This window comes from Panthera pardus, unplaced genomic scaffold (assembly GCF_024362965.1).
Source record: "Panthera pardus isolate Hobbes unplaced genomic scaffold, ASM2436296v1 HiC_scaffold_17, whole genome shotgun sequence".
Lineage (NCBI taxonomy): Eukaryota > Metazoa > Chordata > Mammalia > Carnivora > Felidae > Panthera > Panthera pardus.
In genome coordinates this window covers 148,029,444-148,171,292 of record NW_026526732.1, presented here as the reverse complement: position 1 = coordinate 148,171,292, position 141,849 = coordinate 148,029,444, and the positions used below count along the sequence as shown (strand labels likewise).

Here is a 141,849-nt window from a genome sequence, read left to right as displayed (position 1 = left end):
ATTTATAAAACATTCCACCTAACAACATCATAAAACACATTCTCTTCAAGTGCCCAAGGAACATATATCAAGATTGATATATCTGGGGCCATAAAACAAATCTCGATAAATTTAAAAGAATTAAAATCATACAAAGTATGTTCTCTGACCACAATAAAATTAAACTAGAAATCAGTAACAGAAAGATGACAGGAAAATCTCCAAACACTTAGAAAATGAGCAATCATTTAAAAATAATCCATGGGTCAAAGAGTAAGTTTCATGAGAATAAAAGATCATTGAATTGAATAAAAGTTAAAATGCAATATATTTAAGCTTATGGAACACGGGTAAAGCAGTACTTAGAGGGAAATTTATAGCATTAAATGCATACATTTAAAAGAAGGAAAAGTATTGGGGCACCTGGGTGGCTCAGTCAGTTAAACCTCTGACTTCGGCTCAGGTCATGATCTCACAGTTGGTAAGTTTGAGCCCTACATTGGGCTCTCTGCTGTTAGCGCAGATCCCACTTCAGATACTCCATCTCCCTCTCTCTCTCTCTGCCCCTACCCTGCTCACACACTCTATCAAAAATAAATAAACATTAACCTTTAAAAAAAGGAAATCAATAATCTGAATAAGATCAATAATCTAAGGCTTGTACCTAGAAAAAGAGCAAACCCAAAGCAAGCAGAAGAAAAGAAATGATAAAAATAAAAGCATAATTCAATGAAATTGAAAACAGAAAAACAATAAGAAAAATCAATGAAACAACAGATTCTTTGAAAGATCAATAAATTGATCAAACTCTAGCAAGACTGACAAAGAAAAAAAAAGAAATTAGGAATTACCAATATCAGTGACAAAACAGGTAATATCATACAGACCCTGTGCACATCAAAAGGATAATAAGGGAATACTACAAACAACTAGACAAAATGGACCAGTTCCTCAAAAAAGGAAGCTACTACAACTCACCTAATATTAAACAGATAACTTGAATAGCCCTAAGTAACTATTAAGGTGTTGAATTTGGAATTTGAAATTTAAACTCCCAAAAGGGAAATTTCTGGGCCCAGATGGTTTCAGTGGAGAACACTACCAAACATTTAAAGAAGAATTAACATAAGGGTGCCTGGATGGCTCAGTCAGTTAGGTGGCCGACTTTGGCTCAGGTCATTGACCTCCCAGTCCTGGGTTTGAGCCCCGCCTCTGGCTCTGTGCTCAGAGCCTGGAGCCTGCTTCAAATTCTGTGTCTCCCTCTCTCTCTGCCCCTCCCCCACTGGTGCTCTGTCTCTCTCTCTCTCAAAAATAATTAAACATTAAAAAAAATTTTAATAAAAAGGAATTAACGCCAATTCTACACAATCTCTTGTAGAAAATAGAAGAGGAGGAAACACTTCCCAATTCATTTTATGGAACTAATATTACTCTAATACCAAAACCCAATGAAAAAGGAAACTATATACCTATATCCTTCATTAACATAAGCACAAAAATCCTTAACAAATTATTAGTAAATAGGATTCAACAGTATATTTAAAAAAACAGCAAACACTACAACCATTGAGGTTTTTCCAGGGATGTAAAGCTGGTTCAGTATTCAAAAATCAATCTGTGTAATCTACATTATATTATCAGGCTAGAAAATAAAAATGATCATATCAACATGGTTATATCAACAAATGCAGGGAAGGCACTTCATTAAATGTAATGCCCATTCATGATAAAAACTCAGAAAAAAATAAGAATAAAGGGAACATTCTCAACTTGCTAAAAAAAAAAAAAATAGCAAAAAGAAAAAAGAGAAAAAAAAATCCCAGAGCTAATGTTATACTTAACGGTGAAAGACTGAATGCTTTTCCTATAAGACCAGGGACAAGGCAAGATATCAGCTCTTGTCACTTTTATTCAACATGGTGTTAGAAGTTCTAGCCAGTAAACAATGCAAGAAAAGGAAAGAAAGGGTAAACATATTGGAGAAGGAGAGGCAGAAGCAGCAGCAGCAGCAGTTCAACCTAAAATGGATTATGGACTTGAATGTAAAATATAAATTTTTTAAAACACTAAGGGGAAACCTTCAGGATGTAGACCTAAGCAAAAAAAATGCTCAGAGTTGACAACAAAAGCATGATTCATAAAAGGAAATATTGATAAATTGGATCTCATCAAAATTAGAAACATTTGCTCTGCGAAAGACCTGTGAGGAGGATGAAAAGACAAGATATACAATGGGAGGAAATATTTGCAAGCCATGTGTCCAAAAGAGAACCAGGGGCGCCTGGCTGGCTTAGTTGGTGGAGCATGCGGATCTTGATCTCCCAGTTGTGAGTTTGAGCCCCACATTGGGTGTAGAGATTGCTTAAATAAACTTTAAAAGAGAGAGAGAGACAGAACCAGTATCTAGAGTATACAGCAAGCTCTGAAAACTCAACAGTAAAAAATAAACACTCTAATTAGAAAATAGGGGGAGCAGGGGAAAGAAAACAGGAAAAACAAATGAAGAGGTATTTAACAGACTAGGATACACAGATGCAAAATAAGCACATTAAACGATTCTCAACAATAGCCATTAGGGAAATACAAAATAGAACAACAATGAGATATCACCATAAACCTGTTAAAATGACTAAAATAAAAAATAGTGACAATAACAAATGCTGACAAGGATGCAGAAAAACTGGATCACTCATACATTGCTGGTACAGCCACTCTGGAAAACAGTTTGGCAGTTTCTTTAAAAACTAAACATGTGGGGCACATGGGTGGCTCAGTCAGCTGAGCTTCTGACTTTGGCTGGGGTCATGATCTCATGGCTCGTGAGTTCAAACCCCATGTTGGACTCTGTGTGATGGTGCAGAGCCTGCTTTGGATTCTCTCTCCCTCTCTGCCCCTCCTCCACTCATGCCCCCCCCCCAAAATAAATAATTAAACTTTAAATACATACATACACACATACTAAGCATGCAACCACTGCACAACTCAGCAATTACACTATTGGGCATTTATCTTGGAGAAATGAAGACTTATGTCCACACAGAAACATGTACATAAATGTTTAAAGAAGACTTATTCATATTATCTAAATACTGGAAACAACCCAGATATCCTTCAACCAACTGTGCCATATCTATACCATAGCAACCCAGCAATAAGAAACTATATAAGGAACAACCTTGTGTAATCTACAGAGAAATATGCCAATAGAAAAAAAACCAATCTCCAAAAGTTATATACTGTATGCTTCCATTTATAAAACATTTTTGAAATGACAATATACAGAAATGGAAGACAGATTAGCAACTGCCAGAGGTTAAGGGGAATGTGAGGCAATAGGGAAGTGGGTGCAGCTAAGTATTGGCATATCCTGGTTGTAATATTTTACCATCAGGGAAAACTGGGTAAAGGGTACATGGGATCTGTTTGTACTATTTTTTTTACAACTATATGTGAATCTACAATTATCTCAAATGACACATTTAATTTTTTTAAAAAACCTGCAGCAAACATTGTAGTTAATGGAGAATACTTAGTTGCATTTCTTTTAACAATAATGTTCTTTGTCGCTGCTACTATTTAACATGGCCCTAGAGGTCCTAGTCAATCCTATGAAAAAGAAAACTAAGAATTTCAAGGATTTGACGAGATACTCTCAGAGTTTGCTAAGGATATTATTATCTACCTGGAAAAAGGAAAGAGAATATCAACAACAAACAAACCACTGAAACCAGCAAAAGAATTCAGCAAGTTTGTCCCATATATGATCAACCTACAAAAAGTGGTTAACTTCTACTATTTGTAAATTACATATATTATAAGGTGTTAATATCCAGAATATATAAAGAATTCCTACAACTCAACAGCAACAACAAATAAAGCCACACACAAAAACAATTTAAAAATGGCCAAAAAACGTGAATAGGTATTTCTCTAACAATGATATTCAAATGGCTGACAAGCATATAGAAAGGTGTTCAACATCACTAATCATTAGAGAAATGCAAATCAAAACCCAATGAAATATCACCTTACACCCATTAGGATGGCTGCTATCAAAAAAAAAAAAAAAAAAAAAGCAGGCACCTGAACAGGTATTTGTACACCAGTGTTCATAGCAGCATTATTCACAATAGCCAAGGGATGGAAAAAACCCAAGTGTGAACTGATGGGTGAATGTATAAACAAGATGTGGGATATCCATATAATGGAATATTATTCGGCTTTAAAAAAGGAAGGAAATCCCATCACATGCTACAACATGGATGAACTTTAAGGACATTATGCTAAGTCCTTAAATAAGCCAGTCACAAAAAGACAACTACTGTATGATTGCACCTTCGATGAAGTATCTAAAGTAGTCAAATTCATAGAAACAGAAAGTAGCATGGTGGTTACGGGGGCTGAAGAGAGAGGGAAACGGGAACCTGCTGTTCAATGGGAACAGAAGTTCGGTTTTGCATAATGAGAAAGTTTTGGAGATTTGTTGCACAGCAATGAGAATTCACTTCACACTACTGAAATGTACACTTCAAAATGGTTAAGATGGTAAACTTTATGTTATTTTTTACTGCACTTTTTAAAATGTTGGTTACACTTCTCTACACCAGAAATAATGGATTTGAAAATAAAATTACAATAACAAATCATAATTACAACAAAGTCCATAAAATGTCTCAGAATTAACTGAGCATACACGGGACCACTATGAAAAAGTGAATTTTAAAAAGCATAATACAGGTGTCTGGGTGACTCAGTCGGTTGAGCATCTTACTCTTAATTTCAGCTCAGGTCATGATCTAAGGGTCATGGTATTGAGCCCCGTGTCGAGCTCTGCACTGGGCGTAGAACCTGTTTAAGACTCTCTCTCTCTCTCTCTCTCTCTCTCTCTCTCTCTCTCCCTCCCTCCCTCCCTCTGTCTCTCTCTCTCCCTCTGCCCCTCTCCTCTGTTCTCACTCTGTTTCCAAATCAAAACAAACAAACAAACAAAAAATCCTTACAGTAAAATATGTCTCAAAAAATAAAGATATGCAAAGAGTTACATAAGCCTTGCACTAGGGTAAGGGACAGAAATGGGTAAAGGATAGAAATTAGTATTCTCTGAGGTCCCTGAGTGGGAAATTACTGTCTTCTCTTATGACTAAGCAGTGGTCCCTACCCAAGACCAAAGGAAGCCCAAGTTTTGCATCTTCCCACCCCCACCACCACCACACTGCCACAACTTTTCTTCTTTCCTTCATATTGTAAATGTGCCAACTGTCCTATATTTCTCCTGGGATCCACATTTCTCCTGCCCAGTGTTTGTGCCGAATGCTGTGCAGGCTCCCAAGTTCCACAGCTTCCTCTTGTTTTGAGCCTTGCCCTGAAAGCAGGGGAAAGCAGTGAGGTTAGAGTTTTTACTCCATTGGCTTCCTTCTGAAGTCACCTTGGACTGTCTATGCCCCATGACTGAAAGGCACTGTTGCCAGCAAGGTAGTGACACTGTAGGACTAGCTCTACTTCTGAACTCTGATGACTCCTCCAGTCCCTTGCCTCTTTGGACCTTGTGGTAGTGACAGCCCAGCTGCTGCTACCTCCAGATGACACTGTACTAGCCCCCACCCACCTCTTTGTAAATACTTCCTTGTACGTAGATTCTCCTTGAACTGTCTTATTTTGAACATGCCATCTGTTTTCTCTTGAGGCCCTAGGACAATGAAAGTCATTTCTTCATTCCTTGCCTCTGACCAGTCTGGCCAAGGGCTTTTGGAAACCTCATTTGCAATGGAAAATTGGGAGAAGGGTCAGGAGAGTACGTGAATCCCCTGTCTGGGACAATCTTTTTGGTTTTGGAGCCTTTCCACTCTCTGCAGCCCTTGGGGATTGGCCTGGAAAAAAATAATTTTCCTAAATAAACACTGAGATTAAACACCAATCTTCTTCTGTTCTTTTCACATGAATATGTACATGAGTAAGGAAATAAAGACAACCTGGAGGACAGGAGCATGCTGTCATTCAGGAAAAAAGCACTGAGGATACACCTTCCCATTGTGTGTTTGGGTTTTATTCCCATTGTTTATTATTATTTTTTAATCTGAGTATAGTTGACACACAATGTTACATTTGTTTCAGGTATGTAACATAGTGATTCAACTTCTCTATGAGTTATACTGTACTCACAAGTGTAGCTACCATCCATCACCACACAACGCTATTACGGCTATTACAATACCATTGACTATATTCCTTAGCTGTGCCTTTCATTCTTGTGATTCATTCATTCCATAACAGGAAGCCTGTGTCTCCCACTCCCCTTCACCCATTTTGCCCATCTCCCTGTCCTCTCCCCTCTGGCCATCATCAGTTTGCTGTGTTGGGGGTTTTTAATGTTTATTTATTTATTTTAAGAGGGAGATAGAGAGCATGATCAGGGGAGGGGCACAAAGAGAAGGAAAGAGAGAGTTCCAAGCAGGCTTCATGCTGTCAGCTCAGAGCCTGACACAGGGCTCGAACTCATGAACCGTGAGATTATGACCTGACCTGAAATCGAGAGTCAGATACTTAACCGAGTCACCCAGGCAGACCCAGTTTGTTCTCTTGTGTTTACAGGCCTGATTCCGCTTTTTGTTTTTTCATTTGTTGGGTTTTTTTTAGATTCCATATTATGATTGAAATCATATCAAAAGAAGAACCTCACACTTGAGGTCAACACGGTTCTCTAAAGTATTGATATCTGCCCCAAGGGTTGAAGAAACTCCTTGCATGGAGCATGCCCTCATGAACATAGATCCAGCTCCATTATGAGTAGGGCGTTGGACTAGATGACCTTTAAAGTCAATTCCAGCTCCCAGTTCAGCTTTTAAAATGAACAAGACATTGAAGGGAGAGAACCGTGTATCGTACCACTTGGATTAGATACAACCCAACAGTGCAACTCCCTCTCTCCTCTTCCTCTCTCTCTCACTCACACAGACACACAGACACACACACACACACACACACACACACACACACACACACACCTTTTTGTGTTTGATTATGTTTAACATTCTACTCTCCTTACACAGTCTGGGAGCTGGCCCACCATTAGTCTAGTTTTACTTTCCATCCAGACACCACTCATTCCCCTATGCAAGGACAGGTAGCTCCTCCCTTTTCTCCTTAATCTAGCTTCCTGGATCCAAGGATACCTAGAGGGCACTTTTTCCTACTCCTCATCGGAAAGGGGACAGCCCTCCCCATAAAACAAAACCCCACAAAGTTGGGTCCGATACAAGCCTGCCAGGAATCTCCAGAAGGGTACTAGAAGCTTTCAATTAGCTGATTCCCTCCTTCCTTCCCCTGGGGGCCCTGTCACTTTGACCTCCACTGCTGTGACCAGACCCAGATCCTTTGGATGTGCAGCTTCTTCCAAATCAGCCTGTCATTGACATGACCCAGAGCCCTACCCCCAGACCAGACTAGCATTTCAAAAGGAAATTGCTTTGTCAAACAAACAAAAATAAAAACACTGAAAGGAAAAATGAAAATGAAGCAATACAAGACTTAAAACAGTAAGTTTTTAGAGAAAGTCAAGTTGGGGCACCTGGGTGGCTCAGTCAGTTAAGCCTCCAACTTCACCTCAGGCCATGATCTCAGGGTTTGTGAGTTCGAGCCCCACATCGGACTCTGCGCTGACAGCTCAGAGCCTGGAACCTGCTTCCTATTCTGTGTCTCCCTCTCTCTGGCCCTCCCTCACTCATGCTCTTTCTCTCTCTTAAAAATAAATAAACAGGGGCGCCTGGGTGGCTCAGTCGGTTAAGCGTCCGTCTTCGGCTCAGGTCATGATCTCACGGTCCGTGAGTTCAAGCCCCGCGTCGGGCTCTGTGCTGACAGCTCAGAGCCTGGAGCCCGTTTCAGATTCTGTGTCTCCCTCTCTCTCTGCCCCTCCCCTGTTCATTCTCTGTGTCAAAAATAAATAAACATTAAAAATTTTTTAAATAAAGAAATAAATAAATAAACATAAAAAATTTTTAAATTTTAAAAAATAAAGTCCAGTAGAGGTGAAAGATTATTTACATGATATATAAGCTGATTCATTAAATGTGATATATAAATGCAAAAAAAGAAATATAAAACTGATAAAATTTCTAGAGATTAATTTCTGAACCTACATTTACCAATTAGCACAGCGCACAGCACTTTCCCTGTTCTGACCTTATATGGATGGCCTTGCTCTGAGAATAACCATTTTGAATTCATGAGCACTTTCCCCTCCCATTGACTTCTTCAGTAAACTCCTTCCAGGACAAATGCCCTGATCGCAAGGATCCTTCTGGGGAAAGCGTGGATGTGGAGGGGATCCATTCATTGGTTCTGAGGCACCTACTTTGGACATCAATTCTGTAAGAACAGTGCTTCCCCCATTCTTCTGCAGGCTCCCATCAGCGTAGAAACAGTCCAAAGATGAAGGGTTCTAGCCCCCATGACCACCCCTCACACACACACACACCCACATTCATGGATAGCAGCACACAGAGTAACGCAGTCTGTCTTCTGCCTCTTCCCCCAGCTCATCAGATTCTGATCTTATATATTCCTACATAGATACCCACATGCAAATATGCATCCATAACCCCTTGTTCTCCTGCCCCAATATTCGGTTAGGCTAAGCTGCTTCAGTACTCATCTTCATTTCTGGTTTTGTTTCCTTGCCCACAGTATCCAACTCCAATTCCAAAAACAATTCCACTGCCCAGCTTTCTGTGTCCAGCAGGTGTCACCCTTCACTGGAAACAAATGGCACCTCTCTTCCACAGGTGTGAAATTTGTACCTCAGTAGTGGATGTCCCTCAGGTTTGGGGTAGAAGGAAATGAAAGCGTGGCTCTGAAGAGTGGTGTGCTCACCAGCATGAAGATCCTCAGAATAAAGCAATCTACTTACTTCCAGCTAAGGTAGACAAACATCTTATAGAGAATTTGCTTTTTGATCTTAGACACCCTATTTAACCCCTGAATCTTGCTTTCTTCATCTGTGACACAGAAGGAGACAATCTTTTCCTTCTAGGGTTATTGTGAGAAATTAATGAGATAAAAACACAAAGCACTTAGCCCAGAACCTAAATAAGTACTTGAGCTATGGGCCCTTCCCTGCTTAGGGTATGGAAGAAATAACTGCCCAGAACTCCCATCTGGAGTTGAACTCTGCCCCAAGTCCTATCTGAGGATCTGCATCGGGGTTGTGATGAGGACAAAATGAAATAATGCATGTAAAGCACTTGATACAATGCTTGGGCCAGAAAGGTGAGTAACAGGTAATAACTAACATCACTATTATGGGCTCAGCATGTGCCAGCAATGTTCTTAGCCGTCTGCAAGTATGAAGTCATTCAATCCTCCTAAGATCCCTTATGAGGTCAGTCAACTGTCAATTCCCTGCCTCTCCCTTATTCTGTGACTCCATCCAACCACGGTTTAATTTCTTCTTATGAATTATGTATTAGAAAACTGCCCCCATTCTGTTATGTCTAAAGGGAATAATTAGAAGGAGGCACTGACTCCTCCACTCAAATAGGAAAGAATTCACCCAATCCATAACTCTGCTTGTGGTGCCTCCCCAGGGCCTCAGGAAAAAGCATAGAAAAACCTTATTTCCACCAGAGTTTATTCCTCAGACATGATCACCAGCGACTCACTGGCCCCCATGGCACAGTGTGGGCCCCACAAGGGCCTTTAACCTTCCTCCCCAGACTACATTTGCCCCAGAAACATAGCCTTGGATGTTAACTTGGTTACAGAATATTCCCAGGAACGAGTTCCCCCAACTCACTAAGGTTTACATGGGGTGGGCTGGGAAGTTCAAAGATCTGGGTGGAGAAACCACAGGATCCAAGAAAATTTGGAGGGTCTGAGGATGTTGAGGGGACACAGCAGCATCACTAAGAGTTTGAATCTCCTCCTCCCTTGGAGTGGAAGTTGTAGGACCCTGCCCCTAGGAGATGTGTTGACCTGCAGAAGAAATAAAAAGGACATAATAAGACTTTAAACCAACTTGACCCCATCATCGGTCTCTATAACCATCCATGCCAGAGCCCATAATACAGTGATACTGAAAATTCTAGATCACCAAGGACTAATACCACAAAGCCACTTTCAGTCATGTCCCCATAGATGCTCCACTGGATAGAAGACAGGGGTGTAGGCATTCCTCTTTCCTGTTCCCAATCCTAACAATGGCAGTTTAAATTATGCTCTTGGCAACATGCTGGTGGAATTTCAACCCTATGATAAGCACCATTAGCTGAGCCCAAAAGCTGAGCCCAGTGAACTCTCACCCCTCCAAAGGACCAGTAGGCAAACAGACCAATAGAGATGTTACCTTCTGGATAAATGGACCCAGGGAGGAAAATGTAGCCTAGGAGAAGAAAATATCTGATTAGAGGTCAGTCTGTGGATAAAAGTCTCTGGCAATACTCACAGCAAATGGGGTAGCAATGGGAGGACCAGTCACAAACGGAGAGTGAGCAGAAATTGGGAGCAAGACTGGCAACAGGAGATTAGGTGCAGCACTCACCAGAGGAGCTAGCTTTCTGCCAGCTGAGCAAACCAAGAGACAAAATGATGAGGCCCAGGCCCAGAGTCACTGCAGCCACCGAAACCTTCAGTGTCTGCATCGGGGACAGCCCAGGTGCTGCAAAAAATAGAAACTTATTAGAACCAATCTGTCGCTCATTCCCAGAGCAAACTTAATTTAGTGCGACCTGTACCTAGCAGGTTCAAAGGTGCTTTATCCCAATGCCAAGGATCTAGCTCACACCAACCTACTCCCAAGGAAACAGACCTTCCTCAAAACCCCCATCCTGGGGCGCCTGGGTGGCGCAGTCGGTTAAGCGTCCGACTTCAGCCAGGTCACGATCTCGCGGTCCGTGAGTTCGAGCCCCGCGTCAGGCTCTGGGCTGATGGCTCGGAGCCTGGAACCTGTTTCCGATTCTGTGTCTCCCTCTCTCTCTGCCCCTCCCCCGTTCATGCTCTGTCTCTCTCTGTCCCAAAAATAAAAATAAAAAATGTTGAAAAAAAAAATTAAAAAAAAAAAAAAAAAAAAAAAAAAAAAAAAAACCCATCCTGTAGCTCTCCACTCCTAGAGTAGCCCTGGGGGACCCCTGTTGCCAGAGTTATCACTCTAGCTACTCGGTCCTCTCTAATACAGTGGGACCTCTCAAGGCATCTTTTTTCCTTCCTTCACCCCCACAGGCCCTCTCACCAAAGAATAAAGGATTCCTCAGTCCCTTCTCCATTTACCCCATGGTGACAACGTTTACTCCCTTATGTGTTCTACCTGAGTATTTGTCTATTAAAATGTCTTTCCACCTTTGTTAACTCTCAATGATCCCATTCCATGAGTTATCTGATACCGATGTGTCTCCTCCTGTCCACATCCAGATTTCCAGAACATGTCTCCATCCCACTCCGTAGCTCCTGCCTCCTGGAACCCATCATACTCTGAATCTCATCACACCCAGTTTCCTTCCCCATGCTAGAATGAACATTCCATCGCCAAAGGAAACTCAGGTGCATGTTAGGAAGGAGACTTTCCCAGGAGAGCTGAGGTGTGCCTGTGGGTTCTTCTCTCTGCTCCTCATGCCCTTCTCAGCTGCCCAGCAAGACAGCACTCCCCAAAGGGGGAACCCAGTCTCAGCAGCCAGTCTGGGACTCTGTTCCCTGGCCCTTTGTAGATACCCTTCCTCTTCCTCTTCCTCTTCCTCATTTCTTCCTCTTCTCTTTCCCCAAATCTGTATACCAAATCTCTTGGTACCTTTAACTACTTCCAATCCTGGGCTTGCAATCCAGTGGCGATTGGTTCCTGTTCATTAAGCCCCAAGCATGTAAACCAAAGTGCCTACCAGCCATGGCTTTTTCTTCCCTGTCAGAGCAGCCCAAATTCAGTACTCCCCCCACACCAACAGAAATTTCTCTTTCTCCTGAAACCTTTTTTATTTCCTCAATTCCCATTCCTGACCCGACAACAGAATAGTTGAAATTTGAGGATCCTAAAATATTGCATCATGATTTGGGGTCCTGAAAACATGGTTACCAAATCCACATCCTCTTTTTCAGGACAGTCACGCTGTTCCCTCCCACCCTCAGACATATGCACCACAACATCAACCATACCACCATGGCGACAACTACAGTCACTCTTTCCATTCCTGTCTCCCATTGCTCCATCTCTGGCCATCAGTCCTCCACCAGTTCCTCCAGACTCGCTCCTCATTCATAGCATCTCCCTTCCCTGCCATATACCATGGACCCGTCCACATGTCACTCCCTGTGCCAAAATGTTGCTGTTCCTTTTTCAACCATCCACTCACAATAGCTCTCTGCTTCAACCCTAATTCCTCTCACCCGCCATGCACTTACTCCAGTCCTCGCAGATGGGCTCAAGAGCCCCGATGTGATCCACCACGCAGGTGTAGGTGTCCCCGAAAGAGGGAGTTGTGGCTAAATGAGAGACGGTCTGATACGTCCAGTCTCCATTGGGCTGAGCCATCTTAGGGGCACTTCTGTGAGGGAGGACAGGCTGCCCATTCTTCCTCCATGAGATATTCACATCAGCTGGATAGAAGCCCCACACGTAGCAGGCCAGCATCACACGCTCCTTCGTGTTAAAAGGAGTGGTTTTGGCTACCTGCACAGTTGGTGGCCCTGCATAGGAGGAAAATGTGGTCGTGAAAGAGGGCCACAGACTGGCTTCTTCTCCAACCTGGTTTCTTTCCTACTTCAATTCTTCGTGGTTTTGCCAACCTGCCCTCCCCGCCCCCACTCCATGTCACCACATATCCCTTTGAAAATGAGGAGTTAGAATTTCCTCCTGCTTTGCTCTTTCTCTTCTCCCATTCCTTCACTGCCCCTTCCTTTCCTTCCTCCTCCAAAATTACATTTGATCACATTGAGTAGAAGCCAGATCTGGACTGCAAGCTGTCTCAGAAGTTGTCGTATTTATTTCAAACATATAAGCTAACTGTTGTCGAGAGTTGTAAGTTGGGGTTTGTAAAGGTAGGAAAAGATGTCTGCCCTCAAATCTCATTTAACAAATTAAGTGGCTAAATCAAGCAACATATTTCCTTGGAGAGTTTAAGGAAACAAGCCTAACTCGCATCTAATTCTCTTAAATTTGGATTAGTCTAGTACAAATTAATGAGATTACTAATATTGCCATTCTCTACTAGTTTGTTGTCCTAGGCAACTCCCCTGCTTGCCTCTACCTTGGTGCTTTTCAAAGAAAATCTTAAATAAATACCCAAGAAACTGTTAAAACTCAGATTTCCTAGGTTGCATCCTCAGATATTTTCACTGAGAGGATGTGTAGTGGCCCTCAAGGGTTTGTATTTTTAACAAGCACCTTCCCCAGGCAATTCTGAGAAAAGTGGTCCAGAGATCACATGTTAAGACATATTACTCTCTCCTATGAAGATCTTCATATTTTCTTTTACCAATCTCAAGTCATTCTCAGGGCAAGGGCTTTGGGGCAAGAAAGCATATTGAAATCCTCTGGGAGGCTTTCTAAATATCCCCATGACCAGGCCCATCCCAGACCTAGAACATCAGAACCTAGCATAAAGAGGCATGCGCATTTTGGGAAAAGGCATTCTGGTTGTTCTGACACGCTCCTGGCTGAACTTGGCTCTGCATCTTTGAGATGCCCTGCATTGGAGGAAAACATGTTTACTTTCTCCTCAATAGCTCCCCATTGGCTCAAACATCACCTCCCCTTCTTTATCTCTGCTCCACTCCCATCAACAACCCTTTGAAGGTCAACACTCACTCTTTCTACATTTCAGGTCCACACATTTTCTGCTTCTTTCCTGCCCAAATCTCAAACCCCTTGCTTACAGAGGGATACTCCCTGGACTCCCCCCTCCTAATTGTGCTTCTTAAAATAGCCCCTTTACACCCCTCTCTTCTTACGTGTCCTGTGGGTCAGTGATCCCCAGAAGGACTGGGTATGTGTGGCACAGTCCTGGAGCCCATTAGACAAGCGCTGGAGTAGGCTTTCCTGTTGGTTGAGGTAATCTGAGAAGTAATTTGCCAAGACACTCAGTACCCCAAATTCACAAGGGGCCATTTTGGATGTTTGGGGATCCCAGCAGGTCAGCAAATCCTTGTTGAAGGAGACACAATATGTGAAATCCTTTGGAGTCCCATCATCATCCAACAGACAGGTGCTTTCCACATGGGCTAAAAAGCCACCTACAGAAGCCAGAGAAGGGGAGCAGCTCAGAGACGTCTTCAGGGAGCCCCAACTCCAGTTTCATCCTGTGAGTGGGGCGTAGCTTTCCTGCCTCAGGCAGCAGCTACAGACCAAGCTCCTGACTGGAGTGTCTGGGAGCACCGAGTAAGGGAATAGAGGGTAGTAGCAGAGAAGTTTTTAGATGCCATTTCCTCTTTATATGAGACTAAGTACGGAAACAGGAATTGCCCAAAATTATTTGCAAGTTTAAATGCAACAATTTACCCAGGACAAGACCTTCAGTGAGGCAAATTATTGAGTGAGAAAAGGGGTCAAGGGAAAGAGTCAGCTTTGTTGTATGCTGGATATTTTATTAAATATTAACTCCATATATATTTATGAAGCATACACACATATTATGTGCCACTGTGCTAGCAGCTGAGAATGCAGCAGGAAACAAGACAGATGTTGCCCTTGCTTACATTCCAGTAAGAGATCTATGTTACACAAATAATTATACAGCTAAATTATTTTAAAATTGTCATAAAGATACAAAAGGACAAAGTGCTATCAGAGTATATACCAGGGAGACAAACTGTAGCCTGGGGTGTCCAAATCCAAATGAACCCCCTTGCAGAGGAAAGGAGGAGAGGAAAGGAGCAGAGGAAAGGAAGGTCCCAAGAAAGAATGTCCTTACCTGCTCTGGTGGAGCCCAGGCTGAGGCCTAGCAGCAATGGCAGGAGTGTGTTCATGCTCTGCTCTAGGAACACACTGGGAATTCAGTCCCCTGGACCAGTTCTTCCAGGGGCCCTGGGTCCTCGCCTGCTCCAGAAGCCCCAGCCTGGATAGGTGATCTCCAGATCCTGCGTGGAATACAGTATTGCCCCAGTTCCTTGATCCCCACTAAATTAGTGATTTGGAGTCACCCAGCCCCTAGATACTAAACCTGTTCCTACCAGCTCTTCTAAGTCAGAGTTGCAAACTAAGAATTGTCAGATCGGTGAAGTAGGCGGGGACAAACGTAGAGACAAATGGCTCAGTGCTTCAGCCTAGCATCATCAGTTACCAGGTAAATCTTATCCTGTCCTAGGCTTTAAACCACTCCATCTTTTAACTCTTTGCCGGTGGGAAAGACCAGTCTGTAGGTAGATTTCCCTAGATCAGTGGAGAGAATAATCCCAATATTCCCAAAACATATGTAGCCTGGAATGCCCATTGGTTTAACAGTTTCCTTTCAAAATCCTTCCAAAAGACTGGCACTAGATAACTTCTCATGTCCCTTAGAGGGAGGTTACTTAGAAAGATGTTACAAACCCTCAGTCTGTCCCGTCATTTGGAGATGGAGATGGGATGATGGAAGGCCCTTCTAGAGCAAGTGGCTGCTGTGATGAAGGAGGCACAGGAAGAGTGCAGCGTTATCTGGCATCAAACCAAGACAGTTCCACCTTAGAGGTCAGAGACAGAGCCTGGAAAATCCCTCCCTGGGATTCCATTGCTTCTTTTGTTCTAGCCAGCAAAGCTTCCTCTCATCTTTTCTGCTTTTTGGAGCCAGGAAATCCTCTCTCCAACACTCTGAGCCATCTCTGGGCAGACTGCAGGACAACTCCCTTAACCCTTGATAAACAGCTGGTGGTGGACCAGTTCCCAAAGCTCACCTGCCTCCCCCAAATGCAACTTCTCATGTATTTTTCTCCCTCTGGTCCTACCTATCCCCAAGCAGGTCCCTGCATTATGAAGCCACTAGAAAAATATAATAAAGCTTCTCTCCTCTTCTTCCCCAGGAAAAGACAGATTTTAAATTTCAATTCGTGCTCCTAACCCACTGTGAACTATGCAATTGGTGGCTTTTTCCATCACAATTTAAAACCCTAAATTAGCTTCTCTCTGCTCCCCATCAGGCTTCAGGGCTGTGTCTCTTCACCTCTGAGTTTCTGCAAGCTCTTGGACTTGATTTAGTAATGAGCTAAATGAGAGAGGATTAAGAGACAGCCCCTTGACACCACACTTATCTATCGATATTTGTGAAGAAAAAAGAAGCATGTGCCAAAAGTGAAGACAAAGATGAATATTAGAAACAAAAGACTTGTTTCATGTAATGAGTTGAGATTAATTGAAGTTCTGCCCATGTTTCCCAGCCACCCTTACTCTCAACCCCACCCTGATTATAAGATGCTTCTATACTCTACCTCCTCTAATGGGCCATCAGGTGAGCTGGAATGGTCAGAAAATCGGGCAGTAAGTCCAAAATTTGTTGATCTTCTGCTTTGAAACAGATACTATACTAGGTAGGCCCTTTCCATGGTATCTCATATAATCTTAAAAGACCTGTTAAGTGTCCTCATTTTACAGTTTTGAAAACAGATCCAAATATTCACACCCAAGGTCTAGAGGTACACACACACATACACACACACGCGCGCGCGCGCACACACATCATATACACAAACATAGACACAGGTGCACACGTGCACACACGAGCCTGTCCGCACCCTCACTACATCCTGGGGCTGAGATGACCCACAGAAAGGTAGCTAGTGGCGGCCTCTGTTGAAAAAAAGATAAAGGGAAGAACCAATCCATCCATCCAAGTCTTAGCTTCCCTGTTCTCAGAACTCCTTCTGTTCTTAGAACCTGTGTCTCCTTGCTTTCTTTTTTTTTAATTTTTTTAATGTTTATTTATTTTTGAGACAGAGACAGAGCATGAGTGGGGGAGGGGCAGAGAGCGAAGGAGAGACAGAATCTGAATGAGCCTCCAGGCTCTGAGCTGTCAGCACGGAGCCCAACTCGGGGCTTGAACTCACGGACCATGAAATCAGGACCTGAGCCAAAGTCGGACACTTAAAGGACTAAGCCACACAGGTGCCCCTCCTTACTTTCTCTTTTGACATTTTCAAAACTGTAAACTCTCTGCCACACACACACACACACACACACACACACACACACACACTTCCCCTTTACATCCTTCCCCTTTCCCCTACGTAGGTAGTGAGCCTAACCTTGTAGGCACCAGGGCTTGGGATCCTCTTCAATGTCTACAAAGCCTGCCTGGGCACAGGAACGGTGGCGGTGTGGTCACGTGCCTGTGCAGGGGTGGTGGCCGCCAGCGTGCTGAGCCCCCCGCCCCACGGAGTTCCCTCTCGTGTCTGGGCCTGTACTCTGGCAGCCAAAGGAGACGTGAAACCCCCCGTGAGGCAGCAGCAGGAAATGCAGAAAATTTCACTTCTCTATTAATGAGAAGACTGAAGGTGCTTTTTAGACTAAAGCAGGACAGAAAACCCAGAGACCTGTGCTCAGCGAAGAGGCTTCTTCCTTCCCCTCCCCTCCTAATTTTACATAGAGCTGTGTCCCCCACCTCCCATCAACCCAAAAGAACATTTTAAGTGCACTGTCCATTGTGATTGTATAACTATTTCTGTAGCACCAGGACTGAAGGAGTGAGGGAGCCACAGCCACATACCCACATGCTGTCCCTTTTTTTACTGCCACTACCCAAGCCCAGAGCACAAGTCCTCTCCTTCCACACTGCCTCTCCCTCTAGGCTGGCCACCATGCACCACAAGTAGACTGACCACAGCATTTCCGTGCAGACTACTACAGGCAATGCCCAGCTAGAAGATAAGGATTCAGCCCCCATGTCATTTGATTTTAGGTCAGTTGGGGAGTGAGAACAAACATCTGTAAAGAGAAGAATTTATGTTAAATCAAGTAAGCAATAAGGCCATTGTACTTCAAAGAGAAATCATTGAGGGCATGGTGGACAGGGAGTCCTCCCCATCTGAGGACGCCTGGAGGTGAGCACTGAATACTGGTCTGGAGTCATGTTCAGAAGAGCAAGGCAGTTGGCACCACAGTCCTGGCATATAACTCCACAAGTTTGGTAATGTTATGAGGTGCTGTTGGGGGTCTATCAGGAGCCCGACCTGGCTAAAACAAAAACAGACCACAATAACATCGCTGTCATCACATACTGAAGGAAGTCACAAATGTGGTCTCACGCTGTTCCTGAGAGTATGACCATAATAATAAATCACATCTTGGTACTTCCTTATGTTGCTCCCTGTAAGCTCTCAGGTTCCTCTTCTGGACAGATGTTTTAACTCAAGCCTCAATTTTATAAACTCAAAAATTGCGCAACCCACCAATCATTTGCAATAGAAAACCAAAAGCATGAGACCACATTTGTGACGTCTTTCAATGTCTTCTCAAAACTACACACACCTGCACCCTGCCAGGATTGCTAATATTACTTCCCAGTCTGTCCAACCTCGCCTCTACCCAGCCCCACCTCACCTCTGCCCTCCTACTCCATCTTCTACCTTAAATTCACTGCTCCAGACCCTAACCTTGGGGTTACTGTTGCTGTACCTAGCCCATCATCTTTTCATCCTGCGGCCAAATTACTTGAACAGCTAGGGGATATTCTATGTCATTTGTCACCACAGCTCCTGAAAAATGTTACTATAAGAACTTTATGGATAAAAGGGAAAACTTTATTAAGATCCATATGAACACCTCAGAAAATGAAAAGACATATTCACAGATGGGGCATCCTAATTTAATGAAGAAGCCAATTTCTCCCCATATCACTAACCTAAATGCTGTCCTAACCAAATCATAGCAGGATTTGGGGAGAATTTGATAAAGTGATTCTAAAAGTACACGGAAATCAAACCCATGAGCATCTTAGACAATTTTAGTAAAGAAGAGCAAAATGGGGTTTTTAGAGAGGTGAAGTTATAAAGAAATGGAAAACAGCCCTGCCAAATATTAAGACATATGAAAAGCCATAATAATTAAAACAATATGATACTGACATAGGAACTGACAAACCAGTGGACCAAATAATTCAGAGACAAATCCATGAACATAGGGAAACTTGGAATAAAATCCCTGGGAATAAATAGAATGTTTAGTAAATGATATTAAGAAGATCAATTTACTCTTTGGAGGAAAAGAAAGTTGTATCCTTATTCACATCATATAGAAAAATTCCAGATCAGTAAAGATATAAATGTTAAAGGAAAACAATAACACTAATAGAAGAAAGCATAGTGAAATTCATACATGGCCAGATAAATATAAGGCAAGTTTTTCTACCCAAAATTACTCATCAGGTAAAAGGGAATTACTTTATACACAAGTCCTTAGGTTCTTTTGTTTTCAAATTATGGCCACTCTTTCAAAGATGTTTGGAGAAGATACATTATCCCAAAATGAGGTTAATAAATACAAGGGCCTCCATACTGTTTTCAACAGTGGCTACACCAATTTACTGTCCTGCCAGCAGTGCATCACCAGTGTAGAGGTTGCTCAAAAAGTTAAAAATAGAACTACCATTTGATCCACCAACTCCACTTTTGAGTATTTATCCAAAGAAAATGAAAACACTAACTCAAAAAGATATATGCACCCCATGTTGATTCAGCATTGTTTACAATAGCCAAGGCATGGAAAAAACCCAAGTGTCTATTAATGGCTGGATGGATAAAGAAATTGTGGTTGGGGTGTGTGCGTGTGTGTGTGTGTGTACAATGAAATGTTAATATTATTCAGCTATTAAAAAAAAAAAGGAAACCTTTCCATTTGTGGCAACATGAATAGATCCCAAGGGCATTATGCAAAGTGAAATAAGTCAGACAGAGAAAGAAAGATAACATATAATCTCTCTTATATGTGGAATCTAAAAAAGTAAAACATAAAAATAAAAAAAAGTATTCATAGACACAGAGAACAGATTGGTGGTTGAGAGATTGGAGGAAGAAATTAATGAAATGTTTTTGATGTCTATTTTAGTTTAAATAGATCATTTTTTAAAATAAACAAAAGAATTTGGAAGTCATTCACATAATCAAAAAATACATTAAAAATAAATTTAAAATTGTTTTATAAAATGTTAATGATGGCTGCAGCAACTTTCTACTCAACACGTCTCTGGAGGTAAGGGAAACAAAAGCAAAAATGAACTATTGGGACCTCATCAAAATAAAAAGCTTTTGCACAGTGAAGGAAACAATCAGCAAAACTAAAAGGCAACCGACAGAATGGGAGAAGATATTTGCAAATGACACATTAGATAAAGGGTTAGTATCCAAAATGTATAAAGAACTTATCAAACTCAACACCCAAAAAACAAATAATCTAGTGAAGAAATTGCAAAAGACATGAATAAACACTTCTCCAAAGAAGACATCCAGATGGCCAATCGACACGTGAAAAAATGCTCAACATCACTCATCATCAAGGAAATACAAATCAAAACCACATTGAGATACCACCTCACACCTGTCAGAAACATTAACAACTCAGGCAACAACAGATGTTGGCGAGGATGCAGAAAGAGAGGATCACTTTTGCACTGCTGGCGGGAATGCAAACTGGTGCAGCCATTCTGGAAAACAGTACAGAGGTCCCTAAAAAATTAAAAATAGAACTACCCTATGACCCAGCAATTGCACTACTAGGTATTTATCCAAGGGATACAGGTGTGCTGTTTTGAAGGGGCACATGCACCCCAAAGGTTATAGCAGCACTATCAACAATAGCCAAAGTATGGAAAGAGCCCAAATTTCCATCCACAGATGAATGGATAAAGACGATGTGGTATGTATATACAATGGAGTATTACTCGGCAATCAAAAAGAATGAAATCTTGCCATTTGCAACTACATGGATGGACCTAGAGGGTATTATGCTAAGTGAAATTAGTCAGTCAGAGGGGCACCTGGGTGGCTCAGTCGGTGAAGCGTCTGATTTCGGCTCAGGTCATGATCTCGCGGTCCATGATTTTGAGCCCGACTGTGCTGACCGCTCAGAGCCTGGAGTCTGTTTCCGATTCTGTGTCTCCCCCTCTCTCTCTGACCCTCCCCCATGCATGCTCTGTCTCTCTCTGTCTCAAAAATAAAAAAATAAATAAACGTTAAAAAAATAATTAAAAAAAAAGAAATTAGAGAAAAAAAAATATCATATGACTTCACTCATATGAGGACTTTAAGAGACAAAACAGATGAACATAAGGGAAGGGAAGCAAAAATAATATAAAAACAGGGAGGGGGACAAAACAGAAGAGACCCTTAAATGTGGAAAACAAACAAAGGGTTACTGGAGGGGTTGTGGGAGGGGGGATGGGCTAAATGGGTAAGGGACATTAAGGAATCTACTCCTGAAGTCATTGTTGCACTATGTGCTAACCAACTTGGATGTAAATTTAAATAAATAAATAAATAAGTAAGTAAATAAATAAATAAATAAATAAAATGTGAATGGAAACAGTTAATATCCCCACATTAATATATCATGTTATAAAACATGTTATTTTAATTTTGTGAGTTAGTAACTAAATAAAGGTAGCTAGCAGACATTTGACTATTTCCCTATAACTTTTATATCCCTCAAACTTTATATATTGAAATTGGTCAAAAAACTTCTAAAATATTCCAATCAAGAAAACTGAGTATCATTTTATCACTTTACATTCCAGTGAAAATTGTGACTTTACTGCCTTGGGGTTGGAAAGAATTTCTTAAGATCACAAAACACAAACCATGAGGGTTCTGACTGTCAAAATTAAATAATTCTATTCAGGGAAAGAATATATATGAATTTAACTGAAGAGCAGCAAACTAGAAGAAGGCATTGCAATATTTATACTGACGTAAAATTATTACATAGACTATATAAGAAATCCCCACAAATTCACAAGAAGACAATGCAATTTTAAAAATAGACAAAAGATATGAATCAGCAATTCACAGAGAGAAACCTATGAAAAGATGACCAACTTCAGTAGTAACACGAGAAAGGCAAATTAAAAGGAAATACCACTTTACATCCACCCTATTGCCAACATTTGAAAGTCTCGTAATTTCAAGTGTTAGTGATGATAAAGGAAAATGAGAACCACCTTGCTACATTGATGGAAGGATAAACTGTTTATAATCCCTGAATTATATAAATTACCAACTAGTTGGGTGAAAAAAATTAACGTATGAAACAAGGCAGCGTATCCTTGAGAGCAAAGTCTGTGGTGAAGTGTGTTAAGTTTTAGAGAAGCTCAGTGAAGATCAATTAAGGGTGGAGGAGGGTTGCCAGGCTGACACAGTGGGAAGAGCATGTGACTGAGACGGAAGCCTGATCCCGGGATCTCGTGTTCAAGACCCACGCTGGGTGTGGAGATTAGTAAATAAACTTTAAAACAAAACAAAACAAAAAAAAGCCTGCAGGATTAGGGATAGGTTCACAGAAGGAGTGAACGTGGATTGGATCCATAGCGTTGGTTAAAATAGGAACAAGGGAAGCAGAATGAAGAAGGTATTCCGGTGAGAGGAAAAGCCTGGACAAGTGCCCTGAGGTGACACGATACTGTCAAGAAAGAGCCATGAAACTGGACAGGATTACTGCTGGGAAGGGGACACCTGAGAGGCTCTTCAATGCTTCTCGAGGATTGCAAGTGACAGTATCATAAAATGTTTGATCAGACAGCATCTAACACGAGCCCATCACTTCACAGATGAGGAATTTGAGGTCCGGAGAGGGGAGGTGACTTGTCTAAGGTCACACAGCATAATGAAAGCAGTTTGGAGACTTGACTGGCAAGAAACTTCTGGATAGTTGGAAAGTAAAAACCAGGAAGAACTTCAAAGTAATAAGAGACAGATGTAGAATGGTAAAGAGAAAAGAAAAAGAAAAAGGGAAATATCTCAAAGGGAGAAAATACAATACTTGGTTGTCAGTTCCAGAAAAAAGAAAGAAGTCAATGATGCTGCAGAGTTCCCCTGTGGAAATCCTTGCTCAATTATTGAGTAACTTTTCCACGTGCTAAACACTGCATTCTACAGATATTAACTTCACAACACAGTTAAGGTGGACACCATTGTTTTCATTACTCTTTTACAGAAAATAATATCAAGGCACAGAAAGGTTAAGTAATCTGCCCAAGGGCCCACAGCTAAAATTTTGACAGTCACAAATGAATCCCCAGCAGTCTGATTCCTGAGAGCATACTCTTGAGCAGAAAGCATGCTGCTGTTAGAAATGAGATGGTTTAGGGGCAGCTTGGTGGCTCAGTCGGTTAAGCGGCTGACTTCGGCTCAGGTCATGATCTTGTGCTCCATGAGTTCGAGCCCCACGTCGGGCTCTGTGCTGACAGCTCAGAGCCTGGAGCCTGTTTCAGATTCTGTGTCTCCCTCTCTCTGACCCTCCCCCGTTCATGCTCTGTCTCTCTCTGTCTCAAAAATAAATAAACGTTAAAGAAAAAAGAAATGAGATGGTTTAGGGGCACCTGGGTGGCTCAGTTGGTTGAGCATCTGACTCCGGCTCAGGTCACAATCTCATGGTTCATGGGTTTGAGCCCCACGTAGGTCTCTATGCTGGGAGCTTGGAGCCTGCTTCAGATTCTGTGTCTCCCTCTCTCTCTCTGCCTCTCCTCTGCTCACTCTGTTTCTCTCTCTCTCTCTCTCTCTCAAAAATAAAATAAACATTTTTAAAAATTTTTTAAAGAAGTGAGATGGTTTAGGGACGCCTGGGTGGCTCAGTCAGTTAAGCGTCCAACTCTTGATTTCAGCTCAGGTCATGATCTCACGGTTTGTGAGTTCGAGCCCCTTGTCAAGCTCTGTGCTGACAGCACTGAGCCTGCTTGAGATTCTCTCTCTCTCCCTCTCTCCCTGCCCCTCCCCTACTCATACACACACTCTCTCAAAATAAATAAATAAACTTTTGTTAAAAAAAAAGAAAAAAGAAAAGAAAGAAATGAGATGATTTAGAGGAGGCGCCAACTCCTGGGAATTGGATATTTTCCCCTAGATTAGATGCTGGTATAATGTGAAGAAGAGACTCTCTCACCAATACCAAAGTAATTTCACTCTTGACTTTCATGCCACCCCCTCGTCCAAAGCAACTCCCAGACCCTAAGGAAAGCAAGATGCAAAGTCTTATGACAGTAAGAAAGCATATGCAAAGGAATTTACCACCAGTAGTCACGTGTCCCTCGCCCCCACTACCTGCTCAGGGCAGCACTACCACAGTTCTCCTTGGATGATCCACTCAGGCCAAAGAACAATCGTTGGAGGGACACATGAGTTGCGGGCCCTTCCAAGCTAGCTGTTCATACTTCACTTCAGGAGCCTGAATATACTGTTTTCACAGAACCGACACAACTGAATTAGAATAGCATTTAAAAACTGATTTTTACCACTCCTGAGCTCCTGTTTTCCCAGCTATGGTGAAGGGTTGAAGGGAGTTACATATTTCTCAAGACAGCCAATACTAGCCATAAGCATTTTCATAAACAGTAAAATGAAAAAGAAAAAAATCCGCAATCAGCTTTCTCCACTATTTTGTGAGCAGATTATCAGAAAGTAGCTCTGCCTTCATTTGTCACATATTTCGCACAAACTGATAGGAGTAAAAGCCATCGTACGCTGCTGAGACCAGGGAACAGGAGTTGGCTGAGGAGTTAGGGGTTTTCCCATTCCCCTCCCTAATGAGGGCAAGCTGTGTTTACATTAAGGCATGTTGAATTTGAAATGACAACCCACTCAGTATTAAGAAATAAGATTTATTGCCCTGAAGTGGGAAGGAATGTGGCCGTGACAGCAAAGCCACTCTGGGTTCCCCTGGGTGCAAGCCCCGGGACAGCAGATCTTCCAGCTGAGAAACCTGTACATGCCCACACGTCCCTCAGGGGCATCCCAGGGACTTCTGCTCTGAGGAGGAGAGATCCTGTGCAGGATGTGGGAAGCCTGAGCTTCCCCCGCATGCATGGTTGACACTGTTGGCACCAGACTCTGGTCAGGAAGAATCAATCTGAGGAGAGAGAAAGATGGAGGAAAGCCATCAGGGGACCCCCCCTTTCCCAAAAGCCCCTCCCTGCCTGCCACATATCCCACAGAAGTTGATCTCTCTTTGGCCCCAAGTCACCTCCAAGCACCCCTCCTACAACTCCCCATATCACCCCTCTCCCACTCAGTCATGCCTGTGACTTGTAACTGTGTGTGTGTGTGTGTGTGTGTGTGTGTGTGTGTGTGTGTGTGTGTGTAACCGGGACCCCATGTCCGTGGTGCCCGATACAGGCCTCCCCACCCAACCACAAGATGATTCTGGCATGTCCCCACAAGAGCACTGTATGCGGCTCCCATGGCTCTCCCACCCACTCCAGATGCCCCGACGTACCACCTGAGCAAGGCTTTCGGAAGTAGATGATGAGGACTAAGCCAACAATGATGCCCAGCACACCCAGGCCAAAGGCCACACCACACAGCACATTCTCCAGAAGATCAGAGGGCAGCGCATTATGGGGCACTAGGGGAAAAGGGGAGTGTGTCAGCCTGGAGACTTGATTGGTGAGGCCCCCACCCGGGGGAATTACTTGGGCGTCTGGGGTGAAAAAGGAGGAACCGAGGCATGAAAAGTTGAGGTTGCTCAGAGTGAGAATGGATTTAAACAAGATCCAAGTGGAGAAAGAAGGCCCTCCCATGGGTCCATCATTTTTTGCCCCCAAAAGGAACCAGGCTTCCAGGAGGAAGTTTCTCACCCCAAAAGGCAATTGCGGTGTAGCTGTCAATGTCATGAGTTACCATGCAGGAGTAAAGGTCAGAGGGTACTGGTGTGAAGTTTAAGTAAGAAAAGGCCTGGAAGCTGAGTCCATCCACAGCTGACACAAAAGTGGGCCTGACTCCTTCCACAGGGTCCAAATGATGCTGCCAGTTCACCGTCAACGTGGGTGGGAAGAGATTACTGACAAAACAGACCAGCGTGTTGGGCTTTCCAAACTCCAGGGGCTTCAGCGTGAACACCTCAACAACAGGTAACCCTGGTGGGAGGATTGAGGTGTGAGGGAAGGAAGTAACTAGTTTAGATGGTACCCCTGAGTTTGGAAGGGAAGTGGCATACAGAGGGGAGGGCAGAGACAGAGTAGGGGACGGGCTTTGGGGGGAAAGGTGAGGGAGGAGATGGGGCTCTGAAGGAGGTCTTCTTCCAGGTAAGACCCAGACCTGAACTTAGAGGCAGAGCCAGACCCAGACCACCCTGGGACCCTCCACCCTGATTTCCTGTGGCACTTCCTGTCTAGACCTCACACAGGCATCTAATCACATGCTGTCTTCTTGTTGAAACACAGGCACATCATCAGATACTTTCTTTCTTCCCTTCCATCCTACTGAGCATAGCAATACAAGCTCTAATATTCAGTAGGCATCAATTGGTCCCTCTTGCATTCATCAAGTTCAATAGTTTTGACCCCCTACTATGTCCTAGGCACATGCCTTTGCCCCAAAACAAAAACAGAGTACAGACTATAGTTGGTAAGGGGAGATCCAGAAGGCATTGGATAGGCAAACTGGTGTGAAAGGGAATAATTCACTGTACATGTTGAGGAGGTTAAGAATGCAGCCCCTACCCCCGCCCCCAGAGACACCCCTGACCTCTAGACACAGGGATTTTCCCTTCAAGTTTTGGCCCTATTTCCCGGATCATAGCCTGGCAGAATGCTTTGTCAAATAAAATGGCAGAAGTATCTCCAAGCTTCTGAGCCCAGTCAGCAAATTCAGGTAGGCGAGGCACTCGGGTATTCTGGGAAAAGTTGAAGGAGAAAAGCTGGTCTCCATCATAAGTTTCAGAGAGTCCAATGTTGGGACTCCAGTCCTGGCAGTACATCGTATGCAGGAACGTGTGGTTTTGCAGTTCATCCTGCCACACTGGGGTAGGAGCTGCAAAGGAGACAGAGAAAGTCAGGGAGGTGAGAGTCTCCTCCTCCTCTTTAGCTTAGAAAACAGCAAGGCATGCCTTAGGTGGAGGAGGTAGGGTTGGGGTATAACCCCTTCTTGTGTCTCTTATTAAGGCTCTCCCTCCCAATGGGGGTAAAGAAGAAATTACAGGACCTCTCCAAATCTTCCCTTGCCCATAAAAATGACAACTGTCTAAAGTTGTAAAAAATAAAATAGGTGTATTTTCTAAAGTGACAGATTCATTTGGGGCACCTGGGGGCTCAGTTGGTTAAGCCTCCAACTTCAGCTCAGGTCATGATCTCATGGTTTGTGGGTTTGAGCCCCATGTTGGGCTCTGTGCTGACAGCTCAGAGCCTGCTTCCGATGCTGTGTCTCCCTCTCTCTCTGCCCTCCCCCACTCACACTCTCTATTAAAAATAAATAAGCATTTAAAAAAATTTTTTTGATTAAATGACAGATTCAGAGTCACAGTGTTAGTTGTGTGTTTGTGTACTGCACAGAGGCATCTGGCCAAGGAAGTAATTGGAAGCTGAAATCTAGCCTGCACTCTGGTCACCAAGCCATGCATCCTGGCACAGGCATGCATCCTCCCAAAAAAGATACCTTCGTCTAATTCACAGAAGGCCATCAATATTTACTTGTAAAGGGCCTGGGTGGGTTCTCTAGTCTTCGAGGGGAGGGTAAAGGAATGGTCATGGCCTCCCCAAGCGACAGATGACACTGCCCCATCCTACCCCCAGACAACATGGTAAACCGAAAAACCAATCTCCAGACTTCTCTTCAGCCACTTCATCAGCACAAAACCTCTCTGAAAACATCCTCACCCCTCCCTCAACCCTCCAGCCCCTGCAGTGTGACAGAACTGGAGGACTGGAGAGCTGCAAAAAATAATCCCTGTTCTTGGAGGCCCCCGGCTAGAATTCCTAGACACACACACACACACACACACACACACACACACACACTAGCAGGAAACTTTCTACCCAGTACCTAATACCTAGAATAAAAGACATTTAGAGTAAGAGGGATCTTCCAGATTATTCTTCCATTCTGTCCCATCCTTTACAGAGAAGGAAACTAAGGATGAATAAAGTTAAGAAAATTTCAAGAATCACAGTGTGAGTTGATGACAGAATGCAGAGTAGAGGCCTAAATAGAACAGTGAATAATCAAATCCCAGCTCGGCCACTTTCCAAGTGTGTGAATTTGAACAAGTTACTTAAACTCTCTGAGTCTCATTTTTTTTTTCATCTGTAAAATGGATATTGTAAGCTCTGCTTCAAGAGATTGTCTTAAGTGGAAATATATAAAGCACCTGACATTGTTTGCCATCCATCCATCCACAGTTGATGTCTTTCCCAACTCTGTGATCATTTCCATTACTCCATAATGCTTCCCACCACTTACAAAGCACAGGGCTTCAAATGCAAAGAAGACTTCAAATGCTCTGGGTGGCTCCCTAGGCTCTAACCCGTCAGGACTGAAGTAAATGAGAGGTACTGTCATACCTTCAGGGGCGGTCCAGGAGTGGGGCAGCAGCCACAGGAGGTGTAAAAACCTTAGCAGTGCAGCTCCCTGCCTCTGCTCATGATCCATATCTTCACACCACACAGTGTGCTACGAGCTACCAACCAGCTGACCCAGGTCCCAGACTCCTTCCCCAGATCATGTTCCGCCAGCTACTTCCACAGTTGCCCTTGTCATTTGGCCAAACCAATCACAGAAGCGTAGGGTTTAACATCATCAGTTGCTGGGGAGAGACGTGGTTCCAGCAACCTCCTGAAGACTTGGTGTTTTCACCAGGGCAGAGTGGGGTGTGTAACTGGACTGGGAGGACAATGGAGGAATGTCTGCCTCCTGCTGGGGATCCCTCTTTAGCATCAAGCTATCAGCCTCAGCCAAGAAACCTAAGCAATGGGCTCTTCAGAGCAGCACCACCTCCTGGCAGAATGCTGTGGTGGAGAAGCTCCTCTTCTCTCAAGCAAACCCCCAGGGCTCTTCAGACCCCACCTCCTCCTCCCTCCAGCCTAAATTTTCTCCCTCCCTCCTTTTTTCTCAAAGAGGTATTCTTCGGGCATTAGCTCCAATTCATTCTGCAGAAATACATGGAGAGGTGCCTGGGTGGCTCAGTCAGTTGAGCATTTGGCTCTTGATTTCAGCTCGGGTCACGAGCTCATGGTGGTGAGATCTAGTCCCCTGTAGCGCTCAGCACTGAGCATGGAGCCTGCTTGGGATTCTCATTCTCCCTGTCTCTCTGCCCCTCCCTCACCAGTGTCTCTCCACCCCCACACACACCACACAAATAAATAAACATTTTTTAAAAAGAGAAATACATGAAAAATTTAATAAATGCTGGTATTAGGCCCAGTGCTAAAAATACAAAGATAAATAAAGGGTATTTCTGCCTTCAAAGAGCTTAAAGTCTAGTGGTGGGATCAAGAATGGGCCAAGCGTTTTGAAAGTAGTAACTTTTTGAGGATGGAGGAATAGGTGGAACATAATCAAGACCTTCTAAGAATCTTAAAGGAAAGACAATTTGACCAGCAGAACATGAGGGAAGAGAAAACCATTCCAGGGCAAGAGGTAGGCAGGTCTGTGGAGGTCAAAGGCATTCAGAGCTCCTTCCTTTGGTTGGATGTGAGTGTTGTAGAGGCTAGTCATTGTGTCCCTGTTTGGTAGTGGGGTGTGGGGGAGTGTCAAGATGAGCTAGAAATTCAAGCAAGGGTCAGATCACACAAGCCGTGTGAGACCACAAAGAGGGTCTGGCTTTCAGAGATATTAAAACTGAGAAGTGACACAATTATTTTAACTTTTAGAAAAATTGGTCTGACATTTCAAAAGAAGGACTGGAGGTTGGGAAAAAATTGAGACAAAACTGCTGGTCAGAGTCTATATAGTATAGTACATCAAAATAAAAAGTTGCACACCCACACACCCACACACCACCTTTTTTTTTAGCAATATAACAATAATTTAGGTGAGAAATGATAAGAGCCTGAATTAAATCATGAACAGAGGAGACAGAGGGAATAGAATATTGGGCAATTAGGAGGTAGAATCTAAAGGGCTTGGCTACTGATTAGCCCAATGGAAGGATCAAGAATAACACTAACAGTTTCTAGATTGGGTGTCTGGGTGGGTGTAGTGATGGCCTACACTGAAACAGAAATGAATGCCTTAGAAGCAGATTTGATGAAGAAGAGAATGACTTCAGAAATGCTGGACGGCTCAGTTGGTTAATTGTCTGACTCTTGACTTCAGCTCAGGTCATTATCTCATGGTTGGTGGGATCGAGTGACAGCTCCACAGTGACAGCATGGAAGCCTGCTTAGGATTCTCTCTCTCCCTCTCTCTCTGACCCTCCCCTGCAGGCTGGCATACACACACGCGCGCGCACACACACACACACACACACACACTCTCAAAATAAACATTTAAAAATATTTTTAAAAAAGAAAAGATTGAGTTCAGTGTTGTACATGTTGAATCTGAGATGCCAGTGGTAGAGCCACACAGGAGGCATGAGGTATATCAATGGATCTCAGGTATGGGCTAAAAAACCTTGATTTTGGAGTCATCAGCACAAATGTTGAAGCAGAAGCAGTGGATAAGATCACGCAAGTAGGCTGTGCAGACGGAGTGGGAAGTGACACAAGGACATAAGTCTGCATAGGTTCCAACCCCACCCTCTTACAAGTTATCATCCAGGATCTAGTCAGGAACATGGAACCACTCTAGGTATTTCATACTGATGGAGTTTAATACGGAGAATTGGTCCCAAAGATGTTAAAAGGGCAAGAAGCGCAAAAGAAAAAAGTGTGTGTCTGGAGGCCCAAATAGAAAAGAGGAATACCTAGAAATCAGAAGATACTATTGCCCCTCACATGGAATCCATGTCTACATCTGCTGTTGCCCTGGCACAGACACCATTACAGTTGGTTCTGGATCTACTGAAAAGGTTCCATTTTTGTCAAGGCCAGATCATTGAAAAGGTACTTTCTCTACCTCTAAGGCTGGAGTCCAGAATCACCCATTTTTGCTGCTGCCATATCTACCAGCAACTGCCACTCTGTTAGTAACTAAAGCACGAAGCTTCTTGGTTTCTCTTGCCTTCTTATCTCCCACCAGTACCTCCTATTGAGAGACTCTAACAAGAAGCCAACTGGCTAGGACATGCCTTGGGAATTATGTACCTTACAGATGCCTAGGCTGAAAAGTCCAGAACACAGTATAGGAGGGCATGGCACTGACACCAGAAAATAACCAGTACACTGAAATGGATTCATTTGTAGGAATCTAGTGACACCAGCAGCATCAAGATAGCTACAAAAGCAAAAAGGAGAGCAAGGAAGAAACAGATTCAGAAAAGTAGAGGTGTTCCATGCAGAAGGACAAGGTCAGTATAATAAAATGCTACCCAGAAGTCAAGGAAGGACTGAAGTGTCCTTAGATTTGGTAATTATGAAACAGTTGACAAATGTATTGAGAGCAGTTTCAGTGTTGCAGTGGGAGTTGACTCCAGATTGTGGTGGGCTAAGAAGTAAGTGGGAGGTGAGGAAGAAACTGTCACTGTATATGCTGGAAGTCTAATAGAGAAGAAAAGGAGAGAAAGACAGAAGGGGTGGGGGAAGAGGCAGCGAGAAAGATTTAATGTGGCAATTAAGTAATCTTAGAAATTAATCTATGCGAGTATGGTCCATCAGTATTTTTCAGACTTTCAAAATCCATACTCCCTTTTGAAAAATAAATAACAGCAGCAATAATAGCCAAAATCAAGAACAACCCTATTATGACCTCCTGGATATCCTGAAACACTAACACATATATTGTACGTGAGCACACTTGTGAATGTGTGTGGTGGGGGAGGGTGGAGTGCCAGGCTTGGGATAGGGTTTGGAAATCATTGTGTTACACTCCAAAAACCAGGGCATTTTCCCAGTGTCCCACTCTTTACGGGCTAACACATCAGCAGTTCCTGTGGTGGGAGAGTCAGGCCCTTGGGGGAAGCAGAAAGGAAGTTTATAACATCACCAGGACTATAGGGGGAGACATGTAGCACACAGCCACCTAGAGTCTAAGCCAGGGGTCTGCAAACTTTTTCCAAAAAGGACCAGAAAGTAAATATTTTAGGCTTTGTGGGCAACTCATCTCTGTCTCGTGTGCTCAGCTGCAGCACGAAAACAGCCACAGGCAACATGTAAATGAAACAGCATGGCTATGCTCCCGGTTTCCTCCCAGCTTTTCCTCTCACTTCCTGGGCATCTCCTTCTCAGTCTCCTTCGTGGACCACTTTGTTCCAGTCACTCTTTAAACACTGGTGTTCCCTGGAGTTTTGTTCTTAACTTTCTTTTTGCCTACAGACACGGAAATTTTAATTTCATATAATTTTCATGACATGATTCTTCTTTTGCTTTTTTTCCCCCAACCTTTTAAAAATGTAATAATTGTTCTTAGATCTTGGGCCATGTAAAATATGGCAGGCTGGCTTTTGCTTCCATACCACAGTATTCTGAGCACTGCTCTATGTGTGTGGTCAGAATTGTGATGGGGAGCCTCACAATGAACCAAAAAAGAGCTCCATTCCCCCTTGGGGACGGCAATTGGTTAATGAATACATTGTGGCCCAGATACAACAGATTGTTTGGGAGGAGATTTGAGGGGAAACAGGAGGAAGAAGACTGGGTGGGAGGGCTAGGAACAGGTACAGCAGACATTGCAACTACTCTGGGTGGGAGGAAAGAAGCAACAGGGTCCAAGTTCTCCACAGACTAGAGTGTGGACAAGATCAGGATGAGCAGAAATATAACCACCCATCATCAGGACTCTGGCGAGATGCAGTTAACTCCTTTCTCTCCCGGTATAAATAGCACCAAGTTCAAATAGTTATGACTACCCTCCCCTCTATGCAATCCTTCTTCCTGTCAGGACTCTCCAACAAGTTCCATAACAGATATTTCAAAGAGAGTCTGTAATTAGTCTGGGAAGGGGTGCCTGTGTGGCTCAGTCCGTTAAGCGTCTGACTCTTGATCTCATCCCAGGTCTTAATGTAATTAGTCTGGGAAGTGGTAATTAAGGGTAAGAGGAGCAAGGTAGCCAGTTCTGTATTCTAGTAACTCACTGTCTCTTTTGGTCATTAGATAGGAATGTCCCTGAAAATAATGGCACCTGTAAATCCAGCAGGCCATGGCTTTCTAACAGCTCTCCCATCCCTTTCTAGTACTGCTCCATTTATTTTTCCTGGCAAGGCGGAATTTCCTGAAAAAGGTGTGGGTTACCATCTTTCCACTTTCACACTTGCCATTTAATCCGTAACCCTCAACAAAGGATTGTTCACCGGTATTTTTGTGTAGCTAAATCAAATGGATTCTTGGTAACATTTGACACTGTTGGCCATGCCCTCCTTCTTCAAATGGTCTATTTTTTGGCATCCTGAATGGCACTCTCCTAATTTTTCCTCCCACTTCTCTGGCGTCCTCTTCTCCATCTTCTTTGTGGACTCCTTTCTTAAGACTTGCTGTTCCCTGGAGTTTTATCCTCAACCTTTTCTCTTCTTACATTACATTTGTCCTGGATGGCATGCTTTAGTAGCCACCCATTTTGATATCTCCCAAATTTACCCCTTGAACTCAGATCTTGGCCTGAGTTCCATACTACCCATATAGTTAACTTTTAGCTTTTTGGACATTTCCACTTGAACTCCACAGCCGTTCTCAAACTGTATTCTCCACAAAAGTCCCATGCAGGACTTCATCTCACAAACCCTGAGATCATGACCTGAACTGAAATCAAGAGCTGGACATTCAACCAACTGAGCCACCCAGGCACCCCTAACTTAACTTTTAAGTTTGTTTGTTTGTTTGTTTGTTTGTTTGTTTGTTTGTTTGTTTGTTTTGAGAGAGAGAGAGAGAGAGAGCACAAGCAGGGGAAGGGCAGAGAGAGAGAGGGAGAGCAGGTGCAAGGAGAGATGGAGCAAGCAGGCTCTGCACCATCAGTGCAGAGACGGACACAGGGCTTGAACTCATGAACCGTGAGATGGTGACCTGAGCCGAAACCAAGGGTAGGATGCTCAACCCACTGAGCCACCCAGGCACTCTTTCCCTAACTTAACTTTTAAAATGGCAATTTATTGGAAGGATACTGAACTAGCTCATGAAATCGAAAGAAGAGTGAATAAGCTAGCCTCAGGAAGGGGAGCTTCATGGGCCTTAGCAGCAAGGGTTGAGCTGCCATTAATATGCCTCACTTTTAAAGACCTCCAGCCTCCATCTCTCAAGTTTCACATTGCTGGGAGAGACAATCTGACTGGCTCAGCTGGTATTAAGTGTGTATCTCTAGATCCAATTAGCTGTGGCCAGGCACACTATCACCTCTATGTATCAGAGTTATTTCCAGAGAAGGGAGAGTCATCATGAACCAAAAACCACCTCAATACAGCTATCTTCCATATATGGCATCCCTGACACTTGCCTGAGATCATCTGAGGCATAAACATGAGGTTAAATCTATGTATTAATGCATAGATACCATTTCCTAACTGCCTGGGTAAATCTGTGTATTAATGCACAGATAGTTTTTCCTAACTGCCAGATATATATGTCATCTACTTGATGATCTCTGGCCTGTCACAAGATTGCCACAAATTCAAAATATGCTAATATGATTCAATGTTGATTTATTAATAATAAAAATATTTATATTGCACTAACTGATTTCCTTTGGATCTATGACTAAAGGAAGTTTGTGTTTATTTGTTTGTTTGTTTACTGTGAGGGGCTCCTGGGAGGTTCAGTCCATTAAGCGACTGACTCTTGATCTCAGCTCAGGTCGTGATCTCACAGTTCATGGGACGGAGCCCCACATCGGGCTCTGTGCTGATAGCATGGAGCAGGCCTGGAATATAAGTTAATAAACTTAAAAATAAATTTTAGGGGCGCCTGGGTGGCTTGGTCAGTTAAGCATCCGACTTCGGCTCAGGTCATGATCTCACGGCCCGTGAGTTCGAGCCCTGCGTCGGGCTCTGTGCTGACCCCTCAGAGCCTGCAGCCTGTTTCAGATTCTGTGTCTCCCTCTGTCTCTGCCCCTCCCCTGTTCATGCTCTGTCTCTCTCTGTCTCAAAAATAAATAAACGTTGAAAAAAAATTTTTTTTAATTAAAAAAATAAATTTTAAAAATAAAAATAAATAAATAAAATCTTTTTAAATAAATAAATAAATTTTACTGTGAAAAATATCAAACATACATGAAAGAGAAGAATCTAATAAATCCCTATGTACTCTCATGAGTTTCAATACTTTTCAACCTTCTAAAACTTTTCCATCCTTGTTTCATCTATTCTCCCGTCCCACATCCTTTTTTGTTTTCACCCCCTGGGGTATCTTAAACAAATTCTGTCATTACATGTCACCAGGAAATATTTCTAAGAAATATTTCTAAGAAAATAACTTTTCTTTTAATATAATACACTACTATCACCACAACCAACAAAATTAAAAACAAATGCTTAACTTCATTTAAACCAATCTGTGTTCATTTTTCCCCAATTATCTCACAAATGTCTAAGATCAAGAAATTTTATTTTCTTTTTTTTTAAGTTTATTTATTTATTTTGAGAGAGAGAGAGCTGGGGAGGGGCAGAAAGAGAGAGAGGGAGAGAGAGAGAATCTCAAGCAGGCTCCATGCTCAGAGTGGAGCCCAGTGCAGGGCTCGATCTCACATACCATGAGATCATGACCCGAGCCAAAATCAAGAGCTGGATGCTCAACTGACTGAGTGACCCAGGCACCCCTAAGAGAAAATTTTAAATGAAAAGCAGTGTCTTATGATTTCCAAACTGCATTCATTTCAAAAGTATTGGTGAGTTTTCTATTTTACATTATGTCTTATAAACCCGTTAATGGTTCAGTAATGAATTCTATCAGGTGAATTAAGTTTAGCAGTTACTATTTTGAATGCACCTCCATCTCAAAATTTACAAAACTAAACTCATCACCTTCCCTTCCCAACAAGTTTCCACTCCTATATTCAAGATCTCAATAAATAATTTGACTATCCAATCAGTCATCCAAGCTACAAATTTGTGAGTCAACCTTGACAACTTCATCTTCCTCAAACCTTCTCATCTAATTGTTTACCAACTCCTATCAATTTGACCTTGTTAATATATTTTGAATCTGTCCTTTTCTTCCCATTCCCAGTGGGTCAGGCCTTCATTGATTTGCTTGCTTTTTCCTGGATTACTTATTCTTGATCTGTCTCTTGTCTTATTTTCCAGTGCTGCCAAAGGAATCTTTTTATTATACATATTTGATCACATCATACTTTTATATAAAAAACCTTTGATGATTCTCTGTAATCTGTTTGCCTTAGTACGATGCTTAATGACCTGGATCCTATTTAACCTACTTCTATATGTCCTTTGAGATGAAATCTCACCTCCTTCAGGAAGCTTTGGAACATAGAGTGGAGATTAGTAGCCTCTTCAGCATGCTTCCACAGCACCCTGTGCCTGCCGTTACCATCATTTTTATTGTATTATTCTATTTGTATATTTGCTTCATGGTCACCTCACCCTCACTGCAGGATCCTTAAGGAATCATGTCCTATTCTTTCTTTTTACATTCTTAGCATCCACCAAGAAGGTCTACCAAGTAACTACTCACTGGACGAATGAGCTATCACTAAGGATGTTGAAACTGACCCTGAAGAGCCTTCAAGCGTTAGATGAATGATAGATAATCCCTTCCAGTACAGATACTTCACAGTAGGTCTTCCCAGGCATGCCTATGGGCTACTCTGCAAATACTCCCTCCTCCCAACTGCCTTCCCTGTGCATCCCACTTTTCTCCCCACTTTTCCCATTTCATTCGAGGTCCTTCCCAAGCTCCTTGCCAACTGTCACTTTCTTCCTACTCCCTTCTACCTCCTATTTCAGAGCCTGAACCTAGCCATCCAGCTCTCATTTACCCTCATTCCCAGCTCAATGTATCTCTTCACACCCATATTCATTCTTTGCTTTAGCCACCTTATTAGGATGTAGCAATTCTGTCAACTACTCTACAAGGTTGGAATTTATTATTCCATATATAAACAAGAAAACCAGGGCTCAAAGAGGTTTATTTATTTATTTATTTATTTATTTATTTATTTATTTAGCAAATATGTACTGACCACCCTCTATATGCCTGGCAGTATGCTGGACACCAGACATCTACCGTCAACAAACTTATAATCTAGTAAAAACAGAGACACTGATCAAGTAAACAAACTTATAAAAACAAATTCTAAAAGGCACTATGAAGGAAAACAACTGAGATCTCTAAGACTAACTGGAGTGGGGAACCACTGATACTGAGTAGGAGTTAGTCAGGCAGAGTGGGAAGAATGCTCCCATGGAGGGAACAGCGTGTGTAAGGCCCTAAGACAGGCAAGAGACTGGCTCATTCAAGGACATGAAGGAAGATCAGTGTGGTTGGAGCATAATCAGTGAGTAGGAAGAGACACTAGTTGAGGCCAGAGGCAGGCAGAAAAGCAAGACCACATGGGATCTTGTGGACCACAGGGAAGGCTTGGGCCCTCTTCTAACCACAGTTAGTCCTGAGACTGTGACTGCTTTATTCCTTATCTCACGTGTGAATGCATACTAAGATTTCTAGCTGATCTACCTCCAGTATCTCAGAAGCCAATCCATGTGCACACTGTTGCCAAATAAATCTTCCAATAAAGGTAGCTCTCACTTCCCCTCTCAGAAACGTAAATAGCTCCTTTCTTTCTACTATATTTTAGTCTGCATTACTTGGCCTGGGTTTTCAGGTCTCCCATACTCTGCATTCTATCCCCAGACTACAGAAACTGCTCTCCATTATCAGTAATGACTCCTAGTGCGTTCTTCCCCTTTGTTCCCTTACACTTATTGGCAGAATCTCATTTGTTCATTCAATCAGAACAAGGTTCTTAACCTAAGGTCCACATGCCACAAAATTCAAGGGTCCATGAGCTTGGATGCAATTTTTTTTATTTTCAATAACATCTAATTGAAATTTAATTTTGTGAATGTAGAAAATAAATCTTTGTAGTGCTGGCAGTACCTTTAATGTTGTCATCAATAGAAATCATCAATTAATATTTTCATATCACATATACAGACATCTCAAACTATCTCAAAATATGAGCTGTTAGACCTGCCAATAAATCATTTTTATGTGTTAAGAACCACATGTATTATATTAATATGGAAGCATATATTACTGGATCATCACACATTTCTTTAAACATTCTGATAACTGTATATTTCATTTATCTATTTACAAAGAGTATTGTCAGACAAGGTCCAAAGGCTTCACCACACTGCCAAAAATGTTCATAGCACAAATAAGCATGACAACCCCTGATTAGTCATTCATTTAACAAATGAAGTCCTTACTGGAGCCCTCTCTTGTTCTGGCCCCTCTTCACATTCTGTCGTTCTGCTTTTCCTTCTTGTCTGATGCTCTTTCATTGGTTCCACTTCCCATTCTGTTCCCTGCATGAGGATCTAACCCAAAGCTCAATCTTTGGCTCACAACTAAATTCTGTTTCATACTTCCTCCCTTGGAAATCTCACCTACCTACATGACTGATTCAAACATCAATTCAAAGATGACTCCCAAATCAACCTTTCCTAATCTTTTTTCCTCCAACTTCAATCCTAGATTTTAAACTACCTGCTGTGTCGAGCAACCAGAAAAACAGACCTGTTCCTATTCACAGGCAGACTGCCTGGGGTTCAAATCCCAGCTCTGATCACTTACTAAAAGTGTGGCACAAGTAAATTATCTAACATCTGTTGCTCCAGTTGCTTCATTTGATAAATGGGGGTGATAATAATAGTATCTACTTTATTAGGTTATATGAATTAAGGGTTAACATATGTATAGCACTTATGACATTTCAAGTACTCAATAAATGTGAGCTATCACTGGTCTCATCTCCTTTCAACCCCTGACACTCGTATTTGGTGTTTATTAAAAGGTGCAGTGCTAGCCATTGGGAATATAAAGATAGAGTTCTTACCTCATGACATAACATTGATCAAGTCATTTCTCCAAAACTTTCAGTGACTCCTCAGCTGGTCCAAACTTAATGGCACTCGAAATCCTTTACAATAGTGTCTCAAATAAATTTAGCTTCCAGTCTTCTCTCCTCTGACTCTACTTCTTATATATTCATATATATTTTACTCTGGCCAGATTGGACCACACTTCTCTCTGTGAAGATGACCTGGCTGTCCTGCTTCTGTCCTTCCCTCACACCATTCCAATGTCTAAATTATGAGCTTGACAGCAATGATTATGTCTTACTACAATTATTTCCCCAATACTATGAATGATGCCCTGTAAACACGCACATTACAATCTTATCTAAGTTACACATTTAAGAGACAATTTCCTTCCACATTTGCTCACTTTGTGAGCACTCACATTGGCCAGTTGCTGTGCCAGGAGCTGTGGGTATTTTGAAAAAAAGAATACAAGATGTCCCCGTTCTCAAGATCAAAGCCTAGTAAGGGAATCATGTAATCACATAAATGCCATTCACCATGAAAGGTGCAATCATAAGAGCAAGGGACCCCAAAGAATGAGCAGTCAGCTCAATTTGGAAGGCAAGAGTAGGCTTTTCAGATGATGGATTTGGGGCTTAGATGGATTGGAGAAGAGCTTATTCTGTGTAAGAGAGCAGTATGTGTCAAATACAGAGACATAAAACAAAATGGTTGTCTGGGGAACAGTTCATTTATGGCTGGAGTATAAGGCCCAAGGGGAAGTGGCTAGACAGAAAGCTGGTGAACTTTCTGGTAAGCATAGGCATTTGGACTTTATCACATGGGCAATGAGGAATCAATATAGGGTTTAAACAAGTAAATTATCTAACATCTGTTGCTCCAGTTGCTTCATTTGATAAATGGGGGTGATAATAATAGTATCTACTTTATTAGGTTACATGAATTAAGGGTTAACATATGTATAGCACTTATGACATTTCAAGTACTCAATAAATGTGAGCTATCACTGGTCTCATCTCCTTTCAACCCCTGACACTCGTATTTGGCCAGAGCTGTATTTTGGAAAGCTCACTTCTGGCAGTATTGTGGCAGAGGCAGAGAAGAAAACCTAAAGCAGTACTGTTCAACAGAACTTTCTGCAATGATGGAAATGTTCTATCATTTCTGCTGTCCAATATGACAGCCACTAGCCACATGTGGTTAACGAGAATTTGGAATGCAGCTAGTGCAACCAAGGAACTGAGGAATTTAATATTAATTTAAATAGTAACATGTGCCCAGTGGCCATGTATTGGACAGTACAGCTTTAGAGATAGAGAAATCAGTTAGGAACCTGTTGATGTAGCTCAGGTGATGGGTCTATGACAGAATGTGATTCAGTAAATACTTTAGAGGCAAAATGATAAGTCTAGTGGATATAAAGTTGTGGGGAAAAAAATCAAGAATGGGCTCCCAGATTCCAGGCTTTGTGACTGAATAGCTACAATTGGCCAGGATAATACAGAAGATCTAGCATGCACAGATTGCATCAATCTGGAACTTGCTGACATCTCTGAGGGTTATCCAAGTGGTAATATTTAGTAGCAAGTTTAGTTCAGGAGTCTTCTGAACTCTGTAAAGATACACATTTGAGAGGCTTAGAGCCATTAAGTGAGATTACTCAGAGAAGATGAACAGAACTAGAAGCAAACTGAGGCAAAATCCTCACAAACATCAACCCATAGGAAGAGGCTGAAGAAGAGTCCACAAAGGAGACCAGAGAGGAGCAGTTGAACAAGTAGGAAAAGAAACAGGTGAGACTGGTAACAGAAATCAAGGGTGTAGAGAATTTCAGGAAGTATGATCAAATGTCAAATGTCTCATAGGACAAGTAAGGTGAGAACTGAAAAGTGCATCCCGACTTTGCCAATTAGGACGTTCTTGGTGACATCTGCCAGAAGTTTCAATAATGGAAGAAATGGGCTGAAGAGTGGGAATGGGGCTGAAAGGGGAAAATTTAGATGATATTTTCAGGTCTTGACTGTGCAGAGTAGCTCAGAGGCAAATAGTCTACAAGACAGATATTGATAAGGTTTTCTTTCCTTTTTTTTTTTTTTTTTTTTTTTTTTTTTGAGGCTGACAAACCAGTAGAAGGGAGACGTTAAAAATGCCAATGGGAATGAAGGATACCTTTAGAATAACAGATAAGGTGGACCAGGTCTAAAGAAAAAGCATTCTCCTGCAGGAGAAAGTTCTCCTGCAGGTTGGCTCTTCTGTTTTGTTCTATCGGTAGAGAATAGGGGTTACGAAGATTTGAACCCACACATTGAGGGTCAAGGGGGAAATTACTGGCTACAAACAAATAAAAGGGCTGCTTTAGGTGGCAACAGAATCACCGTAACATCCTTGATTCAACATTGAGAGAATAGAGGACAAAGCCTTAGGAAAAAGTAGAAGAGTTTTAACTTAAATGGTAGAGCATGGTAGATCATGCAAGAAGTGCATGAATGGTAGATCAAGAAGAATGTGATCAGAGAGCTGGTAAGTTTTGTAGGAGGCAAGGAGTGGAGATTGGCAGGTCTCAGTGAAACGATGAAGTCTCGGTAGGTTCAGGGGAAATCAGAGGCTGTAAAGCTGCCGAACAAAATGCCCACATTCACAGTCCGCACTTCATCTCCGTGCCCACATTCACAGTCCGCACTTCATCTCCCACCGGAGGCACCAAGGTGATAAACTCCCTTTCCCCTGGTCGAACTACTCTACACCCGGGGAAGGGCCCCACCCTGCAAGCCCTCACATCTCCAGGTCCAAGTTCCCACCGTCCTTCACGGACAACAGCCTGGCGGCGCGCGTTTCCGCTGGACTCTGTCCAGGACGAACTAAGCGGCACTTTACACCTGCCTAAAAGGAACCAAGTCAGGCCGCCCCGGGGCGCCCGGTGAGGCGGCCAGCAACGAGGGAGGAGCCGCCGAGGGAAGGGATTTGCGCGCCGCACCCGTTTCCGCTCCACCCACAGCGCGCGCTCCCAGCACAGGCTAGGGAGCAGCCGTGCCTGCGGACGCATGCGCTCTGCTGCTCCCTCCCGCGGTCTCCCGCGCTCCTTTCCCCTCCCCCAAGCCGATCGCACCCTTGCGCCTGCGCAGTGGACGATCCCGGCTGCGGCAGCCATGCTGAACCCGTACGGAGAGGCTAGTGGGGGGGACAAGGTCGACGACAGCGGGATAGGAAGACGGGGATATGGAGAAGCAGCGGCATTAGAACACCATGGGTCTCTGGAGCTAGGCCAAGGCCATGGGGCCTCCTTGGTCCCTGGCGCGACCCCCAGAAACCTTCGGAAAACTGGTCCTCGTGGAGGGGGGCAAAGGGGGATGGCTGGCACGTGACCTGGGTCAGCCAATCTGGGTGTTGCTGACGTGGCGGCGCGGTCCCGATCATCTCCCCACCCCCAAGCTCCGTCGGGAAGGGAGGGGCTGGGGGTTACGCCCCCTCCCCCAACACAGCTTCAGTTTCCCGGGGGGGTGACACCCCGGATTACATCCTCCTTCCCCCTCCCCCCGCATCAAGCCGAGGGGAACGTGGGCTCCCCCCTGGAAGATTCCAGGTTCCAGGTGAGAAGGGGCCCTTGGGGGGCGGGGATGTTGCTGATTATTTAAATGCTTAACCAATGGTGGGGAGTCGGGGGGGGGGTAATTCTTGGGGTTCAGAGAAGAACCTGAGGGTGGGAGGGTTTGTCCTTCAAACAGTTTACAGCCAATGGGAGCTTGGAGGGGGGGGGGCGAGAGCGGGAGAGGGCCCCTCATATGGGGGAGGGGAATGGCCAACCTCATGCCTCCATACCAGTTGGAGGGCAAAGGGGCGTGGGGGCGGTGTGTCCCCCCCAAACCATTCGTCCCCTGGGGGTAGAGGAGTCCAGAGCCAGGTGAGGCTTCATTTTGACGGCCGGAGGGAGGGGTGACCTAGTGGGCTGAGGTGTGGGAGTGGTGAATGTATTTCCTACTCTTGGGATGTGAGTGGGAAACCCGGGTTGTGAACTGAGATTGTTTCCGGGCGCCCACTCCCTTTCTCTCCAGAGACTCTGGAAGGAGCATTTCTGTGCTTTTGTGTCAGCGGTAGGAAGCTCGCAGTCATCACATGGCATGCTGGAGGTTACGCTTCGAGTCGCTTATCGAATTTGTGTGCATTCACGTGGACACGGCCTGTGGAGCCTTCTGCACAAACCTTCGTTGCCTCGGTGGGGTCTTAGCTCAGCATGTTGCCCCAGGCTGGGGAGGGCTTACAGGCTGAAAGCTTGGGGTTCGCTTGAGAGCAGAAACCCAAACCCTAGGTGGGTGCTGGGAGGGCGGTAGAAAGCGTGGTCTGAGACAGGAGGGAGTGAGGCTTAGGACCTGGAATGATTTCACAGCTCACAAGGTTTCGGGTTTCTCCAGGGTGGCGTCTTTTGCCTCCTTCGTCCCTTCCCCCATTCCTGAACAGTTCTCTCCTTGTGTACTGCGGGGGAGGGAACGGAAAGGAGGGAAGAGTTACTTTTCCAAATTCCTGACTAGCTGTTAGCCTCCCCTGTGACTCATGTGGGGGAAGGGAGGATTGGGAGGGAGTGGGGAGCAGTGATTTTCCGGAATGCAGGAAAGTAAGCCAGTCGCTTTCGAAGACCCAGAATCTTCGCGACCTCCTAAATTTTTCTTCTCGGCTGGCCCCCTAATGGGCCTCTGCAAACTTGCGAGGCCTCGGCCGGAGAACTGCAGATTTAGGAGGCTGGGCCACTAGGGGGAGGGGAATGGGGGGGAGGGGAGAAGGCCTCTCAAAGTTGCTGTGTCATTGCCCTCCCTGCTGCAGCCACCCGCTCCAGCCCGCATGTACTTGTGGGGCCGAAGCCTGATCCCTGCGTGGGGGAGGGCGGTAGTAATAGGGGAAGAGGCTTCCTTCCCGGTGTGCAGTTCCCCCCGCAGGGTTTGCCCGACTCGGGTGGTCGAGAAGACGTGAGATTGGCGGCCATTTTAGACGCAGTAACCGAGGTTAGGGCTCAAGAGCTACTGCGAAAGGAGGGAGGGTGATGTGGTTGGAGCGCAAGGACCTAGGCCCTCACGAGCTTTTCCGGGGTGGTGGCCTCTTATGTTCGTTGATTTACATTAATTTCTTTTCTCAGATATGCAGTCTGTTTTCTATCTTGGTATCCAGAGAAGGGGAGATGGAGGGAGAGGGAGACCTCCCGCTCCAGCCCAGGTTGGGGATAATTCACTCCCATAAGGGGACGAGGGTGGGTGGGCCCAGAGATGGCTTGAGAGATCTTGGCCTCATTGTAATTCTGGCTCTTTATTCCTAAGTAGTCTAACCTTATTCAGGTAACTAGAGTGTGGGGAAGACTTGGTGGGTGGGTTGGGGGAGGGGGCGAGACTGAGCTCCCAAAATGGCTCCTGCCCCTCCTCGGAGGCGGACGGCCCAGGGGGGAGGGGAGGAGGGGAGAGAAAGAGGGGGAGGGCTAGTCTGAGCCGCTGCTGCCGCCTCCTCCGCTCGCCCTCCTCCCTGGCGCTGACCGATGGACCAGCCGCTCCGTGGGGAGGACTCCGGACCCTGGTGGGGGGATGGGGGAGCCCTGCCGCCCCCATGGCGGTGGGACCCTAATAGGGGGGTGTGGGCCTGCCCTCGGGGTTGGGGAGGGCCGGGAGCTTGGGGAAAGGTCTGAGCTCGCCAGGAGGGGGAGGGTGTTCACCCTGATTCGCCCCTCACAGGACTTGCTTTTTCCGCTCTGAGCCAGGCACCGGAATGAAGTTTAGGGAGGAGGTGGGTTTCGATTTCTAGAGTATATCGGTATGTTTGGAGCTGTTTCTCCCACTAAGGGCTGCCGGGATTTTGTCGAGCAGGCAGATACTTAATAGTTAACTGAAGGTATGAGCAGGGAGGGATTGGAGAGGTGCTTGGGTGCAAGTTTTGGGAACGTGTTCTAGATTTGGTTGTGTTGATAAGCCTTTGGGAGCCCAGATTGTTAGTGTTTTGCCTTTGTTTTTCGATTTTTTGAACTGGGGAAAGACGGGGAGGCTTTTAATAATGCGGCAGGCCTGTATTTTTGATTGTGGAGTATGGGAACGGTAGATCCCTTCTTTGTTACTTCTGGGAACCCTTAGTTATTTGCCAGAGAAGCAGGCCGCGCGTTCTAAAATGGCGTCTTCTTCCTCGTTTCAGATTCTTCACTGCAGCGGCGCCTCTGCCGAGAACAACAACCCGCCGGGCGTCCTGCGGCCACACCCTGGCGGGCCCAGGCTGGTTACGCCCACGCGGCCCCCTCCGGTCCGGTCGGTGTGGCCAATGGAGGAGCTACGAATGGCACGACCTGCCCGAGCTTGGCAGTCGCCGGTGGTACCGGGCTTGGACGCCTGGGAAGACTTTGTTGGAAGGGGAGGCGGGGAGAGGGTGCTGCACCCATGCCAACCTCTCTGTTTCCCTGGAGTCGCCGAACCACAGCGCAGCCAATTGGCTCAAAGATGTGGCGGGTTGCCTGTTCCCTATGGGTCTATGCGGCACTCTTCTGCCTAGTGACTGACACCTTGGAAATGAAGCTTATGACGTCATCGCTCCAGTCAACCAATAGAAAGCGCTCCCGCGGAGAGGTGTTCCTCCCCTTTCGACTCTGCTTCTTCACGCGCGTGAGCGAGCGTGCGCGCGCGGAGGGGGTGGGGGAAATCTCGAGCACGGTGGCGCGCATGAGCGACGAAGCTCCTCCTCCCTGCCTATATATAAAGGGCTGGCGCGGGGCTCGGCGGCGCCATTTCGCGCTGGAGTGGAGCAGCCTCTAGAACGAGCTGGAGGATTCTGCCTACTGATAGAGAGCCTTCGAGTCGTCGGGGGCCGCCATTGCAATCCACGTCCATCCGTTTGGAAATGGCCTTCGTCTCGGCCTATGACCGGCCCCGGCGGACAGTGCAGACCCCATAGAAGCCCCCGACGCTCCCCTTTTTCGGGCCCCGCCCAATCCTCGGAGTCTGTCCACCCCCTCTACTCCGCCCTCAAGAGGATTTCAAAGATGGAGGCGGCGGCTCCCTAAACCACTTTTCGTGTTCATCCGCCTCCATCCGAGATCGAAACGGGACCTCGTCCGCTGCGGGCAGTCCCAGCAGGAAGAGGGGATCCTTGCAGATGAACAACGGGCAATATTGACGACGGTGTCCGGGATTGGGGGCCGTCCTAGTGTTTGAGGAGTCTGTCCCCCCTCGCTCGCCCGCCTCTGCTGAGGCCGCCGCCATTTTCTCACCGTCCGCCTCCCGCGGAGCGCGCCAAGCTGCTGGGAGCTCCTCGAGAAGCAGCGAAGAAGACTGTTTTCGCGCCGGCCCGGCGGGGGGGTTATCGCCTGGAGGGCCAAGGGCAGCGGCCCTCCACCCCCCCCGCACTTCCCGGGTTATGCTGGACCGGGCGGTAAGGGGAACCGAGGCCATCCGGACTTTTCGCGGCTGAGGGCAGTGCCGGTTCCCCGTCGTCAAGATGCTGCAAAACGTGACTCCCCACAGCAAGTACGTCCCCGCGATCCGCGTGTGGGAAGGGGACGTTGGGTTGCGGCACGGGAATGTGGGACGTCGGGTTCTGAGGGAGGACGGAACCGACTCTGGCGCGATGCTGGTTCGCGGCGCGACTGTTAGCTCTCGGGGGCTCGCGGGGGGGGGGGGTGGCGGTTTGGGAACGGTGGTAGACGGCCAGACACTGCGTATGGCGGGACTATAGGTTGTCCATTTATACGTTAGTTTTCCCGCCGTGGTCCAATCGTGATGTAGCCCGGCAGAGCTAGGTTGGCAGCGTAATGTAATGGGAAAAGACGTTGAGTGGGTTGCCGGTCCTGCGGGTGGTGGGTCTGTCGTCTAACAACGGTTTGTCATAGGTCTTTTGGGGTGTTTCGTGGCGTTTCGTGGCCACATTTGATCTTATAGCGTTGCCATGGTGATAGAGCCTCAGCCTGGCTACGGAGGTTCCCACAGTAGGGTAGAGGCATTACTTTTGGCTATGGGTTGTTCTGCCCAGACTAGGTCATTGAATTTGTCTTTAAGTGACCGGGTCAGTTTTGGGTCGGGGGTTTGCGTGCGTTTTGTTTGGAGGGGATGTTTTTGATAGCTTTGAGAGTTTCGTTTGGGCAAGAGGGTGGAGCTAAGGATTTTTTAGTCCAGCTCTGCGGATGTAAACAATGAGATCTCGGTGTAATGTCTACAGTCTTAGGTCCTAGGGAAACACCGGGTCCTGAGGAGTACCAAAGAGTTTAAATTTGAATCGCTCTTGGCCACTGATTTCCAGAGTCTGGTGCTAGAGTGGGAGCCGTTAATTTTATTTTTTTGGCGGGGTCAGGCGTGTTCTATCACTCTTGGGCTGGAACTTGCTGACCTTGACTGGGGATTGGGCCGGCTCTGTATTTGAGTTCTTTGGGGGAAGGAGATGAATTTGAATAATTCTGGGGTCTGGTAGCTGTGTTTTTCCAGACTATGAAGTCTGACAAATGCTCCCTTCCTTGTCGGAAATTTTAAGTTGGTAAGGTTTTCCGTTAGATTTTTGGTTCATTTTCTGCTTTAAACTAAGCAGAGCTTGTGGGGAGGATGGTGATCTCTTGTGCCCAGATGGATTCTTAGGTGTTTCATCAGCATTTTATGAAATTTTCTCCCTGTTTTGTTCCCTTCCTCTTTTCTCTTTTCACCGGTTTCCCTCAGGCTCTACCACCATGGCAACCACCTAGCCCCTAGTGAGGAGGAAGCTTGGGTTTTGAGCTTCTCAGCCCCACCCATTTTGCTTAAGTCCCATCCCCTAAAGCTTGTGGTGTTTAAATGCTATGCTGTGCTTTATCAGAAACCATTGGGGAAGGGGTTTTTTTTCTCGTTTAAGTGGAAGTGCAGATGATAAGAGTTTTTCAAGAGTCCAGAAGGGGGGGCTGGGAATAGGTGTACTAAAAATGGAGGAACTAGAGGGGGGTGGGGGGGTGGGGCAAGAACAAAAGCTCCACAGACTGTTTGGATATTGGTTGTGGTAAAGAATAATTTCCATAAGTTTGATTACCTCTCACTAAGTTCCAAGCCTGGATTTATTGGGTGTATAGTGTAACTGGCTGTACTGGGTTTTGTTTTGGTTTGGTTTTTTTCCATGAAATTACCACATCTAATTATGTTTCCCATTTCACAGGCTCCCTGGGGAGGGGAATGCAGGGTTACTGGGGCTGGGCCCAGAGGCAGCAGCACCAGGGAAAAGGATTCGAAAGCCCTCCCTGTTGTATGAGGGATTTGAGAGCCCCACAATGGCTTCAGTGCCGGCTTTACAACTGACCCCTGCCAACCCACCACCCCCGGAGGTGTCCAATCCCAAAAAGCCAGGACGGGTTACCAACCAGCTGCAATACCTGCACAAGGTGGTGATGAAGGCTCTGTGGAAACATCAGTTTGCATGGCCTTTCAGGCAGCCTGTGGATGCAGTCAAACTGGGTCTGCCGGTGAGTAGGGATGGGATATTGGAGTGGGGGGAGGCATTGGGAATGAAAAAGAATGTGTGTGAGTGGAGGTGGGCTGCTTAGTGTAGGTGCTGCGGCCCCTAGGGAGTTCCCATCTCTCTCCTGTAGGGCAGATAGCCACCAAATTTCTGGATTCTTGGTCCTTTGTGATTATTGATCCAACAGCTTGCTATCTTGGCATCTCTCATTGTGCCCTCCATGTGTCCTTCCTTAACTTTTGTGCCCTGGCTCCATTTTACAGATTCCCACCCCAGGTTGGGAGAGGACCACGGTGGCCAAAATTCTTAGCTTCTTCCTCTCCCTCATGCAGCCCATGGATAGCCAGCCCCAGAGGTAATGTCACAGGATGGGAAACCTTCCAGAGTTGGGAGGGAGGTGGGTGGTTAGAGAAGGGCACTAGGGGCCTCCCAACGGGTGCTAAGAATCCCATTCCATTATTTTTCTGTCCTTAGTTTAATTGGGGCCGCAGTTTAGGGGACTACATACTTTGATGCATAGGGGGTGTGTATGTGCGTGTTTGCTGGGGTCAGTGGTTTGCCTAGGAAAACCAGCATTTATTTTTCGTTGGTTCTGACCTAGCATTTCTTTCTTTAGGATTATCACAAAATTATAAAGCAACCTATGGATATGGGTACTATTAAGAGGAGACTTGAAAACAACTATTACTGGGCTGCCTCAGAGTGTATGCAGGATTTTAACACCATGTTCACCAATTGTTACATCTACAACAAGGTGAGTTTTTCTGTGTGTTTATTAGTAGATGGAGAGAGAATGATTCTGATATTGCTAGATACTTTGCTGGCATAATGTTTGTTTTTTACTGTGGAAGGTATTTTCAGAGTAGGGAGGATCTAGAAAATCTGAACTCTAAAGGATAGCACTGAACACAAGTGATGTGGCTTCAGAGATCTATAGTGGTAAAGGTTATTTAAGTAGAACATTTTCATACTTGGGGATGGTGGCCCTGTTTCTCAAAGAGAAACCTCCAGAGAGCTGAGTTGAGCAGAATCTATTCTCCTTGACATTCTCATTCCTTTATTTTTTGAATTTTTTTTCTTTACTGCATTTTGAGGGACAGAATTGGGGAAGAACATGGAAATAAGTGGCCCAGTGTAGGTAATTTTCAGTACTTGATGACAGAGATGTCTGTCTGAGCAGATGGGTAGTTTTGATACTTGGGTCTAGGAATTCCTCTCAGGAAAATGGTTTGTCTTTAGCTGGCATTTGAACCTTTCTGTTTGTGTTCCCTGTAGCCCACTGATGATATTGTCCTGATGGCACAAACATTAGAAAAGATCTTTCTACAGAAAGTAGCATCGATGCCACAAGAGGAACAAGAGCTTGTGGTGACCATCCCTAAGAACAGCCACAAGAAGGGGGCCAAATTGGCAGGTAGGAAGAGTGGCAGGCAGTTTTGCTAATGGAGACCAAAAGATGGAAAAGGTAATAGAACTAATCTTTTTTTTTTTTTTTTACTTTCTTTTTTTTTTTTTTTTTTTTTTTTTTAGCACTCCAGGGCAGTATTACAAGTGCCCATCAGGTGCCTGCTGTTTCTTCTGTGTCTCACACAGCCCTATATACTCCACCACCTGAGATACCTACCACTGTTCTCAACATTCCCCATCCGTCGGTCATCTCTTCTCCCCTTCTCAAGTCTTTACACTCTGCTGGACCCCCACTCCTTGCAGTCTCTGCAGCTCCCCCAGCCCAGCCCCTTGCCAAGGTAACAGATCTGTGGATTTCTTTTGGGCGTTGGGAAGGGAAAAGACTCGGATGAGGTGGACCCTGGAGTAAAAGGCTCCCATCTTGTGTGTTTTTTTCTGCAGAAAAAAGGCGTAAAGCGGAAAGCAGATACTACCACACCTACTCCTACAGCCATCCTGGCTCCTGGTTCCCCAGCTAGCCCCCCTGGGAGTCTGGAGCCTAAGGCAGCACGTCTTCCCCCTATGCGTAGAGAGAGTGGCCGCCCTATCAAGCCCCCACGCAAAGACTTACCTGACTCTCAGCAACAACACCAGAGTTCCAAGAAAGGAAAGCTGTCAGAACAGTTAAAACATTGCAATGGCATTTTGAAAGAGTTGCTCTCTAAGAAGCATGCTGCCTATGCCTGGCCTTTCTATAAACCAGTGGACGCTTCTGCTCTTGGCCTGCATGACTACCATGACATCATTAAGCACCCCATGGACCTCAGCACTGTCAAGGTACCCACTGCATGGGGCAGATGGGATGCTCAGGCAGTGATTGGAACTTTGGGCTCAATAAAACAATCGGTCATTTATGGGCATACAGCAGTCTTGATTCTTGGTATTTTATTTTTTACAAAATGGTAATGGAGCAGAAGGCTAAGTACTTGATAATTAAGTTTGTATTTCTTGGAGTTTCAAACTGTATGGTGAGTTCTGTCTTTAGATCAATCCTATCCATGTACGTTTAAGTCCTACTTTGGAGCATTGGGTTAGGGGAGTATGGGGTTGGAAGGATAGTATAGTCAGAGGCCACTCACCCCTATCACTTAGAAATGGTTTTTTTTCTAGATGTAGATATTTCTTCAACCCACCCAAATTTCTTTGACTTCAAACTTGAACCCCAGGGCATAGATCTTTAAGGTCATCCCTATTGTGCTCTCAAGAGAGGGCTACTCTCGTGGTGTCTGGGGTTGGCAGGGAAAGGTGAGTCTCCCTGCCTGTGCAGCTTCTGATGCTGCCTCCTTCTGCAGCGGAAGATGGAGAATCGTGATTACCGAGATGCACAGGAGTTCGCTGCTGATGTGCGGCTTATGTTCTCCAACTGCTATAAGTACAATCCCCCAGACCACGATGTTGTGGCCATGGCACGAAAGCTGCAGGTGAGTGGCACAGTTGAAATTTGAAGAACAAATGGGTCTGGGCAGAGGTTTTGTCATTTGCTACACAATCTCATTATGAGGATCTCTCAGTATGCATTGTTAACAAACTGGAACTATACCAACTACATCACTAATGGGCTGGGTATAATCGGGGCACAATTTGCTGACTGAGTGGAGTCTGCTTGGAATTCTCTTTCCTCTCTGCCCCTCCCTCACGTGTGCCTTCTCTCTCAAATATACTCAAAAAAATACCAAGGCACAATTCACTAGCATGGTTTTGAATGTGCTTTTTTACTCCTAGGATGTATTTGAGTTCCGTTATGCCAAGATGCCAGATGAACCACTGGAACCAGGGCCTTTACCAGTCTCTACTGCCTTGCCACCTGGGTTGGCCAAATCCTCTTCAGAGTCCTCCAGCGAAGAAAGTAGCAGTGAGAGCTCTTCTGAGGAAGAAGAGGAAGAAGATGAGGAGGATGAAGAGGAAGAAGAAGAGAGTGAAAGCTCAGACTCTGAGGAAGAAAGGGCTCATAGATTGGCTGAACTACAGGAACAGGTATTTTGTCACTATAATCAGTTTATTTTGTAAGACATTGGTGCCCTGTTTTTGCCCATTTTTTTCTCTAACTCCTTTTGATTCTACTTTATTTTTCCCATGGTGCACCTGATTTCTTTTTTTCTCCAGCTCCGGGCAGTACATGAACAACTGGCTGCCCTGTCCCAAGGCCCAATATCCAAGCCAAAGCGGAAGAGAGAAAAAAAAGAGAAAAAGAAGAAACGGAAGGCAGAGAAGCATCGCGGCCGAGCTGGGGTTGATGAAGAGGACAAGGGAACTCGGGCACCTCGCCCATCTCAGCCCAAGAAGTCCAAGAAAGCAAGTGGCAGTGGGGGTGGCAGTGCTGCTACACTAGGTCCCCCTGGCTTTGGACCTTCTGGAGGAAGTGGCACCAAGTAAGTTCTGAGAGGGTGAAAAGCACAGATGGGCTTGGCTATTTCTGTAATCTCCAGGGGAGGATGCTTTCTCCCACTCTTGCCGAGTTTTATCTAACCCAGAGGGCAGCACAGCTTTTCTGTAAGTGGTCAGGTGTAACAGATTTTTGTCTGGTGTCATGCAGAAGCAGCAGCCAAAGACCACATGGAAGCATAGGTATGACTGCGCCAATAAAAGTTAACTTGCACAAAACAGTTGGCAGGCCTGATTTGTTCCCTAGTTTGTTCCTTTTCTCCATACCAGTCTATACAATTCTTGTTTTCCACAGTGGGGTGGGTTAGTAGCGTTTTAGGGAGCAAAAAGATGGATTCGGGCCAGTATACCAATGTCTAGTTCTCAAAGCCCAGATTAAATGTAAAATGCTTGGCCTGTATAATTCCGAAAGAGAGTTTGGATTACTGAATTGGACAGTGGGAATGTGTTGGGAGTTAGTGATGCTTCTCTAATTGACAATTTTTTTTTGCCTGTAGACTGCCCAAAAAGGCCACAAAGACCGCTCCACCTGCCCTGCCTACAGGCTATGATTCAGAGGAAGAAGAAGAAAGCAGACCCATGAGTTACGATGAAAAACGGCAGTTGAGTTTGGACATCAACAAATTACCTGGGGAGAAACTGGGTCGAGTTGTGCACATAATCCAGGCCAGGGAGCCTTCTTTACGTGACTCAAACCCAGAAGAGATTGAGATTGATTTTGAAACCCTCAAGCCATCCACACTTCGAGAGCTTGAGCGCTATGTCCTTTCCTGCCTAAGAAAGAAACCTCGGAAGCCCTATAGTGAGTATGAAATAAATTGTACCACATTAATCTAGTAATTCTCATGTAGTTGGTGAAGGGGTAGTGAGCCGGGGATGCTTGATGCACTCATGATTGTCCACTTCCAGGGAGGCGGGATATGTTTGTCACTTCCTGCTCTTCAAGAAAGGAACTTGAGAACAACACTAGGTGCACTACAACTAGATACTTGCAATCTTAGGCCTGAAATGTTTCTTTTTCTAGCCATTAAGAAACCTGTGGGAAAGACAAAGGAGGAGCTGGCTTTGGAAAAGAAGCGGGAACTAGAAAAAAGGTTACAGGATGTTAGTGGGCAGCTCAATTCCACCAAAAAGCCCCCCAAGAAAGGTGAGTATCCTGAAAGCTAGCACAAATTTGCTATATTCCCCTCTAGTCTTCTTGATAAATGGAGATCAGACTTCTACTCTTTAACCTTCAACCTTATTCTGCAGCAAGTGAGAAAACGGAGTCCTCATCGTCGGCACAGCAAGTAGCAGTGTCACGCCTCAGCGCTTCCAGCTCCAGCTCAGATTCCAGTTCCTCCTCATCATCATCCTCTTCTTCAGACACCAGTGATTCAGACTCAGGCTAAGGGGCCAGGCCAGATGGGGCAGGAGGCTCCGCAGGACCGGACCCCTAGACCACCCTGCCCCACCCTTTCCCCCCCTTGCTGTGACACTTCCTCATCTCATCCCCCTCCCCCCCACTGTAGGAGAGCTGGCTCTGCACGGGGGAGGGGTGCAGGGACATTTACTGAAGGAGGGACATAAATGGACAAAATAAGATTGAGTTCCCAGCCACATTGAGAGTGACCTCTTGGGCTTAGAGCCCCATTCAAAATGACTGGGGTGGGGCAGGGGTACAGGGTGGGAGTGGGCAAAGGCCCTGATACGGGGTTACCTGAGGCCATAGCTGCCCTGTTCACTTGTAAAGGCCCGGTTTTGAGGTTGTTTGTTCTAATTTATTTTAAGCTAGGTAAGGCTGAGGGGTGTGGGGCCATGGTCCCCTCAGCCTCCATGGGGAGGGAAAAAGGGGGAGCTCTTTTTTTACGTTGACTTTTTTTTTTCTACTCTGTTTTCCCTTTTCCTTCTGCTCCATTTGGGGCCCCTGGGGGTTTCAGTCATCTCCCCATTTGGTCCCCTGGATTGTCTTTCTTTGTCTGTTGATTCTAACTTGTAAATAAAGAAAATATTATTCAAATTTTGAGTTACCTTAATAGCGTTTGCTTTTGTAGTGTTACAAAAGGAGCATGATATAATTGAGAAATTTGAGGGAAATATTCCTGAGGCGACAAAACAGAAGAGCCCTCCTATAGTTGGATTGTCTCTTAGTTTTTAAACCAGGTTGGCTGTTCCTGTGGTAAATTCATCTGCTTTTTGTAAAGTAATCCTTAGAAATAATCTTCGTAGGTTTAGAACTCAAGATAGGTTCTGAGGTTTTCCTCTTTAGTGCTCTATGTGGATTATTTCCTGAACACACAAACCAAATGTAAACAGAATGGATGGTAGCCAATGGCAGGTATTTTTTTTATGTTCTGCATCTGACTTGAGAAGGCAGTTGTGCTTGCTTTTGAAATTTGCTCCTTACCCTCAAATTCCAGATTTACAGAGCCCTGCAGTTTATTAATAAAATGCAATCCAGCAATTTTTGCCAAATTCAGATGATAAAAACTCATCTTCAGGGCACGTGGGTGGCTCAGTCAGTTGGCCATCCAACTTCAGCTCACATCATGGTCTCCTGGTTCATGGGTTCAAGCCCCATGTAGTCCACTTCAGATTCTGTCTCCCTTTCTGACCCTTCTCCACGTGGCATGCACTACTACCCCCCCCCCCCAAAAAAAAAAAAAACATTAAACCTCCATAAATTTAATGCCCTGTCTTAACGAGAGGCTGTATATATAGTTCAGGGTACTGTGATACATGGGTTCTGGAACTGGGGACTAACCACAAAAGTAAAAGACCTTTATAGCTTAGTATAACAGACCATCATAGCAAACTTGATGTAAAGTCTGGAAATTGTTAATGTAGAGAAAATGGTCTATTCTGCCATAAGTGTTGCCAGAAACAAGGTGTAGGGTATAATCTGGTTTGGAGAAGGTAGAGAAGATTTTGGAAGCAAATTCTATAGCAAGGGGTTTTCCACCCTTACCACCTACTACTGTCTCCAGTAAAGCTTTCTTAAAATACTGTTAATAATTTCGGGATACTGTCTTTATGAATTCTCATTAAATTGGGGTTTGGGCAATGTTTGGAAGTTCAGGAGACAGTGATGCACAAGTTAGGGTTGAGAACCACTTTTTAAGATTTTTGGAAAGCCTTTAGTTTAAAGGAGAGGAGACCCCTGATTTGGCCTTTAGCCAACTTAATTGTGGAACTCGGTAACTCTGGATTTCTTTGAGCTCTGGTCCTCATGAGGAGTGATAGAAAAGATTTGGGAAATTTGGACACTTGTTTTTTAATGTTTATTGTGAGAACATGAGCAGGGGAAGGACAGAATCCCCAGCAGGCTCTCGTGCTCCTGGTGTGGAGCCTGACATGGGGCTTGATCTCATGAACTGAGATCATGATCTGAGAACCAAAATCAAGAGTTGGAACTTAACCAACTGAGCCACCCAGGCGCCCCTGGACATACTTTTTTAATTGGCTTATTTTTGAGAGGAAGTGGGGGAGGGGCAGAGGGGGAGACAGAATCCCAAAGCAGGTTCCATGCTGTGCTGTCAGTGCAGAGCCCAACATGGTGCTTGAACTACGAGATCATCACCAAAGCCAAAATCCAGAGCAGGACACAACTAATAGAGCCACCCAGGAAACTGAATGTTCTAATAAAGTTTGTTGTAGAGGTAGGATAGGAATTAAATCTAAGAAGGAATAAATAAACATTGAGATGATGCATGTCTATATGTGCAAGATTACATCTTGTTTCAAAAATACAAGGTTTGAGTTGGATTAGTTTGGGGGAGGCTAGTTGCAGAATCTTTTTTTTTTTTTTTTTTTTTAATGTTTATTCATTTTTGAGAGACAGAGTGAGAGCGGGGGAGAGGTAGAGAGAGAGGGAGACACAGAATCCGAAGCAGCTCCAGGCTCCAAGCTGTCAGCACAGAGCCCGATGCGGGGCTCGAACTCAATGAACCGTGAGATCATGACCTGAGCTGAAGTCAGACGCCCAACCGACTGAGCCACCCAGGCGCCCCCAGAATCTTAAGGCAGTATGGCTGCATCCCCTTCTGTGCATGCACTCCTAAGACTTTTATTATAGTCTGGGAAAATGAATTTTAACCATCAAAAGGTGAGTTTCCAATGTAGTGTCTTTGGTGGTACCTTAGTATACCTCAACCTAAACTGAGAACACCACTAAAGGCAGTTAAGCAAAGGTGAGGGAGCTCATTGCCTTGATTGCAGAACAGCCAGAGATAGACCTGTGTTAACACCTCCCACCCTGCCACATTGGGCCATTTGCAAATGTGTATGGATTTCCCAAGACTCAGGTTTTTGGTAATCCTTGCTGTGGTCCCTGACCTTTGCTTCAGTTTGGGCCATTCTGTCCTTTGATTTACTTTTAACCTTAGATTAATTTACTGATCCAGGCCCCGGGTGTACTCTATCCCATAGTACCCTTTCAGCATGTTATTAAATTTCAGGAGTCAGATTGAGTGCTACCTTGGTTGAAATTCCTGTCTTCCAGCATAGCCAATCTCCAGCCTGACTAGAGGGACACAAACGTGGAGCCTTCCTGTGGGTGTTCCTCCCGTGCTCTTCCCAGTTCTTGAAGCCATGGGTTCTACTGCCTCTAATGGCTCCTGTGGGAGCTTTTATTCAGTCAACATTTTCTGGACTCCCCGGCTTGCCTCTTATTTTTCAATAAACTATTAGGTCAATAGACCTAGACACTGCCAAAGTCGGGTGATGTGGGGTGAAAATAGAGAACAAGCCCTGCCTGCCTTCACGAAGCTTGCTCTGTCAATAGAGTTGAATTACTAACTCTCATGGTACATGGTGCTGATGGGCTCCAAGATAAGGGCATGACAGTCGTCCCAGACACTTAATCCTTACTGTATGCCACTGGTAGGGAACTGATCTGATGTTTCGATGATCTCACATCTTTGCTTCTTTCCCCTTTCCTGGATCGTAAGCTTAGTTCAAGCTCTGCAAAATCCTGCTAGCTGATCTCCAGCACTGAATGGGATAGCTTGCTAGCCCCCTAGTTTATGGGGGTGGGGACAACATTAGGCAACAAATGAGGTTTGTTTTTTGTTTGTTTTTTTTAATGTTTGTTTTTGAGAGTGCAAGCAGGGGAGGGGTGGAGAGAGGGAGACAGAGGATCTGAAGCAGGCTCTGCGCTGACAGGCTGACAGCAGGGAGCCTGACGTGGGGTTTGAACTCAAACCGCAAGATCGTGACCCGAGCTGAAGTCGGATGCTCAACCAACTGAGCCACCCAGGTGCCCCCAATCACAGTTTTTAAGAAAAACCATAAGTACTTCTAGCCCCACAATATGCAAAGATTTGTAAAAAGCCTAAAAGGTGTTTATCTGAGAGATCTCTTAGCTCAGATCCATTCTGACATCTCAGAAGGGTGAGAAGTGTTGTGCTGTTTCCAGGAGGAGGGGAAACAGGCAGAACATTGCCCGCAGAAAAAATAGTGGAGATAAACTGCAGAATGCTGAAGCAGCATGAATGAAAGGGTGAGTGCTTCCAGGTAAGACCAGAAGGCAGAGCTAGACCAACAGGCAGAGCATTTAGGCCACAATAAAGATGTGAAATTTTATCCTAAAGGCTTTAATTATAGCTCACATTTATTGAACACTCACTATGCCAAACAGTATACACTGAAAACAACTCATTTTGTCTTCATTAGGTCCTATGAAGTAAGTCTAATCTCCATTTAACAGATGAAGAAATGAGGCACAGACGGCTTAAGGAACTTGCCCTAAGTTGCAGCATGAGATAGTGAGTGCTGAGGTGGGAATTGAACCCAGCAATCTCTGGCTCCAGGAACTACGAGACACATCTTTTGAATAAATTGCAGCAGGAAGAACCATGTTGGGTGGGTGGGGCATCGAGAAGGAATGAAGAGTGATTATTTAGAAAGCAGTTCCTATAAGAAGATAGAGGTTTGGAGTGGAGAGACGGCAATGTAGATGAAGAGAGTGGAAAAATGTGAAAACTATGTAGAAGATAAAAATGGATGGGATCGTTCTCCACACACCACAGGAAGAGCAGAGTCGTGGAAGTTTGATAGTTCGTTGACTAAAGGCATGCCACCTGGCTGACTGACAGGAGTGAAGGAAACCAACAAGGCTGCCCCAGCAGCTGGAGTTCAGAGGCACTTGTTGCCAGTCACGGAGGGTCTTTGGCGCCCCCTGGTGAGCATGATACCCATGACTTACTCCTGGATATTTCAGGTATTCTTGTGGCCACCCTCCCATCTTTCTGTTCTTTCCTTCTTACTTTCCTGTACTTCAGGTCTTGAAACATGAGCTACACCTTATGACACAGAGGTCCTTGTCTCTCTTGACCTCTGAAGCCTCCCATGTGGCTTCCCCTGGCTCTCCTACATTTCAGACAGCTCCTCTTTTCTTCTCAAAAGCCTACCTCAGCCAACAACTGAGAAGTTGTTGTTCGTCACATTACCTTGCTTGGTCCTCTTCTCCTTTATTTGCACAACATTTCTAGGCAATTTTACCCATTCTTCTGGAGGCAATTCCCACCCATAAAATCTGTTTCTGTCCAGACCTTGCTCCAAAATTCCAAGTCTGTTCTCAGCTGCCAAATGGCAATGTCCTGGGGGGCTCCTGGCACTTGGTACATGTTCCAAAGAGATCCCATCTTTTCCCACACACGCGCCTCTGTGAGTTATCTATTTATGTATCAAGCACTCATAGAGAACTCACTAATGTGCCAGGCACTTACGAGTGCCTTTACGGTCAAGTCCTCACAAGAACACCATGAGTTAGGTACCCATCACCCTTTCGTAGATGAGGACACTGAGGCTCAGAGCTACTCAGGAACAGTTGCACAGTAAATAAGTAACAGAGCCAGGATTATTAATGTACCATCATTCTCCCGGTCACTGGAGCCAGAGCCCAGTGATCTAGATCTAGATCTAGATTTCTCCCCCTCACTCTCCTCCTCTGTTCATCCGTCAAGGCCTGTTGATCCTTCCTCCATCACTTCTCTCCTATCAGTGCCCCTGTGAGGCTGATCTGTCACAACTCTCTGCTCACTGGTTTTCTGTCCACAGTCTCATTTTCATCGTATCCATCCCCCACACTGTAGCTGCCAGAGAGATCTTTCAGAAAAGAAATCTGATCGTGTTGCTTATTATTACCCTTCAGGTTTAAACTCCTTTGCAAGGCCTCTATCTAACCCTTGTGACCTCTACAAGGTTATATTTCTCATTTTCCCTTCCTTGAACTCTGCACTCAACTCAGAGCAAAAGATAGGCCTTCCCAGATTCTCCCATGCTGCTTAGCGCCATCGGGCCTTGGCACATGCTGTCTTCTCTGCCCGGAATATCCTCTTTCCCCCATCAGCAAATCACACATAATTTCGAAGAGCAACTTCTTCCCTCCGCTATAAAGACCTTTCTGACTGTCCCTCCACCTCCCATGATACATATACACAATTTCCAAAGGACCTCATTGAGCTTCTAACTGTATACTACCCACCTCCAATCCAACCACAGCCCTGTCTCCAGACTCCAGTGGGAGTGTCTGGCATTGAGTTAAAGTGGCCTCTCTATTGTAGCTGATCTGCTCATCAGCCTTGGAGGGAGGACTCTCCCTATGAACAATTAGACAACTTCAGTTTTTCAGTTCACACTTAAGCGCTTCCTTCCTCGTCAGTTTTACCCCCTATGTCTCTTACATCTCCTTTGTGAGGTGGGAACTGTGTCTTGTTTTTTGTTTGTTTGTTTGTTTGTTTGTTTGTTTGTTTGTTTGTTTTAAGTAAGCTTCACACCTAATGCAGAGCCCAATGGGAGGCTCGAACTCACGACCCTGAGATCAAGACCTGAGCTGAGATCAGGAATCAGACACTTAACCACCTGAGTCACCCAGGCGCCCCTGTGTCTTGTTCTTTATAACCTTAACCTACCCAGTGCCTGGGGAAATAATTTAAATATAAGCATAAATGATGGTTAAACTACCTCTTGGCATTTGCATCCATCCCAGGTACCTCAGCACAGATCCCAACAAGAGGATCATCGGCTCTGCCGTGGGGCTGGCAGGCCTGGGAGCTGAGGTTGAGACGGGCGTATCACCAAGGTGTGGTAAAAGTAGGGTAACCAGCCACCCCTGGCTTATCCAGGACTGAGGAGTTTTAGCTATAAATAGGGGGAAATCTCAGGCAAATTGGGACAAGTGGTCACCTCCTAAATGGGAGACAAAATCACTCTGGCCATACAGGGAGATAGTAAGAGCTAACATACTCTAGGCATTTTCTATTTTCCGAGCCCTGTGCTTATTACATTACATACATTGTCTCATGATTCCTACAACATATAATGCTTTATCATTAGATTCTATTATTCCCACTTAATAGAAGAGAAAGCAGAGGCTCACAGAGCCTGAACTTGGCCTGAATCGTGGGTTCCAAAGTCCACGTTTCTCTGCTATACCGTGTTGTCTCGGGATTCCATCAACCACCTTCTCGCGTCATGCCCTGCCCTCTGCCCACCGTGCCAGCAGACCCCTCTCCCTGAGGTACCAGGCCTGTCACTTGCAGTGAGGCCTCACGTCAACCTAAGGTGGCCAAGATAAGCGTAGTTCCTTGTGCAAGTGAGAAGAGCTAGGAAACATTCATACATAATATTCCTCGCTTGTGTTTACCAAACAAGGACATAGCTACTCTCATCAGGTAGGCTAATGTAGGATTTGAGGTTGGAGTAGAAAAGGAATTTATTCTCCAGGGATAAGAATTTTTGCCAGGTGTTGGTTTGAAAAAGGAGTGTTGCTAAAGTACTCTTCTATCAGTTCAACTGTCAGACCTCAGAGAGTCAGCTTCTGTTACGATTTCTGAGACCACGACAATGTAACAGGATTCAATCAATGAATACTTTGTCCTCTTCTGCCCCCGGCAGTGTGTATGTTGGAACTGGCTTCCCCATTCAGGCAGGTTGTAGAGACAGAGAGTTCCTCTGAAAATGATTATTACCTCTCCTCCTGCCTAGTCTTTGCTTCTCACCCAGAGTTGCTACAAAAAGGAGACAGTTTTGCTCATCCCTTTTCTTCTTTCTCTCAAGACAAAAACAAAGACAAACCCAGTTTTTAAGGTTTCCTAAGTTTGCATGTATGCTTTTTTTTAGAAAATTTTTTTAAATCTTTATTTTTGAGAGAGAGACAGAGTGTGAGTGGGGGAGGGGCTAAGAAAGAGGGAGACACAGAATCTGAAGCAGGCTCCAGGCTCTGAGCTGTCGGCACAGAGCCTGGCGTGGGGCTCGAACTCATGAGCCGTGAGATCATGACCTGAGCTGAAGTCGGATGCATGTATGCTTTTAACTCCAACTCCAGGGAAATGAGAGCTGAAAAGTTACTAGGAGAGGGCCAACAAGTCCTGCATCCCTGTCAGAGGGGACCTTCATGCCCTTTAATGGGACACAGAATGATGGGTGTTCTCCCAGATCCGTGGTTACCATGACATTGTGTTCTATGTTCTTGATTTGAGAAAGAACAAACACTACTCAATCCCCCTACACCCTTTGGTTTCTGTGTCAGGTTTCTGGTTCACCTACTGCCTTCCATAAAGAGTTCTCCTTACTTGGCCCCCAGTTCCCTGGGATCTAGTCAGCGACCTGGTGCTGAGACTGGCCATGACCCTCTGCTTAGATTTCTTCCCCTTAAAATTCTGCATCCTTTTCTGGACTTCATTCCAACCACAGCGACCAAAGCCACTGACCTGCTGTTCTTGAATGCATCTCCCCCCACTCAGCCTGATTCCCCAGTATCCTCCTGCTTTTCCATCATTGTCTGGTCTTGCAAATAGACCCTGCAGAACTCCACAGTGATTTCACCAAAGATTTGGCCAGAATTAAAAGTTGAGTGCAGAGAGAACACTGAGCAGCAAAGGGGCAACTTGGGGGTGGAGAGGCTGGTTCTGAGAGCAGTTCTGTGGGTAGGGGGGTCTGCTTCCAAATATGGGAGAAAAACAAAACAGAAAAAAACTTGCTTCTACAGAGTCTGTGAGAAAGCCAGGGAAGGGAAATTGACACTTGCTGGCTCTTGCTAACTGCCAGGTATTTTGACAGGTACTTCCCTTGTCAGTCCCCACAACATCTCTATCATACTTGCATTATTGTTCTTATTTTAGAGATGAGGAAACTCTGACTTAATGTGAAGAAGATCACATTAGCTAGTGAGACAGGATAAGGCTAATTTCAAAGTTTATGTTCTTTCTTCTATACCAAAGGATTGGGGTTATAGTCTGGATATAAGCAAGAAAGGAATTCACAGGTGAAATTTAGAAAACATCCAGAAAAAACATCCAGATAGTAACTCCACCAATCTAAACTGAAGATAGGTACACACACACACACACACACACACACCACACCACACAAACACACAAATTTCTATCTACCTGTCTATCTATATCTATATATCTATAGCTATAGCTATAGCTATATCTGTCTATCATCTATCATATCTGTATCTTTTTCAATGTAGCTTTTCCCCAGTGTTTCTCCATGAGGTAGAAAATTAATTTTTTCACCAAACCCAAGTAATTGAGTTTAACTCAAGAATTACTAGGAAGTGTGAAGACACCCAGACGAAATGAAACCACCTTGTTCCACAAGTATAGATGAGGGAATTCCCAGTGATAGCTTTTTCTGTGTGAAGAGGAACCAGGCTGAGTAGAAATCTTTCACTCTGGGCTGAGTAGTATCTGGTGTCCTGAAGCCACCCCCTCAGGCTTGGCTTAGGTATTTGTACCTTGATGAAGGACGAGGTCTATGGGAACCAGAAGGTAGATGATGGAGGACACGGATGCTGTGACAAGATGGACAGGTCCACAAAAGGAAAGTGTGAGGTGGGGAATATCTGGGGTTGTACTGACCAAGTAAGAAGGACAGAAAAAGGATAACAAAAATTAAAGACCAGGAATAAGAATTATGAGAACTTGTTTAGGGTTTTAGAAACTTTGCACGGTCTCCATTTTTACTATTTTTTATTAATCTTGTCTATTTTCTGATTGGAATTGTCAGTAATATCTCAACCATGGATAAAAGTACAAAATTACAAATCATTCTAATATTTTACAGTTCAATTTATTCTTGGTGTTCCTGATTTGACTATAGACACCACTGTAGTAACCTCCGACTACAGAACATGTTTTTTAAAGGACAAGACATTGATGAAGCCATTGCAGGACTCCAGAGATAAAATGACACTGTGCTTTGAACCCACCAATGAAAAAGTGGCTAGAAGAAATGATCAAATTTTATGTAGGTATTTAAATAACCATGTAATGAACAGAAAATTAAAGGCATTACACCATGTTTATTTCATTTTAGTTAAAATCATAGAACAAAATATTAAAATTGTTCATACTTAAATTTATAAAATATCTATTCCAGAGCAGTAATTATTCAGTAGGTGACATACATTAACTCATGAGTTCAGGAATCCGGTACGTCTCATTTAATTTTCCACCGCTTTCAAATATAGCATAGCATCACAAACACGCATACGCACACACACATACACGTCTTATTATGAAAATTCTAAACATACAGAAAAGCTGGGAAAAAACACAAAGAATACTTGAACCTAGATTCAACATCCATCAAGATTTTACCATATCTGTTTTAATTATGTGTGCGGTGTAGGGTGGGTATCTGAATCCATTTCAATATAAAGACCTCACGGCATTTCATCTCTAAATGCTTTAGCACAAAGAGGTTTTGCTATGTAACCACAGTACTACAATCATAGTGAACAAAACTGAAAATAATTTTCTAATATCATTGATTACCATGTCTATATTCAAACTTCCCCATTTGTCTCTAGAATGTTTTATATATGGTTTTCCCTAAAGATGTTGTCAAGAATCACCCACTAAATCTGACTGTAATGTCTCTTGGGTCTCTCCTGATACTCCCCAAACCCCCATCTTTTTTCCACATTGTCTTTTTAAAGAGACCAGGCCAGTTGTCTTGTAGAATATTCCACAGCCTGAGTTTGTATGATTGTTTCTTCATGGTTTCATTTGACTTATTCCTCTAATCCAACGTATCTTCTATAAACTAGAGCTTTGAACTAAAGGCTTGGTTATATTCAGATTAAAGATTTTTGGCAATACTTCTTCATAGGTGATGCCACATACCTCCTCAGGAGGTATATATGATTACTGTCTTGTTATCCCATTGTTGACGGAGCCAAGTTTGATCACTGAGTTGAAATGGTGACAGCCAGATCTCTCTCCTCTGTAAAGGTATTTTCTCCCTTTTGTCAATAGCAAACAACCTATGGGCATGATACTTCATTCATCATGATGTGACTCATTAGTTCTCCATCATCTGTTCCCCTAATGATTTTAACATCAGTGATGCCTTCCCTGAATCAATGATCAAATTAGAGTTGTAAAACATTAATTTTTGAATTCTATTTCTTCTACACTTATTGTCTGGCAGTCACACAAAAGGGACAACTTTTCTCATCAAGGAAACCATAGTTTCTTCCGAAAATCAGGGTATATTCTTGTTTTCAAGTACCAATTTTCCAAGTTAGGAATTAGAATATCACATCCAGTGATAACAGAAACGTTTTGTTGTTTGTTTATTTTAGCTTTATCTGATTATTATAAGGGCCTTGTGGGTTTTTAAATATTTGACATGTTTGATTACCATCATTTTTTGATACTTAAATTGTCCCAGATTTGGCCAATGGGAGCCCCTTCAAGCTGGCTGCTCTTTCCTTTTGACAAGCCCCTATTAGTCTTTGAACACTTAGTTGTTTTCTGAAACAAGTTTGCTTTGTATTTTCCCTAACCCAGACCTGAAATCAATCACTTCTCTAAGAAGCTCCATTTCCTTTCATTGGGTATTTAGAAAACACAATCTGTGCACTTGGGATGCTCATTACTACTGAGGTATCGTTGCATTCAGTCTCTTTCATTCACTGGAACTAAGAGATACATATATTTACAAATCATTAATTAAAATTGGCATTTCTAACTAAAATGCAACATTAGTGATTTAATTCAGATGCTTTTTTACATTAAGTTAATTCATTCATAATTAATTAAATTTAATTCAGATACATTAAAAGTCTTGGTTCCTAAAAAAACAAATCTTGGTTCCCAATTACATGACAACAGTAATTACTGATTTGTTTCATCCTATAATATACATAACATGGTTTCAAAATAATAATATAATCTTACTATTAACGATAAAACTACTGAATGACATTCAAGGTTTTGGTAATTCTTTTTGTCCTTAGGATATGTTCCACTAAGAATATATAGTACTGTCTTCTAATACTAATTAAACTCTTTTCTTTGTGTAGTATGTTTCTGTTTGTTTTAAATTTTAGGGGGGTTTTTGTTCAATTTTTATAAAAAGTGTAAAGTATTTATATATTTCAAAAGTCAATATTCATTTTTATCCTTATTTTCTCAGACTCATTCCCTCAATTCTATTCTCCTCTCCCAACCCCATTTTCATCAATTTTTAGCTTATCCTTCCAGTATAGCTTTTTTCAAATACATACCTCTCTTCTTTCTTACCCCAAAGGCAGCACATACTATATATAATGCCTTTATATCTTGCATTCTCCACAAAATCCTAGAGATCCCTCCATATCAGCTCAAAGAGATCTTCCTCATTCTTCTAACAGCTTTATGTTACCCCATTGTGTGGAAGTACCATTGCTTTTCAACCCTTACTAGACATGTTACCAATCTTTTGCTATTACAAAAAATGACATGACAGTCTTAAAAGGCAGATGACTATATAATAAAGACTACATGTTTGACATTTCCTTACGCATATTAAAGCATGTTTTCAGGGCTCCTGGTGGCTTATTGGTTAAACATCCGACTTCGGCTCAGATCAGGATCTTAGAGTTCAGGAGTTCGAGCCCCACATCCGGCTCTGTGCTGACAGCTCAGAGCCTGGAGTCTGCATCAGATTCTGTGTCTCCCTCTCTCTCTGCCCCTCCCCCACCCACATTCTGTCTCTCTCTCAAAAATAAATAAATATTAAAAAAATTTTTAAGTATATTTTATGTACACTACCAAAACTGAAACAGGAAGAAATAGAAAATTTGAACAGACCCATAACCTGTAAGGAAATCGAATTAGTAATCAAAAATCTGCCAAAAAACAAGAGTCCAGGGCCAGATGCCTTGCCAGGAGAATTCTACCAAACATTTAAGGAAGAGTTAACACCTATTCTCTTGAAACTGTTCCAAAAAATAGAAATGGAAGGAAAACATCCAAACTCTTTCTATGAAGCCAGCATTACCTTGATTCCAAAACCAGAGACCACACTAAAAAGGAGAACTATAGACCAATTTCCCTGATGAACATGGATGCAAAAATCCTCAACAAGATATTAGCCAACTGGATCCAACAATACATTAAAAAAATTATTCACCACGACCAAGCGGGATTTATACCTGGGATGCAGGGCTGGTTCAATATCTGCAAAACAATTAACGTGATTCATCACATCAATAAAAGAAAGGACAAGAACCATATGATCCTCTCAATAGATTCAGAGAAAGCATTTGACAAAATAAAACATCCTTTCTTGATAAAAACCCTCAAGAAAGTAGAGACAGAAGGAGCATACCTCGAGATTATAAAAGCCATATATGGACGACCCAACGCTAATATCATCCTCAATGGGGAAAAACTGACAGCTTTCCCCCTAAGGTCAGGTCCACTCTCACCACTGTTATTCAACATAGTATTGGAAATCTTAGCCTCTGCAATCAGACAACACAAAGAAATAAAAGGCATTCAAATCAGCCAGGAGGAGGTCAAACTTTCACTCTTCACAGATGACATGATAGTCTATATGGAAAACCCAAAAAATTCCACCAAAAAACTGCTAGAATTGATTCATGAATTCAGCAAAGTTGCAGGTTATAAAATCAATGCACAGAAATAGGTTGCATTCCTATACACCAACAATGAACCGACAGAAAGAGAAATCAAGGAACCGATCCCATTTACAGTTGCACAAAAAACCCATAAAATACCTAGGAATAAATCTAACTAAAGAGGTGAAAAATCTATACACTGAAAACTATAGAAAGCTTACGAAAGAAATTGAAGAAGACACAAAAAATGGAAAAAGATTCCATGCTCCTGGATAGGAAAAACAAATATTGTTAAAATGTCGATACTACCCAAAGCAATCTACATATTCAGTGCAAACCCTATCAAAGTAACACCATCATTCTTCACAGAGCTAGAACAAATAAATCATCCTAAAATTTTTATGGAACCAGAAAAGACCCTGAATAGCCAAAGCAATCTTGAAAAAAAAAAAAAACCAAAGCAGGAGGCATCACAATCCCAGACTTCAAACTACAAAACTGTAATCATCAAGACAGTATGGTACTGGCACGAGAACACTCAGATCAATGGAACAGAATAGAGAACCCAGAAATGGACCCACAAACGTATGGCAACTAATCTTTGACAAAGCAGGAAAGAATATCCAGTGGAATAAAGACAGTCTCTTCAGCAAGTGGTGCTGGGAAAACTGGACAGCGACATGCAGAAGAATGAATCTGGACCACTTTCTAACACGATACACAAAAATAAACTAAAAATAGATGAAAGACCTCAATGTAAGACAGGAAGCCATCAAAATCCTTGAAGAGCTGGGGCGCCTGGGTGGCACAGTCGGTTAAGCATCCGACTTCAGCCAGGTCACGATCTCGCGGTCCGTGAGTTCGAGCCCCGCGTCAGGCTCTGGGCTGATGGCTCGGAGCCTGGAGCCTGTTTCGGATTCTGTGTCTCCCTCTCTCTCTGGCCCTCCCCCGTTCATGCTCTGTCTCTCTCTGTCCCAAAATAAATAAAAAACGTTGAAAAAAAAATCCTTGAGGAGAAAGCAGGCAAAAACCTCTTTGATCTTGCCTGCAGCAACTTCTTACTCAACACGTCTCCAGAGGCAAGGGAAACAAAAGCAAAAATGAACTACTGAGACCTCATCAAAATAAAAAGCTTCTGAAAAAAAAAATCTTCTGCACAGCGAAGAAAACAATCAATAAAACTAAAAGGCAACCGACAGAATGGGAGAAGATGTTTGCAAATGACATAACAGATAAACGGTTGGTATCCAAAATCTATAAAGAACTTATCAAACTCAACACCCAAAATCAAATATTCCAGTGAAGAAATGGGCAAAAGACATGAATAGACACTCTCCAAAGAAGACATCCAGATGGCCAACCGACACATGAAAAAATGTTCAACATCACTCATCATCATGGAAATAGAAATCAAAACCACAATGAGATACCACCTTACACCTGTCAGAATGGCTAACGTTAACAACTCAGGCAACAACAGATGTTGGCAAGGATGCGGAGAAAGAGGATCTCTTTTGCATTGTTAGTGGCAATGCAAGCTGGTGCAGCCACTCTGGAAAACGGTATGGAGGTTCCTCAAAAAACTAAAAATAGAACTACCCTATGACCCAGCAATTGCACTACTAGGCATTTATCCAAGGGATACAGGTATGCTGTTTCGAAGGGGCACATGCACCCCCATGTTGGTAGCAGCACTATCAACAATAGCCAAAGTATGGAAAGAGCCTAAATGGCCAGCGATGGATGAATGGATAAAGAAGATGTGGTGTATATATACAGTGGAGTATTACTTGGCAATCAAAAAGAATGAAATCTTGCCATTTGCAACTACGTGGATGGAACTGGAGGGGATTATGCTAAGTGAAATTAGTCAGTCAGAGAAAGACAAAAATCATATGACTTCACTCATATGAGGACTTTAAGAGACAAAACAGATGAACATAAGGGAAGGGAAACAAAAATAATATAAAAACAGGGAGGGGGACAAAACAGAAGAGACTCGTAAATATGGAGACACACTGAGCGTTGCTGGAGAGGTTGTGGGAGGAGGGATGGACTAAATGGGTAAGGGGCATTAAGGAATCTACTTCTGAAATCATTGTTTCACTATATGCTAACTAATTTGGATGTAAATTTTAAAAATAAATACATAAATACATAAATAAATAATAAAATTTTAAAATAAAAAATAAAAAACAATTTAAGTATATTTTAGAAAAAAAATATTACTTGTATTTATTCATTTTTGGTTCAGTGATTAGCATTCTTTGCAATACTTGTTTCATGGAACAATTTAAGAAATGCTAGGTGTACTTCATGATGAGTGTGCAGACTATTGGATTTGACAAATGTAAGATGTTCAGACTAGTGCATGGCACATTGGCAGTGTCCAATAAATGAAAGACAATAATCATAATAAAACTAATAGTGTTATTAACAGCAGAAAAAGTTTAATTACAGGCTAGCTTCCATTAGCTCCTGAGTAGTGATGGTGCGATAGAAAGAATTTGGGCTCCAGCATCATATAGACCTCCCCAGCCACCTTCTAAATGTCTGACCTTGGGCCAAGTTGTATAATTTCAACCCCTGTTTCCCCCTCAGTAAAATGGGTATAATTATTCTAAGCTTTCAAGTTGACTGTAAGAGAGAAATGAAATAATGCATGGTGGCAAAATATTGCTTTTCTTTTCTTTTCTTTTCTTTTCTTTTCTCTGTACTCAATTTTGTGATATAGAGCCATGTCAGGTGTCATCATCAAGACTCTTCCTAACTTCCAGCTTTGAATCCTTAAAGCCTGAAGCATGCTTGATATTACCCCAGGTATCCCAGACATTATTCTAGGGAGAGAATAATGCCTTTGAGAGGCAGTAAGGCAAGCCAGAGAGAGGAGATTCTCCCAAACTGTGGAAAGCACAATTATCTGTGGGTCCTAAGAGAGCCCCGTTCCCTTGCAGCACCCAAAGCAGGTGGGGAGGCCTCTGGGGAAAAGGAAAGGTGTCCCACGTGGTGCATTTATCCAGTCCTGCTCCCGTGCACTGGGGCTCACTCCTCCCCAAAAATTTCTCTATCCCCCGCCTGATGCAAAACAGCAAAGCTGCCACTGTGAAAGACCATGTAGGCTAAGACCCAGGCATCCTAGAGAGAGCCAGTCTGGACATATGCAAGAAGACAGAAGGGGCTTATCTAATGTTCCAGTGTGGTGTCAACGCCTTAGAACAACCATGAAAGAGGGAAGCCCCAATAATATCTGAGGCTGGATTTACCAACTATTTAATGAGGGAGAGGCTTGGTTTTGAGTACAATTTAAGACTTTTTTAAAAAAAATTTACTACTTGCAGGGCATCTGGGTGGCTCAGTAGGTTAAGCGTCTGACTCTGGCTCAGGTCATGATCTCACAGTTTGTGAGTTCCAGCCCCTCCTTGGGCTCTGTGCTGACAGCTCGGAGCCTGGAGCCTGCTTCAGATTCTGTGTCTGCCTCTCACTCTGCCCCACCCCCACTCATGCTCTCCCTCTCTCTCACACAAAAATAAATAAACATTAATTTTTTTAATTTATTACTTGCATTTTCTGCATGATTTTCTAGATTTTGTGGACCACAATTCAAACTCACTATGTATGAAAAAGCATTTATATAAAGGCCTGGCACATTATTTTCTCTAATGGGTAGCCACTGTTATTAACACCAGTTGCAGAACAGTGGGATAAGGCTCAATCTGCAGCAAATAAAATGGAATTTAGTAGGAGTCCACAAGTGTTTTAATGCCTTGTATGTTCCAGATAATAGGACAGGTGTTGGAAATATGAGATACCGACTTACCTTGTTGAAGTGAAGCAGCAAAGGAAGACACACAACACAGCTAGCTCTGACACGTGGGAGAATGTCGTAGGTCCTAGTGAGAGAATGGGCAAAATATTGTGGCCTGGGATTGGAAAGGCTTCACAGAAACTGCATTTAATTGGGACCTGGGGAAGGACAGGTAAAATGTTGATTGATTGGCAGAGGAAGACAGGTCTAGCACAGAGATTAGTATGTGCAAAGGCAGGGAGGTGTAAACATATCTTGAGAATTCTGTGTGACTTCACACTGACTGTTTTCAGGGGAGCTATTAGGAATAAGGTTAAAAATGTACATCAGGGACAGTTTAAGAAGGATCTTCTTCACCCTGTGGGTAATAGAGCATCCATGGAATTTAAAGCTGAAGGAAGAGAAAAGAAAATATCTGAGAAGCTTCTAGAGAGAAAAAACAACACATCATCACATACAAATTCCAGGATTATGAATATCTTTTGGCTTCTCAACAATAATGTTAGAAGCTAAAAGACTACGGAGAAGTGACCTAAAATTTCTGAAGAAATGATTTTGAATCTTGAATTTTACACGCAACTGCTATCATTCAAGTGTTTGAGTAGAATAAATATATTTTCTGACATGAAAAGCATAAAAATTTGCTTCATATGTACTCTTTCTCAGGAAGCTAAAAGAGGGTGTGCCTCTCTAAAATAAAGCATTAGACCACAAAAGGGTAATTACTGGATTTAAGAAACAGAAGGCCCAACACAGAGGACAGGTAAATCCTGACAAGGATGGTGAAGGGTGATCCCAGGATGACAGCTGTGTCATTGAGGGCAGCTGGTTAGCAATGGAGCAGACAGAAGGTCGTGGGAGAGTTTTATCTGACAATAAAATAGACTGATTGTATTGTAAGGAAATTTGTGACACACTAATAATAAGTACAAATAAAACCAAGCAAAGAGAAAACAGGACAATTATTCGCTCCCAGGAAAACAAAAAATTGTCTAGGAAAGGAAGAGCGTGATTTACTCTATGGTTTGGCTGTGAGTAACTTTTACATGGTCACAATAACATAAAGACTGAACACTGACATAGCCAAAGTAACAATATAACTGTATTAAAGATGAGGACATGGGAAGAGGGCATGTGTGTGGTATGAAGACGAAAATCCTCATCTTCCACAATGGGAAGTAAAAGAGATGAAGCCTAAAGCTGAAAAATCAAGACAGAGCAACACAAACATGTTATTTAGAGACAAGAGTTAATACCAATAGAATCAGTTCAAAACAGTTGAAAGTTACCACTGCTGGGGGTGAGGACATTGTAGGAGAGGGGGCTGGAGACAGGACATTTGGGGGAAATCTTACAAAGAACTATTTGACAGTTCAAACTATATGTGACATAACTTTGTTAAAAATTAAAATTATTCAGTATTATCTGAAGAAAATGAAAACATTAATTCAAAAAGATATGTGCACCCCAGGTTCATTGCAGCATTGCTTACAATAGCCAAGATATAGAAATGGCCTAAGTGTCCACCGATGGATGAATGGAAAAATGAATTGTGAGATATATATATACATATATATACATATGTATATATATATACATATGTATATATATATAGTGATATATGAATGGAAAAATAAATTGTGAGATATAGATATAGATATAGATATAGATATAGATATAGATATAGATATAGATATAGATATAGATATATGCAATGGAATACTATTTCACCATTAAAAAGGTTGAAATCTTGCCATTTGTGACAACATGGATGGATCTCTGGGGCATTATGTAAAGTGAAATAAGTCAGACAAAGACAAACGCTGTATGATTTCACTTCTGTGTGGAATCTGAAAAAAAAAACCAACAAATTCATAAATACAGAGAACAGATTAATGGTTGCCAGAGGTAGGGGTGAGTGGGAGAGAAATGAGTGAAGGGGGTCAAAAGGTAAAAAAAAAAAAAAAAAAAAAAAAAAAAGAATAGTAAGCAGATGAATAATGCATTTAGTTATAAGGAACAAAACTGCAGTCATGTGGAAGAGAAGAAGCAAAGTTCTGGGTAAAGTAGCATTGCTTAACTCTCCCCTTGTGAGCCCAAGAGTTTGTTCTGCCCTTAGGACCACAGTGCTTCTTTCTTACAGAAACACTCGTTCCTCAGATCTCCGCCTGTCGGTCTTCGTAAATAACATCTCAGTTCTGGTGTCACTTCCTGAAGTAGGATTCCAGCCCTTCTTCAGCCACTCTTTATCAGATCCTTTATTCTGCTTCATTTTCTTCATAGAACTCAACACAACTTTCAGGCCTCATATTTCTCATTAAATATCCTTTTTTGCTGGTTGTTTGTACGTTTCCTTCACTAAGTATAAGCTTTTGGCAGTAGAGACTATGTCTGGCTTTTTCACTCCTGCCCCCCAATCCCACAGCTAGAGCAACACAAGAGGTGCTCACTCAGTATCTGATTGGACGGATTGATATGTAATGTAGTCAAGCGATTTTCTTGACTACAATGGGTCTGTTTCATTAAACATAAATTAGAGCTATGAGTATCTTCTCAAGCTCCCTTTGCAACACTATACAGACATTCCTAACATTAGGAAGTCAAAATGAATAACTGCATTCAGCTCTTAGTCTTGTGAAAATTCTGAGTATGTCCATATTTGCCCTGCCACCTCCTGGTCCATGCAGTGCATCGTTTATCTGCAGTGAACCTGATAAAACATGAAGGGCATGGGCTTTGGGCTCAAACAGACTTGAATTCTGTTCCCTGCTGTGACACTTACTACTTTGAACAAGTTAGTGAATTTGTTCAAGCCTCAGTTTCCTCTTATTTAAAAATGGAATGATATTAGTGTTTACCAGATCAGATTACTGGGGATTAGAAAATACAATGTATGTGTACTATATGATACGAGCTCAGTGGGGGGCGGGGGGGGGGTAGGATAGAAAGAGAGAGGGAGGATGAGTAGAGGGAATCTGGAGGCAGCCCACACAGAATACTCTTCCAGAGAAAGTGACTGAGGGTAACTTGGAGGAGTGGGGAGGCTGGGGTATAGGACAAAGAGGCGACTTGATGCCCTCAACAGATGAGAAACATGATGTGTTCATCATCTGTAGAGGCAACCCTGAAAATAAGGAGAGTATGAAAATACAGAAGAGGATATGCCTAATATCTATTCTAAAAGACACAGAAAGGGATCATTCAATATAGGAGGACAATGTTTTTAGTGAGAGACTGTTTACTTTGAACTAGAAGGAAAAAATATGATTATGAAGGCAGATACATAAATCTGAACGATTTGGAATTGTTCCTAAAAGTTCCAATGACTTCTGTGTAATATATGCATAGTGAAAAAAGCACACTTCTGGTCAAAAGAAAACACTTTATTTACTTATTTATTTATTTAGAGAGACAGAGAGCATCCGCAGGGGAGAGGCAGAGAGAGAGGGAAAGAGAGAATCCCAAGCAGGCTCCAGGCTGTTAGCACAGAGCCTGACGTGGGGCTCCATCCCATGAACTGTCAGATCATGACCTGAGCCGAAATCCAGAGTGGGACGCCTAACCAACTGAGCCACACAGGTATCCCAAAATGAAACTTTTAATGACCTTATTAAACACTAGGGCAGAGATCAGAGAAGCATCTTTCTGAGGATGATCAAGTTAACTTTTGAAAAGCAAAAGATCAGCAGAGATCAGGGCATGTTGGGGACAAACTTATGTTGAGATGTCTTCTGAGAACCAACCCATTCTTCTTTCTCTGAGAATGATCCAACCCCTCTCCTCAGAGGTGGGTGCTCGGCAGCCACGTTTGTACTGTGGATCTTATGCCTCTGGTTACAGTACTTCGGACTGGGATGGGCAACTGCCTCAAATGTGGACATCCGTTTGTTTTTTTAATAATTTAAAATTGTTACTGGGAGATAGTGGTGGATGGGTAGAGCTGAGGTGATGTACAAACTCAGGAACTGCAGGTGAACATATTAGCTGAAAAGGGTAGTCCACAGAGAGAGAAGAATATGGCTAATATGGCTAACATTAGAGGGATAACACAGACCATATGGCCCAGAGAGAGAGCAAGAGAGATTGTTCTAGATTCTACTGGCTTTTCAGTCTGAATTCTGTTCCCTTAGGCTTGGCTAAAACCCACCCTTGGTTCAGGCACCACTCCTGTATCTTTATTGTAAACATCCTCTCCTTATGTCTGTGATCATTTTAAGAGGGATTATACTACTGGAAAACAAAAGTCTTGATTAGGACAACCCTCCCCCACTTCCAATAGGGTCTTCTTCTGGCCACTGATTTCTTTCAATTTATTGTCTCTTGGAAAGTCTACATGATCTCTTGGTTTCTTTCTTCTCCAGGACTAATGCTCACAATGCCAATCCCCATCTTGCCCTACTTACTTGTATCTGCCTCAACTTTTATGCCCTAAAAGACTTAGGTTCTCCAGAAAGGTTTCCTGGACAACCTCAGACCTCAAGGATCCCCTCTTCCAATAGCATCAGGCTATGTCAGTGGGTCTCATGTACCAGACCACAGTCTAAGTCTAGGATGGCTGCATCAGCATCATCTGGAACTTGTTAAAAATTACAGACTGTTACCACTCTCTCCACCTCTAAGATACTAATTCAGTAGATCTGGGTGAGGCCTGCGCTTATTAAAAGGCCCCCAACTGATTCTTACATACATTCCAGTTTGAAAACCACTAAAAGAGAGATCCACTTGAACTTTCTCTAAATATGTGGCCAGGTCTTCTACTAATATGATTGACCCCAGGTTAAGGAAGTAACCATGTTATCCAAGCCACCTGGGATTCTAGGGGATTTGGAAAAAGGAGATGACACTGTAGATTATGCCTGGACACCAAAGGCCTCTTCATTATGGAGTAAATCCAGACAAGAGTAGAATTCTCATGAACCTTTCCTCTCCTGGCAACTCCTTTGAGGGCAAATCTGAATTCAGAAGGTAAATTTCATGAAGTCCTCGTGAAATGGCCCATTCACAAGTAACACACGACAGGCCCCAAACGGATGAGTCAAATGGAACAAGATATAGCTGGACCGGCCTGAGGATGGCTGCCAACCCCAAGTATGAAATGGTTGTCCTAAATGGTCATCACCTGGAATCCCTTCTTCTAGGTCCTAGTATCCTTCACACCCTGAGAGAACTGGCCAAGACCTGGTAGAAAGCATATAGTCCAAACACAATTAAAAAATTTACTGCTGCTAGCCAGAGCTTTGAGTAGAGCAAGATGTGTGTGTGTGTGTGTGTGTGTGTGTGTGTGTGTGTGTGTGTGTGTGTGTTGGGGTGAGAAGGGGCACTGGTTGCTGCCCCACAAGTCCTGCAGTGAGTACCAGATCCAAGAGAGGAGACCTACAGGACAGAGGCTGATCCCATCCAAAGTCAGCACAGTGGTGATATACTTAGCAGACGGAGGCACTGAGTACACAAAGGCTGTCAGAAACTTGCGAGGAGTCCATCAGTTGTCTATCTCCTACAATCTGTTTTTCTCAGAAGGTTCGTTACCTAAAGTGTGAAAACCATATGACCAAGGTCGTTCGAGCTCACAATGCTGGGGTCCTGTCTGATTGCCCACCTCCCCCCAGACCTCACCCCCTCACTCACCTCTACTCTTCTATTCCCTGCCCACTACTTGTCTATGCCACCTTTCTCTGAACTTCTTGCTCCCCAGAGAATGATCCTCCACCCCATCCTGTTCAGAGTCACCCATTCCCCTGCCCCCAGACTCCCGGGGCCTCTGTACCTGGGGGCACTGGACAAGCATGTGCCTCTGATGATGAGAGTGGTGCCCACAAGAAAGCCCACCAGGCCGAGGGCCAGGCCGAGGGCACAGACCAGAGTCTCAGTGGTGTCTGGCAGCGGGATAGGCATCTGGGGCTCTGGGGGAGAGAGAGGAAGGGTCAGGGGGTGCAGTGAAAGGATTCTAGAGTAAAGGAAACATGGGTCTGTGAAGAGTGAGCTGGGGAGGGGGTTCCATACCCCAGTGCCTGAAGAGCGGCTCGTCCAGGCCCCAGTGCTCCACCTTGCAGTCATACATGTCATCTGCTGAAGGCACGAAGGTCAGGTAGTAGAACTTGCGGAACAGATGGTCAGGCTGGGAATAGAAGCTGGTCTGGGCCACCCCCTCGGTGATTATTTGACCATTGCGCAGCCAGGTGATATTGATCACAGGGGGGAAGATGTTGTCCACCATGCAGATGAGGACGTTGGGCTGGCCCAGCTCCACTCGAAACTTGGGGAATACAGTCACCCTCGGAGGCACTAGGAGGAATGAGGCCCTGAATCCCAAAGGCTCATCCCTGCAGCTGGGCCTGACTAGGACTGGGATTCAGGGACACTTCCTCCTGTTTGGGATTTGCAGGCAGGGGATTCTCTGGGACATAACTGCAGGGGTGGGAGGGAGGCAGAGGGAGAAGAGGCTGAGGAGGGCAGTGGGGACACCAGGGGCTCCTGTAGCTGACAGGTTCCTGAGGGGGAGTCCAGGCGGGAGGGTCAGTCTTCAAGAAAGAAGAGGGCACTGAAGGGATCTAGATCTAGAGCCTCCTGGAAGAGACACGGGCTGAGAGAGAGGTGTGCCAAAGTAGATGGAGGCCTACAAGGTGGGAAGAAGCTTCTCTGGGCCTCCCGTGCCTACAGAGGTGGGGCAGAGGGAGTGAGGAGAGGAAAGGCCAGTACCGTTGGTGGCTCTGGTGCGGTTGGAGCGTTCCACCAAGACATCCAGATGGGCTTTGATCACCGCGATGCTGGCCAGCCCATTCTGTGGGTCAAAGTAGGCGAAGTTGCCAAACTCAGGCAAACGCCACACAGCCTCCCTCTTCTTCAGCTCCACAGAGAACAGCTGTTCCCCATCAAATTCATAGGCAAACTGACCCGAGGCACCATAGGATTGGTAGAAGGCTGGTCCATAGGAGCCCATGTGATCAGCTGTATTGGGTAAGTTCAGGGTCAGAGACAGAAAAGAAAATCTATCAATCTCACCTAAAACATGTGCCCCATCCTGGGTTCTCTGTGGGGACAGAGTTGAGCTGTTAAGACGGTCCTTGGAGAGTGGGAGGGTTGCTGGGGGTTAACAGAGGGGAAACAGGCACGTGCCCAACACACTGGCAGGAAGAGAGACACAAGTGCGTCTGGCATACCAGGTTGGGAAGAAGAGAGGCCGCCTAAAATCATGCTTCGAATTCCCAGAGTTAAATGGTAGCTGTGATCATTTGCCTTAGTTGTGCTATCGGGTCCTGTGTGTGACATGAGTGGTGGGGGAGGGCGGGGTGAGGGAAAATGATTAGGATGTGTCTAAGTGGAGCCTTGGGCACAGAGCTGCGGTATAGGTGGGCGTGAGGACAAGAAGGTGATGGCTGGCAGAAGTAAGAATTAAGATTTGTGGGGCGCCTGGATGGCGCAGTCGGTTGAGCGTCCGACTTCAGCCGGGTCGCGATCTCGCGGTCCGTGAGTTCGAGCCCCGCGTCGGGCTCTGGGCTGATGGCTCGGAGCCTGGAGCCTGTTTCCGATTCTGTGTCTCCCTCTCTCTCTGCCCCTCCCCCGTTCATGCTCTGTCTCTCTCTGTCCCAAAAATAAATAAAAAAAACGTTGAAAAAAAAAATATAAAAAAAGAATTAAGATTTGTGACAGAGACCAAACAGATAGCAAAAGGCAGCCTGAGGTATCGCAGAGAGCACTGGAAAAGGAGTCCAAAGTTCAAGTCAAGATCATGCCCTAACTCTTCCACCTCAATGGATTATGATCAAACGTGTCTCTTTCCAGAACTGAAGCTCAGTTTTCTGAAAATTCAGGTTAGATTTTAATGGGTAAGGGACCTTTCGAATTCTATGAAATTATATGTTCAACAGTCATTGAGGCACTACTATGTACCCAGCACGATGCCAGGCCCCAAGGAAATACAGCTAAACCAGCTGTGGATCCCTCACACACATACACAAGGAGCTCATGTCTAGAGCAGGATTAAGACAGAAAAACAGTTAACTATCCACATGGTGATAAATACTGCAATAAAACTGGACTCGAATGGGCACACTCCAAGCCAGGAAGTGGCACAGAAATCACGGTGCTAGGTGACAGTAGGATGGAGGTTTGGATCTCAGAAAGAAGGAAGGAATTGGGCATGCACTTGAACCTGACAAAGTCTGAACATGCAGCTGGCATAGCTGGACTGAGCTGCACCTGTATTTTAGATCCACAGTGGACATGACAGAGGTGAAAGAGACCGGAGACCCCTTGGTAAAGGAAGTTGCCCATAAACCAGAGAAGGAGAACAATGCAGGCTCTATACTGTCTCTCGTGTAACCCTAGATCTTCTCTCCTCACCCAATCCCCCTCAGCACTCACCCTTGATGGCCCCGGCTTCGTGGGGGCTCAGGAGGCTCATCAAGGTGTGGAGTCCCAGGACTAGCCCCCCACTGAGGACCATTGCCCTTATGCTTTAACCAAGTAAGTTTTGGTGTGGGGCTGTGGTAGGTCTTAAAGGAAGGAGGCAGAGGTAAAGAGGAAGAAAACAGATTCCAGGAGGTGCTGTATTCAGCCAATCAGAGACATTCTCTGAGTTAATGCAGCTGTTGCTGGGTAAAGAAGTACCAAGCCTAGGTGAAAGGTGGAAGAATGCATTGGGCCCTCATGCACCGAGGAGGCTTGACCCACAGGGGAGTCAAAAGGAGGTTTCTGTTTGGGAGGTGGCAGGGGCCTAGATGAACCGTTACTACAAACTCCAAGAAAAGAACCTCTGGAAGGAGAGAACAGGCCATCAGAGAACCACACAGCTGAGCTCAAAGGCTCTAGACTGATCTCTGGCATAGAGAATCCCAGTCTCTCTGCAAGTTTCTACAGACAACTTTGGAGTTAAAAAGTAATATACACCATACTAAGAAACTTTAAAAGGGACATATTGGAATCACAGTAGAATCAAAATCCTTTAAACCTTTAAATCACTTTGGAAAATGTTACTTTATTTCATTGTGTGAGGAAAAAGATGTGTAATTGTCAGAGATGTCTAGAGTAGGGAGCTTCAGTGGACTATTGTGAGGAGGACAGAGGGTGCTGGATAACCTCCATTTGTCCTTGGGCACCCTTCTCCATGCTGCCTGCGGGCTGACCCATGTGGACAGCATCTCCCTTCCCTCTGGCTTCTGCTTGGGCTCGGCATTGGCAGAATTTAGTCCAACATAATAATACATATATCAAGATAGATATTTTCCAGATAAGGAAAAGTCTAACCAAATATCTAAAGGCAGTTTCTGAAAGATCATGAAATAAATGATTTTCAATTTGGAACGGAACTAAGAAATCATCTGAGTCTATGACTCCAAACCTGGCTACACAGGAGAATCACCCAGGGAGCTTGTTAAAAATACCGATTCCTGACCTGAGTTAGAGCAGCCTTTCCAAGGGTAGGACCAGGAGACGTGGGTTTGCAGCATGCTCCCTGGGTGAGCGACATCACTACTGAAAAAAAGAACTATGTTTCCAGCCTTGCACACAAGACAGAGCCTGCGGAAGGCACACCTGATCTGATGGCTCTGGACCAGAAACCCCATGCCATTTGTACTCACATTCCATTGGCAAGAATTAAATAATGACCCTGCCTGGGCACAACAGGGCTAGAAAAAGGTATTTTGGCTGTGTGTTCACGAAAATAGTGGTTTGGCAAACATGTGGCACTATCTCTGGACCATCCCAGCTCTATTAACCATGATTATTGACACATTCGAACTTGTTTCTAATATTTTACTTATTTCAATATTTCTGTTTTTTAAGTTTCTGTTTTTAGTCTTCATCATCTTTAAAAAAGTGTTATCTAGGGGCGCCTGGGTGGCTCAGTCAGTTAAGTGTCCGACTTCGGCTCAGGTCATGATCTCATGGTCTGTGAGTTCGAGCCCCACATCAGGCTCTGTGCTGACCGCTCAGAGCCTGGAGCCTGCTCCAGATTCTGTGTCTCCTCCTCTCTCCGCCCCTCCCATGCTCATGCTCTGTCTCTCTGTCTCTCAATAATAAATAAACGTTAAAAAATAAATAAATAAATAAATAAATAAAGTGTTATCTATACCTTATCTATCTTCCCTCTTACCAGATAAGAACTTTAGCATGCTTTCAAATTATTCATAGACTTCCTCTCTTCCTCACCAAGGTGTTTGATCAATGTTACTACTTCTGGTCCTTTTTGTGGTACCTCCTGACATTTTTTCTCTTATTGGAATAGAGAAACTTCACTTCTTCCAAAAATGTTTGAAGCATGAGTAGTTGCGTGGCAAATCTCCTGAAACTTTGTATGCTTGAGAATATTTTTATTACATCATCACTTTTGAATAATGTTTAGCTATGTATTAAATTATAAGTTGGAAGATGTTTTTCTTTTATCCTTCTTTATTTTTTTTTTCAACTAAAACACACTTTTTTCCCCTTTGATTGAAAGCCTTATGGGATACACAGGTTTAATGCAGCTGACCTCAGTTTTGTTCACACTGACTCCAATGAGTTGCATTTGGGTTTCCTATGCTTGACCTTGCTCAATTGCTACTGTTGCCCTTGGTTGGTCCTCTTTCAGGATCAAGGTGGGTGCTTTCATGTAAAATCTTAGTTTTAATTCCTCCTCTGGCAGTTCTTTCACAGATTCTTAGCTTTGCATAATTATACCCACAGTGGAATCAACATCATCACATCACCAAGATAAATCCTCCTACTCCAACGTGATCTTCTGCTTGTTAACAAAATATGTCCAAGGCAAGCCACAACAGATCCTAATGAACCATACAATAGTGAATCCCATGCATAGGGAATGTTTTCAACATTAAAATTCCTAGGAGCTTAGGGGCACATGGGTGTCTCAGGCAATTGAACGTTCGACTCTTGATTTTGGCTCAGGTCATGATCCAGGGGTAGTAGGATCTCTCTCCCTCTGCCCTTCTCCCCTACTGGCACATTCTCTCTAAAATAAAAAATAAATAAATAAAATAAATAACATAACAAATATAATATAAAAAATAAAATAAAGTCCCTAGGAGTTTAAAGGGCTGGGATAAAATTAAAAAGAACCTTGCCCTTGGCAGGCTCACAGGGCTTAGGTCAGGCAGTCCTGGGCTCCAGCGGGTGTTTTCCTCTTTAATACCATCCCAATGTCTTTTTGCATCCAGTGTTTCAGTTAAGAATTCAGTCAATCTTTCTGTCTGGAAGCTTTTAGAATTTTCTCATTACCTTTGATCTTTTAAATTTTTGTTATATTGTATCTAAAAAGGGTTTTTCCTTCTCTTGCCGTGGGATATTATGGATCCTCTGTAGATTTTCATTCTGAGATTCATCTCTTTATTTCTATAATACTTTCCTCCTCTCTGTTTTTTTTCTTTTTTTTAAATTTTTTATCTTTATTGATTTTTGAGAGAGAGAGACAGACAGACAGACAGAGCGCCAGCAGGGAGGAAGAGGGAGACACAGAATCGGAAACAGACTCCAGGCTCCGAGCTGTCAGCACAGAGCAAGATGCGGGGCTCGGGGCTTGAACTCACAGACCAGAGATTGTAACCTGAGCCAAAGTCAGACACCCAACCCACCGAGCCACCCAGGCGTCCCTAATTTTTTTCTCTTCATGAAATTCCTATTGTCTCTGTTTAGGCACTTCTCTCCCCAATCTCTTTTGACATCTCTATTTTCTTTTTCTTCTTTTTAAATTTTTTAATGTTTACTTATTTTTGAGAGAGAGAGATAGGGTATAAACAGGGAAGGGGCAGAGAGAGAGGGAAACAGAAGCAGTCTCCAGGCTCTGAGCTGCCAGCACGGACCCCAAAGTGGGGCTCAAACTCACGACCTGTGAGATCATGACCTGAGCTGAAGTCGGAAGCCTACCCAACTGAGCCACCCAGGCGTCCCCTTGACATCTCTATTTTTAATTTTGTTTATTCTAGGAGAGTTTGTCAGTGTAGTCCTCCCACTTACTCATTTGTTTTTCCATTGTATGTCTCCACTATTTATTCCCGTTGGTGGGGTTTTGTTTTTTTTTTTTTTAACGTTTATTTATTTTTGAGACAGAGAGAGACAGAGCATGAACGGGGGAGGGTCAGAGAGAGGGAGACACAGAATCTGAAACAGGCTCCAGGCTCTGAGTTGTCAGCACAGAGCCCGACGCGGGGCTCGAACTCACAGACCGCGAGATCATGACTTGAGCCAAAGTCGGCTGCTTAACCGACTGAGCCACCCAGGCGCCCCTGGTTGGTGGGGTTTTTATTTTGACTTTTACATTTGTTTTCATGCCTAGAACTTTTTATAGCTTTCCCTTATTCCTTGTTTTTTCACATTATAATAGCGTTTCGTATTTTTTAATGCACTTTTTATGTTCATTTTATGTGGCTGTTCTATATTTTCTAATACTTCTTTAAGGACACACATGGGCCTGTTTGTTGTTTTTCTTTTGGGGTGTGGAAGTCCCCAAAGGGAGGGAGTTATTATTTTGGACTGAGAGTGTCCATCTGTGTCAGTATCATGAATGTAAAGGGAGGGAAGGGCTGGAGTCCTAGGACAGCACAAAACCAATTACCACCCTTTTAATGTCACCTTGCTGGTGACAGTTCAGGTCAGGGCTTCAGGATAAAAAGTGCTGGAAGAGGCCAGTCCTCTCTCTTAGTGACCCAGCCCTGGGGCTGGTAGATAGAGTGCTAAAGAGTGAATGGCTATGGCATCAGGGGCACCTATTGTCCTGGCCCCTCCCCACCCCAGCAGGGATTTCAACCTAGACTTTCTCCCCAACCCTCTACAGCAGGATGAGCAATCAGGATCTCACCACTGTTTTTTGCATTGTGGGGCAAACAATAATTATTCAAGCCCAATGCTGGGGAAGAGCAAAAACAGGTTGCTTCTAATGAATCTTGTCACAACAAGCAACCCACCCTAAAACAATTGACAGTGTCATTAGGGATTCCCACTGGTTTCCCTCCACAGTTTCTCCAGGGTTGATTTTTAAGAGTTGGGAGCCAAGAACACATGCAAATTTATCCTGGCAGGAAGCAGGTCTCTCCATTATTTTCCTATAATATTTATGTATGAATTACATCCCCTCATACAGAAATGTCAAAGGGTCGTGGTTCATTGACTCTTTGTTATATAACCCCCTCTCTTCCTGCAGATGCTAACACGGTATTAAATAAATGCTTGTCAAATGAACAAATAGATGACAACAAATAAAAATCAATGAGGTGAATACCAGTGGTCCTAGAGAGAGAGAGAAACATTCTAGTACAGGAAACAAAGTCTGAAAATAAAAGACAGGGTTAACATCTGAGTAAAGTGTCTGCTCTTTGAATATGACATAAATTCAGTTACTCTAAATCGTCTAAAACATTGACTTTGAAGTAAACATGGTTGTGTCCATCATGTTCTCTGGAGCGTAAGTTGAGGTAGGTGTTAGGAGATATTATTCATTGAACACATATTTATGGAACACCTACTGCGTCCTGGAGACACAGAGGAAAGCAGGACATGGCCCCTTCCCTTAGGATTAGTGCTGTCCTATATAGTCAACACCGCCACGTGTGGTCATTGAGCACTTGCAATATGGCTAGTCCTGAGATATACTATAAATAGAAAACCACAAGGGGCCGCCTGGGTGGTTCAGTCGATTGAGCGTCTGACTTCAGCTCAGGTCATGATCCCAGTCTGTGGTTTGGAGCCCCGCACCGGGCTCTGTGCTGACAGCTCAGAGCCTGGAGCCTGCTTCGGATTCTGTGTCTCCCTCTCTCTGTCCCTCCCCCACTCATGCACGCGCGCTCTCTCTCTCTCTCTCGCTCTCTCTCTGTCAAAAATTAATAAAATTAAAAAAAAAAGAAAACCACTGAATTTCAAAGACTTTGTAAAAAATATATGTATTATACATTTAAAATTACATATAATGGAGAATCTGGGTGACACAAGTAGGTTAAGCATCCAACTTTGGCTCAGGTCATGGTCTCACAGTCCATGAGTTAGAGCCCTGCACTGGGCTCTGTGCTGGCAGCTCAGAGCCTGGAGCCTGCTTCGGATTCTGTGTCTCCCTCTCTCTGTCCCTCCCCCATTCATGCGCACGCGCTCTCTCTCTCTCTCTCTCTCTCTCTGTCAAAAATTAATAAAATTAAAAAAAAAGAAAACCACTGAATTTCAAAGACTTTGTAAAAAATATATGTATTATACATTTAAAATTACATATAATGGAGAATCTGGGTGACACAAGTAGGTTAAGCATCCAACTTTGGCTCAGGTCATGGTCTCACAGTCCATGAGTTAGAGCCCTGCACTGGGCTCTGTGCTGGCAGCTCAGAGCCTGGAGCCTGCTTCAGATTCTGTGTCTCCGTCTCTCTCTCTCTCTGCCCCTCCCCCAATCGCGCGCGCTCTCTCTCTTTCTCTCATAAATAAACATTAAAGAAATTTTAATTATATATAAGTAATATAATCTCATTATTAGTTTTTATATTAATTAATGTTTAATTGGCAATATTTTAAATATGTTTTATATATGTGTGTGTGTGTGTGTGTGTGTATATATATATATATATATACACACATATTTCATGTTTATTTTTGAAAGAGCGCAAGTCGGGGAGGGGCAAAGAGAAGGGGACAGAGGATCCGAAGAGGGCTCTGCGCTCACAGCAGAGAGCCCAATGCGGGGCTTGAACTCACAAACCGGGAGATCATGACCTGAGCCGCTCAGTCAGCCGACTGAGCCACCCGGTGCCCCTACAATATATTATTAATTTCATTCTTTCTTATTACCTTTTTAAAGTGGCTCCTAGAAAATATGATATTGAATACACAACTCATTATATTTTTACCGGACAGTGCTGCTCTGGTTACTCATGGTTGGCTACCAGTTAGCCATTCAATTATTTTCTTAGATTCTTCCATTTCAGCAGCTTCCTTGCCAGGGGCTGGGGGTCCTTTCCTGTGACCACCCAGAGATTCCACCAGAGGGCGATCTTACTTTTCACTGTTTCAACTTTGGACCTTAGATCTATTTTATGTATGTATATATGTATTTAACTACCTTTGGTCTGTTTTGCTTCAGGCACCATGCTACGCTCTGGGACCACAATTACGGTTCCTGTCATCCCAGCTATTTCAATTTATCAAGAAGTCTATAAACAACTAATTATGATGTGGAAAGCAAGAAAAATCAAAGCCATTATATTAATGTGCAACATGAATGTTCATATGGTCTTCAACTTTCTGGGGTGATCCTTTCTTAGTAATTAATTAAGTAGTTCCGACGCAGACAATTTCAGGATTTCAAGTGGTCTAGTTCTCTCCCCAGAGATTCCTGGACAGAGAAGTGACACAAGTGTGTGCTTCCAACATGCCAGGTCCTCGGTGCCTCTTGCCCCAACCTCCTGCTCCGGGCACACTGTACCAGTCATTTTGAGGCTGCTCCCTACCATAGCTGGTCTCTTGCTGGCCATGTTTTCAGGCTCTGAACTTCTGTCATGTTGCTGCAAGCTGCTTGCTTCGCCAAGAACTTACCCCTCCCATTCCCTGACTTCTCTAAATCCCAGAGCCCCAACCTCTTATCCCCTGGGAAGAAATTGAAAATTTTAAGCCCAAATCACTCTTCTTTTGTATCTGTAGATAGTTCAAAATATAACATTAAAACTCATATGTGAAAAAAAAATTAAATATAGATATAGATATAGATTTCTTTCACCATTGATTATGCTGTTAGGTGTGGGACTCATGGCTTTTATTATGTTGGGGTCATTTCCTTCTACTTCGAGTTTGTTGAGTGTTTTCACCATAAAAGAGTGTCAAAATTTTGTCAAATGCCTTTTTGCATCAATTGAAATGATCATTTGGGTTTTTTCCTCCATTCTGTTAATGTCGTATATAACATTGATTAATTTTTATATGTTGAACCATGGTTGCATACCAAGAATAATTCCTAATTGGAGTGTAATTCTTTTCATATACTGCTGGATTCAGTTTGCTAGTATTTTGATGAGGATTTTTGGATCGATATTCATAAGGGATATTGGTCTTTAGTTTTCTTTTCTTGTAGTGCCTTTGTCTGGCTTTGGTATCAGGACAATAATAGCTTCATTGAATAAGTTAGGATGTGTTCCCTCCTTTTCAATTCTTTTTCAGTTTTTTTTTTTAATGTTTATTTATTTTTGAGAGAGAGAGACAGAGACAGAGACAGAGTGTGAGTGGGGGAGGGCAGATAGAGAGGGAGACACAGAATCTGAAGTAGGCTCCAAGCTGTCTGCACAGAGCCCGATGCTGGGCTGGAACTCAGAAACTGCAAGATCATGACCTGAGCCGAAGTCAGACGCTCAGCCAACTGAGCCACCCAAGCGCCCTGCTCCTTTTCAATTCCTTGAGGAGGATTCATATTAGTTCTTTACAGTTAAGTGGAATTCACCAGTGAAGAGCAGCTTTCCTTTGTCCAAAGATTCTTTCTACTGACTTAACCTTACTAGTTATAGTTCTACTCAGATTTTCTATTTGTTGTTGATTCGCTTTAGCTAGGTTTTGTGTTCCTAGGTATTTGTCCATTCCATCCAGGTTATCTAATTTTTAGTCATCCAATTGTTCATGACATTCTCTTTTAATCTTTTTTGTTTTTGTGGAATCAGTAGTAATGTCCCCAATTCATCTCTAACTAGTAATTTGAATCTTCTGTCTCTTTTTTTCCACCAATCTATATAATGGTTTCTTAATCTTTTTGAAGACACAATGTTTGGTTTTATTTATTTTCAGTATATTTGTCTATTCTCTATTTTCTTTATCTCTGATTTAATCTTTATTGTTTCCTTCCATCTGCCAGCTTTGGGTTGTTTGTTCTTCTCTTGCTAGTTCCTAAGGCTGTGAAGTAGGTGATTGGTTTGAAGTCTCCCTTTTTTTTTAAATTTTTTTTAAATGTTTTATTTATTTTTGAGACAGAGACAGAGCATGAGCAGGGGAGGGGCAGAGAGAGAGGGAGACACAGAATCTGAAACAGGCTCCAGGCTCTGAGCTGTCAGCACAGAGCCCGACGCGGGGCTTGAACTCACAGACCATGAGATCATGACCTGAGCCAAAGTCGGACGCTCAACCAACTGAGCCAACCAGGGGCCCCTGAAGTCTCCCTTTTTAATGTAACTGTTTACAGATATAAATTTCCCCCTTACTGCTGTTCTTACGTATGTTGCACTGTATGTTGTGTATTAGTTTTTATTCATCTAAGTATCTCCTAATTTCCCTTGTGATTTCTTCTTTGATCTACTAATTGTTTGCGTGTTTTAGTTAACTTCCACAAATTTGTGACTTTTCCAGTTTGCCTTCTATTGTCTCTAAATGATATTTTAAATCAATGCATTACATTTTTAAAAATATTCTGCTGGTATTTAGGTTAAATGCTACCTGGAGGTTGTGATTATTTTCATGGATCAAGGTACATTCCACACTTTTGAGGTCAAGTCTCTCTACAGCAGCACTTGAAAAGTGAAAAGATATGTTGGGGCGCCTGCATGGCTCAGTCAGTTAAGCAGCTGACTTTAGCTCAGGTCATGATCTCACAGTTTGTGAGTTCAAGCCCTGCATCAAGCTTTGTGCTAACAGCTCAGGGCCTGGAGTCTGCTTCAGATTCTATGTCTCCCTCTCTCTGTTCCTCCCCCACCCCTCAAAAATAAATAAACATTAAAAAAATCTTTTTTTAAAGAAAAGTGAAAAGATATGTTAACTTGCAAGGTAAGAGGCCTTTCTTACACCAGGCTTTAAGAAAGCTTTACGAAATTTATTTCTACATTTCCAGCATGTAACACACACAAAAAAACAGAGGTATATTTAAGATATAATACTGGCACAGAAGAGAGAGAAGCTCACTGTGGAAAAGAGAAAGAAATAGGCAAGGCTTTCCGGAGGAGGTGACGTGAGCCAAGACTGTGCACCAGCACAGCAGGAAGGCAGTCAGAACAGCATCATTCTCCATTTCCCCAACTCTTTCTGTCCCGCTATGCCTTCTTCTGAGGCCTTTTCCCACTAGTGGGATTCTGCTTCTCCCTGGACCCGACAGGAAATATCACCTCCCCCTTCCTCCTCCAGCTGCCAGCAGAATTGATTGCTTTCTCCTTAGTATGACCATTGCTTTCTAAATATCACTGAATCTCCTTTAGCATTGAGCCACATTTTATATATTTATGTATATGTATGCGTGTTTATTTACTTGATTTTCTTCTGTTCCCTGTGAAGGCCCTGTTGTTTAAAGGTAGAAAGAACTTCAGAAATCATTGAGTTAAGTCCTCTCCTTTTTATAAGTGAGAACACCAAGGCCTAGAAAGCTTCTGTGACTAAGGTCACCTAACTCACTATTTTAAAAGATAGTTTTTAAAAATCCAGCCCTGAGGTGAGACTTTGAGAAGGATAGCTAGAACCGTGCACATTAATATAACATGCTGTCAAAAGTTCGAAATAGCCAAGATAAAAACCAATGAATCACTAAAGTAATTAGTAAAAATTTATTGTGCACACACCAAAAATACAGTTTGCAGACCAGGAGCTCTCAGACCAGAGCATGTAAAGAGCCTCAGGGTATATTGTTATAAAGCAGCTTGTGCCGTGAGAAAGCAGTGACTGTTTATTCTTCACAAATTGGCTACAATATGAGAATTTTCAGGGGTTCCCTCATATCAACCTTGGGACACAGTTCAAGTTTTGCTTATTATTTCCGAAAGCACAAGCCAGAAATGATCCAGGTCAAGTTAGCCTTGCAAAATAAGCTAAATTAAGCTTTGTATGATCAAACTGGTTTGTCAGTTTATAATTTTCAAGGCTGGCCTCCGTTCGGCTTTGATTTTCACAGGCCTTCTCTCAGTAAATGCAAGACAGACGCTGCGGAAGCTCGAGGAATACAAAGCAGCGCAATCTGGTCGGCACTAGGACCCCGGGGGCGCCGGGTCAGCGCTCTCCGCCGGCGGGAGGTGGCGCCGGTTTGAGGTCGGGCGGGAGCAGGGAGTCAGGGGTGGGGGGAGGCGGGAGGACGGGGAACGGCGGTCCTGACCGCCCTGGTCCGCCCCGGGGGGGTCGTCGGGTTTTCGGGGAGTGGGGGTCGGGCGCCCCCAGCTCTGCGCCTCTGCTGCTCGCAGCGCACTTCGTGTCGCGGGGACGCCGAGGGCGCCGGCCGTCTCCCGGGGTGCGGCGTCTGGACGGGCAGGTCGTAGCCGGGAGGAGAGGGCGCGCTTCCGCGGGGAACCGGGGAAGGACACGCCAGTGACCGAGCTGGGGCTGCTGAAGGGCCCGGAACGGGGCGAAGCGGGTCCCGGCGCGGACGCGGGCCGAGGGGCGGGGCGTGCAGACTGTGTGTGCAGGAGCGTAAGGGCTCCCTCGCGCTGTCGCTGGTGGCGGGAAGGGGGCTTTGGGGCTGCGGTTGAGGGACAGGGAGCCAGGTCTGGAACGCGAGGGCAGGGCCAGGAGGGGCTGGGCAGGAGACAAGAGAAAGCGAGGTCCTCGGGGCTCGCAGACCTGCACCTGGCTGGCCGTGGGGGCGAGAGGAACAGAGGAGGCAGGGGGTGCAGGCGTGGCCTGTGGGACTGGCAGGCGCTGACCCGGCCTCCAAGCGCAGCACCGCCTCCTGGCGCAGTAGGAAGAAACGCTGGTGGGGAAAGACCTTTGGGTCTGAGACGCTTGAGGGTCACAGGTGAACAGTTACTATAAAATAGGGTCTGGAGCCGATGAGAAGGCTCTGGCTTTCGTGAGATCATCGAGGAGAGCGGATCCTGGGAGAGGAGAGCAAAGGACTGACCCTCAGAAACCTAGACAGTTGTGATGTTGGCTAACAGACAAAAGCCTGGGAAGGAAACCAGAAAATGAAGAGCAGGTATTAGGAGAGTCGGACAGAGAAGTGTGCCAGAAACTGAGGTCGACAGGGTGACTAAACCAATGGGAACAATGACTTGGGAAGATGAAGACAGGTTGAAATGTGGGTTGGGAAATCAGGGAGACGGGGAGAGCAGGCTGGCTGCAGCACCGGGAGCAGGAGCTGAGAAGTAAGGCGGGTGAGTGTGGAGCCTAAGATCTATGGGGGCTGAGATGGCATTTTAGTTGTCTTTGATTTCCCATCGCTGGGCATAGCGTAGCGTTGGGGCTCAATGGTGCTGTTCTTTAAGGAACAGAGAAGAGAGCTGAGCTTCTTTACAGAGCTGTTCTTTACAGAGAAGAGAGCTGAGCTTCTTTCTGGCAACTTGTGCAGAGGAAGAGACCAGCGAGAATAGCATTGAGGAGTGGAGGAGTGAGCTGTGAACAAAAACAAGGACTCTTGTCACAGAGACAAAGGAAAGGATGAAGGGTGAGAGAAGGGACTGGTTGTGGGTGTCCCCAGCTTTTGTTTCTTCTTGGGAAAGTGGAAGACAAGGTCATCTGCTAAGAATGAGATAGTGGACAAATCGGGTGGGAATTAAGACAGTGACATCTTTTTTTTTTTAACTTTTGAGAGACAGAGCCCCCTGAGCGAGGGGCAGAGAGAGAGAGAGGGAAACACGGAATCTGAAGCAGGCCCCAGGCTCTGTGCTGTCAGCACAGAGCCCAACGCGGGGCTTGAACTCATTGACGGTAACATCATGACCTGAAGTCGGACACTTAACCAACTGAGCCGCTCAGGTGCCCCAAGAGAGTGACATCTTTTAAAACTCAAGTTGTTGGGATGCCTGGGTGGGTCAGTTGGTTAAGCAGCCACCTTCGGCTCGGGTCATGATCTCATGGTCCGTGTGTTCGAGCCCCGCGTCAGGCTCTGTGCTGACAGCTCAGAGCCTGGAGCCTGCTTCTGTTTCTGTGTCTCCCTCTCTCTCTGCCCCTCCCCCATTCACGCTCTGTCTCTCTCTGCCTTTCAGAAATGAATAAATGTTTAAATAATAATAATAATAATAATACAATAAATAAATAAATAAAATTCAAGTTGCTGGAGCACCTGGATGGCTCAGTAGGTTGAGCCTCCGACTTCGGCTCGGGTCATGACCTTGCGGTTCGTGAGTTCAAACCCCACATCAGGCTCACTGCCATCAGCCTGTAGCCTGTCAGCGCAGAGCCCACTTCAGATCCTCTGTCCCCCTTCTCCCTGCCCCTCCCCAGCTTGCACGCTCCCAAAAACGAAATAAATAAATTTTTAAAAAGACAAGTTGCCGAGTTAATTAGGTGGGAGAAATGCCCAAAGACGAGAAATAGGAATGGTAAATTATTGAGGGCCTCGTACAGACTTTGTAGGGTTGCAGATCTGCTGAATGGCACCTTTTTCTCTAGCAATGATCAGCTGCCAGATAGCAGAGAGTGCTGGATGCCAGCCTAAGGAGTTTGGGTTTATCTTCAAAGGGCCCCAAGCCCTGCTCACCAGAATCTCCTAGAAATCTTCCCTAAAGCACAGATTCCCCAGACTCTCTGCCCAGAGACCCAGATTCAGTGGGTGGTGAGGTCTGGAAATCTGTATTTTTAATTAGCTCTCTACTGACTCCCATGTAGCCAATTAAGTGATGGCAGACCCTGAAGATTTTTTTTTCAGTTTTATTGAGGTATAATTGACAAATAGGAATTATATATATTTAAGGTGTTCAACTTGATGTTTTGATGTATGTATGCATTGTGAAATGATCGCTACAATCAAGCTAATTAACATATTCATAACCTCACGTGGTAGCCATTGTCTTTCTGTGTATGCGCACACACGTGTGTGTGTTGAGAACATGAGATCTACCCTCAACAAATTTCAAGTATGCAATACGGTATTGTTAACTGCAATCACCATGCTGTACATAAGATCTCCAGAACCTATTCATCTTGGATAACTGAAAATGTATACCCTTTGACCAATATCTCCCCGTTTCCACCTCCCCTTAGCCCCTAATTACCACCATTCTTCTCTCTGCCTCCATGAAGTTCACTTAGATCCCACATGTAGTATTTGTCTTTCGGTGTCTGCCTTATTTTACTTAGCATAGTGTTAGCCATATAGCTAATTTAGCATGTGTATTATGCGTAATAATATATATATATATACAATATATGTATTCCTACATACATACAATAGATATATGCTCAGAAGTGAGGTTATTAGATCATATGGTAGTTCTATTTTTAATTTTTTGAGGACACTCCGTACTGTTTTCCATAATGGCTGTATCAATTTCCACTTCCACTACCAGTGTACAAGAACTGCCTTTTGTCCACATCCTCGGCAACACGTATCTTTTGTCTTTTGATAATAGACCTTCTAACAGGTATGAAATATCTCTTCTCGTTGTGAAGGAGCTTTCCCCCGATGTTTTCTTCTGGGATTTTATGGTTTCAAGCCTATGTTTAAGTCTTTAATACATTTTGAGCTGATTTGCATATATGGTGTGAGACAAGGGCCCAGTTTCATTTTTCTGCATACACGTACCCAATTTTCCCTACAATATTTATTGAAGAGACTCTCCTTTCCCCATTGCATGTTTTTGAAACTCCTCGTGAAGACCAATTGACCATAGATGCACTGATTTTATTTCTGGGCCCTCTATTCTGTTCCATTTGCCTATATGTCGGTTTTTATACCAGTACCATACTGTTTTCGATTACTTTGTAATATATTTTGACATTAGGGCCTCTCTCCCATGGGACTGCGGGGGGCCCCTTTTCTCCTCGGCCAGGTCTGGAGGGCAAGATCAGCCCTTGAAGATCATTGTCAGGACTGCCACAAGCTGGCAGCCTTGTTTTCCTGCCTCAGACATCTGTGGTTGCTGGGAGCCCTCACTTGGTCTATACCAGGCATGCCAACCCCATAGCCAGACTAGGGTCTGAAGTGGCAACACTGGTCATGGGGCCTACAGCTCTCCTCAGATAGTGCTAGGTTCTCATGGGCTGAACCTGGCCTGTGTTGCCCCAAAAGTAGCTTGGCCCCTTGTCTGCCCCATAGGCAACACCTAACAAACACCTAAACAGGTAGTGATCTACAACAAAGATCCCTGTGAGGGAGTGGGGCCTCTCACCTCCTGCTCTCCTACTAAACAACTGCTTTGGCCCCAGGGGATATTACTGGGAGAGGAGAGGGTGCCCACAAGTGAGGACTTGTGTTGTAGAAGGGTCATCTGAGGCCACCTAAGTCAGAGAGGATCGCCATTTTTCCCTATGTGGATTAGCTTGGGTGCCAGCCAGGCCACTCCATCCACCCACTCAGAGCTGTGTCTCCTGCCATAGGGTCCTGTACAGGATTGTGAGAAGCGGGGTGGTGAGGAAGAGCCCCGAGTGAGTGCTGGAGAATAAGGAGCAACACAAGCATCAGGGCAAGGAGGTCAGACCTGGCACTCAGTACACCGGCCATAAGCACGAGCCCCACTTGCAAGCAGTTACCTCTATCTAATCGGACAGCTCGGGCTCCACACAGTTGCAAGTGGGAAGTTTTATGTGTTGAAGTGCCTACTTCGTCAACTAACAAAATAATGTTTTAGAAAAGTTTTCAAGCTCTAACAGTTTTTCTTCACTAACAAAAGTTCTGAAAGCATCTTACTGTGTTCTAAAAGCAATAAACCACTTTCTGTGGAAAAAAAATTAGGAAATGTGATGCCTCCAGATTTGTTCTTGCTCAGATTTGTTTTGGCTATTTCGGGTCTTCTGTGTTTCCTGTGATTAAGATTATTTTTTTTTTTATTTCTATAAAGAATTCCATTGGGATTTTGACAGGAATTGCATTGAATCTGTAAATCACCTTGAGTAGTGTGGACATTTTAACAATATCCTTCCAGTCCATGAGTACTGAGGTCTTTTCATTTATTTGTGTCTATTTGGATTTCCTTCATCAATGTTTTATAATTTTTGGTGTACAAATTTTTCATCTTTTTGGTTAAGTTTATTCCTAGGTATTTTAGTTTTCTTTTGTTGCCATGTGATTGTTTCCTTAATTTTCTTTTCAGATAGTTCTTGTTAGTATATACAAACACCACTGATTTTCATATGTTGATTTTGTGTCCTGAAACTTTACTAGATTTGTTAATTAGTTCTAACAGTTTTGTTGTTGTTTAATCTTTGGAGTTTTCTACATGTATAATCATGTCATCTACAAACAAAGATAAATTCAGTTCTTCCTTTCTGTTTTGGATGCCTTTCATTTCTTTTTCTTGTCTAATTGCTCTGGCTAGGATTTCCAGTACTATGTTGAAGAGAAGTGACAAGAGTGGGCATTGTTGCCTTATACCAGATCTTAAAAGATTTCAGGGGTTCCTCATTGATTATGGGGTAGGTTGTGGGCTTTTAATATATGGCCTTTTTTGTGTTGAGGTAAATTCCTCTACCTTTATTTTGTTGATAGCGTTTATCCCAAATGGATGTTGTCAGATGCTTTTTCTGTGTCTATTCACCTATCGTGCGATAATTGTGTTTATCTTCCATTCTTTTTTTAATGTTTATCTTTGAGAGAGAGAGACAGAAAGAGTGTGCGTGAGGGAGGGGCAGAGAGAGAGGAAGACACAGAATCTGAAGCAGGCTCCAGGCTCTGAGCTGTCAGCACAGAGCCCAACACAAACTGTGAGATCATGACCTGAGCCGAAGTCAGATGCTTAACCAACTGAGCCACCCAGGCACCCCTCTTTCATTCTGTTAATATGGTGTGTCACATTGATTGATTTGCCAATATTGAACCATCTTTCCATCCCACAGATAAATCCCCCTTGGTCATGGTGCGTAATCCTTTTAATGTGCTGTTGAATTGGTTTACTAATATTCTATTGAGAATTTTAACATCTGTGTTCATTAGGGATACTGGCCTGTGGTTTTCTTTTCTTGCGTTGTCTTCATCTGAATTTGGTATCAGGGTGATGCTGGGCTCATAAGTGGTTTGGAAATGTTCCTTCCTCTATTTTTTGGAAGAGCTTTAGAAGGATTGGTACTAATTCTTCTTTGAGTGTTTGATAAAATTCACCCATGAAGCCCTCTGGTCCCAGGCTTTTCTTTGTTGGGAAGTTTTTAATTATTACTTCAGTTTTCTAATTTTTTATTGGTCTTTTTAAGCTTTATTTCTTCTTGATTCTATCTTGTTATTATCTAGGAGATTTTCCATTTCTTCCAGCCTACCCGATTTTTTGGCATATAATTGTTCATAAAGTTCCCTATGATCTTGTTTATTTGTATGGCATCCATTTAATGTTTCCTCTTTCACTTCTGATTTTATTTATTTCAGTCTTTTCTCTTTTTTCTTAGTCTACTAAGAGCTTATCCATTTTTTTAATCTTTTCAAAAAACCAACTCTCAGTTTTGTTGATACCATCTATTCTTCTATTCTCTATTTGGTTTGTTTCTGCTCTAATCTTTATTTCTTTCTTTCTGCTAACTTGGAGTTTAGTTTGTTTTTTTCTAGTTCCTTGAGGTGTAAACTTAGGTTGTTTACTTGAGATCTTCTCCTTTTTTTCTTTTTTCTTTTTCTTTTTTTCTCTAAAAATTTCCTTCTTAGTACTACTTTTGCTGCATCCCATAAGTTTTAGTATGTTGTGTTTTTATTTTCCTTTTCTCAAGATATTTTTTTTAAATTCCCTTTGGCCAACTGTTGAAGAATATGGTCTTTAATTTCCACATATTTGTGAATGTTCCCATTTTCTCACTGTTATTGAGTTCTAATTTCATTCCATCATGATTGCAAAAGATACTTGATATGATTTTGATCTTCTTAAATCTGTTAAAACTTATTTTTTGACCTAATATGTGGTTTATCCTGGAGAATGTTTTGTGTATGCTTGAGAAGAATATATATTCTTATGCTGTTGGGTGGAAAATACTGTGTGTATGTTTTAAGTCCATTTATTCTATAGTGTTGTTTAACTCCACTGTTTATTTATTGATTTTCTGTCTGGAAGTTCCACCCATTGAAAATGTATTGAAGTCTCCTACTATTATTGTGTTGCCATCAACTTCTCCTTTCAGATCTGTCAGTATTTGTTATATATACTTAGGTGCTCTGATGTTGGGTGCATTTATATTCTTCCTATTGAACTGGCCCTTTTATCTTAATGTAATGACCTTCTTTGTCTCTAAAGACAGTTTTTTACTTAAAGTCTATTTTGTCTGATATATTTATGGCCATCCTTATTTTCTTTTGGTTATTATTTGCACAGAATATCTTCTTTTCATTCCTTCATTTCAGCTTATGTGTATCTTTAAATCTAGAGTAAGTTTTTTATAGACAGTATATAGTTGGAAATTGGATTTTTTATGTATGTCTTTTCATTGGGGACTTAAGCGATTTGCATTTACAGTAACTTTTGATTAGGAAGGATTTTTTTTAATTTTTATTTATTTATTTATTTTGAGAGAGACAGAGATAGCACATGTGGGGGAGTGCAAGAGAGAATACCAACTGCAGCAGAGAGAGAGGGCAAGAGAGAGAATACCAAGTGCAGGGCTCAAACCCACTAACTGTGAGATCATGACGTGAACCAAAACTAAGAGTCTGATGCTTAACTGACTGAGCCACCCAGGCACCCCAGGAAGGATTTAAATATTGCCATTTTGTTAACTGTTTTCTGTTCATCTTATAGTTCTTTGTTCCTCTTTGTCTTTTGTGTTCATTTTTTTAATATACTATTGATTGGTTTTAATTCTTTTCTCTTTTGTGTGGCTTCTGTAGGTATTCTCTTTGTAGTTACAAAGGGCTTATACAAAATATCTTCTAGTTATAGCACTCTGTTTTAAGCTGTTTTAAGGTGACAACTCATCTTCACTTGCATACAAGTACTCTACACTTTTACCTCTCCCCTTACCTCCACATTAGATGTTATTGATGTCACAATTTACATCTATTTATGTTTTATATCCATTAATATGATTTTAGTTATAGTTATGTACAATGCTTTTGTCTCTTAACTTTTATACTAGAATTAAAAGTGATTTGCTCACCACTGTTACATATTTACCAATGTTACACCTTTACCAATGTGTTTCATACTTTATTAAGTTATCATTTTGCTGTTAGCATCCTTTCATTTCACCTCCTTCTAACATTTTTTATAAGGCAGATCTAGTGATGAACTCCCTCAGCATTTGTTTATCTGAGAAAGTCTTTATCTTCCCTTAGTTTTTGAAGGACAGTTTTTCTGGATTTGGCATTCTTGGTTGGCAGGGTTTGTTTTCTTTCAGCACTTTAAATATCTCATCCCACTCTTTTTGGCCTGCAATGTTTCTTCTGAAAAACCTACTGATAATTTCATTGAAGTCACTTTTTTCCTGCTGCTTTCCAAATTCTCTCTTTGTATTTGACTTGGATAATTTAATTATAATGGGCCTCAGTGTGGGTTTCTTTGGGTTCATCTTTAATATTCTTTAGGCTTCTTGGATCTGAATGCCTATTTCCTTCCCCAGATTGAAATTTTCAGCATTATTTCTTTGAATAAACTTTCTGCCTCTCTCTTTCTCTCCCTCTCTCTCTCTCCCTTTCTCCCTTTCCTCCTCCTCCTCCTCCTCTTCTTCTTCTTCTTCTTCTTCTTCTTCTTCTTGTCTTTGTCTTCATCTTCATCTTTGTCTCCTCCTCCTCCTCCTCCTCCTCTTCCTTCTCTTCTTCTTCCTCGTCTTCTCCTCCTCCTCCTCTCCTCCCCTCCTCCTCTTCCTCCATCTTATTCCTCTGGGATTTCCATAATATGTGTATTGGTACATTTGATGACATCTAAACTCCCTTAAGCTATCTTCACTCTTTTCATTACTTTTTCTTTTGACTCCTCTGACTAGATGATTTCCACTGACCTATTTTCAAGTTCATTGATCCTTTATTCTACTTGATCTAGTCTCCTATTGAACACCACTATTGAATTTTTCCGTTCAGTTATTGTATTCTTTAGCTCTATGATTTGTATCTGGTACTTACCATTTTTTCTTTGCTGAAATTCTCACTTTGTTCATGCATTGCTCTCAACTTCAGTGAGAATCTTAATGACCAGGAAGGTCATTTGATTTTCTCCTTTTATTTTAATGTAATGAGGATCTTGAAAACCAGGTAATACTCCTGCTTTGTAGGAAGTGGGTTGCAGAAAGTCCTTTCATTGCATTGTGACTCTGAGATACCTACTGGGAAAAGGGTCTTCAATTTCATCCCTTCAGTGAGTGTGGAAAATGAGTGTGACTTTGTTCCATTGATGAAGGAAGCCCAGAAAAATCTTATTTTTCGTCAGGCTAAGACCCTATCTGTCGCCAAATTTTTCTTTCCTGATACTTAGAGGAAGAGAGATCAGCAACCTGAGATAACTTTTCTCCTTACCTCCATAGGATTCCTGATCTGACCCAAAGACCTGTATGTGCCCTGGAACAAGTATTTTTCTAAGTTTCCTCAGTCCCAGAGGCTGGTTCTTGGACAGACCTCAGCCTCCCAAGAGGATGAAACTAGTTTCTACAGTTGTTCTCTTTAATTCCATGCACACTTTCTCTCAGGGGGGCCCTATCCAAGTTCCCTTTTTATAGTTCCATAGGTAATAAAAAGCCAGTGTTATTGACTGTTTTCTCTTAAGAATATGCGCACCAAATCACCTCTGCCATTGCTTTTTTTGAGGATATTGGTAAGCAGTAGGAGTTAATGAAGAAGTTCATTATTGTGTATACATAAGGCAAGAAGGAAAACATGGAAAGGGGATATCCTAACTATTGGGAAAGGCGACAAATTGGACATGGACCACCTCTGAATTCACACTCTATCTTTGCACTGTCCCATATTTATGTTTTCTACCTTCATCCCTGTAGATCTGAGACCATCCTTAGTTATTCAAGGATGAGCCCACAGTGAATTTTGTGTTATACAACCTATACTCATGCAGCACTGATTCAACATGATTGCCAAAAGCATATTTTACCATTACCATTCAGAAATCAAATTAAAATCAGAATTTTAAATTAGAAATATAATGTAATAAACTTAAGCCCTTTTCTTTGCATACCGTGATAAATAGTCCTTGACCAAACAAGGCTTAGCCTCTTTAATGCAACAACTTATCAAAGATACAGATTTATCCTTTAAATAAGTCTGTAATCATCAGATCGCCTAGGCCTCCTGTCCTAGTAATTCACGCGTGTTAAAATGCTCAAACCAATAGACGCAGTTCTCTTTTTTAAACATAGACCTCCTTTTACAATCCAAAATGATTATGGGTTTTCTGTTTCATATGAAATTATCCTGAAGGTCAAGATAGGGTCTAAGTGTTCCTTCTTGCCTCAAATATGGAGTATTACCTCCTGAGGCACATACTGAGCTCTCAGAAGATCTTGGACATACCAAGGTGGAACCTCCTCTCTCCCTGGCTCCTTACAAGGGTCTCCGGCATCTTGTTAGCCCCCGGGCCCCTGCCCCCTCTCAGTTCCCACTGCCTGTTCCTCTCATGCTGCTCCCTTCCCATCATGCCCTGCATGGGACCAGCTTCTCCCATTTCTAAGAGAGGTGGAGGCTGAAAGTGCAGACCTGGGTGTTACTAACCCCGGAGTGCTTGCTGGGGTCTGTAGAAAGGATGGGATCATTCAGTGAGGAAGCCCAGGAAGACAGCCCCGGGCATGGTGAACCAACCGCGACTCCTATAACCCGTTATGTGAGTGCATTGCTTCGTTTAATCCTCATAACTCAGGGATGAGGACACGGTTTTTCTTTTCCTTATCTACTCCAGGTGTATCTGCAGTGGCCACTGTGATCCAGACAGCAAGGAGAAAATGAGGCAGCGCAGGGCAGGGCAGGGCGGAGCTCTGAATCCAGGTCTTATTTCCCTATCTGGTGGAGGGAGAGGAGGCGGAAGTGAAATCGCTCAGTGGGACTCAGCCGACCAGAAAACACCAGAAGGGACATCCCGGTGTCTGGGACAGAGGCTAGAACTGACATGCCCCAGAAAGTCCCAACCTGTGTGGGGTTCAGGGATAAGAGGAAGAAAACCAAAATGGAGACATCATAATCACTTTCCTGGGATCGATGGAAATATCTTTGAAATTGGTCCTTGAGTTATTTTTTATTTGTAGTGACTTCTGTGAATGGATAATTTTCTTCATAATTTCGTGTTGATTTTTTGTATCATATAGGAATTCACTGATTGTTATTAAGTAATGATATATTTTACCCTTTCATTCCTTTGATATTTTTGGAAGTCTGATAATAATTTGATGGTTCCAGATATGTAATCAGAATGCAAAAATATTAATTATTTTACTCCTAATTATTAATATTTTTATTTCTTCTTGAAATTTTTATCTTCTTTATATGAGATTTCTCTGATACTTTACCACTCTGTAAAATTAACTCTTTGCTTTGTAAAGTCTTTTTCTTTTATAAATTTGTCATTTTCTTGGAGCTCCTGGTGGCTCAGTCCATTAAGCATCTGACTGTTGATCTTGGTTTCGGCTCAGGTCATGCTCTCACAGTTGGTGAGTTTGAGTCCATCAGGCTCTGGGCTAACAGCACAGAACCCACTTCAGATCCTCTGTCTCCTTCTCTCTGAGCCTCCCCTACTTGTGCTCTCTCTCTCACTCTCTCTCTCTCTCTTTCTCTCAAAAAATAAATAAACCTTAAAGAAATTGTCATATTTTTATAAATTTGTGTAGAACTACAGTAAACACCTCTGGTACTTAATAACAAAATGATAGAACTTATATTGTTAAAATTGTTTTGTATTTATTCAACTATTTCTCTGTTTTGAATTAGCCTTACACTATAATAATGAACATTTTTTGATTCCTTACTATGTGCAAGGCTCTGTTTCAAGAGATTCACAAATACTGAATATTATCCCAGTTAGATTTCCCAATAAACCAATGACATAGGCTCCATAATAATCTCCATTCTACATGAGAGGAAACTAATCACAATGGGTTAAAAAAAAAATGAGGAACACATATCAGGAACCACATATAAATTTGTTTGTAGGGGATCATTTGGTGTTTAAAACTTCACTACCACCCCCCAAAAATATTGAAATGCAAAGAAAAGATGAACCCTGGGGTTTAACAGTAGGGAGTCCAATCCCTCTAGATCTTCAACACATTGTTTAGGATTTGCTCCATCCCAAAACACATCCAGGCAAGGGGGATGGTGTTCACCATGGAGGGGGAATGACATTCCTTGGGATTTGTTCCTAGGAAGAAAATATATAAAACAATCAAGCCTTATGACTCAGCCAGTTGCTCAAAATGAGAATCTCTCTCCTTATGTTGTCTTCAGTGAATCTTACACCGTAAAGAATCATGTGCTTTACCGCAAACTTCTGTCTGGTGAGTGACAATTTCTGCTTATTGGTTCCTTTTTCAGAACCTGACCACAGCCAGGCAATACAGAAGGCTGGCCAGGCTCATCATCTCTAATATTTTAATATAGCATATGCTATATTAATATATTTTAGGAGTGAGGCTTATTGAGTGAGAGCTGCTCTGACTGCAAGCCTCTCAGCCCCTGTCCTTTCCCAGGCTCCAGGATGGCGGTCCTGAGGATCACTGGGGCCCCAGGGATGGCAACTTGATGTCCTTGGTGATGCTGAGCTCCCCTTTGGTTCAGAGCAGAAACACCCCAGGTAAGTGCAGAGCTGCTATTCTTGGAGAACCTGCCTCAGGGAAATGGCCTTGGGGGGCCTTCCATGTGGGCCCACTCCCTGAGAAAGGCTTTGGGGCTCTGATACCATGCAATGGCTGCTAGTCTCACCAGAGAGAGGAGGAAATCAGGGCATGCGTGTATGATACCTGGTGGTCTGGAGTGATTTTGAAGGGACAAGTGTCTCACAGAGGGGTCATCAAAATGGTATTTCAAAATCTATCAAAGATCAGAAAGGGGAAATTATGGTTAGTCTGAATTGTTCAAGATCTGAAGATCACTCGATAGAATCAGTGCACCAGGTAGAGGCCCCTTCCACAGAACCAGGCAGGAACCCTCATTCCATGACCAGTGATGGCCAGAGCAGCAGAGGAGGGTGATGAGGACAAGCTTTGGTTAAGCCCATAGGATACATGCTGCAACTGTCACCTCTGCATCTTACCCCCTCCACCCCTGCACCTTGTCCAGAACTCCCACATCCAGCACAGTAGGACAGGGCCAGAGAGGAAGCGAGAAACAGGAAGTGGCATCCTTCTTAAGATGCCCCTTATGCATAATTTAATATTATAACTTCTGGGTTTCTGTATCAAATCCTCGTAGTACCTCTGAATTTCTAGTTCCAATTCACCACCAAGAATAGAATGGTGAAACAGTTTATGTTAAAATTCTCCAACTGAAACACATACTCATCCATATTCCCATATTTTGCTCCAGGCCCACGGACCCAGCAGGCGATGTGACCTTAATTGACAATTGGGACTTGAACATCAGTAAACTGGCTAACAAACTGGGATCTAAAGTAAAGCCTGACAGGATGGGGCAGGTGTATCAGAGGACTAATGAGTACAGCATGATTTGGTATAAAAGAACATTGAGTCACAAAGAGCTTAACAACTTTATTATAGGAAACTCCTGCAAAACCGTGTGTCTACTGAAAGATGGGTCTTTTCTGATGCCTAGAGGAAGACAGGAGTGCTGAAGGTCAGAGTCCAGAAGTGGTCAGAATTCTGGGTGAAATAAAAGGGAGGTGATCAAAGGAGGTTAGCATCAGGATGGACACAATGAGAGGAATAGTTCAGGGCAAATCAGCCCCACAGTGACACCAACAATCTTGTGCCCTCTACCCCATGCTATAGGCTAGGGAAGTGCATTCTCTAGATCTGACAGGCACAGAAACTGCAGTAACTACATCCACATTACAGGTCCAGGATATGTGCTCCTAGGGAATTGAAGATATAGAGACTGGGGAAAGGCCTTAGAGTCTTAGAAGGCACCAGAGATGTCTAGCATATGCAGGTATTTATTAGTCCTTAGGATTACTCTGAAAAGATGCTCTATAGGGAGGAGTCTATAGACCAGGGCCTATAGACCATCCTGTGTGGGAACCAAATTATCACCTACATCAAATTTCAACATTTATTGAGTACTTCCTATGCATCAGGCCCTTTTCAGGTGCTAAGTGTGAGTAGAATCACAGACAGGAAGTAATTGGAGGGGTGTTTGGGGACATCAGTCATTGGTGCTGAGGAGGACAGAGATTCAGAGGCACTGGAGCTTTAAAGTAGATCTGATGTTGGGGACTCCCCTATGTCTTCTGCCACATAAAGATTGTCCCCTGTAGTAGGGCAAACATAGTGGGGTTAGGATTCCCAGTATGGCATCAAATTCTCCATCCCTTTATGCCTGTCTCTTTCATTTTCTTTCTTCATCAGCACTTCAGGAGAAGGCGGTCTTCCCAGCAGATGTTGCAGACCAGTGAGAAGTCAAAGGGCACCGTGAGGAGATGTCATTTCACTCTCCTGCTCTCGTCAGCCCACGTGCTCTGAAACTCCTGAGACAGTGAGGCCCAGCAACGAGATGATGAAAGTTGAAGGAGGTAGGAGTTGGGCTGCTCTTTAAAGGGTCACCAATAACCCTTCAATACCGGCCCAGTGGATACTTACCATACCTGCCAGATTATAAACACGTAACATCATTAGCTACTTCCTCCTTCCTGAAACTTCTGCTCCCTTGCCTTAGGTGATGAAATATTCTTCTAACTTTCCTGCCACTCTGCTTCTTTGAAGTCTCTCTGAACACTTCTCTTTCTTACATTTTATATAATGAAAATAAGATAGGTGGTACTGATGTACAAATCACAGGGTGTCTAGTTTTCACTCGTGCTACATGTCCAGTGTGCCAGGAAGGTAGCTCTGCTAATTGTAGTTGCTCAGGGAGATGGGTTGAGAGACCTGCTTCGACACCTGCCCCCATAAGTTCCCAAGCAGAGTAAAGGGCCCTAATGAATCATACACTGCCTCTTAATGATCCCTCCCAGAAATAACATGTCACTTCTCACATTTTGTTATCCAAAGTAAATCATATGGCCGTATCTAATTTCAAGAGTTGGAATCTTTGGCGGTAACAAAGTACTCAATAAGTACACATTAAATAAATAATATATTACTCACTTATACCAGACACCTGTATTGAGGACCTACTTTGTACAAGGAACTATGCTAGGCTTTGTGAGTAAAAGGAGCTTCCAGCTCCTAAAAGGTTTACAAATTACCTACTGACCTAAGGGCCTCTGGGGTGTTGGCAATGTTCTATTTCTTGACAAAAGTAGTAGTTACATGGGTGTTTCCTTGATAATCATTGGCTGTGCCTTACTGTTTTGTGTATTTCTTACATATGTCTGCCGGTTCACAAGAAAAGGTTTTAAAAAGAGAGGCAAAGGAGAATATTCGTAATTTGAGGCAAAAACAAGAAATCAATAAATCAAGCAGAAAAACTGAGTTTTAAGAATGGTTGGAATAAAGAATATTTACATGAAACAACTATTGTCATGTCCACAACTGGAGAATAATTAATAAAGAAGAGGCCCAACAGAGGAATGCTCTCGAGGGCAATATGAAAAATTAAACAATAGGAAATATAAAAGAAAAGCTATGAGACATGAAGGATAGAAACTAACATTCTGGCATTTGGATAATTAGACACCTAGAAAGTGGGGAAAATAGTAAAAAGAGATGAAAAGATTTCCAGGCTTTATAGAAAGATGAAATAGCTTTGACATGGTGCATTGATGACAAACAGATTTTTTAAAAACATCTCTTTTAAAAACATATCTAATTACATTATAAGAAAATTGTAAGAACTTCAAAGACAAAAAGAAAATTCTCAACATTTGCAGAGAGAGCAGTTGCACCTATAAAAGAACAAGAGCAGGGGTGCCTGGGTGGCTCAGTCAGTTAAGCATCTGACTTTGGCTCAGGTCATGATCTCACAGTCTGTGGGTTTGAGCCCTGTGTCAGGCTCTGTGCTGACAGCTCAGAGCCTGGAACCTGCTTCAGATTCTGTGTCCCTCTCTCACTCTGCCCCTTCCCCACTCATGCTCTGTCTGTCTGTCTGTCTGTCTCTGTCTCAAGAATAAACATTTAAAACAATTTTTTTAAAAAAGTAGTGCCTAAGAGAAAATGTCTAGGTTTTAAACAAACCTTATCAGGAAAGGAAGCCTGAAAACAAATGTGCTAATCATTTCCATTAAGAGAATGGAAAAGTAGAAAGACAGCAAAGGAAAAAAAAATGTAAATGATAGAGACATGGGCAGAATTCAGTGAGCTAGAAAACCGAAAATAGGGAAGATAAACAAAATCAAAATTTGATTCAATGGAAGGTTTAAAGAGGTTGATACATCCATCTGACAACACTCTTAAGGAAAATGTAGGTGATTCACAATGAAAAGGAGAAACACAGACATTTTTAAATGAAAAAGGCTTGTTATGAGCAATTCTATTCCAATAAATCTGAAAATTTAGATTAGATGGATACATTTCTAGAACAACACAAAGGTCAAAACTACAGGAAGGAATAGGAACCTGAAAAATAGAGTAATGAGCATCAAAGACAGGCTTGGGAAGCAAAGACTACTTTGCCCTGTCTTAATGTGCCAGCTAGGGCATTTCAAAAACAGATCGTTCCTCTCTTATACATGCTGTTCTAGAACACAGAAAAGGAGCAAAAGCTTTCTAAATCATTTTCTGGGGCTGGTGCATCTTTATTCTCAGAGCCAGCTATTTTCTTGTAGTACATGAGAAGAAAATTATGGATTAATGTCAGCCATGTCACTGAATTCAACAATGTATTACAAGCATGATTCATTTCGATCAAATAAGGTTTATCCTAGGATAGTGTTAAGTCCCTGACCATTAGCTTATTTTATTGTAATGTAAGTGCCGGACATTAAGCTTTTGATTGCCAAGGCATCCATCTCAAACACATCCATTGAAAAGACAAGGGTGGCCTGATACACAACTAGATAAAGAGCCAGGTGGCCCCTGCCTGATGAAGTTCCCCTTTTAGAAAGCCCAGGGTGACCTAGATAACCACTTGAGTGACCCTGCTTTTCTCTTCCTGCACTTTATTTTTTTAAAAATTTTTTAATGTTTATTTTTGAGAGAGAGAGAGTCAGAGACAGAGAGACAGAGTGTGAGTGGGGGAGGGGCAGAGAGAGAGAGGAAGACACAGAATCTGAAGCAGGCTCCAGGCTCCCAGCTGTCAGCACAGAGCCCCATGTGGGGCTCAAACCCACAAACTGCGAGATCATGACCTGAGCTGAAGCTGGAGGCTTAACCAACTGAACTACCCAAGCACCCCTGCCTTCCTGCACTTTAATTCCAGCTCTTATGTTTTAAATTCACCAACAAAGAGTGACCCTGTGAAATCAGAGGCACCCCTTCCTCAACCCCAATAATGGCAGATCCCCAGGTGTCTCCCTCCCCCCACACCTCACTTTGTGGCTCTGGGCATGCCAAGTGCCTTCCAGGACTTGTGAGTAATAAATTAATAAACCTTGTTTTTTTCAAAGTTCCCTAATGGTTGTTGCTGAGGAATGTCTTGCAGTCATAAGAACCACAAGGGCCAATAGGGCCACAACATTGGCTCCTGTCACTACAAGTAGTAGGGACCCAAGCGAGTGCCCCTAGGCATTCCTAGCTGATCACCATCATTACTTTATATCAGTAGGCTGCGATCACACAAAATACCTAGGAATGCAGTGAGGTTTCAATGTCAGAAAATCTATATATGACCCAAAAAGTCAATAAACCAAAAAATAACATTCATATTAACTTCAAATGAATTCAACTCAATACTTGCATAAACAGAATTTGATCAATTTTACCACATGGCAAGGATTGTAAACGAAAAATCTATAGTAAATATATCTATGGAGAAATTAAATCCATTCCTTTTAAGATTATGCAAAAGGTAGGATATCCTTTATTACTACAAATGTTTAACATAGTATTGAAGGTTCTAGACATCACTACGACAACAAAAGAAAATCAAGGCTATGAAGATTGTAAGGGAGAGAGAAAATGGCCGTAGATGATATAATCTACATATTGCAGAAGACGGAGCTCTGGAACCCCAATGCCCGAGTCCAAATCCAGACTCTGTACCTTTCAAGCTGTGTGACCTTGGACAGATTCCTTCACCCTCCTCATGTCTGCTTCCCGCTCTGTATGATGGGGAAATAATCAACCTGGATCAACCTCCAAACATAAATGAATACATAAGAAGCCTATAGAATAGAGCTTAGTAAATAGTAAGCAACTCAACTAATGTTCTTTATCATTGTATTATTTTAATCTAGGTCAGTGATTCTGAAATGCGAAGTTCTCAAAGAACCCCTGTTGAAGTGTTTCTCCTTCCCGCCCACTACCCATACCATGCTGCCTCCTCTTTTGCACTGTGTCCCTAGTACCCCCAGCTCTGGGATAACTCACAGGAGCCCCTGCACCCAGGGATGTTGTCGGGCCTCCTGGTCTTCAGGATGATGGTGCCAGTGATGATGCCTGCCACGCCCACCACCAGGCCCAGGGCACAGACCACAGTCTCCATTGTCTCAGGCACCTCCATAGGCTCCTGGGCCTCTGGGGCACAAAGGAAAAACAAGAGTTAGAAAGTGCAGAGAGCAGGAGCTGGCCTCAGGTTTGGGGGTATAAAGAGTTAGAAACAATGAGACCACCGGTGAAATTTGGATAAAGTAGCAATAAAATACATGGGATTAAGAAAAGCAGGTGCTGTGGAAAGATGGATCCTGGAAATAGAGAGGGTGTCAGGACAGTGCTGGCAAAAGGAGGGGGCTCCATACCCCAGTGCTGAAGGAGCGGCTGGTCCAGGCCCCAGTGCTCCACCTTGCAGTCATAGACATCTTCAGCCGTGGGAATGAAGGTCAGGTAGTGGAACTTGTGGAACCTGAATTCTGTGCTAGGCAGGAAGATGCTCTCAGCCACACCTTTGGTGACCGTCTGCCCATTGCACAGCCATGTGACATTGAGCACAGGTGGGAAGAACTTGTCCACATGGCAGATGAGGGTGTTGGGCTGTCCAAGCTCCACAGGCTCCTTGGGAAACACGGCCACCTCAGGTGGCTCTGAGAAAGGACAGAACCTGGTGAATCTGCTGCCTTTGGCTGTATCTCAAAGGACCCCACCACCCCACCACCTATATTCTCCAGGTTAGGGGCCACCTTCCTCAGGCTGACCCTTTGCCCCCCACAGGCTTCCAGGTCAAAGTCATAGCTTCTCATACTCCTGACTGGCCTCCTTCAGCCCAACCCTTTTCTTGAATAAGAAGAAAATGTCTCCTGTGATGACATAACCACCCAGCTTTGTGAGTTGAATATTGTTCACTCACAGGGAGAGAGAGGTTCATTCATGAGTGGACATCTAGGTCTCCCATTCTCTATGCAGCAGATGGGCTCTCCCATCCCTGCAGTTGGGTAGTAGAGAAATAAGCAAGAGCAAGCAGTACCATTTGTGGCCCTGGTGTGGTTGGACCGTTGGATCAGAGTGTTCAGGTTCTTCTTTGCCGTGACAATGTCAGCAATACCCCTCCAAGCATCAAAGTTGAAGACATGAATAAACTCTGGCAGATGCCAGATGGTCTCCTTCTTATCCAGATCCACATAGAACTCATCCTCATCAAACTCAAACATGTACTCTCCAGAGGGTCTGTGTGTCTGGACAAACTGGACATTGACACGTGGCCCACTGCATGAAGAGGAAGAAGGGAGATTGAAGAACAGGTGACTATGTAAGAAAGTACACAGAACACAGGAAGCAAGGAGATAAGGAAATAGTAATAACATGAATGAAGAACACAGAAAATGAGAAATGCAAGCTGAAAGAAAAGAAATGGGAAGAAACAATGAGAGATATGACTTACTGAAAATTCAGGTTGTTTCCCTTTATTCCAGAAAATTTAAGCATCCATCACTCCAGTACAAGAATAATCACAATGAACACAATAATAAGGTAATATTTATGGAGAACTTACTATGCATTCAATTTATTCTTTGCAACTTCATACCCCCAGGTAAAGCATTCTTTTGCATATTAGGGACCTGCCCACAGAGGTTAAATAACTAGCCCAAGTTAGCACAATTCATGCTGAAAGGAAGATGGAATCATCCACTCCATCCACACCCACAACATCTCAGAAGCCTTGCAGAAAAAGACATATAAAGTTAATGATAAAGTCACAGAGTGGAGTGGGAGAAAGGGGAGAGTGGAATAAAAATCTTCTGGAGTGGAAAATTTTTTAAATTGTGAAGGAAATGAAAAGACGTCCAGAGTCTTGGTGCTACTTACAGACTTCTAGTTACTGTTTTAGCTTTACATGATGGTAGATCATGTAACCTTGTCCACAACACCTTCATTTAAGGCATTTTAAATTTTCAAGTATTATCATTCACACAGCATTCACAAATTTTCTTGTTGACTTTATGTTTTTAAGGGTAGTTTCCACTGGAAATAATAGTTGTTGCGTTTGAAACACCTATGGCATAGCATCTTAGTTTTACCTGATGTGTAAGAAACAACAAAAAGATATACAATAACAAAAAATCTATTGGTATTACAGTAAAACAATAAAAATGAGACAGTTTGGGGCTAAGAAAAGAAAAGGAATTAGGAGGAAGTGACGCTCCAGGGCTCACTGGTCTAGCATCCGAATCAAAGATTCAAAGATTCTCCCTGCAGCTCCAACACAAGAACTAATCCTCTCCTTGGATGCTTCTAGTGACAGGATTCATTGTCTCATGCAAATGCTTGGGGACATCCACTGAATTTAGTGGCTACAAAATCCTCACCTACAGAAAAGAAGATAAAAGAAAAAGAAAGAAGAAAACATACAGGGAACAGACATGGCTACCCGGACATAGTTTGTTCATCCTAAGATATCTCATTTTTATTGTTTTTGCAAAGTCTTAAAACTAAAGGTCTGTGCACTGTGAAGCAAATTGTATTCTTACAGATGTTCACTTTCATTCAGTCAAAAAAAGCCTTAATGTGAACCTTGACTCTCTAGGCATTAAGGCTGTAACTCAAAAGACATGGTCCTTGTCCTCAAGCTGTTTGAGATCGAAAGAATGAGAGAGACAAAGACGATTCGTATATATGTGGTCATCACTACTGCATTATCACAGGGTACATACAGGTGCTGCTTGGGAGCAAATGGAGAGCATTAAAATGAGATTGAAGTAAGGCTTTCTAGAAATGGTTTTTATGTGAGGTTAGCAGAGACAGAGAGAAGTGGTGTCTCTAGCAGGAGACGTAGGAGCAGAGAGGCATGGGACTTCTTGGAGGGTCGGAGGGTGCTACAGCAGCTCGGAGGATATGGAGAGCCTACTTTAGGACCTGCCTTGTATGATAATTGCAGGTGTTTGAATTTGATCCAGAGCCCCCTGGAAAATCATTGAAGGGTCTTCAGAGAGTAATACAATCAGATTTGTACATGAAGGTGGCAGCTATAAGGATGATAGATTAGAGGAGGCTCATTTGTAAGCAAGACCAGTAGGACTCTTCAGCAATCAGGTGGCAAGTGATGAGGGTGTAGATAGGGCAGTAACATGGGGTAAGAAGAAGAGAGGATGAATTTGAATGACAGTGAAGAGATGAGAAGCCACAGGACTCAGTAAGTACTGTGGTGGAAATAGGGATATGAAGGAGTCCAAAATATCCAAGCAACATGGAGAATTGTGGCATCAGTGACTGAAAAAGTAATGAAGGACAAGGAAGTGGTTGAGAGAAGAAAAAGTGTTCTTTGGGGGACATAATGAGTTTGAATTTCTGGGTGACCAAGTGGAGTTGACTTGAGAGCAGTTGAAATAATGGATGGATCTCAGGCTAGACTGGGCCGGTGACATAGACTAGGAGTCCTCATGGTAGGTGAAGTTAAAAGCTTGGATTGAGTCACCCAAGAAGTGTACAGAGTCATCATAGTAGGGTCGGAGTGTGTGGTCCTGCGTCCTGGCAACAAATATGGACATTCAAAAAAGAGGCTGGGGGCACCTGTCTGGCTCAGTTGAAAGAGCATGTGACTCTTGATCTCGGGGTCATGAGTTCAAGCCCCACATTGGGTGTAGAAATCACTTGAATAAATGTTTTTAAAAAGAGGCTGTAAAGGAGACGACTAATAAGTGGGAAGAAAACAAGGAGGAAGTGTGCTCCTCAAGACAAAGAACAAGAGAAAAATTCCAGGAAGGAGGAAGTGGTCATGTCGCAAATATTGCTAGTGACACAGGTAAGATACACACAGAGAAGTGACCACTGGTTTTCATTGTAGGGAGACCACTAGTGGCCCCACTGAGAGCAGCATCAGATGTGAGGAGACAAAAGGGAGAATGCAGTGGGCTGAGGACTGAGTGAAGCAGGGGAAAGTCCAAAACAGGCATTGCAGACTCCAATTTCAAGAAGTTTACCTCTGAAATTTAAGAGAGACACACAGATTGTCCAGAAGACACAGAGCCATGGCTCTTCACTCATCCACACTGTGACATAGAGCTCATGAGGCATGTTCTCTGCCTTTTAATTTCTAGGTTGAGAATAATAAATGCACTCCTGCAAAAGCTGTTGTGAAAATGAAATGAGAGTTGGCACTTGGTCAGGTTCAATAAACACTGGTTCTTGCTGCTGTCAGAAAGAAAAAAGCAGAACACCTCATACAAGAGGAAGAAGAAGGAAGGGGAGAAACAGGAGAGAAAACAGCACCTGTGGGCTACAAATCTCCTTATAGTCCACACCCTCTCTGGCCCACCAGAGCACTCACCCCTGATGGCCCCAGTTCCATGGGGACTCAGAAGGGCAGCCAGGGAGATGACTCGCAGGATCATGACTTGGGTCTGGCACCTTATGTCTTCAAGGTGCATCTGCAGTGACCGCTGTGAACCAGCCTGTGAAGAGAGAATGAGGTAGTGCAGGGCAGGGCGGAGTTCTGAATCCAGGACTTACTTCCCTATCCCGTTGAGGGAGAAGGGGTGGAGGTGAAACAGCTCAACCAGAAAATGTCAGAAGAGGCATCTCTGGCCAGGAAAGAAAATGATAGAACCACTGGGAGAGGAAGTGGGAGAGCTGTCAGGATGAAGGTGGCCCGGAAAGTTCCAACCTATGTGGGATTTGGGAATAAGAGAAAGAAAACTATGAAAGAGACATCATAACCATCTTCCTCTTTGCCTGGCTGGCTCAGTCAATAACAGCATGCTACTCTTAATCTCAGGGTTGTGAGTTCAAGCCCCACCTTGGGCATGGATCCTACTTAAGGTCCCTCCACGGTGAACACCATCCCCCTTGCATGGACGTGTTCTGGGACAGCACAAGTCCTAAGCAGTGTGTTAACCATTTAGAAGGTTAGACTGTCGATCCCAGAACTCAGAATTAGTCCTGGGAGCTGTACAGGCAGTCACTCAAGGTGTGTGGTGTGTATTTTCTCCTCTCAGCAGTTCTGTAGATCTTAGAAGTAAAAAGGGGATTGACTAAGGGTCTCTGGGTTATACCAGATAAGGCATGGAAGTAACTGTACCACTTTATACAAATTACTTGGCCTTTCTGGGCCACAGTTTCATTTTTGAAATGGAGATGGTAGCACTTGTGTATCAGTAATTCTGTGAGGGTGACATGGGAGCATCCATATAAAATGCTTCAGAAAGTTACAGATCTGAGAGTTTCGAATAGACCAATGAAGTTATCAAAGACCATTCTTTTTTTTTTTTTTCCAGTTCAACATATGTATATACTTTTGGTAACTTTTAAACACCAAATAATCCCAACAAACAATACAGATTGTTCCTGAAATATACTCCCCCAGAACACACAACCTAAAAAGACAATGACAAAACAAATACAATTTCCAACTAATGTATTAAGTCCTTAAATAAAGTGCTGATGAACTGAATAAAAGCAGATAAAATTATTTAAGTTTTCTATTAGGAAATTTTCCTGATACATTATAGCAAAGCATCAGGCCCTTTCTGCTACTTCCTGCCTTTTTTTAAAAACCCACTGTGACTTACTGCTTCTCATGTAGAATGGAAATTATTATGTCATTGGTTTATTGTGAAATCTAATTGGGATGATACTCAGAATTTGTGAATCTCTTAAAACAAAGCCTTGCACATAGTAAGGGATCAAGAAATGTTAATTATTACAATGCAAGACTAGTTCAGAGTCCTGAACTAGTGAAATTCTTTATCAAATGCAATGTATTATTTGCTCCACTAATATAAATTCTGTAATTTTAACAATAAACACCAGAGGAACTTTCTGTAGATCCACCCTCCTTTATTGTAGCTCCAAACCCCTCTATAATAAAACAACACGTCAGAGAAAGATGTACCATTAGACTTAATGTGAAATGATTAGGGAATTTGTCCTTAATAGTAACATTTAAATGTTTAACATTTAAATAAAGGTGCCTTATATCACCACATTCTATACGAAGAGGAAATAAAAGAGTAACAATTAGAAATGAAGCAATTAAGTATTTTTTGCTTTCTGCTTATCTGCCTGGAAACATCAAACAATTCCTCTAAAATTACCAAAGGTATATATAAAAATTATCAAAGGCATAAAATGGTACACATAATATCATTTGATAACAAATGAATTCTTGTATGATACTAAGAATCAACATGAAGTTTTAAAGAAAAGTTATCCATTCACAAAAGTCACTACCCATAAAAAATACAAGATAACTTCAATGACATATTTCAAAACAATATCATTAAGAGGAAGATGATTTGATTTTTTAATTTTAAATAGGGGATGGTGTTCACCATGGAGAGGGAATGATGTTCCTAGGGAGGAAAACATATAAAATAATCAAGCTTTATGGCTCAGCCAGTTGCTCAAAATGAGAATCTCTCTCCTTATACTGTCTTCAGTGAATCTTACACCTTAAAGAATCATGTGCTTTGCCCCAAACTTCTGTTTGGTGAGTGACAATTCCTGATTATTGGTTCCTTTTTCAGAATCTGGCCACTCCCAGAGGCTATAGAAGGCTGTCCAACCTCTCTGATATCCCATTGAGTGAGAACTGCTCTGACTGCAAATATCTCAGCCCCCATTCTTTCTCCCAGGCTCCAGGATGGTGGTCCTGAGGGTCCCTGGGGCCCCGGGGATGGCAGCTCTCATGATGTCCTTGATGACGCTGAGCTCCCCTTTGGTTCAGAGCAGAGACACCCCAGGTAAGTGCAGAGCTGCTATTCTTGGAGAACCTCCCTCAGGGAAATGATCTTAGGGGGCCTTCCATATGGGCCCACTCCCTGAGGAAGGCTTTGGGGCTCTGACATCGTGCAGAGCTGCTAGTCTCACCAGAGAGGAAAGGAAATCAAGGGACAATGGTACCTGGTGATCTGGAGTGATTTGGAGGGACAAGTTTCTCACAGAGGGATCATCAAAATGGCATTTCAACATCAAAGATCAGAAAGGGGAAATTATGGTTAGTTTGCATTGTCCACAATCTGAAGATCTCTCTATCGAATCAGTGCTCCAGGTAGGCGCTCCAGAACCTAGGTGCTGGTAGGTTCTGTGGAAGGGTCCGCAGAACCAGGCAAGAACCCTCATTCCATGACCATTGTTGGCCAGGGTAGCAGAAGAGGGTGACGGGCACAAGCTATGGTTAAGGCCAGCAGGATACCAGTTGCAGCTGTCCCTCACATCAGGAGTCAGGTCAGGGCACATCAGGACAGAGCCAGAGAAGAAGTGAGAAACAGGAAATGGCCTTTTCTAGTTCTGATTCACCACCATGTGTGATAGAAAGGTGAATCTGTTTATGTTAAAATTTCTCAGCCTCTTCATCCCCATCCATAAGGCCAGCCCCACTTCCTCCTGAGGATCAGGTACTATGGGGCTCTTTCCTCAATTTCCAGAGTTAGTAGCATCTGAAACTCCCAAATCCATCTGTTCAGACTCCATCCTGATATACCCATTTCTCAGATAGAGGGAAGAGAAAATTTCAGACATTTATGACTCGGATGGACAGAGAGTTGGACAGGGCATCTCAGCCATGCACGTGTGCTTGCACATAAGAGAAGAAATGGAGAAGCGAGAATCCTAGACTGCTAGAGGGGCTGTGGAAGTAGCTGGTGAGATGAGACAGTGTCCCACAGGACGTGAGAGGAGAGGCATCACCATTCTGGTGTGGTGGGTAGTGATAGCGGTGGACGTTGATATGAGTACATTTGAAATCAGGTCTGGGGTCTGCTTTGGAGTGAACAGAGAGTGGTGGGTGGTGGGAGGGGTGGGGTGAGGTGGAGAAGCCAGTGGGTTCAGACATAAGAGGAACAAATGGAATTTCCCTGCCCTGCAAGAGAGACCACTGGGGGGTGGGAGCAGGTGGACCCAGAGCTCTCGGCACAGTTTTGATGCTGAGGAACTCACTGCTGGGTGAAATATGGAGTCCGGGAAACTTGGACTCAATGGGCCTGGGCATATTCCTCCATTTCCTTCATATGTTTCCAATTCCTCGGGGTTTCCTCAACTTCCAACAGAGCAGAAATAAAAAGAGAGAAAAGGGGAGAACCTCGCTTAACGGGACCTGGGTGACACTGAGATTGTTGAGAAAATACTAGTGCCTGTTGGAGCATGAAGAAAATTGTGGAGAAAGGAAGCATCCGACTCATGGATGAAACAGGAGCTCTAAGAGCCGCTTGAAACATCCTCTGTTCAGGGCATTCTCCATCCTGGCATTTAGCCCCTGGGACTCCGGCCTACCACACACCTGGGCAGCAGAAGACACCTGGGGATTTAAGCTTTTGTTTACTCCCCTTCTTCTGCCTCCCTTTCCCAAGTGAAAGAAGAGGTGGAAAGAAAAACTATCAGTATTAAGTTAATAAAAGCTCCTTTTCAAGCATTAATGTCGTGCTTCAAAGGGCAGCTCCTTTTGAGCCATTCTGAACAAACCAGGGTCTGTCCCTCGTTTCTCTCTGTCTCCACATAATCTACCCCATCACAGCTTGACAAGGGGAAGAGCTCTAGCCTCCAGTGACCAGGGCCAGACTCTATGCTCTAAGTTTTATTTATATCATTTTATTGAGTTTTAAATTAAATCAAAGTAGTCCTTCAAGATAAAAAAATAATAATGATAACAACATCCTTTTTTATAGGTAAAAAAGTTGAGACTCTGAGAAGTTGATTACTTGCCCAAGGCCACACAGCTGGTCTGTGGACATCTTTACTGCCCTGACCACATTGTCTTCCTTATATCCTATAGTAATTACATAGTCTTAATATGTCCTATTCTGAAAAGATGATTTCTTTTATGCCAGAACTCTTCTAGCTCTACTCTAGAAAATTCAGATGTTTTCAAGAGTTTTACAAACTCTGTGATACTTTTCAAGTACACATACAAGACAGTTTTGAGAGACCCTTTGTATGACATCTGTCTGCTTTGAAAATAAGATCTCATTATGGGATAAAGAAAGTCAATTGCTTTACTTTAAAAAAAATTTTTTTAACTCCAGTACAGTTAACATGCAGTGTTATATTAGTTTCAGGTGTACAATATAGTGATTCAGCAATTCTATATATTACTCAGTGCTCATCAAGATAAGTGTACTCTTTAATCCCCTTTACCTGTTTCACCCATCCCCCCATCCACCTTCCCTCTGGTAACCATCGTTTGTTCTCTATAGTTAAGAGTCATTTCTTGGTTTGTCTCTGTTTATTTGTTTTGTTTCTTAAATTCCATATATGACTGAAATCACATGGTATTTGTCTTTCTCTGACTGACTTATTTCACTTAGCATTATACTGTAGCTCCATCCATGTCATTGCAAATGGCAAGATTTCATTCTTTTTTATGGCTGAATGACATTCCATTGTATCTATACACCACATCTTCTCTATCCATTCATCTATCGATGGACACTTGGACTGCTTCCATAATTTGGCTATTATAAACAATGCTGCATTAAACACAGGGGTGCACATATCCTTTTGAATTAGTGTTTTCATATTCTTTGGGTACATAGCTAGCAATGCAATGAGTAGATTCTTATTTCTATTTTTAGCTTTTTACTATTTCTGTTTTTAATTTTTTGAGCACTCTCCATACTGTTTTCCACAGTGGCTGCACCAGTTTGCATTCCCACCAACAGTCATAGCAACATTTTTCTAGAGAAGTCTTCTGAGGCAAGGAAAATAAAGCAAAAACAAACCATTGGGACTACATCAAAATTTTTTTAAGTCAATTGCTTTAAAAAAAGAAAGCATTGCAACCACTACTGACAACTAGCAGAACTGTGTTCTGATTGAAAAACAGGTAGGGAAACCTCTTAGTGGAACAGGGAATGGAGTTGGATGTGGGGGAGGAGAGCAGGCAGGGCAGGTAGAAGATAGATATCACAGACTCCAAACTGGATGGGGCCAGGGGCTCAGAGGCTGAGAGGGCAGAGCATAGAGCAAGAAGACAGGCTCAGGAGACTGAGAGAAATGAAGTGCTCCTGTGGCACAGCCAGTAAAAGTAGAATGGGGCTCCCTGAGGCTTGTGCGGTGGCTCCTGAGGCTACTCTTCCTCCTCCCTGCCTGAGCAACCAGTTGAGCAACTTCAAACTGGGACACATGGAGCCCTGAGGAAGGACAAGGATTCTGAAGAGACCACCCAAATCAATTCTAGTCATCTCTGCAGTGACAGAGACAATGGCTAGACCCCCCCTCCCCCCCCCCCACACACACACACCCTTCTCTGACTCTTAGGAGGGCCTGTTAAGGCCCCTTGACAGCCACTCGGAGAGGGTCTTGAGCAGAAGGAGAAGCTTCATCTGGAGCTGGGCTCCCCGAGCTCAACCCTGAACTGACATGGTGAGCCTCATGTTGACATGCTCTTCAAACATCCTTTACTTCTGCCACTGTGCCGCATTGCCCTCATTTCTGTGGTCTGGGAAGTTGTGCCATAAATTCATTCTGGAGTTTCCATTGATGATACATTTTAAGTCACATAGAGAAGCTGCAATTTAAAGACTCCTTCAATAGACAATTGTGGACCCCCAATGGCAGCCAGTAATGTATAATCAACTCTTTGCTGACCAGCATTATGCTGATAACAAAACCAGACAAAGACAATACAAGAAAAGAAAACTGCAGGCCAATATCCATAATGAATATATATTCAAGATTCTCAAAAGAGGGGCACCTGGGTGGCTCAATGGGTTAAGCATCCAACTCTTGGTTTTGGCTCAGGTCATGATCTCATGGTTGGTGGGCTTGAGTTCCATGTTTGGCTCTGCACTGACAGCACAGAGCCTGATTGGGATTCTCTCTCTCTCCTTCTCTCTCTACCCCTCTCCCTACATGCTCATGCTCTCTCTCTCTTTCTCAAAATAAATAAATAAACATGTAAAAGTGTTTTAAAGATCCTCAAAATAATACAAGCAAACCATATTCAACAGCATACTAAAGGAATTATACACCATGACTAAGTGGGATGCATCCCTGGGATGCAAGGATAGTTGAACATAAACAAATCAATCAGTGCGATATACCACATTAATAAAACAAAAAGGAAAAACAATACATGATCATCTCAACAGCCACAGAAAAAACATTTGAGAAAGTTTGGCACCCATTCACAATTAGACTCTCAACAAAATAAGTATAGAGGGAACTCAAAGCCAACACAGTAAAGGTCATATATGAAAAGCCCACAGCCTACCTTATCAATGGAGAAAAACTGAGAGTTTTCCAAGATCTGGTTCAAGGCAAGGATATCCACTCTTGCCTCTTCTTTGCAACATAGTTATGGAAGTCCTGGCCAGAACAATTAGACAAGAAAAAGACATAAAAGATATCCGAACCAGAAACAGAGAAGTAGAATTATCTCTGTTTGTGGATGACAAGCTCATATAGACAGAAAACCCCAAAGACTCAAAAAACAAAAAAACAATTAGAACTTTTCAAAAAATTCAGTAAAGTTGCAAGATATTAAGTTAACATACAAACATCAATCACCTTTCTATACACAGACAATGAACTGTCTGAATAGAAGTTTAGAAAACAATCACACTCACAATAGCAACCAAAAGTGTAAAATACTTAGGAATAAACTTTACCAAAGAGGTGAAAGACATGTACACTGGAAATTACAAAACATTGGCAAAAGAAATCAAAAAAGACTGGACTGGAAGAATATTCATAGTACCCAAAATGATCTACAGATTCCATGCCATCCTTTTCAAAACCCCAATAATATTCTTGATGGAAATAGAACAAAATAACTCTAAAATTCATATGGAATCACAAAAGATCCTGAATGATCAAAGCAATCCTGAGCAAGAAGAACAAAGCATCACATTTCCTGATTTCAAAATATATTACAAAGCTACAGTGATTAAAACAGTATAATCTATGGGGTGCCTGGGTGGCTCAGTCGGTTAAGCGTCCGACTTCGGCTCAGGTCATGATCTCGCGGTCTGTGAGTTCAAGCCCCGCATCAGGCTCTGTGCTGACAGCTCAGAGCCTGGAGCCTGTTTCAGATTCTGTGTCTCCCTCTCTCTGACCCTCCCCCACTCATGCTCTGTCTCTCTCTGTCTCAAAAATTAAAAAAGTTTAAAAAAAATTTTTTAAAAACAGTATAATCTAAGGTGCCTGGGTGGCTCAGTTGGTTAAGCATCCAACTCTTAATTTCAGCTCAGGTCATGATCTTAGGGTTTGTGGGTTTCAGCCCCATGTCGGGCTCTGTGCTGTTAGTGCTTAGGATTCTCTCTCTCCCTCTCTCTGCCCCTCCCTTGTTCTCTCTCTCTCTCTCTCTCTCAAAATAAATGAATAAAGTTTAAAAAAAAAACAGTATGATACTGACATAAATACAGACGTATAGAGCAGTGGACCATAATGGCCCAGAAATAAATCCACACATCTACAGTCAACTTATACTCAACAAGAATGCCAAGAACATACAATGGGGAAAAGATAGTCTTCAATAAATGATACTGAGGAAACTGGATATCCACATGCATAATAATAAAATAGGATGCTTATCTCACACCATATATAAAAATCAACTCAAAATGATTAAAGACTTAAATGTAAAATCTGAAATTATAAAACTTCTGGAAGAAAACATACAGGAAAACCTTCTTGACATTGGTTTGAGCAATGATTTTTTGGACATGACATCAAAAGTACTGGCAACAAGCAAAAACAGACAAACAAAATTGCATTAAACTAACAAGCAACTTACTAAATTTACTAAATTTATTTTCAAAGTACAGGAACTCATGTAACTCAATAGAAAACAAACAAACAAAAAACTGATTAAAAAACCAGCAAAGGACCTGAATAGACATTTCTCCAAAGAAGACATACAGTTAGCCAACATGTATATGAAAAAGTACTCAACTTTACTAATTATCAGGGAAATGCAAATCAAAACCACCATAAGATACCATCTCACACCTGGTAGAATGGCTAGTATCAAAAGATGGAAGAAGATTAATGATTCTAGGATGTGGAGAAAAGAGAACCCTGCACGCTGCTGGTGGGGATATAAGTTGGTGCAGCCATTAGGGAAAACAGTATGGAGACTCCTCAAAAAAATTAAAAATAGGAGTGCATGGGTGGCTCCATTGGTTGAGTGTCCGACTCTTGATTTCAACTCAGGTCATGATCCCAGAGTCCGGTGAGTATGGAGTCTGCTTAAGATTCTCTCTCTCTCTCCCTCTGCCCTCTCTCCTGCTCACACTCTCTTGCTCTCTAAATTAATTAAGTAATTAAGTAAGCAAATAAGTAAAATTAGAACTACCATATGATCCAAGATCCAACAATCCCACTTCTGGGTATACATCCAAAAGAAATGAAATCTGGATTTTGAAGAGACATCTGCACTTCCATGTTCACTCCGGCATTATTCACAGAGCCAACATACGGACACAACTTAAATGTCCATGGACAGATGAATGAATAAAGAAAATGTGGCATACACACACAGCGAAATAGTCTTCAGCCTCTTAACAAGAAGGAAATCCTGACATTTGCCACAACATGGCTGAATCTGTAGGACATTACGCTCAGTGAAACGGGCCAGATGTAGAAAGACAAATACTGCATGATTTTACTTGTATGTGAAATCTAAAATAGTCAAATCCATAGAAGTGGTTACCAGGGGCTAGGGGAGGTGAAAATGGGGAGGTATTTTGCAAGGAGTACTAAGTTTCAGTTATGCAAGATGAGTTAAGTTCTAGAGAACTACATACAGCAATGTGTCTATAGTTGACAGTATCGTATTGTGTACTTGAAATTTAAGAAGGTAGATCTTGAGTGTTTTCACTACAAAAAAAAAAAAAGAAAAAAAGGTAACTGGTAACTGTATGAGATGGTGAATATGCCATTTGGCTTGTGACTATTTCAAAATGTACACGTGTATCAGGCCATCAGGCTTTATCATGATTTTTTAAATTTTAGAGAGAGAGAAAGCATGCACAAGTGGGGGAGAGGGGGAGAGGAGGTGGATTGAGAAAGAGAGAAAGAGAGAGAGAGAATCCCAAGCAAGCTCCATGTTCAGCCTGGAGGCCGGTGGGGCTTGATCCCACAACCCTGGGATCATGACCTAAGCCGAAATCAAGAGTCAGACGTTCAACCAATTGAGCCACCCAGGCACCCCTATGTGGTTTTTTATCATCAAATATATGTCAATAAAACTGGAAACATATTTAAAAAAACAAAATCAATTATCTGCCCATTCTCTGATTCATAAGTATTTACTAAGACTAAGGTTAGATGCTGTATACAGATACAAACAAAAGAGTAACTTGCTTTAAAATGTTCAAGTGTAAAGAACAGGATAAGACATGGGAAAAAAATCACATTGTCTGAGTGTCCCTAATGTGATCATTGTGATAAGATTCTAAAACACACAGAAAATGCACTCACCCATTCTTTTTTTTTTAAGTTTATTTATTTATTTTGATAGAGAGAGTAAGCAAGAGTGGGAGAAGGGCAGAAAGCGAGGGAGAGAGAGAATCCCAAACAGGCTCTGAGCTGTCAGCACAGATCCCCACATGGGGCTCAAACTCATGAACCACAAGATCATGACCCGAGCTGAAATCCAGAGTCAGATACTTAACCGACTGAGCCACTCAGGCACCCCACACCCACCCATTCTAATGGGTTTCCTACATAGTTTTTGTTCCTATGCATTCTTTCAAAATATGTATTTCTCATGTGTCTATATATATATATATATTTTTTTTTTAATGTTCATTTATTTTTGAGACAGAGAGAGACAGAGCATGAACAGGAGAGGGGCAGAGAGAGAGGGAGACACAGAATCTGAAACGGGCTCCAGGCTCTGAGCTGTCAGCACAGAGCCCGATGCGGGGCTCGAACTCACGGACCGTGAGATCATGACCTGAGCCGAAGTCAGACGCTTAACTGACTGAGCCACCCAGGTGCCCCCCATGTGTCTATATTTTTAACATTCCTACACAATGTTATAAAGTATATTGTTTTCTTTTTCTGTCACTCAGCATAATAACCATAAGATCTGACAAGAGAGTTAAGAGTACAATCATTTGGTTTCTTCTAAGGGTTGCATAATATTCCACGGTGCACATGACAACAGTTTAGGTATTTGCTGTCCGAGGGATGATCACACCGACTGATTTCTGCCAACTCCTCAGTTTCACAAATACTGCCACAGCCAGCAGCAGCCCCTAGCTGTCCCTTTATGGGCCTGTGTGAACATTTTTGATGTCTAACAAGTTGTGGGAGTGCTGCGTCATATGACATACATCTCTTCAGTTTGACCGAGTGTCCCCTGAGTGCTATTCTGACCATCTGAGGCAGCTACACTCCATGAAGCAATATGTGAGTTTTCTCCATACCCCCAGCCACCAGTTTGGAACTATCTAACTCTCTACTTGTTCTGAGTCTGATAGATTTCAGTCTCATTTCCTTCTGAATTTTCGATTTTCTTTCCACTGATGAGCCACAGTCTGCCTTGCAAGTTTCCTCTCCTACAAATCCCCATCCCGCTCCTTACCTACTTCTCTATCACAGTCCTTTATTTTGCTTGTGTTTTAGGAGTTGCTTATATATTTTAGATATGAGTCCCATGTCAATTGTAGGCATGGCGAGTCTATTCCTATTCCCTAGTAACTTCTTAGTGGTGCACTTTGCTTAACAGAAGTATTGAAATTTAATGTCATTCCTTTCATTCTATTTTTGCCTTGTGATTCAAATTTGCTCAAGAAATGCTTCCTCACCCCCCTATTCGTTATCACACTCAGCTATCCATTCTGATATTAACCTCACAGTCTACTCCTCATAGAACTTTATCTCTACCAGAGGCGAGTGTCTGCTACGAGTTGAACGGGACACATAGAGCTTTACCTCTACCAGAGGCGGAGTGTCTGCTACGAGTTGAACGGGACACACCGCTTCCTGGAACAATACGTGTACAACAGAGAGCTGTTCATCCAGTTCGACAGTGACAGCGCCGCGGGGGTGTTTGTGGCGGAGTCTGAGCTGGGCCGAGAAACTGCCAAGAACTGGAACATCCAGAAGGAGTTCCTGGAGCTGAGACGGAGCGCCGTGGACACGGTGTGCAAGCACAACTTCGAGCCGGACGAGGGTTTCACGCTGCAGCGCAGAGGTGACGGGCGGGTGGGAAGGTGACGACTCTGGAAGGGGTGGGCTTGGGCAGCAGAGGAGAGGGGACCCCCCCCCCTCCGCCCCGGGGAGGCCACCCCACCCGGGCTCAGAGCCCGTCATGGTGCACAGGAGCCAAGATCAGTGCAGAAAGGGCCAGACTCCCTGCTAATCAAACACGAAAGAGTGAAGAACACTAGGTTTGTGGATCTGGCTACAGACTTTTTTTTTTAATGAAAATATCAAACTGCAAGATCAAAGGAAATCTATTGACTGACTATATCCTGATTCCGAGATAATATTTGACAAGATTATACATCCTTTTGAACAAGATGAGAAAATGTAAATTCAAGGCATAGCCTGTTCAAACATTTCTGATCAAAAAAATATTAGTTACTGTCTCTTACATTTCCAGCAAAAGTGTTAGCACCAACTTTGACCCTCTCCTGTTCTTCTTTGCTCTTTCTTTATTGGGTATGACAAGGTCATTCTTAGAACAACTGAATGTTTCATTCTGTTTTTCCTACTATGTGCTCCATCTTATGCCTCTAAATACCTTAATAGATATGATTCAGGTTTAACATCTAAGAAGTCATTTTGGCAAAAAAAAAAATCGCTAAATGCACTGTTTTTGGTGGTCTCAGCTGTCGTAACAAGATTCTTGTCCCCTCCTAGTCCAGTCTAACGTGAACGTCTCCCCCTCCAAGAAGGGGCACCTGCAGCACCACAACATGCTTGTTTGCCATGTGTCAGATTTCTATCCCGGCCACATTCAAGTCCGCTGGTTCCTGAATGGACAGGAGGAAACAGCTGGGGTTTTATCCACTAACCTGATCCATAATGGAGACTGGACCTTCCAGATGCTGGTGATGCTGGAAATGACCCCCCAGCAGGGAGATGTCTACACCTGCCAGGTGGAGCACCCCAGCCTGGACGGTCCTGTCACCGTGGAGTGGAGTGAGTTGCTCCCTGAACTCCAGGCTCTGAGGGCTTCTCATTCTGTCTTGTGTCACTCACTATACATTGGGGTCACACCACCCCATATTGTTCCTCATCAACCTAACCGCCATCTTTGCTGGAGCAGTAAAGATCTGGCGATTCGAGCACACATGTATCCTGCCCTGGGCAGGTCTAAAGGATCTCTCCTTGTCAAAGCAAAAACTCAGAAAGGCAATTGCATTCATGACTGGCCCTCACACATGGGAACTGCCTCTCTCTTTCGTCTCCATTCAGTCCCATAAGCTCAGACTTAATGGGCTGAATAAAACCAGCGTTTGCCTCCTGTGGAAGTCATCACTCTGAGGCCCAAAACATTAGCGTGCTGTCCACATCTGCTCCTACTCCATAGTGGCTCCAAGCTTGGCCTTATCCTCTTCCTTTTCTCTCCACAGTGGATTAGATCATGGTCCAGGCATCAGACAAGGCCTTGGGGTTGTGGCAGGTGAAGACGGGACTGACCCTGAGTTCGTTCTTCTCAGAGGCACAGTCTGATTCTGCCCGGAGCTAGATGCTGGCTGGAGTCGGAGGCTTCGTGCTAGGGTTCGTGGCTCTCGGAGTGAGCCTCCTTCTCCGTTTTAGAAGCCGTTGAGGTAAGAAACTTCTTGAAAGTGGTTGCTACTGTCTTTCCACTGTCTCACTCCCCTCTTCTTCAGTCATGAAGTTGGGACAGAAAAACAAAACAACAGAGCAAAAGAGGCCACTGAAATCAGATTCTGTTAAGGCAAAGACAGCCTGTAGGGAGGAAGACAGCTAGATGGAGATCTGACCCAGTAAGACACCTGAGGCTGCTGGTCACCCTATTCTGCAGGGTGTTCTTTGAAGCCTGGGGTAGACTCACACCCACAGAGTGGGCCCTGCTTTCATTCCCGGTGACACGGGGGCCACAGCGCAAACATCTGGTTAATTTTCTCACATGTTGTCACTCTTTACTCTCTCAGTGACCAAATTCATCTTCCCCTCTTACTTTCATTTCAGGATGACAGGGACCTCAGCCAACAGGTGGTATTTCTGTTTCCTTCTTCCTTCTTGGGATATAATTCATTTCATTGCAACATAAGTTTGGGAGCATTCAATAAGGATGCTGTGTTCAGGATATGTCATAGGCAGTGCCGTGAGAATGAGGAGAAACTCTCAGAGGCTGCTCCTTTTTTTTCAAGTTGAGTCAAATTGCCCCCAACTCTTGATCCCATTTTCATCTGTAAGTGGGTGTGGCCACAGAACATGACTTTGCCCCATTACTGAAGGAAAGTCCAGAAACTTTTCCATTTTTCTTAGGCCAGCATTCAGCCTCTCTCTATAATATTTTTCTCTCCTGGGACTCCAGAGGGAAAGGGAATGTAGTCTTTGAGCTTAGATTGTTTTAAATAATTCTTCTTCTTTTTATAAAGTTTATTTATTTTGAAAGGGAGACAGCACAAGCGGGGAGTGGGGCAGAGAGAGAAGGAGTGAGAGAATCCCAAGCAGGCTCCACACCATCAACACAGAGCCTGCCACGGGGCTTGAACTCACAAGCTGTGAGCAGAAATCAAGAGTCGGACACTTAACCAACTTAGCCACCCAGACACCCCTTACGTTCTTCGTATTCTTCACAGGACTCCGGAAGTGATCTCAACTATCACATGTAGCCTTGGAACAAGTGATTCTAATACTCCTGTTGTCCAGCAATCCTCCACTTCCAAAAAGGATATTATGGCTAAATTGTGCCCCTGACACCAGTTTCTGAGTGTCTGCATTTTAATTCAATGTACTTACTCTTTCTCAAGTTCTTCCAGTCTATTGAGGGACCTTTCCTGAGGAACATAAACCATCTAAATCGAATATTGTTGTTCTTTCTTTTTGAGAGGAAGGAGATGATCATGTGGCCATGTTTATGGTTGAAGCGTTTGGTGATCACTGGACAGGTCATTGTTGTTTTACCCAGGCATGGAGAAATAATACACTTCTTGATGGTGATCGATTCTCCTTGTTGAATAAGAGGCCAACTGATAGAGGACCTCCTAAAATTCGCTTTACTTCATTGTAGATGACCAAATTCATTCTGCGTTTTTACTAGTTGAGGGGTGGAACCATCACTCCTAGAAATCCCAGATGGAACAGACACTGAGCCTGGATTTCGCCATTGACATTCATACAGGACTGATAAAGCATGTCAACCATGAAGAATATGCTTTCCAAGTGCAAAAATCAACATAAGATCAGAATTGGTAGCAAATGATATTTGCTCACAGGTGTAGATCACAGGTGTAGTATGTTAACATTATAGTTCTCTTTTTATATTATTCACATCAGGGTATAGAAACAGACTTACCCCATGACTCCATGTTTATCAGATCACCCTAAACTCCTTTCCCTTTGAGCCATGCAGTAGGAAGTACATCTCCAGTTTCAAAAGCATCAAAGAGAGGTGATACCAGGTTTTTCAGACATAGGCCTGCTTTATAGAATACAGTTTCTTATGATTTTTGTAAATCTTTTTAGTTGATGTTTGAGACCAAGATAGAAATCATATTTGCTTCAGTCATTTCATGGCATGATGTGCCATCTAAGCCCAAATTTTATATAATAGTAATCAGGAAAACCTCTAATTCCTGTAATAATCATAGATCAGTGTCATTTTTCAAAACCAACAAGGCCTTAACCAAACTTAAAGAATTTTCCTTTCTTAACTGACCTTCTTGCATGGGACTATGTAAAACCAGGGTTTTTTTTAATGTTTATTTATTTTTGAGAGAGAGATTGACAGAGTGTGCGTGGAAGAGGGGCAGAGAGAGGGAGAGACAGAATCCGAAGCAGGCTCCAGGCTCCGAGCTGTCAGCACAGAGCCCAGCACGGGGCTCGAACTCACAAACTCCAAGATCGTGACCTGAGCCTAAGTCGGACGCTCAACGTACTGAGTCACCCAGGCGCCCCCGGTTTGAGCAAATATCATCATAAACTATGACCATACGTCAGTTTTTGGTGATTTTAAATATCACAAGATAGACATCTTGTGATCAAGTAAGAGGCCATTTCAGGGGTCTCCAAGACCACCCAGATTAGGTGATTCACTAGGAGGACTCATATAATTGTACTCATGGCTGTGACTTATTACAGTCAAAGTTTATGAAGCAAAGTCATTCAAGGGAAAAGGCACATGGGACAAAGCCCAGAAAAACCAGGTGCAAGCTTCCAAAAGTCCTCTCCTGTTGGAGCCGCAGGACACGCTTAATTCCTGAAGCCATGAGTGTGACCACAGGTGTGAAATACTGTCTGCCAGGAAAGCTCAGCGCTCGGCGCTCAGGATTTTTACTGGGGCCTGGTGGTGGAGGCACCCTCTGCCTAGCACGTTCCAAAATTCCAGACTCGCAGAAGGAAAGCAGGTGTTCAGCATAAACCAATTTTTATACAGTTTAGACACAATTTAGGCATATTCTTAACGGGTCTGGGAATGGTGGAAACCCTTTCAAAATCCAAGTTCCCAGATGCCAGGCAGGGACCAACCTTGTAAGCAGACCTTTCAAAGAATGGTAGGCGGGCCTGCTGTGTTACTGCTTTTCTGCACAGGAACAAACCATCCATTTTGCTGACAATTTTCAAAATCACACAAGTATCCATTTTTATCAAAGAAAGACATACACTGATACAGAAAACACCCTTAAATCCTAGTTTCCTGGAAACACGGGTTATTGCAGAAGACATGGAGCTAAATTCATATAATTATTTTTCATTCTGTTATCATGATGTGGAATTATTATTACAAATGTTTTATGAATTTCTATTAGCATTTAAGCAGTTTTTAAAACACTTTTTTAATGTTTTTATTTATTTTTGAGACGGAGAGAGACAGAGCATGAGCAGGGGAGGGGCAGAGAGAGAAGGAGACACAGAATCCAAAGCAGGCTCCAGGCTCTGAGCAGTCAGCACAGAGCCCAACGCGGGGCTCGAACTCACAGACTGTGAGATCATGACCTGAGCCAAAGTCAGATGCGTAACCCACTGAGCCACCCAGGCGCCCCAGCACTTAAGCAGTTTTTAAATAGTAATCCCTGTGCCCAAGATGCGGCCTGAACTCATGACCAAGATCAAGAGTCACATGCTCCACTAACTGAGCTAGCCAAGGGCCCCTGGATTTAACAGTGTTTGAAAAGCTGAAGTACAAAGGATGCAGATGAAAATATTCTATTCTCTGAAGGTTTTGGGGTTTTTTTTGGGGGGGGGAGGGTTTGGTTTGGTTTTGGTTTTTATTTTTTTCAATGCCATGAGAAATTACACATGTCTTCTAGTCTGTGATGTTTCTAGCAGAGAGTATAGTCTCCCAACTCTCAGTGTCCCAAATGAGAAAGTGAAGCTGTAATTCAGTATATCCACTGTCAATCATCTTGGAAAACAGAGGGAGGCAATCCAAAGAATTTTACATCCAAGAAGTTTGACTCTGAATGAGACTCTCATTGCCTGCCCCTGCCTAAAAAGGAGAGACTTCACTATTTGGGATGTTTTTAACGTTTATTTTTGATTGAGTGCGTGCATGCAAGCCAAGGAGGAGCAGAGAGAGAGGGAGACAGAGGATCTGAAGCAGGCTCTGCACTCACAGCAGAGAGCCTGATGCGAGGCTTGAACTCATGAACCATGAATCATACTTATGAACCATAAGATCATGACCTGAGCCGAAGTCAGAGGTTTAACCTATTGAGCCACCCAGGAGCCCCTGGAATTTTGATAAGAAACAAACAAACCTTGTCAGCATAAGACTGATAAACCAGCATTTATAATGCTTAATAATTAATTTAATATTATCTTCTGGATCCCTACAGATGCATTATGTTCTGCCTTTTTAATAAATATGAGCAGTATTTCAGCCGCAAATATATATATATATATTTACATATATATGTATGTTATCTTGAGTCATAATTAAAAGCGACTTAGTTTACCCTCTGCTTATAAAGCAGCACCAGTACATTAATGTAGGGTTTGACAAGGAGAAGGAGGCCTCCCTGATTTTTGGTTTGGCCAACAATTCCTCCTAACATGGTATCATCAGAGGACAGTCATAACACTGTCAGTTAACTCTGAATTCTAACCATTGAGTAGGGTTCTGAAGCTTGCCTTCTTGAAGGTAGAGGATTGTCACATGTAAACATAATAGGTAATTTTTTTTTATAACAGGTAAATTATTTAGTGCTTCTGTCCTTTCCTCTTTTTTTTTCTTTTTTAATCTACATTGATGCTGTATTTGAAACAGTTCTGAGTTTAAGCGTTGTTTCTTGTATCAAATGAGTGAGGACTCAAAGCAGAGAGAGAGAGAAAAAAAGGTAAAAAAGTACTTCTTTAGTTTGAAAATCACAGATGGAGTGCCTGGGTGGCTCAGTCAGTTAAGCATCTGACTTTGACTTAGGTCATGATCTCGTGGTTCGTGGGTTCAAGCCCCACATCAGGCTCTTGTAGTCAGCACAGAACCTGCTTTGGTCCCCCTCTCTCCACCCTGCCCCTGCTTTCTCTCCTCTCTCTCAAAAACAAACATAAAAATATTCTTAAGAGAAGAAGAAAGTTTATCTTTCTACAATTAAATTAGGAGGGAAAAAAATGAAGAACCCACTGGTACCAGGTAGAAGCAAGAGGCTTCTAGGGTTTGGCATATGTATTCAGTCACTGTGAATTTCCACTGTTTTTCCATGCCAGAACGTACAACAGAGACTTGGGAAGGTATTTTTAATCCTCATGAGTAATGTTCTAAGTTTTCTGAGGAAAAAGCCAGATTACCCATTGCAAGGATCTGAATGAGTTTTAAATGGTCTCTGAAGCTCAAGAATGTTAAATAGGAGCCTATTGCCACCTAGTGGCCAACAGTGGAATCTACACTTGGAATAAGAAGCGAGGGCATTTGTCAATTTGGGAATACTCCAACATTTTTAACAAAAAAGTTAGAGAAAAAGTCAGGCGTACAGAAACCAAAATAAATGTGGCCAAATGTAGATGCTTTGGCAGCGCCAGCGCTTCTGTGCTTTGGCTATGCCTTTAACAGCAGCTGTGAAAATATGCTAATCATTGCTCTGTCACTAAACAAACCCTGATCACATGTCTACATAACTGAATATAAAGAAAACATACCAACAGAAGGAAACCCTTCAACATCAACTTTGGAAAGGAGAAGGACTACATAACTAAAGAGCGCTAGTATCTGTAAAGTTAGTGGGATCATCGGAAAACACCTAGAGAGAGTACTGTCCAATAGAACTTTCTGCTATGGTGGAAATGTCCTGTGTCTGAGCTGTCCAATAAAGCAGCCACTAGCCACATGTGCTCTTCAGCATTGAAGGTGCTAATAGCTAGTGCAACTAAGGAGTAGGATTTTTTCATTTAATTTTAAATTATTTAAATTTAAATTATCATAGCCATATGTGACTAGTAGCTACCATTCTGGACTCGCCGAGTACGGTTTACAATCTTTCTCTAAAAATATGTAGACTCTCTCTTAGTAGCTTTCAGTGGAGGCAGGACCACCTTCAGGCGAAACTGCTAGAAAATTGAAAAATGAAAAGGGATTTGAGAAGCAAGGGAAGATGGAAATAAAATGCCTGGTCAGGCCACAGCTCATTAGATTTGGGGATATCAGAATTCCAAAACCAGACCCACTAGCAAGTTTAAAAAACTCACAAAAGACGGGCGCCTGGGTGGCTCAGTCGGTTGAGCGTCCTACTTCGACTCACGTCATGATCTTGTGGTTTGTGAGTTCGAGCCCCGCGTCAGGCTCTGTGCTGACAGCTTGGGGCCTGGAGCCTGCTTCGGATTCTGTGTCTCCCTCTCTCTTTACCCCTCCCCTGCTCACGCTGTCTCTCTCTGTCTCTCAAAAATAAATAAATGTTAAAAAAAGTCACAAAAGAGGTTAAGGAAGTATCAACAATCCAATTCTACCACATACAGACGCCACAGACATACAAATAATCTTGGCAAACCTTCAACTCACGTGGTTTAAAAGTGCTGGGAACCAAGCCAAAAGGAATCACGAAGACAAAGAACTCATAAACGTTCCCAACACATTTCTCCTGGTACACATGAAAAGGGGGCACGTTAGCACACTTCCGCTGATTCGCCCCGTGAGTTTAAAGAGCTCTGCCTTAAAGATCAAGCCAGATCCTCCCGTAGGACAGCACAAATGGCCCCAAGGTCTGTCCCTCCAGACCTGTTGCAATGTTAAATCTGTCTGGAGACACCCTAGACTCTATTAAAACACTTTTGAACTAAGGAAAATATCCTAGAATTCTAGGAACCTTGGGATATGGATCAAGAGCAACTTTCAATTAGGAAAACCTAACCTAGTAAGGGGGCTATTTTGAATATTGGGGCACGTGGAGGACAAAGTATCTAAGATGATGGGTTGAAGTAACATTAAAGGAGATTACAGGAAACCAAAAAAGTTTCAGTGGTGACTTCACCCTTCCCTGGGTGTGTTATTTGAATTTACTAATGCAATTCTGGAAATGGGAAAAGCTTCCGCTTTGAACCTCTGGAATCCCACTTTCTACCAAAAAAAAAAAAAAATGCATATATATGTAAATCTGAAAGTGTCAAGTCTCTAGGAGAATATGTAAAATATAAATCATGATAAAATAGTTGGAGAAACTGGAGATGCCAATCCTACCAACAGAACTCGTTGACAGCTTATTCTAGCCAGTCAAAAGGTAGGTGGATCTCGGGTTAACTGTGAATTATAGCAATATTAGGAAGATTAGCTAATCCTTACTTAAGCAGTACTTACCAAGCACCGGGAACTGTTCTGAGTCCATACATTTAACTCACCTAGTTGTAAAAATAAATAAATAAAATGTGTTCAGCCCTGTACCTGATATCACTTCCTCAGTAAAGCATCTTGCCAAATCAGTCCCTGATCAGCATGCATGCATCCATCTGGCTGATGTATTCTTTTTAATGCCAATAAATTATGTTCACCACCAGCCGTTTGCTTTCACTTGGCTGCCCCAACAAGCCACGCTGGCTATATTACCACAGTAAATTCTTCTACCCTGAGGCGTAATCCCATAAAACAGAATTTAAACAGATGACCTAAATCCACCTCAAGTATTAAAGTTGTTCATTATACTTAGTGACACGTTAACCAGGGTTCACTTGAAAACAATTGTGCCCATGAGGAACTTTTTTTGAGGGGGAGAGGAGATATCTTTTATCTTGATTATGGTGGCAATTACACAATGAATGTTTGTCAAAACTCATAGAACAGGGGCGCCTGGCTGGCTCAGTCGGTTGAACGTCTGACTTCGGCTCAGGTCATGAGCCCGTGGTTCGTGAGTTCGAGCCCCACATTGGGCTCGCCCCTCTGTCCCCCTCTCTCTCTCTGCCCCTACCCCACTTGTGCTCTCTCAAAAAATAAACAAATAAACATTTTTTAAAAACTCATAGAACAATCCAGTTAAGAAGGATAAGTTTTACTGTGCATAAATTATATCTCAGTAATCCTGATTTTTAAAAAGCACTGCACCCCAAAACTCTGTCTTCCCCTATCAATTTTATGATTACATTTTCAGTAAACTTTTGGGAAGAAAAATTCTTCCCAAGATCAGGCAAAACCCTTTGTCCTTGAAACTCCCTACCCCCAAAAAAGAGGAACACGAATTAATTGGTATGTTTGAATTCTGAAAACTGCATACCCCACATCCATATTAACCTTGGGTCTCTTCACCAAATTCGTAAAAATGGCTCCAAACTTAGATGAGTCCTTAAACCGCAAGATACCTTCAAGCTGTGCTAATACAGCAGCCACTAGCTACATTGGCTATTTAGGCTAATTAAAATTAAATGAAATTAAAAATAAAGTTCCTTAGGGGCACTAACCACATTCCAAGTGCTCGATAACCTCATGGCGTTAGTGGCCACAGTATTAGATGGCACAGATGTAGAATATCGCTGACATCACAGAAAGTTCCATTGGCTAGTACTGCCTTAGAGGCCAAACAGGTGTATAGATCCCTGGAGTTTTGAGCAAGGAATACATAACTATATGGCATATATCTCTGAGAATTCAACTGGCTGGCATTGCTAACAAACTACAATCATCTTGAAAGGATGCACACTGGAGCTATTCTGCTGATGTTCTAGTAAGGCCAATGACCTGAGACCCTCAAAGACAGGCGTTATTAATAGAGGCAACTCATGGCGGAGACATGGAGGAAAGTGTGTTGCTGTGTCTTAGATACAAGCTCCAGGTGCCTCCAAACCAGCTTCCAAAGACTTCAAGAAATCCCTAGTGGGAAGTTTGCCAGCAAAACAAAACAGGCAGCCTGTTTGTTTTTAAACTGCCCCTTAATGCTTTGCCTAGAACCGGTAGGTAGATTTCATTGGAATGTCCTCCCCCCCACACACATAAAGGCAAAAAAGACTTTTTAAACTATTGATTTGTATGGAAATTATGACACTGCTTTACTGGTAAAAGCCACCGCACAATCCCCCCCTTTCTGGACCTTACTCAAGAAATTGTTCAGAGCCGGGGGCGCCTGGGTGGCTCCGTTGGTTAACCGGCGGACTTCAGCTCAGGTCATGATCTCGCGGTCCGTGAGTTCGAGCCCCACTTCGGGCTCTGTGCTGACAGCTCGGAACCTGGAGCCTGTTTCAGATTCTGTGTCTCCCTCTCTCTCTGACCCTCCCCCGTTCATGCTCTGTCTCTCCCTGTCTCAAAAATAAGTAAAACGTTAAAAAAAAAAAAAAGAAATTGTTTAGAGACAATGGCAAGACAGAGAATTCTAATTGTTCCCCAATATCCATAATCCCTGATTCCTTGATAGAACTTTCCATTTTAAGAGGGCACATCGGCTTCCAGAGTAAGCACTAGTTTTCCACCCTCCTCTGCAGTTAGGTACAAATTCTGTCCAGCAAACCGTAAGCGGAATTGCTGTGTGCAACTTCTGGAAAGTGGCCTTATAAAAAGGGAGAAATGGGTCCTTCTTTGCCGTTCCCCCTTTCTGCTGATTGGAATACAGACAACGAAAGCTGGAACTCAAGCAGTCACGTCGGACCAGAGCAGGAAGAGTAATGGTGAGGCTGGCCGACCAAGACAGACGGAATCTGAATCCCTGACAGTGTTAAAGACCCTGCCAGCCCTGGGGTTCTGCGTGAGAACGAGATAAACGTCTGTCTTGGTTAAGCCATTACTGCTCCCGGGGTTTTCGGTTCTCCCAGCTCAAACCAAGCCGAAGCGATACGTACCACACCTCTGGCTCACAGCCAAAACGTAACAAGAGTAGACGCCCAGACATACAAAATGGCCCTCTCACTGTGTGCATCACCCTCCAGCATCAGATACAGGAAGATGACGCAATGCCTTCCTCCAGTCCTGGCACAGGCCTCTCACTGACAGCTTGCTCAGAAGCTCTTCATCTTCTGGGTAATCAATCACACCTTACGCGGTGCCTTGTCCCACGCCGCACGCCACCACGGTGCTTGTTAGTAAGGAGCGAAGAGGCTCCGTGAGCCTCAGAAACCGTACGGGGAAGGGTATCACGTACTGCCGCGCGTGCCGGTGGGTGGGTGTTGAGTGTGGGCCAGCCCTCAGGACCTGCTGGAGATTTATTTGTGGTCATAAATCAATAGCACGCTTCAGTGGCAGTTATACTTTTCCCGGGCCGCATCTTAGCGCGCTGGATACGAGACTTAGTATCTGCAAAATACCTGCAATACCCTGAAGTTGCTCTTTAAAGACGCAACAATGCGGTATTGGGGTCCCTACCGCCCAAATGGTGTCAGATACTTCTTTTTTTTTTTCTTTTTTTTTTTTTTCTAATTTGTTTATAGCTTTATTTTATTTTATTTTATTTACATCCAAATTGACATCTAGTGCAACAATGATTTCAGGCGTAGATTCCTTAATGCCTCTTACCCATTTAGCCCGTCCCCCCTCCCACAACCCCTTCAGCAACCCTCAGTTTGTTCTCCATATTTATGAGTCTCTTCTGTTTTGTCCCCCTCCCTGTGTTTATATTGTTTTTGTTTCCCTTCCCTTATGTTCACCTGTTTTGTCTCTTAACGTCCTCATATGGATGAAGTCATATGATTTTTGTCTTCCTCTGACTAATTTCACTTAGCATAATACCCTCCAGTTCCATCCATGTAGTTGCAAATGGCAAGATTTCATTCTTTTTGGTTGCTGAGTAATAATCCATTATATATATATATATATATATATATATATATATATATATACCACATCTTCTTTATCCATTCATCCACTGATGGACATTTGGGCTCTTTCCATACTTTGGCTATTGTTGATAGTGCTGCTATAAACATGGGGGTGCATGTGTCCTTTCAAAACAGCACACCTGTATCCTTTAGGTAAATACCTAGTAGTGAAATTGCTGGGTCGTAGGGTAGTTCTATTTTTAGTTTTTTGAGGAACCTGCATATTGTTTTCCAGAGTGGCTACACCAGCTTGCATTCCCATGGTGTCAGATAGTTCTAACACACCTTCTCTTAGTTGACGAGTGTCATGTTTGACAGTGACATAAAACAGAACAGTTATAACCAAAAAAAAAAAAAATGTGCTTATAGTTTAGCCAAAGAAAATATGTAAGAATTTGCCCAGTGGTGCCATACTTTGCTGACTTAATGGCTAACCTGGTCTAAAATTAACACCATTGTTCAGCTTTGCAAGTCCTGCCCGGGGAAGGAAGTTGGATATTGACTTCCCACATACTGATTCAACTAGTGTGTGGCAGACACTGTGGTTTGGCTGACCCCACACCACACTCGTCCTGACCCCTTGTTCCCTTTCCCAGACTTCCTTGCAACTAGGGATGGCTGTGTGACCCAAAAGCAGAAACTTGCTAAAGCGATAGATGTGGCTATCCCTATAACTTACTTCTTCCATCTTGGATGATGGAGGAAGTGATAGCTAGAGATGCAGCAACCACTTTGGGGACATGAAGTGACAAGCATATGGAAGGAAGGGTAACATTGTGAGATAGTGAAGTACAGAGATACAGTCTGGGGTCTGATAGCATCGACCGACAAGTGGTCAAACCAACACTAGCAGATGTCTTCCTCAGATTTCTTGTGTTATGAGAAAAATTAATTTCTATGTGCTTTTGGCCACTGTTATTTGGGTTTTCTGTGCCTGCCTTTGCAGGCATTTCTGCTGGATGCAGCAGGTCCCAAGAGGCCCTTTCAGACCTAGGACTTTTGGTGGCCTTTCTCCCTCTGTCCCTTTGCTTATTTGTTACATACATGTCTCTAAGCAGAGGTTTGCAACCCAGGCTGCATTTTGGAACCCCCTGGGGAACTTGTACAAAAGTACCTTTGCCCGGGCCCCATGCCAGATTAATTGAATCCACATCTCTGAGGGTGGGGACAGGGCATGAGTAATCTTTATAAGAGTTCTTTTAGATTAGTGATTTTCCATTTTTACCCCCTGAGGATTCTCTTATACTCTTAAAAATTGAGAACCCCAAAAGGCTTTCCTTGTGTATATGTTATGTTATATATATTTACAGTATTCAAAATGGAAACTGAAAAAAGTAATATTTAAAAAAAAATTTTTTTAGGAGCATCTGGGTGGCTCAGTCAGTTAAGCATCCAACTTCACCTCAGGTCATGATCTCATGTTTTGTGAGTTTGAGCCCCATGTCGGGCTCTGTGCTGACAGTGCAGATTCTCTCTGCTTGGGATTCTCTCTCTCTCCCTCTCTCTATGCCCCTCCCCCACTTGTGCTTTCTCAAAATAAAAAAATAAACAAAAAAGATAGAAAATGAACTTTTAGGTTGAAGAAAATATCTTAATATATCAATATATAATATTGATAGATTTATCTGTATATGAACACAGTCATAAAATAGAGTTTTGATTTATTTTTTTTTTTTTTGAGGAAAGGGTCCAGAAAGGCAAATGTGCATAGAGCCCACAGAAGTCATAATGCAGCCCTCAATATCATGGTCATGGTCATGTGCTAAAGAACAAGTCAGCAAAATAAAAACAACAGAGATGCTGGACTCTGAGATTAGACAGCTCATGATGTTGTGGCCACAATGACGGAGTGTGACTTTGGGTTGACCCTTTGGGGCAAGGAGGAGTCAAGGAGTGCAAGTGTGGTCATGAACGGGCTGGCCGGATCATGCTGGTCAAAGGTATAGAAAGTGGTCTGTATAGGGGCGCCTGGGTGGCTCAGTTGGTTAAGCGTCCAACTTCGGCTCAGGTCATGATCTCATGGTTCATGAGTTCGAGTCTTACATTGGGCTCTCTGCTGACAGCACAGAGCCCTCTTTGGATCCTCTGTCCTCCTGTCTCTCTGCCCCTCCCCTGCTTGCTCTCTCTCTCTCTCTCGCTCTCTCTCTCAAAAATAAAAAAATAAACATTAAAAAAAAGAAAGTGGTCTGTATAGAGGGAAAGACAGCAAACACCTCTTGGGGTGTCTTCTCAGCAATCCTACCTTATGTGGGAAGAGTGTCCCCAACACCTCTCGTACACCCACCCTAGTGCTTCATATAAATTATCTGTGTGTTGTTAACACTGGGCCACCAGCCATAGAAAGTTGGTTCTCAGGGAGACAGCTGACCTGTCTGCAAGCTAGACCAACGAGACGGGACTCCAGGAACCTGAACGTCGGAGCCCAGAGACACAGAGGTTGAAAGCAGATTGACCAAGTGGTGTTTGTGGCCACACTCAGGGACAAAGTCCATGGAAGTCTGAGGTCTCAAAACTGCCCTTTTTCTTCTGTACTAAGTCAACCCTTCCTTCAAATACTGAGTACCCTGGTATTTTTATAAGAAATTTCCTTTCGAGGGAGCCTGGGTGGCTCAGTCGGTTAAGCATCCAACTTCGGCCCAGGTCATAACCTCACGGTTTGTGGACTCGAGCCCCACATCGGGCTCTGCCCTGACAGCCTGCTTGGGATTCTCTCTCTCCCTCTCTCTCTGTCCCTGTCCCGCTTGTTCTCGCTCTCTCAAAATAAATAAACTTTTTAAAAAATCATTAAAAAAAAAAGAAATTTCCTTTGGGTCTTAAGCTGTTTTAATCAGATTTTATGTTTGGAACAAAAAGAAACTTCAGAAGTATGAGGTCTTGACAGCACTAGAATCAGAAGTTGAGAGGAGAGCAGTGTGCCCCAGACACCAGTGTGTCGCCAGTAACCAAGGCAAGGCGTTTGAACCAGGGGGGTGTGGCCAGTTCCCCTCCCTTGTCACTACAAGGGGGATTACTGCCTTGTAAACCAAGTGCTATCCCACTTCACAGATGGGAAAACTGATGCTCATAGTAAATAAGCACCCCAGTTAGAAGCAAAACACCACTGGCAAGCTAGATGCAGGAGAAGCCCCCGTTAGGAATGCAGAGAGGGGCATCTGGGTGGCTCAGTGGGTTAATCATCCGACTTCAGCTCGGGTCATGATCTCACCGTTCCTGAGTTCGAGCCCTGCATCGGGGTTGCTGCTATCAGCACAGAGCCTGGTTCGGATTCTCTGTTCCCCCCTCTCTCTGCCCCTCCCCTGCCTACGCTCTCTCACTCAAAAATTGAAAAAAAAAGGAATGCTGAGAGATCTCCTGCCGGCTATCATCAGCACCACCCTCAGCCCTAAGTCGGCTCAACCCTATCCAGCCTGGACCATTTGCCACTGCAGACTCTTCTGTCTGACCCCCTCTGTCACCAGGGCTCCAATTAAAAGTACGGTGCTACTTCCCACCCTCTGCCTAACCCTAATATGTCTGAAACCTGTTTCTTAGTTTGTAGTTTTTACTTATGTGTTTCTATAGATTTTCAATTCTGAAAAGTAGGGGAAATACTGAGGTATTAATAAAAAGACGGGAAAGTTGCAGAGCCATAAGAAACCTCTACCAGCCCTCGTGGTACACGTGTACCCGAGTTAGTGAGCACTTACCCACCACGTGACCCACCAACAGAGCCCAGACCATGGGGAGCCATGAACATAACACAGGAATATATCACCACGACCCGCGTACTCTGGCCCCAGACCCTGCGGAATCCCAGCCCTTTAGAGCTGAAATGGCAAGACCTGGAACATGACCTTTACGCCAGCTGCCATAGTATCCAACATGGCTTCTATCTGTTACTCTTTAGAAAACCACACACCTAGTTCATGGGATTCACAAGGCCTTCCGCGCAGAAGTAAGATGTTACTGAGAGGAAGAGAAGCCAGAGCGAAGTAAACAAATGGATTGTCACAACAATTTCTAGACCAAATGCCCATCACCTGAGGGAAGGCGGTGGAAGGAAGGCGGTGTGGTGGGTTGGCTCTCAGGCTTATTCTACACTCTTGGCTGCTTGAGGGTAGCCCTAAAGGAGGTGTCCCTACAGATGTCCCTGGTGTTCATTCAAGGACCAGTGGACAGTTCTTCCCTACTGAGATGGCAGTAGGGGGAAAGATGAGGGGGGAAAATAAGAAAAGAAAGCCAACTGCAAGCACCCAGAGGGTGATGTCAGCTCACTTGAGCAGATGTGGGCTGGGAAACATGATCCTGGCCTCTGAACTGCATAGCTGGTTAGGAAAAAACTAGGATGTGTTCCTAACCCTCCCTGCCGACCACACCAAACTTGCAGGAATCGGGGCTACATAATCACAAAACTGGGTCACCACCCCCTACTGCTCTGGAACTCCTTTCTGAGGCAACTGCAGCCTTGTTTTGACCCACTCCCTTCCTTATCTGTCTCTACTCCCACCTACCCTGATCCATGTAGAAACTACAAATCCCAGCATGCAACATAGCCAAGGAAGGGGAGGTCTTCTGGGATATGTAGTGCTCTCAGGTGCAGTGATCTAAGTGGTCCAAATTTTACAAGCTGTTTTTTGACCATGAGGTAGGACGCCAAAAATATCAGCCCAAGGCTAAGAAGTAGCTCCAAGGCTGTGACAGGCTACAGCATCCATCCCCACAGCCTTCCCACTAAATGTCACTAAACCCCCGTGGCTGGCCGTGTGCCTGTGTCCAGGCCCTTCACAGCCTCATCCAACCTGGGTGGGGCCTTGCTAACGCACAAATCTGTCATATCCCTTCTCTTTCCCAACATCATCAGTGACTTCCTTCTCCTTATTGGGTTCAAGTTAAACTTGTTGGAGGGGCAGTCAAGAGTTTCAGAGCCCAGTGTTTCCTGCAAGAGTTCGTGTTCTGACCCAGTCAAGCCCAAAGGAACTCCCCAAAGTCTCTGCCTCTCTCTTCTTTATCTACTCCCCAGCCCATCTGGAAGCCTCCTCTGCCCACAAGCCCCTGGAGCCACTACCAGCACCCGCATGTTTAGACACCAGAGGACCTGCGCTACCCACACCCAGCCCCACCCCAAAACTCCCGCCCCTGGAGACCTGCCCTGCCACTCCTCCCATCTTTCCTTAGAGCCAGGGCTTGGCTCCCCCTGCCCTGGGGAGCCAGGAGGCAGAAGGAGAGGGCTGTGTGGTTCTGGCATCCTCGGCTGCAACTTGGCACAGAATCACTGGTAAAACGGTTGTCCGGGGTTGGTTAGCATTCTAGCTAAATAGGCTTTTGCGGATTGGCCTGGGACCCAACTGCCGTGTATAAGTGTTATTTGAGTGAATGTATGGCATTGTTTTCATGGAGAAAGCCCTCTAAGTTCAGAGCATCTGACCAAAAGTGACCTTTGGGGACATTCCCCTTTGGGTTCTGGGGGCAAACTCTGGGTTTGGCTCC

The 141,849-nt window shown here is 43.4% G+C and overlaps 7 protein-coding genes and 2 non-coding genes across 14 annotated transcripts; 4 read left to right on the top strand and 5 right to left on the bottom strand.

Moving 5' to 3' along the window:
* Window positions 1-9,581: 9,581 nt before the first annotated feature.
* Window positions 9,582-15,197, bottom strand: LOC109271415 (HLA class II histocompatibility antigen, DM beta chain). Of its 2 annotated transcripts, XM_019456707.2 has the most exons (6): window positions 14,859-15,192; window positions 13,900-14,181; window positions 12,352-12,636; window positions 10,508-10,624; window positions 10,313-10,348; window positions 9,582-9,942 (listed from the first exon to the last, which is right to left on the bottom strand). In XM_019456707.2, the coding sequence occupies exons 1-6, from the start codon at window positions 14,911-14,913 to the stop codon at window positions 9,926-9,928; spliced, it is 792 nt and encodes a 263-aa protein (XP_019312252.2). In that variant the 5' UTR covers window positions 14,914-15,192; the 3' UTR covers window positions 9,582-9,925. The 2 variants fall into 2 exon arrangements, with proteins under 2 accessions (XP_019312252.2, XP_019312253.2); XM_019456708.2 differs by lacking the exon at window positions 10,313-10,348 and having other exon boundaries at window positions 14,859-15,197.
* A 9,505-nt stretch (window positions 15,198-24,702) lies between these two features.
* Window positions 24,703-28,554, bottom strand: LOC109271416 (HLA class II histocompatibility antigen, DM alpha chain). Its single transcript, XM_019456709.2, has 5 exons — window positions 28,392-28,554; window positions 26,581-26,865; window positions 25,692-25,970; window positions 25,331-25,459; window positions 24,703-24,964 (listed from the first exon to the last, which is right to left on the bottom strand). The coding sequence occupies exons 1-5, from the start codon at window positions 28,477-28,479 to the stop codon at window positions 24,960-24,962; spliced, it is 786 nt and encodes a 261-aa protein (XP_019312254.2). The 5' UTR covers window positions 28,480-28,554; the 3' UTR covers window positions 24,703-24,959.
* A 17,730-nt stretch (window positions 28,555-46,284) lies between these two features.
* Window positions 46,285-54,167, top strand: BRD2 (bromodomain containing 2). 3 transcript variants are annotated; one of them, XM_053905157.1, is made up of 12 exons: window positions 46,285-46,398; window positions 48,041-48,344; window positions 48,957-49,094; window positions 49,616-49,754; window positions 49,871-50,085; window positions 50,189-50,563; window positions 51,079-51,207; window positions 51,509-51,760; window positions 51,890-52,155; window positions 52,666-52,970; window positions 53,193-53,315; window positions 53,420-54,167. In XM_053905157.1, exons 1-12 carry the CDS (start codon window positions 46,370-46,372, stop codon window positions 53,557-53,559), a joined length of 2,415 nt encoding a protein of 804 aa, XP_053761132.1. In that variant the 5' UTR covers window positions 46,285-46,369; the 3' UTR covers window positions 53,560-54,167. The 3 variants fall into 3 exon arrangements, with proteins under 3 accessions (XP_053761132.1, XP_053761133.1, XP_019312259.1); XM_053905158.1 differs by lacking the exon at window positions 46,285-46,398 and adding an exon at window positions 46,650-46,670; XM_019456714.2 differs by lacking the exon at window positions 46,285-46,398 and adding an exon at window positions 48,604-48,695 and having other exon boundaries at window positions 48,231-48,344.
* Window positions 54,168-74,200: 20,033 nt separating this feature from the next.
* LOC109271420 (HLA class II histocompatibility antigen, DO alpha chain) lies at window positions 74,201-79,318 on the bottom strand. The gene is made up of 5 exons (XM_019456721.2): window positions 79,180-79,318; window positions 77,515-77,763; window positions 76,819-77,100; window positions 76,583-76,718; window positions 74,201-76,344 (listed from the first exon to the last, which is right to left on the bottom strand). The coding sequence occupies exons 1-5, from the start codon at window positions 79,259-79,261 to the stop codon at window positions 76,341-76,343; spliced, it is 753 nt and encodes a 250-aa protein (XP_019312266.1). The 5' UTR covers window positions 79,262-79,318; the 3' UTR covers window positions 74,201-76,340.
* A 10,387-nt stretch (window positions 79,319-89,705) lies between these two features.
* On the bottom strand, window positions 89,706-90,530 carry LOC128777792 (uncharacterized). The gene has a single exon (XM_053905338.1). It carries the CDS (start codon window positions 90,528-90,530, stop codon window positions 89,706-89,708), a length of 825 nt encoding a protein of 274 aa, XP_053761313.1.
* Window positions 90,531-90,984: 454 nt separating this feature from the next.
* LOC109271423 (uncharacterized) lies at window positions 90,985-114,830 on the top strand. Of its 2 annotated transcripts, XR_008423102.1 has the most exons (4): window positions 90,985-91,114; window positions 100,410-102,293; window positions 104,023-104,186; window positions 114,606-114,830. It is a non-coding gene; the product is annotated as an uncharacterized LOC109271423 (transcript). The 2 variants fall into 2 exon arrangements; XR_008423101.1 differs by lacking the exon at window positions 90,985-91,114 and having other exon boundaries at window positions 98,358-102,293.
* On the top strand, window positions 93,393-93,523 carry LOC128777920 (small Cajal body-specific RNA 20). Its single transcript, XR_008423224.1, has one exon. It is a non-coding gene; the product is annotated as a small Cajal body-specific RNA 20 (non-coding RNA).
* Window positions 107,550-112,147, bottom strand: LOC109271422 (RLA class II histocompatibility antigen, DP alpha-1 chain-like). Of its 2 annotated transcripts, XM_019456723.2 has the most exons (4): window positions 109,112-112,147; window positions 108,450-108,731; window positions 108,082-108,228; window positions 107,550-107,813 (listed from the first exon to the last, which is right to left on the bottom strand). In XM_019456723.2, coding segments are annotated over exons 1-4 (768 nt in total). In that variant the 5' UTR covers window positions 109,449-112,147; the 3' UTR covers window positions 107,550-107,811. The 2 variants fall into 2 exon arrangements, with proteins under 2 accessions (XP_019312268.2, XP_053761131.1); XM_053905156.1 differs by lacking the exon at window positions 107,550-107,813 and having other exon boundaries at window positions 108,113-108,731.
* An 8,867-nt stretch (window positions 114,831-123,697) lies between the features above and the next one.
* On the top strand, window positions 123,698-125,760 carry LOC128772510 (HLA class II histocompatibility antigen, DP beta 1 chain-like). Its single transcript, XM_053905337.1, has 3 exons — window positions 123,698-123,722; window positions 123,953-124,222; window positions 124,894-125,760. The coding sequence occupies exons 1-3, from the start codon at window positions 123,698-123,700 to the stop codon at window positions 125,457-125,459; spliced, it is 861 nt and encodes a 286-aa protein (XP_053761312.1). The 3' UTR covers window positions 125,460-125,760.
* The last annotated feature ends 16,089 nt before the right edge of the window (window positions 125,761-141,849 follow it).

Bases quoted from the DNA above. Each gene is read 5' to 3' on its own strand.
- LOC128777792 (XM_053905338.1), bottom strand. From the start codon at position 90,530: ATGATCTCACGAAAGCCAGAGCCTTCTCATCGGCTCCAGACCCTATTT.
- LOC109271420 (XM_019456721.2), bottom strand. From the start codon at position 79,261: ATGGTCCTCAGTGGGGGGCTAGTCCTGGGACTCCACACCTTGATGAGC. The intron at 77,764-79,179 runs GTGAGTGCTGAG...TACCCAATACAG, and splicing joins CGAAGCCGGGGCCATCAAGG to CTGATCACATGGGCTCCTAT. The intron at 76,719-76,818 runs GTATGGAACCCC...TCTCTCCCCCAG, and splicing joins GCCGCTCTTCAGGCACTGGG to AGCCCCAGATGCCTATCCCG.
- LOC109271422 (XM_053905156.1), bottom strand. From the start codon at position 109,448: ATGTTATTACTATTTCCTTATCTCCTTGCTTCCTGTGTTCTGTGTACT. The intron at 108,732-109,111 runs GTACTGCTTGCT...GTCCTTTCTCAG, and splicing joins CCACACCAGGGCCACAAATG to AGCCACCTGAGGTGGCCGTG.
- LOC128772510 (XM_053905337.1), top strand. From the start codon at position 123,698: ATGGCGAGTCTATTCCTATTCCCTA. The intron at 123,723-123,952 runs GTAACTTCTTAG...CGGGACACATAG, and splicing joins GAGTCTATTCCTATTCCCTA to AGCTTTACCTCTACCAGAGG. The intron at 124,223-124,893 runs GTGACGGGCGGG...GTCCCCTCCTAG, and splicing joins TTTCACGCTGCAGCGCAGAG to TCCAGTCTAACGTGAACGTC.
- LOC109271415 (XM_019456707.2), bottom strand. From the start codon at position 14,913: ATGAACACACTCCTGCCATTGCTGCTAGGCCTCAGCCTGGGCTCCACC. The intron at 14,182-14,858 runs GTAAGGACATTC...TGGCTTCTGTAG, and splicing joins CCTGGGCTCCACCAGAGCAG to GTGGCTTTTTAGCCCATGTG. The intron at 12,637-13,899 runs GTAAGAAGAGAG...CCTCCTATGCAG, and splicing joins ATCACTGACCCACAGGACAC to GGCCACCAACTGTGCAGGTA.
- LOC109271416 (XM_019456709.2), bottom strand. From the start codon at position 28,479: ATGGATCATGAGCAGAGGCAGGGAGCTGCACTGCTAAGGTTTTTACAC. The intron at 25,971-26,580 runs GTCAGGGGTGTC...TCCTCCCACCAG, and splicing joins GAAAATCCCTGTGTCTAGAG to GGTTACCTGTTGTTGAGGTG. The intron at 25,460-25,691 runs GTGAGAAACTTC...CTTTTCCCCTAG, and splicing joins CACCGCAATTGCCTTTTGGG to TGCCCCATAATGCGCTGCCC.
- BRD2 (XM_053905157.1), top strand. From the start codon at position 46,370: ATGCTGCAAAACGTGACTCCCCACAGCAA. The intron at 46,399-48,040 runs GTACGTCCCCGC...CCCATTTCACAG, and splicing joins AACGTGACTCCCCACAGCAA to GCTCCCTGGGGAGGGGAATG. The intron at 52,971-53,192 runs GTGAGTATGAAA...TTCTTTTTCTAG, and splicing joins GAAACCTCGGAAGCCCTATA to CCATTAAGAAACCTGTGGGA.